Genomic DNA, 144,179 nt, shown 5'->3' with positions numbered 1-144,179 from the left:
ACATACACACGACTGCAGTTTATGCATATGTAATTTTTACAGTCACTAAAAATATTTGCAAAGTAATGTAAGCTCCAAATGTTTGCTTTGAATAAAACAAAAATAATTTTACACTTGGCATTAGTGTTTTTATTAATTCGAATATTTGGTGCTTTCTGCCCTAATTCTCTCTGCCAGGCTCAGTGTATCAGCTATATGGGCAAGGGTGTGGGTCTCCAAACCTACAGAGAGTTCTCCTGTCACCCCAATAGCCCAGAAATGGCATAGCAAACAATGTTAGAAAGTTCTTTGGGCACAGCCCTGAAGGATGATCATTGTGGATGTGCTTCACATGCAAAGAGAATTGTGCTGGGAAAAGGATGTGTTGAAACTAAACAGACAAAATCTGCTATCAGGAAGGGAACGGCAAGAAGATCACAGGCCTGTGTGCTTAACAATGGCTGCTTGAAATTTATTGAGGAAAATGGTTAAATTCTATTTGCTGGATATGGTAAAAAAAGGTCACACTTTAGGTACTATTCCAGGAGTCCACTTGAAGCAGTTTGATTCTTTTGTTCCTACTCTTCTTTATATGAAAGTTCAGATGTTTTAGTAAATTCTCACCCATTGGATCTCTCCCTATTTGATAGTAACTGAAGTTTTCAGTTGTAACCAGCTTGGGTATCCATGACTCCTCAGGATATAGTCTCTGTGGATGACATTGCTTTTACCTAAAAAAAAAAAAAAACAAAAAAAAAAAACAAAAAAAAAACGAAAACTTTTCTGATAATTCAAGTTGTTTTTTTTTTTTTTTTTTGCCAATGACTTTTATGTTGGCCATCAGTGGAACTCTGATAAGTGACCACATTTCATTCCCATAATTGAACATCTTAACAATACATAATTTAACATACTTAATTGGTCTTCATTAATATGAAAAGTTGTTGAATTATTAAAATACTGGTATCTTAATTTTACGATTGCAATCTTCTGAAGTTTTTTTTTGGGAAAATGTCTTTGAGCTGTACCTCCACTGGAACATCTGAGAATAAATCCAGAAGCATAGGACACTTGCCTTTTGAACTGACAGTATCACTTTATTAGATAGTGGCTTTGTTAAACTAAAGCATATATTTATAGAAAGTATTTCTTATATTAACAGAAAAAGTGAAAGGAATGTCAAACCAATTAAAGTTGTATGGTGCTGTGATGCTGCTTGTCTTTAGTGCTTTATCTCAGTTTATGTCTTGAGGTGTTTATTAAATTCATCTGTGCTTTTCGTTTAAGTGAGTGTAGGATGGGAATCTAGAATCTAGCCAGAAAAAACAATTACTGCAGATCAAAGAATGTTTTATAGTTGAGCCTTCCTTACCTTTCGTAGTAGTTTCTTATTTGTATTTTGATAAATAAATCTCAACCCCCAAACCAGAAATGTAAGGCATCCAAGCCACTAGAAAAGTCTTTCCTCTACTAAGGCTCAGCAACCGCTTCACTCTCCTCTCATTTAATATTCCCTCTCGTGCTGGGATTAAAGAAGTGACTCCCTAGTACCAGGATTAAAGGTGAAGACATTAAAAGTGAAATCATGATGTAAATATCTGATATGCAGGATATCAAATATGTAACCTCCAAAGCAGTCATGATGCAGTTTGCAAACTGCTGGTGTGGTTTACTAAATTTCTTATTCCATCAACGATTAATCAGTCATGGTTATAATTACCTCCAGAATTAATTTATGAATATTAGAATTAAAGAATTCTAATTTATCCATTATCACCATACAACAGAAAATAATTGTTCTTCATAAGTAGTGTTTCAACATTTTAATGGTAGTTGTTATTTTCCTTATTCATCATTCTCAAGTACCAAATTTTCTAAATTTGATAATTTTGTTTGTGTATCTCAAAATGTGCTGTGTAGCTAGTACTATGGAGTATTTTGGATAAATGCAGGATAGATTGCTGAATTTTTAATTTTGTTTTCACAATAACCATAAGCAAATTAGAATGTTTTAGTCATCTTACAGGTACAATATATCTACTTAACTTGTACTTAGAATATGTTCTCCTTTCTTCACTACTTTGGAGAACTAAACTGTAGAAAGCTTGTTGGCGTCTGAGTCACATACTTTAATAGTCTTTTTTATCACGTTATTTGTGAAAATTTCTCTATCCTATCCTATCAGTCCTTAGCAGTTATAGATACCATTAAGACAAGAGTCATCAACTTAGTATTCATGACATTGTGTGATAGGAAGCAAGAAAAAATTAATCAGAAATGAAGGCAACTCATAAAAATGAAAACTATAAATATTAATCCTCTGAGGCCAGATCCAATTCAGTGTATCGCAGTAGGAATCTTTGAATTTAAGGGGAAACTAAGCATTTTCTGCATCATTGAATAAGGACATTTTCTTCATCATGGAAATAATACAGAACTGAAATCTTAGTATATCTCATCTTATTAAAATAGAGTACAATCAGTAAAATCCTCTCAGGGATCATTCATTATAAATAGTGTTGCTGCTTGGATACTTCCAATTTCAGATAAAAATAATAGAGAAATTATATTCCAATTTGGACCAATACAATTCATGGAACAAACTGTGGGTTCGTCTATGAACTGAAATAAGTAAGCCCAGAGTTTCCAGAGGCCAGATTTGTATTATTAAAATAGTTTCTTTAAGTAAGATGCTATTTAAAAGTTTTCCTTACAAGGTGGAAAACAAAAAAATTTCACTCATTATTTTTGATGATGTTTTGATGACATTTTAATGACATCAAATATCATTTTGTTATTACTGATTAAAATGGCAGTTACTTGAGATCATCCATTTTGTCACACATAATTCAATAAATGTTTCTTATATGGACAGTAAGACTAATCTATTACATATTAAAAGTCAACATTATATAATGGTAATACACACTCACACACACACATATATTACTAAATTTTTAATAAGGTACTTCTAATTACTCAAATATAATGGGAGAAGAAATGTGTAGCATGCTATATATGCTAGGGTTATTTGACTGGTTTTGGTATCTGCTTTTGGTGCTGAACAAAATGCCTATGTATTCTGTACATATTCTTTGTCCTCAGGCACCCAATCAATACTTGTAGTTGACGTTTTGACAATCTAAAAATTTAAATACTATTTTATTACTTATTTAAGGCATGTTATCACATAAATAATTCTGTAATATAAAAATTATTCTCTCCTCAGTAGCATAAACAATTGTCCATTAAGAGCTGTAAACAAGGTATCAAAATCATATCTGACAATCATTCTTTATTTCCCAATGAGTGTAGCGCCATAATATATTCCATGAATATAATTTTGATGTTTCAAACAATATTTCTGACTGATAATATGAGTCACTGACCTCATTTTCACAAGATCAGAGAAATAAAACTAAGGAACGGGACCTGAAGACTAATAGAAAATCTTATCACTTTCTTTCACTACTGAATGCAAATACTTATGGGTTGATGGTAGATAGGGTCAAAAGAGATTTCCATATCACCATTCATTAAATCCATTGCAATTCATCTTCTTAGAAAAAAATTGCCAAATACTTTGGCATCTTAAAACAGATAGGAACATTCATTAATATGTCAAACAGAATGAAGGTTAAAGTACTGACAATTGCAATTGCTAATAGAAGCAGAGATACAATAAAACATGAAAACATTGTACTGAAATTCAATGAGCATATCAAAAATGAATGAAAATGTATGACTAACAAAACAGGAAAGGTTTTAATTTTTGTTCGTGTTTCCTTTCAATTTATTGACACTCTTTTTTCTTTTATTGAAAATAAATTGCTTTTTCATATAGTACCTCCTGATTATAATTTCTACTCCTCCCAGTTCTTCCCCACCTTCGCTCCCTTCTGGATACACTCCAATTTTGCCTCTCATTAGAAAACTACAGGCTTCTAAGACAAAGTAACTAAACATTAAAAAAGAAAATATAATAAAATGAAACAAAAACTATCATATAAAATTTGGACACTGCAACACACCTGGATAAAAAGATTCCCAAATGCAGGCAGAAGAGTCAGAGACACACTCATTGTCGGTCAGGAATCATATGTAAATACTGAGCTAATAGCTCTAGTATATATGCAGGAGAGCTCATGTAGACTCGTGTAGACACTATGCTTGCTAACTAAGTCTCTGTGAGCTCAGATGTGTATTGCTTAGTTATTTCACAAGGCCTTGATCTTGTGGTGTCCTCCAATTCCTCTGGATTTTAGTATCTTTTCACATCCTTTTCTTCAGGATTCCCTGAACTAGGAGGGGAGGGATGGTCTGGAGACATCCAAATTATACTCTTCTTCACACAATATTTGGTTGTGAGTGTCTACATTTATTATTTCTGCTGCTGGAGGAAACCTCTCTAATAATGATTGGGTAAGTTACTGATCTACAAGTATAGCAAATTAACAGTAGAAACCACTATACATATATGTATATAGACATATACATATATTTAAGTGTATGTATACACATATACGTATATATATATATACATGCACAACTTGATTACCCAGGCAGTATTGGGTATGAGTTCCTTCTAGTAGAGTGGGTCTATGAAGTCATATCAGACACTGGTTGGCCATTCTCTCAAGTTCTGAGCCACCATTTCCATTGTGTATTTTGCAGTCAGATAAATTGTAGGCCAAATGTTTTGGGACTGACTTGGTGTTTACCTTTTCCTTCAGTAGTCTGCAGAGCAAATTATAGACCCAAAGAAAATTGAATTATGGTGAAGGCACCTGCCCAAATTATCCATGTGCAATGAGTTATGTGGGTATTGTACTCGACAATGGGTTCCTGACATCAATCTGAGGAAAGCCAAAAATTTGTTTAAGCAACAGTCTGAGTTGTTTCAGGATTTTCATGGGACTTACTTGACCAACAACTCAATTGAATGCATCCCAGTCCCATCATTGGCAGCCTTCCCTGTCTACAAGAGATAACCAATGAATTGTCCATATATCCTATTACTCATTAGGATCACTTTTAGAGATTCCAAAATGTTTTAGCTGCACTAGGTTTCTACACCAATCCCCAAATGATCCCTGGTACTAATCATTTCACCCCCAGATTCTCTCCCTCTAGCTTATTCCCCTCATCTGATCCATCCACCTCAGTCCCCACCCAACCCCAGTCTTCCCACAAAACCTATAATATTGCCCCCTCCCAGGGACATCCATGTGTCATTCCAAGACCTTTCCTCTTTACTTAACTTCTCTTGGTTTAAAGATAACACTTTGGTTATTGTCTATTTAATGTCTAATATCTACTTATGAATAAAATATAACATATTTTTGCTATGATGTCTAGTTTACTTAACTTAGGATAATCTTTTTGCTACTTTTATCTAATGGTCTACAAATTTCATAATGTCATTTTTTTTTAACAAATGAGTAATACCTCATTGCAAAAACGCACCACATTTTCTTTACCCAGTCTTCTGTTGAAGGACATCTAGGTTGTTTCCAATGTCTGGCTGTAATGAATATTACAATGAGCATAACTGAGCCAGTGTCTTTGAAGTAGGATGAACCGTCCTTTGGGTATGTCTCCAAGAGTAGTATATCTGGTCTTTATGGTGTGGGAGAATTGTCTGTAATCTGTCAATTATGTTTTAAATAAACGCTGATTGGCCAGGCAGGAAGTATAGGCAGGAAAACCAGACAGGAAGTAGAAATAATGCAATGAAAACAGGAGAATTTGGGGAAGTAGGAAGTTGATTCCTCCCACTCCTGCCCAGACCATGAAGCAGCAGGATGTGATCTGCCCCACTGAAAAAAGGTACTGAGCAACATCGTTAACATAGATCAGAAAAATGGGTTAATCAAGATGTGAGAGTTAGCCAGTGAGACACTAGAGCTAATGGGCCAAACAGCTTATAATTTATGGAGATCTATGTGTGATTTTCTTTGGGGCTAAACAGTTGTGGGATACTGGGTAGGACAAAAACCCAAAAAAGCAGGCCTGGCTCTTCACAAACAAGTAGACTGTTCATGTTACATCTTTAGGAAGAAAATTTCCAACTTTCTGAATAACCACAACATTTATTTCCATAGTGGATATACAAGTTTGCACTCCCACCAGCAATGTAGGAATGTTTATCTTCTCTACATCCATGCCAGCATGAGCTGTTGTTTCTGTAACTGATCTTAGCCCTTCTGACAGGTGAAGATGGAACCTCAAAGTAGTTCTGATTTGCATTTCCTGCTGGGTAAAGATGTTGGACATTTCTCTAAGTGTTTCTCTGCCATTTGATATACTTCTGTTGAGAATTCTCTCCTTAGGTATGTATCACATCTTTATTGGATTTTTTTTTGATATCTAGTTTCTTGAGTTCTTCATACATTGTGGATATCAGTCCTCTACCAGCTGTGGATATGGGAAAATCATTTCATATTCTCTGGGTATTATTTTGTAGAATAGATGGTATCGTTTGCCTTACAGAAACATTCAGTTTCATAGGGTTTTATTTATGATGGTGTCTTCAACTCAATGCCATTGATGTCTCTTTTTATGCTAATACCACGTGGTTTGCAATATCATACTTTAAAACAGAAATGGTGGTAGTAAAACCTTAAAATAGAAATGGTGGTATACTCAGCAGTTCTTTTGTTGTTCAGAATTATTTTAGATATCCTGTTTTTATTTGGTTGGTTTTGTTTTGTCTTTTTTTTCCAAATGAAGTTTGGAATTGTTCTCAAAGAATTAGCTTTTGTTTCACTGATTTTTTATATTAATCTCCTTTTTTTCCTATTTTATTGATTTTAGCCCTTAGTTTGATTGTTTCTTGCCTTTTGTTCCTCTTGAGGGTGATTACTTATTTTTCCTCTACAGCTTTGGTTATGCTGTTAACCTGCTCGTATGAGAACTCATCAATATTTTGTATCTAAGTACTTAATGCTTTGCAGTCCCTCTTAATACCACTTTCATTCCGTTGCTCTGATGAGGGTCTCTGTCTCTATCTCCATCCATCACTGGACGAAGATACTATGGTGATATTTGAGATAATCATCAGCGTGATAGTGGGGCAAGGACGGTTCAGGCACCCTCTCCTCTGCTGCCCAAGGACCTATGTAGTAATAAGAGCAGCGGGGCTGCATCCCCAGCACCCCAGCCGCCTGGCTAGCTTATGTCCCAAAATAACAACACATAAACTGTATTCATTTAAACACTGCTTGGCCCATTAACTCTAGCCCTTACAGGCTAATTCTCATATCCCGATCAACCCATCTCTAATAATCTGTGTAGCATCTGTCTTACCGGGAAAGATTCTAGCCTACATCCATCCTGGGTCAGAGCTTCATGTGTCAGCCTCAGAGAGCAGAGCTATTGCCTCTGTCTGGGAGAGGGGAGCATGGCGTCTACTCCAGAGAGCAGAGCTGTCGAGTCTGAGCTCACTTCCTTTTCCTCCCAGCATTCTGTTCTGTTTACTCCACCCACCTATGTTTTAACCTATGAGAGCCAAGCAGTTTCTTTATTATAATTAACCAATGACCTTCCTCCATCAGTCCTAGATGGGGACATCCCTGTGGACACCTGGGATCCCCTCTAGAGCCAAATCGCTTGCCAATCCTAAAATGGCTCCCTTAATGGTAGATATCTACTTCCCTGCTCCTATATCTGCCCTTCCTCCATCTCTACCCTTCCACTCTCCCAAGCTTTAGCCAGTCTTTCCCTTCTCCCTTCTTTCTCCTCCTCTCTCCTTACCCCAGCTCCACTCCCATCCCTACCCCCACCCCCATGCTCCCAACTTTTGCCTGTCAATCTTGTTTTCTTCCAATTTCCAGGAAGATTTATATGTTTTTCTTTGGGTCCACCTTGTTATTTGGCTTCTCTGGGCTTGTGAACTACAGGCTAAATGACCTTGGTTAATGGCTAGAGTCCACAAATGAGTGAGTACATACCATAATCATTTTCTTGGGTCTGGGTTATCTCACTCAGGATAGTGTTTTCTATTTCCATCCATTTGCATGCAAAATTCAAGTTGTCATTTTTTTTCCCTCTGAGTAGTACTCTAATGCGTATACATTCCACACTTTCTTTATCCATTCTTCCATTGAGGGGCACCTAGGTTGTTTCCAGGTTCTGGCTACCACAAATAATGCTGTTTTTATATAGACTTCTCTATATCTGGGTTTGTGATGATTATAGGTGCTGGTGATGATTTCTGGATTTGTCTTTTTGCATGAATGTATCTTGGTTTCTTACTTCTCTCTGGATTTTGGGACAGTTTGATGACTGTGTGTTGCCTATATTCCATGTAATGTAATGGTTAGCACTCTGGACTCTGAATCCAGCGATCTGAGTTCATATCTTGGTAGAACTTCCAAATGCTATGCACTGCAGCCCCCATCTGTGCTCTATGCGCTAGAACCCAGTTCGCGAGCTTAGTGCAAAGGGCTGGAGGTTGAGAATACACATGCAGAGACAGGCGGACACAAGGATCTCCAATCACTGCTACCAAAAGCCCCTCTTTAATAGCACCTTGGAGGCTTAAATACCCTGCAGTCAATGGCCAACAGGTGAAAATCCCATCCTCTGATCCCCTAAGCTAGGCACAGCTTCTAATAACTTCAATTAGAAGGCTCTAGACAGGGAAGAGCAGCTGAAAGCCAGGACTCAATTAGTCCCAACATCTAAGCTTGTTTTTTCACAGGAAATACCTTCTGATGTTGGTGGCTGGGACTGGATGCATTCGGGAAAGAAAATAGGAAGCTGAGTCTTTGTGTTCAGTTGAGGATAGGACTAGAAAGGAAATGGAGACCACAGCAGATTTTCTGCTACAGATCTGGGGATGACTGAGGGGAAGACATCTCAGGAGCAATAGGAAAGCTGTGGGTCTGCCATCAGCTTATTTGTTGCCTTGGAAGTGTTACCCTTGGGTTTGCAGGGGAAGTCTCCTGAAGTTGGGGACTGAGAAACTGTATGAAGTAAGGCAAGGGTGCTTGGGGTGGGATGGTCTATGGGATCCATAGGGGAGAAGAGCAGAGGGAAGGAAGACTGCACCTAATGCTCTATTTTAAGACGAGGGACAAGACTGAGTGACTGGGTCTGGGGGAATAGAGTAATTGGATGGATTTTATAAAAACACTTTTGATATTCAAATTATGCAATTAATTTTAAGATTGGATTTAGAAAAATATAGAGTTCTGTTGTAAGGAGAACTGTTTGTCCTGGCCACCCAGAACCAAAATAATCACACAGAAATTGTATTAATTAAAACACCATTTGGCCCATTAATGCTAGCTTCTTATTGGCTAACTTTTATATTAAATTTTAACCCATTTCTATTAATATGTATATCACCACATGGCAGTGGCTTATTGGCAAAGATTTGGCTTGTCTGACTCTGGTGGCTCCAGGTGTCTCTCTGACTCTGCCCTTCCTTCTCCCAGCATTCAATCCAGCTTTCCCTGCCTACATAACTTCTGCCCTATTAACAGACCAAGGCAGTTTCTTTATTCTTTAATGGTAATCACAGCACATAGAGGGGACTCACACATCAGAATTCAACAGTCTAAAAGTCAAAATTTATAGTCATAAAAGTAGAGATTTGATTATGGGGTAGCAGGAAAAACTGAGTTGTGTTTCAGAAATAAAATTCTACTTTTTGATTATATCGGTATGTACATATATGTATGATAATTCACTTAGATGTTATCAAAAGAGTAGGCATTCATTATATAAGTATTTTATATTAGTATGATACATATTAATTGGTTGCCCATGATCTTCTAGAGTATACACAATTACTAAATAAAATTTACTGAAGAGAGAATGTAGGAAAGCGATCATATCATCATTTTCTGATGTGAAATATTCGATGACATACATTGGAAAGGCATTTGGTGTGTTTTCCTCTATTTAGCAAATAGCCTAGCAGCTCAGAAAACTAAAGGGAAACTAGCATATAAATATGACATAAAATCACTCATTCCTCAGAGTACCAGAAGGAACAGAAGTTAAAACATTCCAACAGTTGTTCTGAGAAATGAAGCTAGTTAAGGGAAGAGCTTTGTAAATGAAAGTGACTGTTGATGTTGTCTGCAACGCATCATATTTGTTTTATTTTGTCAGAGAAAAATATCAAGTAAGAGAAGAATCTACCGTCACCACTTTACTAAACCTAAATATTTCTTTTCTAAATATTTATTTTTATGTCCACAGATAAGTACAGCTTCTGCCCCTCAACAGATAAACTTCCTTTATCAATAATCAGACACCATCACAGAAAGATGTACCTGATTAAAATGAAGAAAATGAGTGAACTTGTGGTATGTAGTCTCAACTGATGCATCTACAATACACAGGTCCTTTACCCAAGACTCAAGGAGCATGATGGAAGAGGGAACAAAAGACTGGAAGGACCTCATGAAATGATGTTTGCTGTAAAGTTTTAGCACTTAGGAATGTCAGTTAGAGGTGCTGCACTGATAAAGCATCAAAAACATGGCTGTCTAAATATGACACCAATAAACAAACCTAAACAAGGGCAGGATCCATATACATGCTAGCAAGGAACATGGAAAGCTCAAAGGCCCTAATAATATATATATATATATATATATATATATATATATATATATATATATATAGTCTATTCCATGTCTCCTTCTTGTACCTTTTCTAGAACAATTTTCCATGTGCATGTGTATGTGTGCCTGTTTTGTTTTTGTCCTATTCTGATGTATTAGTTTTGCTTTATCTTATCTTATCATATTTTATTTTATTATTATTCTGTAGAAGCCTGTTAATTTTCTAATAAGAGACAAAATTGAGGTAGATGTGGGTGATAGGGAAAGCAGGGAGTGTCTGGGAGGAGGAGAGAGGAGGGAAACAGTAATCAGGATTTATTATATGAGAAAACATCTGTCAGAATGACTAAGATCAATAACACAAGGGAGCAGTGCTCATGCTGGTGAGAATGTGAAATAAGGTGAACAATCATCCATTACTAGGAGTTCCAACTTGTATATCCACTATGGAAATCTATGTGACAGTTGTTCTAAAAGTTGGAAATTAATCTCTCTCAAGACCCAGCTGTACCACTGTTGGGCATATACCCAAAAGACAGTTCATCTTACTACAAGGACACTTGCTCAATCACTTTCATTGATGCTCTACTCACAATGGCCAGAAACTGGAAACAACCAAAATGTCTCTCAACAGAAGAATGGATAAAAATATGTGATACATTTACATAGTGAATATTACTCAGCTGTTAAAAAAACTGACAACATGAAATTTGGAGGAAAATATATGGAAAAAGAAAATAATCACACTTAATGAGGTAACTCAGACCCAGAAAGATAAACATGGTATGTGTCCACTTATATGTGGATTATTAGCCATTAAATAAATGATAGCTAAGCTATAATCTGTAGGTTCAGAGAGACTAGGTATAGAGTAAGGGACTGGGGTGGAGACACATGGGTCTACCTGGGAGGGGTAAATAGATTTTATGGACAGATTAAGAGCATGGAAGATGGGAAGAGGAGAATCAGGTGAAGAGGAGGAGGGGAAATGGAATTTATTCAGGGAATGCTGGAAAGGACAGGTAGTATTGAGGGACATTTATCGAAACCTAGTGTAGTGGAAATTTCCTAAAATGTATTAAAGTGGTCCTAATGAAACCTCCAAAGAACGATAGAGACAGAATCCCAACTGATCATCTCTTGTCAACACACAAAGTTTCTATTCTGAGATTGGCTTACATCCAATGTAATTGTTGGCCCAAGACATTCTTTTGAAATCCCCAAAAAACCCATACTGCTAAGACAATAGGTTGCAGGTTGAAAGCAAGAGTCCATTTCTGAAGACAATATACAAAAAACGCATTCATCATTGGGACGTTCTGTTGGCATTTACATAGAGCTTTCACCATGCCATTCTGGTGTCCTTTGTACAGGAAAGTACTCTGCAGGCTGCCAAAAGATAAATGTAAAGGCAAATTGAGCCACAGAATCTTTGATTTACAAGCTGCCCTGCCTTCAAAATATGTTTGGGTAATGGTGGCACAGAGCTTATGGGAGTAACCAGCCAATATCTGATTTGACTTATAACCATTTCCTCAAGATGGAACCCCTGCCTGCCCAATACTGCTTAGGTGATTAGGAATCTAAAGCAAGATAGATAGAGACCTAGGGTAAAACCAAATACTACTAAAAAGAAAAAAAGCAACAATGAAAGAACTTCTGATGATGTTTTACTGTTCTCTGTTAGTAGCCTTATTCAGCTACTCACAGAATCTTCTTTCTGAAAAAGATGGGGAAAATACCGAGACCCACAGTGAGACATTAGGCAGAGAGAGAGAGAGAGAGAGGGAGACCTCAGAACACACAGCTCTAAATGGGGTAACTCAATCAAATTGCTCCTCTCGGAGCTCAGGAAAGCTCGTGGAAGAAGAGGCTGAAAGTGTATGAAAGCCAGAGGGGATGGAGAACACCAGAACCAGGCCCTCTAAATCAACTGAGCAAAGCTCATATGAATTCACAGAGACGGAAGCAACAAGCCCAGGGTCTGCCCTGGTCAGCACCATTTTCTCCACACTCCTATTGTAGTTTTCAGTAGAGTGGTTTTAGGAGACCCCTGAGAATATGAATGAGTGGGTCTCTGAGTCTTGTGTCTTCTCTTCAGGGCTCTGCTCCTATCGCATCCCCTTGTCAAAACTCTTTGTAGTAGTTTTTGTCTCATTATATTTTATTTTGTTATGCTTTGTTATCTCATAGAAACCTGTTTTCTTTCTAATGAGAGACAAAAAGTGAGCAGATTTGGAGGGGAGAGAGGGAAGTGAGGAAGAACTGGAAGAGAGAGAGGGAAAACTGCAGTCAGTATATGTTTTATAAGAAATGAGGCTATTTTTTTAATAAAAGGAGAAAATTTCAAAAACTAAAAAAAGAGAAGAGGAAAGAGAAAATAAGAAAACGAGAGGGAAGGGAAGGAGGTAGGGGGATTCAGGAGTAGCAACGGCAGTAGTAGGCCTTCCCCGTGGTGAGGATAGGACTTGTCTGTGCTGATACAAAGTGATTTCATGGCCAGCTCTGAGGTGCAGGTAAGGCAGACGAATATACAGTAGACAAGAACAGAAGCTGCCAGCATATGGTGAGGGCTGAGGCCACAGCATGGGCTTGCATTGCTGAAGCAAAGGCTATGCTCTGTTTTGATTTTGATTTCTTGGCGTTTACCTATTAAGAGTGTATGTGTGTTGCTGGGTGGTGGTGGTGCACACCTTTAATCCTAGCACTTAGAAGGCAAAGGCAGGAGGATCTCTGTGAGTTTGAGGACAAAAGTAACAAATCCCCTTATTTTTTAATAAAAAACAATAGAACAAAAATAAAAAATAAAATAGAGGACAGATATCATACATTTGAGCAAGAACAAGGGGGTTTATATGAAAGGGGTTGGAAGAAGTATAGAGAAAGAGAAATGATGTAATTATATTTTAATATTAAAATAAAATATTAATTCTGTATTGATCATTAACCATAATGTCAATCATATTGATGGCTTAAACCTGTTTATACTTAAAAACTATGAATTTAAAAAAGTTCCATGTATCTAAATTACTAATACACCACTAAAATAAAAGTTATAATCCTGACAGTGATATGAAGAAAATTTGATAAAGTATTGAAATTTTATAATTGGATTTATATGCAAGAAATTGAATAATGCTGAAAGTAATATTATATATCAGTGGAATAGAGGGTACTTTTAATCAATAATTTATAAAAATATTAACACCTAGAAATATATATCTATCTTGCTCTGTGAAGAAGATATATACCATATAAAAATGTACAAAATTGGAAAAGGTACTAGCAATTTAATCTAATGAAAATGTATAGTCTTTATTTTTTACGTAAGAATAGGAACAGATTATATATAATGGATTTATAATAAGCAACATTATGGATTTGACTAGACAGATATGTAATAACAAATGTTTTAAGCATGCAATTATATTAAGTTTAGAGATATCTAATAGCCTAAAAGAAGATATATACACTATACAAAACTAAAAATAGGATTAAAAAATACAAATTTCCTTTTCCATATACTTAAGGGATTGTTTTAAAATTTCATGCTAACGAGTGACAAGGAAATTCCTGTGGGATCAGGAAGAAGGCAATTGTATTTAACTATGCTTATTTTAAATTTTCCCTAGTAAATTTAGTTTGCTCCTATTTAATGGTATGAGATTAAAGACCTGAAAACTTGATGTTCAACATTCACAAATCATTAGCTTAGCACGTCACCTGTGAGCCTGCAGATGCGTTGAGTAGCTCTGGGTTCAGTTCAGAAGCACATAGTGAACTATGACTACTTAGTACACATAATGCATCAAGCAATTTCTGCACATATACCACAAAATTTCTTTGCATGGTCCCATCTGAGACCTGTATAGGGATATATTTTTCTTGTAGATTCTTGTGTTAAGATGTTCTAACCAGTCTGTGCTGTCTCAAAGGCATGTGTAAGATGTGACAAGTGTAACAAAACCAGCAGTCTCCAAAGCCTTACATATAAGGCTTGCATAAGCCCCAAGCTTATGGATACAGGACATGGCTGGCCACAAACTGAAGGACCTAGTATGTGTCGGCATACAATGCCGATGGGATGAGAGGTTAAAAATTAAAAGTATTTTATAATGTCAAAGTTAAAGGGATGCACAGAAAACCCACAGAAGTTATAATGACACATATACACTCTAAGATGATTAAAAATATTGAACATGCGTTTTGGACAACTTGGATAATACTAAAAATAGGCATAAAGGAGGAAATAAAAGCAAGAAAATTAGAATAAGCTTTTATGGACTAATAACACTCATTAAAATATCATAATTGTATGACACATTGGAGAGATTAAACATGAAGGACATAAACATAAAATTTTCTCCTTAAGTTTAATTTTTTAAAAGCCCCACTTTCAATGTTGCTTCATTATTGAATGTTTCGTTTTACATTATCTTATAAGAATGTGTTTTATGTACGACTATTAGCATGCTTGGGTTGTTGTAAAGATGGAATTATTATAAGCAACATAATTTACAGATGGGTCTTCTGTGCAAGCTAAATGATTTTTTTGTGACATGGCTGAATTAAACGTGTAGCCTTTATATTTGTATCTTTTTATAAATTAATTTAAATTAAAACTTGGGGGTTGGAGAAAGGGTTCAGGATTTACAGGTGCCTGCAACTAAGCCAGATGATCTGAATTGATTCTTTGGTAAACAGATAGTGGAGAGAAAATAAATCAAATTTAGCAAATTTTCCTCCACTAATTATAATGGCCCATGCACATGTGTGTACAAATGGGACCACACACACACACACACACACACAGACACACACACACATATAAGTGTAGTTAAAATTTCATACCTTCCTCAAAAATATTCCTAGGATATTTTTATACCTTTTACCCTAGTATTCTCACTGTACTTTATAAATCAAACACATTGCCATAAATGTTTCCACATGATCATAGAAAATAGAAGAATCTGATGCTGTCAAAGAGGGTATTCGGTTCATGCATATATAAATTCCCGTTCCTTCAAACCCTCCTTCTTATTCTGTGGTAATTCTCTAAAAAGCACTGGATTTAACTAAGTTCACTAGTCATTGCCTCTGTGAATACAAACTCATATTGTATCTCATGTGGTTTCTAACTGCTGTTACCAATATATAAAATGCATGTGAAAATATATTTAATAAAACACAACCTTGTTTGCTTTTGTAGAATGAGTTATATCTAGCCTACTATTATATTGGTAGATTCAACTCCAAAGACAATATGTATGATCTGATCTGTGTTTTCCACTTAGAATTATCCCAAATACAAAGCATAACTAGCACTTTCTCTTTGCACTTTCAAATTGCTTTTACTCTTGTCTTGAACTTGAATTTAGAAATGGCAGTCTCTATAGAGTTAGAGGGTAATTTCCCACAAGACCTGGCTAATTTATAGCTTTCAACACACCAATGACCCCTGCAATTTGGCAGTTGCTTCATTAATTCCTCTACACCTGCTCCATTTATATCGAAAAAAAGAGACAGATAAAAGGCACAGTATTTTTCAGCACAGCTATTGTGAAGAACAATTCTTTACCTAGTCCTGGAGTAAATCGTAACCAGCGTCATGGAGAACAAAAAGGACAGCTGTGTAGATGGGCATTTCTAGTTCCTCACTGGGACAGAGAAAAAGAGTCTGAAAGGCCATATATTTTGGCGATTTATTTTTCCATTATTTAAAAGTAATGTCTTCTTAAGTAACAGCACAGTTTCAGTAAAGACTGACATTTCATTCCTGCATTTTCAGGAACATAAATGAAATCAAATGAATGCTTTAGAATGCCCTAAGTTTATGTAGATATCTTCATACTTATTGGTATTTTTAACTCTCAATCATATACTTATCTGTTGTCATAAAAATACATAAACATAGATTTAGAATTGCTCTTTCTTATATCACAGAACCAAACAATTCATTTCCACAAAATATAAAATATAATGCTATATCTAACCAGGACAAAGAATGTAATTCCCACCACTGAAAGATTGCATTAATTTAAAACAACACATTTTAATGTTGTATAAATCCTTTATTTGACTAAACTGAATATAAAAGAATGTTTGCCTTTTTATTGATTGTAGTATAATTACATTTCTTCCTCCCTTTTCCTTCTTCCAAACCCTTCCATATACCCCTCCTCTCTCCTTCAAATCTATGACTTCCTTTGTTTCTACTTGTTATTTCATTCATAATTTTGTTTCATTGTTTATATAAACCTTCACAAAATCCATTAAAAACTCAACTTTGTGCTTTGGTTATTATTTTATGTCAAATAATTGTAATAATTTTATCTTTAGTAGGTCATCATTATGTCTTGACCAATAATAAGACAATTAGCTAATGGTATTATTAATCAGAGCTTTTAAAATTTTGTATTGCGTGATCTGTATGTGTGTACATGTGTGTAGATATCTGTATGTGTGTGTACAAATCTGTGTATTTATGTATTGTGTGCTTCTGTGCATTTAATGGTAATAAGTTTAAGTCAGATACAATTTTTCCTTCTAATTTTTTGTTATTTTAATATAGATCATGGAGGGTTCTCAATCATGTTTTACAGCAGGGTGGATAAGAAGAATATGAGATATGTGCATGATGATTTTTGTACATTTCAACTTCTATTCTCTAGATTCCACATGTTGTACAAGTTATGTCAAATAGTGATTCTATAAAAAATAAATAAAATTCATAACCAGCAAATACTAAATTGCTAGTGAACTCTAGTCAAGACTTGAATCTAGAATGTAAAATAGAGATTGAGGTCTTTGTGTTATCTACTGATTTCTGGATAGGAATAAATCTTAAAATTAGTAGATTACCATTAAGAAGAAATAGTACAAGGATGTTAGTAGTCTTCCTTTTAGTCAAATAATGTAACCAGTCTTCTTTTTACAGTTGTCTCAGCATTTTTATGGACTCAATATTAAATGATATAATTCATTCTATTTACTCTCATCTCCCACAGTCTCTTAACTTCTACCCACTCCTGTCAACCTTCCCAACTCTCTACTAATTCTCTTCTCACATTCATGACTTGTGTTTCATTTTTGGTTTGAACCGCTGAACTTAACAAGTGCTGGCCATATGACTAATGGATTCTGTGCTATCCCATGGAGATTGGTGTTCTCATTAGTTGGCTCACAACTGAGGAAAACGATTTACCCTCTCCCACAACGCAGCACCATGAATCTTCCCCTTCTGTGACGGCTACTGACAGAGTCACACATGTTCAGGTCCAGCGCAGATTAACAGGATTTGCTATGAGGTAATGATTGCTTAAATCTGTCACAACCAAAAGATAATGTTTAAAGTCCTTTCCCTATATTTGGGCTCTTATACTATTTCATATCCTCTTCCGTGGCATTCACTGTTGTTTACAGGGGTTGATATTAGTATTCCACTTAGTACTAAGCACTCAAATAGTCTGATCATTTTGAACAAATGAGAATTTCTTTTTAAAATTTTTTAGTTTTATTTATTTATTTACTTTACTTTTTTTTTTTACATTCTGACTACAGTTTCTCCTCCCTACTTTTTTCCCGTTCCTTCCCCCATCACCTCTCCACCCTAGTCTCCCAACCACTTTTTCTGTTACTGTTCAGACATGAGCAGGCCTCCAATAGTATCAAGAAAGCATGGAATATCACATTGGAGTAAGACTAAGCAGCTCCCTTAGTATTAAAGCTGGGTAAGCAATCTAGTATGAAGAGTCAACCAAATCATTAGGGACAATCCCTGTTTGCACTGTTAGGAGTGCCACAATTAGAACAAATTATACAACTGTCACATATATTTAGAGGTCCTAGGTCAGCCCCATGCAGGCTTCCTGGATATTTCTTTAGAATCTGGGAGTTCCTATGAGCCAGCTTAGTTCTTTCTGTGGATTTTCTTGTAATGTCCTTGACCCCTCTGGCTTCTACAATCCTACCTCCTTCTATTCAGCAGGATTATCCAAACTCAACCTAATGTTTAGCTGTGGGTTTCTGTATCTGTTTCTATCAGTTGCTGCATAACAATTGGGGTAGTCACCAATCTGGTCACATGAGATGACCAATACAGGCCAGGTGTTCCCTATCGCTAGGAGTCTTAGCTGTGGCCATCCTTGTAGGTTTGTGGGAGCTTTCCTTGCATCATGTTTCTACCTGATGCCAAAATGTTACCCCCATTTGTAGTCATCTCTTTCAGTATTCTCCTCCTCCTTTCATCCCCCAACCCAATCATTCAAGTTTCCCCTTCCCCAGTCAACACAAAAGATCTTTCTTCAATCCCCTTCCCAGGTAGATCTATATGACTTCCTTGAGCCCTTCTTGTTACCTAGTGTCTCTGGGTCTGTGGATTGTAGCATGGATATCCTTTATTTTACAGCTAATATCCATTGTGTGTAAATGCATATCATGTTTGTCTTTCTGGGACTGGATTACCTCACTCATATTTTTTTTCCTCTTTCCATTCATTTCCCTTCAAATTCCCTGTTGTTATTTTTTTAACAGCTGATCAGTAGTCCATTCTGTAAATGTACCACATTTTCTTTATCCATTCTTCAATTAAGGGCCATCTACGTTGTTTTCAGGTTCTGGCTATTATAAATCACATTGCTAGAAATATATTTGAAGAAGTTTCTTTGTGCTTGTGATATGATTAAGTATCTTTTGGGTATATGCCCAAGAGTGGTATCTCTGTGTCTTGAAGTAGATTGATTCCCAATTTACGAAGAAACTGCAATATTGATTTTCAAAGTGGCTGTACAGGTTTGTACTCCCACCAGCAATGGAAAAGTGTTACACTCTCCACATCTCAGCTGTCATTTGTGTTTTGAGCTTAGCCATTCTGACAGGTAAAATGAAATTTCAGAGTCATTTTGATTTGCATTTCCCTGATCCTGTGGGTATCACAGGACCAATCCCTTCAGAAGCTCCAACAGTTCATAGATTGGGAGGATATTAGTATGCACAAATATCCATCCCTTTAGTGGGCCTGGGTGAGAGCTAAGCTGATCAGGCGAGACGCAGAATCAACTCCCCAATGCCCATGCCATCATTGATCTGCTCTACTTTGCCTGTTTTGAGGGGACGGAAAAACTCTCCACAGTGTAGGAGTCGAGGAGCAGCTTTCCCGGGAGCGTTGGGGCCAATTCTTTTGCTACAGTGTCCAGCCAGGAGTAGGGGGTGCTAAGAAACATTTCTTTAATTGTGTCACTGTCATTTGAGATTCTCCTGTTGAGAATTCTCTCTTTAGACTTTCCCCATATTTTTAAATTGGATTGCTTATTTTTTGATATCTAGTTTATATGTATCACTATTCACAAAGAGAGATCACTCTGATTAAGACTGAGAGTAGAATTTGTCTATGTGTATGAGCACAAATATTTAAAATTTTGTTAGGTGCCACAGCAATTAAGCTACACAACAGAAGCAAGTTTTCCCCAAGTTCTAAGATCTTATCAGTCATACCGTAACTTGGCTTATAGTACCAGGCTTCTAATCCAATCATAGAGCTGTTGGCAGTATCACAGCAGTGAGCCCATAGTGCCCAGGTGTTTGGTATTACAGCATGTAGGTAACATTATTGACACCTTCTCTACTCCACCAGATTGTACATCAGCTTCTGTGCCTATAAAAGCTATCCATTAGAGAGTGAATTTCTATTTTAATATTAACTGGGCTTTGCTTTATCTTGCAATGTGTTTGGTGTCATCTCTCAGAAGGAGAGTTCGTTCAGCCAGTTTTTCTAGGAAACCCACAGGAATGACAAACACCTTATTATTCTGGGTGCCTCTGAGTCCTCCCAGAACAGCAGCTCATAAAAAAGTATTCCTCACTTGTCTCTGGATTTTTATTAGAAAGACAATATATTTTATGTGCAACATTTTCTGGTCATGCAGGGTAGCTCCTTTCTAATATTTTAAAGACTATATTTTAAGTTAATTTACAAACTACCTAGGTTTCCTTACGACTTCTTTCCTTTTCTTTCCACATGGAATCTGGGATTTGATTGCTTTGATTTATGAAAGATAATCTAATGTGACAGCTCCCTGGGGCATGTGTGTCTCTGTGTGTAAATGTGTGTCTGTGTGTGTCTGGGTGTGTGCAGGTATCTGTGTGTATTTATGTGTGCTTGTGCATGTATGTCTGTGTTTATCTGTGTTCATGTGTCTGTGTGTGTATTTGTGTGTTTTTGTGTGTGTGTCTGTCTTTGTGTATCTGTCTGTGAGTGCCAGTGTGTTTGTGATTGTATGTGTGTCTTGTGTGCATGTGTGTTTGTCTATGTGTCTATGCATGTGTGTGTCTCTATGCCTGTGTCTCTATGTATGTGTGATCTGTACATGTCTATGTTTATATGTGTGTTTGTTGGTGTATATGTCTGTGTGTGTTTGTGTGTCTGTGTGTATATGTGTGTATCTGTCTCTGTCTATATCTGTCTGTGTGTGTTTGTCTGTCTCTGTTAGTGAGTTTGTGTGTGTATGTGTGTCTGTCTCTGTGTGTGTTTGTCTATGTGTCTATACATGCATGTGTTTTTATGTCTCTGTCTCTGTGTCTGTATCTGTGTATATGTGTGTACATCTGTGTGATCTGTTTGTGTCTGTATATATCAATGTGTTTATGTGTGTTTATATATTTGTCTATGCATGTGTCTTTCTCTATGTTTTTGTCTCTGTGTGTGTATGTCTGTGTGTCTGTCTCTGTGTGTATGGGTGTTTTTGTCTGTGTGTATCTGTATGAAACTGTGTGTATATCTACATGTGTGCATCTGTGTGTATCTTTGAAACTGTGTGTATCTGTGTGTGTACACAAGCAAGTGTATGCACAGATGCATTGTATTTATTGTCCTTTTTTGATTTTTAGACTTTAAACTATATTCCACATTTTTTCTTTTTATATGAACAAAAAAATCACGCTTATCCTTTCAGTAAATATAAAGTACAGAGGCAAAAAATGTTTGACTCTAAAAAGTAACATTTATGGGGAAAGTAATTATATCTTCAAATATCTAAAGTCCACTCGGTTCCAAAATAACATCTCCTAGTTTGATGTAAATCACAAGGCAGTATTATAATTTTTTTAATTCCCATGCTAGCTTAACACAGAGAAATGAGTTTGGGTTGTTTGTTTTCCAGTCTTTAACATAAGGCAGTTCTAAAAGTAGACTAAAAGACTACTAAAACAGGACTAAGGGAATGTGAGACAGGGTAGATTCACTCCACATTTTTGAACAGTTCTTTAGTAAGACAGTTTTACAGAGATGTGGCACTTGCTTTCCTCAATCTTCGTATCTCATGGTTGGCAGTCACATTAGGATTGAGCTCTGCTCACTTAGCAAGGAAGCACACAAGGCTAAAACAAGGGACAACATTCAGCTTTAAATTTCATAAAGTTTTACATACTCTCATTTTAAAATTCAAATTCAGGTAAGTAGAATTATTTAGCCATAAGAGAAGCAGATCCCCTGAACCTTTTATATTTGGTTCTTGAGATTGGTTGGCAATGCTTTTGTCTTTCCTCTGTAGAAAAAGTATTCATGGTTCAAGAGTGTTAATTTCTTCTCTTTCCTTGTATCTACCTGCTTATATATTTATTGTTGATCATCCATCTACCTGTCTGTTTGTCTGTCTGTCTGTCTATCATCTATCGATTTTCTACCACCTACCTACCTACTTAGCTCACTAGTTACTCATATATCTACAAAATCATGGCTCTCAAGTTTTTAAGATATTTTCTGACAACATAGATATTATTTCACAGATGTTTAGGGCATTTAGATAATAAAGATGAACTTACAGGTAAGTACATATTCATTACTCAGAAAAAAATACATTTAATCATAAAATGTATGAGGTGCATTTGTAACAACATTCATTAAAACTTTTAACACCATGCTCCATGCCCAGGAGTACGAGGTCTACACAAAATGAACCCAGTGGTATTTTAGGAAGCTTTTCATCTCATAAAGCTTTGAATATGTTTTCTTACCCTACATGTCCTTTGTTTATATATTATGGTTTTGGATTTTGTTGTTTTAGGGGACATCTGTGCTTTACAATGTGTGTGCCTACATCTCTACATATGCTTATTGTTCTTTTCTTAGGCTTTCTGTTTTTCTGTTCATTTCTTTGCTTTGTCTCATAGTTTGTTTTTATTTTATTTTGGTTATTATTTTCCCCTCTCTTTTTCTTCTGAATGTATGTTTGTTCCTAATGAGAGAGAACAAAAAAGAATGTGGATTTGAGAGGGGAGGGAGGTGGTGAAGTGCTGTGATGAGTTGTGGAAGTAGGAACTATTATAAAAATGTATTTTTTAATTAAAAAAAGAAAAAAAATAAGACATTTTCAGTTTTATTTTTCTGAAATAAGTGATTTATTCCAATGAATTCAGGTTCCAAATTTTTGAAAATTGAAAAAAAAACACTATCACAAAAGATGAGTAAAGTAGAATATTTCAAGTACTATATATTGATTCAGTATTATCACAAGACAAACTGATCAACACTATCATATTTCAACTTAAAAGATTATTAATAAAAAACATTTAAATTCACTTCAAATATTCAAAATAAGGTAAATTAGAAATGTTTGTTTTCTGAAAAATGGCACAATTTTTTTTATAGGAGTCAAGATAAGATTGCTTTAAAATTATCTGAAATCTACAATTTATCTAAACTTATCTCAGGAGTAGCTTGAACTTGTAGAGTATGAGGCTATGTGTTACTCATAAGTAGCTTAATGATAAAAGCGATGGACAAAAAAAGAAGACAGATTAAAACAGCGAGTCTTCTGGATGGCTTCCAACACACTCACATCTGTCTCTACAAGTTGCAGGGCGATAAATTCGTGAAAGAAGTGTTAAGCAATTAATTTCACAGAGGAAATAGAGCTAATGTTCTGAATTCTAAGACACCCGTGAAGGATGACTGTAGTTCACAGAATGGCCATGAAGTTCACGAACTTACATAAATTCTGCTTCAAGTTCAGATATAGAATTAAAAGTGAAAGTATGATGGTTTGTTGATAATTTCCTTAAATATAGGAGCAATTTTATGAGCTTTTGTCACAATTCTGTACTTAATTATTGCCAACTAATGCTTAAGAAATATAAATTCAAATACATCATTGGCTAATACAGATTTATTGCATGAATTGTTAAAAGTAATATGTGGAATAGAATTATGAAAAACATAAGTCTGAAAAATCAATAAAATTCTGAAAAAAGAAGAAAAGTAAATTTTCATTTTCTCCTTAAAAGATATAGAACAGGGTTAGTGATAAAAATGTATGTTTGGTGTCTGAAATAATTTAATAATGGGTAGATTCCAATGAACCAGTAGACATCAGTAATTTCTAAATTTTGAGGGAAAATTGAATAATTGTGTTTAATAAAGCACCGATTTTATTAATACTTAAAGCTGCTGGACCACTGGCAGTGGCACCAGCATTTATCCCTACTGCTTGTTCTTGCCGTTTGGAACCCATTCTCTTTGGATGTATACCTTGCTCAGCCTAGATACAGTAGGGAGGGCCTTGGTCCTTCCTCACAGCGTTGTGCCTTACCCTCTCTGAGGAGTGATTGGGAAGTGGGTGGGAGAAAAGGTGGAGGGAATGGGAAGAGAGGAGATAGTAGGAACTGGGATTGGTATGTAAATTGAAAAAATATAGGTTTTTTTGTCTTTTCAATAAAATAAAAATAAAAAACAGAAAAGAGAAAAAAATAAAGAACAAATATAATTGACTTAACAACTAACCTGCTTTTTTTTCACTAATGTTGTTGGCAAATTCATTCACATGTACAGTGTATTGTGGTCATATTCTCTCCTAAGAATTTCTCTTGTAATATTCCCGCTCCTATTGGCCTTCTTTGTATCTTTGTGTATTTCATGAATGAGTCTGTGTGTGTGTGTTTGTGTGTACATTGCTGTCTTATGTAAATGCTTACATATCGTGTTTTTTCATGACTTTAATGGTCATGTATATTCAGAGTATCGTTTGGTTCTTGAAGAATGTTCTCTGAGTTGTAGAGCTGGTTATATAGACATTCTTGTTAAGTGTGCCCATTTGACATTCATTCATTCTTTTCATCTTGACCAGCTACAGCTTTGAGTATCTTATCAACTGTCATTTTGTCATGACTGCAGGAAGTAGCTTTCCCAAGCAAGGATGAAAGCAGCATTAGTCTGTAGTTATAAATTCTTAAAAGACAATCTGACTGCTGATCCCTTTAGCAAACGTCAGAGCTCTCTTCTTCCAAATGTATTGATTTAAATACTTTCTTCCAGAAAACTGAATTTATATTGAAGAACCATCTACTACAATTTGTTCACTCATTTTGTCAAATAAGAAAACACACATAAAATCATAGGGACATGTTCAGTAGACTGATATGTCTAATCAGCATTTATACATACCTACTCAAACATACATATACAAACACACATACAGACATACATAGACAAACATAAACATACCTATATCATAAATAGGTGCAGGCGATATTGCTCATCAAGAATTTAAACAAAATTAACTTGGCAGAATATTTGTAAAATGGTGATAATAACAATAGGAACAAAGGTAAAAGACTCTCATGTGTTTCTGTCAATTCAGTACATTCTCTGCAGATTTTCAAATGCACGTCAGCACAGACTACGATACTCTCATGGCAGCACACTAATGATCATAGTGGTGTTTGGTATGTCTTCTTTAGAGAGACAACTTCTCTATACAAAAAGCACAGGAATCTTTCTGGTGTAGTGTTGTTCGTTTTATTGTCAGTTCTCAAGAGGCAGAAGCAGACTGATCTCCATAGGTTCGAGGCCAGCCTAGTCTACAGAGCAAGTTTCAAGCAGATCAGGGCTTCATAGGGAGACGTTATCTCAAAATAAATGAATAAATAAGTAAAAGAGAAAAACTAAAAGAAAGAAAGAAACAAAGTAGATGTTTAGAATGAAGTTTTTGGGATTACTACATGGTTACAACATTTGCTCCTTACCTTTCTTATCTCAAGGTCTCCCACACATTTCTTCTTGCTCACTTTCAAATCCATGACTTCTTTTTCATTAATTGTAACTAAGCCCATCTTTAAAAATGAAAGATAATATGTCATTAAGCATAACTTGAGTCTTTTCTCTTATCAGTTTAATATGTATTTTGATGCCTTTTTTGAGCAAATATTCTTCGGAGTATTATCTTCAAATTTTAAGTCAGTTTTCATTTTAAATATAACAGCACCTTTTAAAATACATAATGTTTGAACATTTTGATCTCTAATACACTAAGTTTTTGTTGCTAGAAATTCAAAGATTCCACTTTGGTAACAGTTAAGAAAACAAGTAGGAAAAGAAACTTGCAGCATGAGATACAACAAAGAATGTTTTAACAGTGCCAGAATTTATCAAAAATCCAGTCCACTGAAGCAAAAAATGAAAGAAAAACTTTTGAGATTAACTTGTGCAGCAGTCTTATCTATGTAGGTGCCCAACTGAGCTGATGAGGGATAAACACTAAAATCTGCACACATTCAGATAAACTCCACAGGGAAGGAAGTGTGATAAAAGTGATGCCTCTATGCTGAAATTTTGATAGAAACATAAAATTGAGCCTACACGAATGTGATTAGCCAAAACATAAAAATTATTTATAATTCTATCATTCTCCCTTGTTTATTAGTAGACATTTAAAACTAAATCACTGCTAACTAGTATAGTCATGTCTAATTTAGTAAAGAACATTCCATTTGTTTTGAAAAGTTTCTTTATGAAAGCATGAGGTATAAAATATATGTACATAAGAAAAGGAAAGGAAGCAAATTTGCATTAGAAATAGAAACTACCAAAATTTTCCATTACTGTACATGAAGCAGTAGTGTAGCTATGATTCTCCTACTTCAGTCTCCCGTCAGGTACCATGCATACTTTAACATTGTTTCTTAAAAGTACTAGTTCATATTTGTTCCTTTCCAGGTGGAATGATAGTGATGAGATAATGCTTTGTCCTCCATTCCTCATTATTTCAGTCATTGCTGCTTCTTACCTGTATATTATATATGCCCATTAAAACTTCTCATCTTTCCAGAAGTACTCCATAGTCACATTATACATAGATAAATAATTCATTAATCTCTTCCTTTGGTAAGGCTTTATTTTTGTTCAAAATACATAGTGCCCTATGTATCTTAATGTCCACACACACTAAATACATACACTGTGCATATTATAATAATAAGCACTTATCCACTCAGAACATCAATTTTGAGCAAAAAGAACAAGTATAACCTTGCTTTACTTGCTTTTTTCCAAGATTGCATATTAATATCAAATATCTCAATGTGAATGAAACATTCCAGCTTTTCAAAACTCCCACACACTTTAAATATTTTACTACTTGAAAGTCCAAAGTCTCTTATTTAAAAGGCCAAGTTTTCATTTAGTTCTTGTAAAATAAAAAACAGATAATCTATTTTCTTACTCCAGCACAGAAGAAACAGGGCACAGTCACAATAAAAATCAAAGCAAAATTGTACATCTATTGTATAAAACATTCAATGTTTGGTATCAACTGTGCTGATTTTGGAGGAAATAGCCCTAGAACATTTCATTTCAATGATTCTAATTTCTTCTTCTTCTTCTTCTTCTTCTTCTTCTTCTTCTTCTTCTTCTTCTTCTTCTTCTTCTTCTTCTTCTTCTTCTTTTTCTTCTTCTTCTCCTTCTCTTCTCCCCCTCTTCCTCCTTTTCTTTATTCTTCATTTTACAGTCACATAGTTATTAAACAGCAGTACTGAGAAACTTCAAGCAACAATGTGTTATATAATTTTCTATTATGTCTTTAATCCACAGTTTTGTTAATTTTTTTTTATTCATTTTACATACCAACAACAGTTCCCTGAACCCACTCCTGGAACTTCCTCTTCCTTTGGAACCCCCACACCCTCAGCCTATCCCCCCATCCACTCCTCTGAAAGAGTTAGGTATCCCATGGGGAGTCATCAAAGCTTGGCACATTAAGTTGAAGCAGGACCAAGCCCTTCCCCTCTGCATCAAAGCTGAGCAAGACATCCTACAACAGGGAGTGGGCTCCAAAAAGCCAGCTTATGTATCAGTGATAGATCCTGGTCCCACCGCCATGGGCTCCCCAAACAGAACAAGCTACACAAATGTCACCCACATGCAGAGGGCCTACTTCAGTCCCATGAAGGCTCCACAAGTGTCAGTCTAGATATCTTGAGTTCCTGGTTGCTGTAGATTTTCCCTTTAAGGTCTTGACCCTCTTTGCTCCTATAATCTCTGCTCCCTTTCTTTGGCTTGAATGGCCATTGACTGTGGATCTATGCATCTGCTTCTATTGGTTGCTGGATGAAGGCTCTATGATGATAGTTGGGGTGTTCACCAATCTTATTACAGGGGAAGGTCAATTTAGGCACTATTGCCAGGAGTCTTACCTGGGGTCATCCTTGCGGATTCCTGGAAATTTCCCTAGCACCAAATTTCTCCCTAACCTCATAATGGCTCCGTCTATCAAGATACCTATCATTGCTTTCCCATGCCATCCCTCCCTCAACTGACCATCCCATTCCCTCATGTTCCCATTTCCCATCCCCTCCACTTTACCCCACCCCACCCCCAGTTTGCCCAGGAAATCTTAACCATTTGTCCTTTCCAGGACGATCCATTTATCCCTCTTAGGGTCTTCCCTGTTATCTAGCTTCTCTGGAGCTGTGGATTGTAGTTTGTTTATCCGTTGCTTTACATCTAGTATCCACTTAAGAGTTAGTACACACCCTGTTGGTCTTTGTGAATATGGATTATCTCACTTAGAATGATTTTTTTTCTAGTTCCGTTCAGTTGCCTGCATTTTATGATGCCATTGTTTTTTTTTTAACAGCTGAGAAATACACCATTGTGCAAATGTACTACATTTTTAATCCATTCTTTGGGAGGGGGGGCATCTAGGTTGTTTCCAGGTTCTGGCTATTATAAGTAATGCTGCTAGGAATATAGTTGATTATGTCCTTGAAGTATGGTTAAACATTCTATGGCTGTATGTCCATGAGTGGTATTACTAGGTCTTGAGCTTGATTCCCATTTTTCTGTGAAACTACCATACTGATTTCCAAAGTGGTTGTACAAGATTGCACTTCCACCAGCAGTGGAGAATTGTCCTTTGCCTCTACATTCTCTCCAATATAAGCTGTCATTTGTGTTTTTGATCTTAGCCATCCTGACAAGTGTAAGATGGTATCTAAGAATTGTTTTAATTTGCATGTCCCTGATACCTAAGGATGTTAAGTAATTCCTTAAGTACATTTTGTCCATTCTTTTGTTGAGAATCCTGTTTACATCTGTACCTTATTTTTAAATTAGATTATTTGGCATTTTGCTGTCTAATATCTATATGTTTCAGATATGGGGTTGGTGAAGATCTTTTCCCATTCTGTAGCCTGTAATTTTGTCTTGATTACTGTATATTTTTTCTTACATAAGCTTTTCAGTTTCAGGAGATCCCATTTATTAATTGTCAATCTTGGTGTCTGCTCTACTGGTATTATATTTAGGTAGGAATCTCCTGTGCCAATGCATTCAAGGCTACTTCCCACTTTCTCTTCCATCAGGGTCAGCATAACTAGATTTATCTTGTAGTCTTTGATCTACTTGGACTTCAGTTTTGTGCGTAGTGTTAATTTATCCATGTGGAAAGATCACACATTATTAATTATACCAACCTGAAAAAAGTAAGAGTATATACTGTATGTTTCTACTTACTAAAATGACAAAAGGCGGTTTGATTCCATGGTATAATGATAATTTAGTATTTAATGTGATGAAGACAACCTTCTGGAAGAAAGAGAGAATGCTGTTATCTTTTATAGTATTATACATAGTCCTGGGGTGACACCATGTATGGTTTGAAACATTAAATATTGATATAAGACAAGTCTTCCTCTTAGTCTACTTTGTAAAATTTAAGTATGGCTTTGACATTATGATCTAATATTTTTGGATGATCTGAATTATTGCTGTCCAAAGACAATATTCAGTCCCAATAATGCATATATCTAATATGATATTAAAACCATAACTAGACTCTAAATTATTAACACTTGTCCAGCATAGATTTATGTTTTAATTCCGATATTTCCTTATCCTTATTCTAGTTGTATCACTTGATGACTGGAGTAAAATTGCATTTAGATATAGTCAAATATATCCACAGTACTAGAAATTTCTTTCAATTTACAGCTTTGTGAGTATTAATAGATACAAATTCTAAAATATTTAATTCATATTTTGAAATTTCCTTCTAATTTCTTTCCCTGTGTCCAGGATGTCTACTTTATTTGAGACATGTTGGATACCCCTGGGTCTGAAAAAAGCCTCACATTAAAACTGTTGCATGGATTTTAGCTGGAGAACAATTCCTGGGTTTTGGAGCACGGTTGGGGTTCTCAGTGATGTCTGAGAAAAGCAACAACTAACGTGACTTAGGACCTCTGTGAAGGATTACATGAAAGCTTTTTGGTTTGTTTGTTTGTTTGTCTGTTGGTGAAATTTCTAGATGCTTATTGCTGGTTTTATTTGTTGCTTTCCATGGTGGTTGTCTCTTTAATTTCTTATTTTGAAACGTAAATTCAGCTTCATAGGGCTCTTCCTTATAATTCTGCATCCATGGGTATGGGCATAAGACCTTGACATAAGCTTGCATTTTATTTCTTTTCTGTTTTATGATAACTTGTGTGTTTTGTGTATTATGCTTATGTATGTGTTTATAACTGTGCAGGTTCACTAATGGAAGCTGAAAGTCCTTGTCAGGTGTTTTCCGTTTTGTTCTTCTCATTTTTTGTGTGTGTGTGTGACTGGGAATTTTACTAAACCTGTGGGACACTAATTTGGTTATACTGGCTGCCCATCAAGCCCTTTGCTATCCTCCCGTCTCTGTCTCCTATGCAATGGAATTATAGGCACACATCAACACTCAGGGCTTTTCAAATGGTGACTTGTAAATGGAGAATGCATTTGAGTTTCCTGGCCACCCAGACCCAAGTAATCACACAAAAACTTTACTAATTAAAACTCTGTTTGGTCGATGGTTTAGGCATATTCCTAGCTAGCTCTTACATCTTAAATGAAATAAATTTCTATTAACCTGTGTATTGCCACTAGACTGTAACTTATCAGTGCTAGGTTACTCCTTTGGCAGCTACACCATATCTCTTTGACTCTGCCTTCTTTTCTCCTTGATCTCTGCTTGGATTTCTTGCCTTGCTACATTCTGCCCTGCCATAGGCCAAAGTAGTTTCAAAGTAATTTATTTATTAGCCAATGGTAATAAAACATGTTCACAGTATTCAGAGGGGAATCCCACATGAGTGGCTGGAATAAAACTCAGATCATCAAGCTTATATGGCAAGAAATTTTCACTCGAGCAATCCCCCCAAGCCCTAAGACTCTTAAAACGTACATATCACTCTCTGTAGATGTTTCAGCAAAGTTATGCAACTTGTACTATATTCTGTGATATCAAAATTTAACAGTATCTTTTAGTCATATATGATACACTCTTAAACTGACAAAATATCTTTAAAATAAAATTAGTATCTGAGTTTAAGAATGCAGTACTTTAGTATAGGATAAGCAAGGTATAGATTTCATAACAATTCCAAAGAAACACTCCAAATATCACTAATAACAAGACTGGTACTAAAAGCTATCAAGGCAATGGGGCAGGGCTTCAGTGAGAGACAGCTGTGTTTGTCATGTAATCATGCAGATCTGAATTTAAAACCTAGAACCCATATAAACCAGTTGCTGTGGGTCCGACTGTAATTCTGGTACCCAAAATAGAAGATCTGAGGGAGAAATGAAGAATCACTCGGGGCATAAGAATACTTTTTACTGTGAACAACAAAGATACCCGGCCCTAAGCACGTGCTCCTGCTAGCACACAAGTGCTTGCATTCACACATGAACACACATACACACACACACATACCACAACACACACACAACACAACACACATACACACCATTTACTCAGTGAAAGCCTTTTTTTAAAAAAAGCTATCAATAACAGAACTAGGTAGGCCATTTATTAATAAAATATTCCTTAGAAAGGACTTTTGAAAAAATGTGGGTTTAACAACAAAGTCATAGGAGACAGGTTTCCTAGAATAATGTCTTATGACAGATAAAATAAACCAGATTTCTTGTATCATTAGTACTTTTAAAAACACATATTACTGAATAAAATGAGTGCCTTTTGAGTCATATGTTTTAAATTTAATTTAATATCCATTAAACTAAGCCCAATAAATATATAACAATAAATTATCACCTAAATGTCATTTGAAAGTTAATTACGGGCTTTATTTAAAATTTAGACTGCAGTTTGGGAAACTTTGAGTTAAAGAGTAGCAATTTTTCTTCTTTAACAAGAGAGGTGACCTCAGCCTTCAGTAAGTGCTTGGAGGAAACATTTAGCACAGCAAAATTGCAAGAGCGTCCCAGGAGAAAATGAACTGCCATTGATACCAATGCCCTTTATAAAACAGGAACTTCAAAACACATTTTTACCTTAGTGCAAGAGTGGAGATAGAACTGATTAACTCCAAACTAATCAAAGACTTGGCCAAAGCACTAAGTGCAATAATCTCAAAGCCTTTCTAAACAAAAGTAATCAGGAAGCTGTACCACACTAATGACTTTTATCATAAGAGCCTGAAATTTCTGTATACTTAGCTAAAGGTGTTATTTCAAGATATAAGTCTGTCCTAAGCTTCTATTGTACTATGTACTCGGTGTATGTAATGGTAATACTGCAGAGGTAAAAGACCTTTATTTTACAAAAAATTATCATTTGCAAATCTCAGGGAGTGCAGAATTGTTGTAAACATACCATAAAAATGGACACACACATACACACATGCATGAACATGCACACACACACACACACACACACACACACACACACACATGCCCAAATTAAAGTAGAAAAACAATAGCAAAGTTCTATATACATATTTCTCATTTATTTACCATATATATCTGCACACTATACAATTCATAAAAGTGCCTTAGATTTGCAATTTCAAGCATATTATCTTCAGATACGACTAGCAAAATTTCAGCACAGATTTTGAATATCATCATTTTACTTAATGGTTAAAATGCAGTCAATCTATAGTAAGTAAATATGATCCATATAAGAACCTCAGAGAAAATGCATGCAATTACAGCTTAGGCTACTCTTGACAAGAAATGTTTTGCTTGGTTTAAACTGATGAAATTGAGTGAATTGAGACCATTGTCATACTCTGTAGATTACATAAAAAGAAATAAAGGCAAAGTTAAGGACACATTTTTATTCACTAAATTATTTTATGATTTATATTTCTATAACATATTTCAATTATTCGCATTCAACCTTTAAAAATATTTTTTGATAATTACTTCCATTTGTATTATGAATTTATTCATTTATACCCTATCCTCTTTTCCTCCCACAAGAACTTTTTTCCAACTCATTCTTTTATTTATTTATTTGTTTGTTTATTTATTTATTTATTAAAGATTTCTGTCTCCTCCCCGCCACCGCCTCCCATTTCCCTCCCCCTTCCCCAATCAAGTCTCCCTCCTTCATCATCCCAAAGAGCAATCAGGGTTCAATGGCCTGTGGGAATTCCAAGGACCAGCCTCCTCCATCCAGGTCTAGTAAGGTGAGTATCCAAACTGCCTAGGCTCCCACAGAGCCAGTATGTGCAGTAGGATCAAAACCCATTGCCCTTGTTTTTGAGTTCTCAGTAGTCCTCATTGTCCACTATGTTCAGCGAGTCCGGTTTTATCCCAGGCTTTTTCAGACACAGTCCAGCTGGCCTTGGTGAGTTCCCGATAGAACATCCCCATTGTCTCAGTGTGTGGGTGCACCCCTTGTGGTCCTGAGTTCCTTGCTCATGCTCTCTCTCCATCTGCTCCTAATTTGGACCTTGGGATTTCAGTCCGGTGCTCCAATGTGGGTCTCTGTCTCTGTCTCTTTTCATCGCCTGATGAAGGTTAATATCCAGGAGGATGCCTGTATGTTTTTCTTTGGGTTCACCTTCTTATTTAGCTTCTCTAGGATCACGAATTATAGGATCACGAATTATAGGCTCAATGTCCTTTATTTATGGCTAGAAATTATGAGTGAGTACATCCCATGTTCCTCTTTTTGGGTATGGCTTACTTCACTCAGGATAGTGTTTTCTATTTCCGTCCATTTGCATGCAAAATTCAAGAAGTCATTGTTTTTTAATGCTGAGTAGTACTCTAATATGTATATATTCCATACTTTCTTCATCCATTCTTCCATTGAAGGACATCTAGGTTGTTTTCAGGTTCTGGCTATTACAAACAATGCTGCTATGAACATAGATGAACATATACTTTTGTTGTATGATAGGGCATCTTTTGGATATATTCCCAAGAGTGGTATTGCTGGGTCCAGGGGCAGGTTGATCCCAAATTTCGTGAGAAGCTACCACACTAATTTCCAAAGTGGTTGCACAAGTTTGCATTCCCACCAGCAACGGATGAGTGTACCCCTTACTCCACAACCTCTCCAGCAAAGGCTATCATTGGTGTTTCTGATTTTAGCCATTCTGACAGGTGTAAGATGGTATCTTAAAGTTGTCTTGATTTGCATTTCCCTGATCGCTAAGGAAGTTGAGCATGACCTTAATTGTCTTTTGGCCATTTGAACTTCTTCTGTTGAGAATTCTCTGTTCAGCTCAGTGCCCCATTTTATAATTGGGTTTATTTTCCACAAATACCTTGCCTATTGTCATATTTTGCTTTTGTGTCTTTTACACTGAATTTAATTAGAATTTATTAACTAAGCGTGTGTGAGTGATTATTTATGGGTGCAATAACACTCATCATGACTACGTCTTTGAAGAAAATGGCATCCTCCTTCAAAACTACTGCTGGCCAATGTCTTTCACTATAGAATAGAATCATATGACCCCTGCCTCATCCTTGATGAAAAGTTGATGAGGCAATTTTGTGAAGGCCTTATGTAGATAATCAAAATGGAAGTGTGTTCATGAGGACAATCCCTAAAACTTCTTGGTACATTTCTCAGTGATCTTTCTTTTTCTTTCTTTCTCTCTCTCTTTCTTTCTTTCTTTCTTTCTTTCTTTCTTTCTTTCTTTCTTTCTTTCTTTCTTTCTTTCTTTCTCCTTCCTCCTCTACAATGTTTTCTGAACCTCAGAATGGTGAAAGAGTTTCCTCCCAAGGGTTGAACACAGTACCATCACTTATTCCTGGCACACTGTACAGTATAGTAACCTCCAACTATGGCAAAAATAAGCTGGCCACAGCACTAACCTATGAGGAAATGCTTGAGCCTTGAGAAGGCATTTCAATGTCATAATCATTTAACATGCCAGTAGTGACAGGTTCCCCTCTCAGTCCATGCCTTCTAAAACTATTGGTATTGATCAAGATTACAGATGCACATATGAGTTTCTTTCTGATGTGCAGGCCTCAGATCCAATAAGAATGTTTGGTTACCTGCCCCTAAGAACCATGCCACTATTGCACTAGAAGACACATCTTGATTAACCTAACGCTTAACTAACCCTAACCCTAACCATTATTGTGTTACTATTGTAGCTTCAGTGAATGACTGTAATTCATTAACATTTTTTTTTGAGAGGTAAGACTATTACTTTCTGTAGTGGTAAACTTTTTCCTTAGTAAATAACCTCACATACATGCTAATGTAATTCACAGTAATGGATGGTGATGTGGGAGTGTCATATATCAATCTGTTGATTTCATTGGCTAAGCAATAAAGAAACTGCTAGGCCCATTGGATAGGCCCACCCTTAGGTGGGTGGAGTAAACAGAACAGAATGCCGGGAGGAAGAGGAAGTGAGCTCAGACTCCACAGCTCTCCTCTCGGGAGCAGACGTCCGCCATGCTCCCGGCTCCTGGGCAGACACACGCGATGAAGCTCTGAAGCTCCGACCCAGGATGGACTTAGGCTAGAATCTTCCCGGTAAGACCGGTGCTACACAGATGATAAGAAATGGGCTAGTCCAGATGGGAGAGTTAGCCTAGAAGATGCTAGGTAGAAATGGGCCAGAGCAGTGTTTAAATGAATACAGTGTCTGTGTAATTATTTTGGGGCATAAGCTAGCCGGGCAGGGCAGGCGGCTGGAGTGTTTGGGGACGCAGCCCCGCCGCCCCATATTACTACAGATGACGCCCAGACGTGTGGCCAACTGAATCCACAGAAAGCCTGAAAAAGCTTGGGAAAGAGTAAAGCATGTTTTCTTGATTGTGACAATTTCTCTGGTCTGTTCTGCTTGCTAGAGGCAAGCAAGCGCCTCATCTAAGAGAGGCTTCCTGACTCAGCTTTAGCTGCAAAGCCTGCAGCTCATTAAGAGGTCCTGCCACGAAACACTTAAACGGTGTTGATGAAAAGCTGAACGCGTGCTTTTCGGTTTTCAGCCATAGCAGAAAAAAAGCTGTGCCGCTTAAAAATGCCGGCTTTCTGGGCCATCCTGCCAGGGCAAACTGACTGTTTGAGGCAGGAGGGCCGGCTACTGAGAGAGGACTTGAGTGTTGTCTGTTGTAGCTTGCTGGCTGGCAGGGACCTTGCAGCCAGTACCTCAGCCATGAGGCTGGAAAGCTAAGGAATGGGCTGGATCCAGCCGTCAAAGCCACGCCTTTAGTCCTACTGATATTGCTCAGTAATTTAAAGGCTCATGTGGTCAGAAAAAGAGAGATATACAGTAAAGAGAGATTCAAAGACAGAGAAAATTTCTGAATGGTTTACTGTGTGTTAAAAATATATGCAGACTAAAAGTTAAAATTCTTAAAGTAAACCTCTGTGACTTCAAGGTGTGGTGGCACACGCCTTTAATCCCAGTGCCTAGAAGGCAGAGACTAACAGATGTCTGTGAGTTCAAGTAGTAGCAAACACCTTTAATCCCAATGCCTGGGAGGCAGAGACAGGCGGATCTCTGAGAGTTCAAAGACAGCCTGGTCTACAGGGTTATTCCAGGTCAAAGATATGCGCTCAAAAAGCAAAAAGTTAACTTAGGAATGTCTCAGCTTAGATTCTTAAGCGCCTAATGATTTAAAGGCGCAAATCAAAAGTGCTCCTGGATAGTAAAAAATTGCAGATTCACAATAGGACAGATTCAGACCACTAAATGAGTCACACTGTTGGATGAATGTACGTAGGCTTGAGAGAGAGAGAAAAGAAAAAGAATATAGAGAATAAAGTTAATGGTTAAAAAAAAAAGTAAAGTCTTTAAAGAGACAGAGTACAGATAGTTATAGATATAAATAAAAATAAGCCGCGTAAAGATGGAAAATTCACAGAGAGTCTGGATTATGTACATTGTGTTTTCTTTAAAATTTTTGACTGTGAAGGAGCTAAGTACAGAGAGACATTTCATTATATGGGCTGCCAAGTGGAACCAGAACGGATATCATGAGGGTATGATTTCAGAATTTGGGTCTAAGGATATGATGCTTTGGAGAGAGTCTTCTTTTGTTTTTACAGAGGATGAGACCCTGTTCATTTCTTCTATTCCGATTTGGTATGATGGACCACGTCCTCCTGAAGGTTTGCTGTGAACATCTTCAGAAAATTGCTTCGCTCAACTGCCAACTGAAATGAAACTAGCACACAGGTTATACCATGAAAGACCTAATTAACGACGCCCCCATTCAGCAGGAAGCAGTTTGAAGAGAAAAAACTGCGCCCATGTTCCCAAAATATTGTTTATAAATGTTCTTTTACATTTAAAGGGGGATATGATATAGACATGAATAATTTGCATTAGTATAGATTTTGCTTTATTGATAGAGATTTACGGTCAATTTTGTTATATGTATAAATGTTTCTGATGTAACTTTTACTTGATAACTGTTTTGTTATATGTAATTTTGCTATGTTAAGGTTAAAGCCTTCCTTTTTTTGTTTAAACAGAAAAAGGGGAAGTGATGTGGGAGTGTCATATATCAATCTGTTGATTTCATTGGCTAAGCAATAAAGAAACTGCTAGGCCCATTGGATAGGCCCACCCTTAGGTGGGTGGAGTAAACAGAACAGAATGCCGGGAGGAAGAGGAAGTGAGCTCAGACTCCACAGCTCTCCTCTCGGGAGCAAACGTCCGCCATGCTCCCGGCTCCTGGGCAGACACACGCGATGAAGTTCTGAAGCTCCGACCCAGGATGGACTTATGCTAGAATCTTCCCGGTAAGACCGGTGCTACACAGATGATAAGAAATGGACTAGTCCAGGTGGGAGAGTTAGCCTAGAAGATGCTAGGTAGAAATGGGCCAGAGCAGTGTTTAAATGAATACAGTGTCTGTGTAATTATTTTGGGGCATAAGCTAGCCGGGCAGGGCAGGCGGCTGGAGTGTTTGGGGATGCAGCCCCGCCGCCCTTATTACTACAGGATGGTAAAATTATTGAACTTTATTATGTACTGTAAGAAACTATCAAAGAACAAGAAAGAAAAATTATCAATTGACAGGAAATTAACAGGGTTGGTGAAAATCAGAAGTATGTTGCTTCTTAGAGGATGATTGCTGTTGGTTAAAATAAAATTAAAACAAAGGAAAAAACAAAGAACCTCATAATCAGCAACAAGCTCCAAGGTCCCTCATATAAACACATTTGATATGCACACTGATCACTTAAATTTAATTCATGATTTTTCAAATCATTCTAATAATTGATTAGTTTGGACATAGCCAGGCCTTGGTGGTTGTTGGAAAATTTCCGGGATTTACTGCTAAAACCATCAAAAGTTCTTTTTGCAATATGAATTAACCCAACAAACATTATGTAACCATGTAAATGATACCAACATAAGGATCACATATTTATATCATTTTATTGATACAAAATTTACACAAGATGTGCATTCATCTGTAGACACAGAAAGTAGATAGTGAGTCTAGGCATAAGAAGCTTAGGAGATTGTGTGTGTGTGATTTAAGAGTAAAAAATTCTATTTACATTGCAATACAATGCTTCATAACTAATTGTAGTGGTAACAGGCTTGCAATGCAATATTCCCTTGTCATGGTCTAATTTCTTTGAATTCTCTTAGGTTATATCTAGCTACTTTCTAAAATTTTGATATATAAAGCTACAGACTATTCAAGACATTTAAACCCTCCTTGATATTTATTTATTTTTATTTATTTAAAATTTCCACCTCCTCCCATCCTTCCATTTCCCTCCCACTCCCTCCACTCCCCCTCCCCCTTGCTCTCCAGACATAAGACCTCCTTGATATTTAAAACTCATCTTTTTCTTAGTGCCATAATGAAATACTACAACTGCCTGAATCAGTCAGTGGGATGGAGTGATCACTGTACTCAGAATATCTGTTTTCAACATTACCTACATTATTTACTTTGTAACTGGCTCATTTCTCAACACTTTTCATAGTATGATGATGTTTGTTTTCAAGGAGTTATTCTTATACTCAATAGATGTTCCAAAGAACAAAATAGTTTCTGGAACATAAAATATAAAAAGTAAGATTGTTTGTGCTCTTTGGTAATACTGCAAAATGAGCTAGTTAGCAGAAAGAAAAGCAGGGAGGACTCCTCTGGAGTGTGGAACATGCATATCTTCAAGTAGTTTTCTAAAGACTTGTAATGGGAATGACTCCTTGAAAATTAAGATGTACTACTGAATATTGAATATTACTGAAATGTATATTTAAATGGAAAATTTATCCTATATGGATTTCATGTCAATAAAAGTATATGAAATTTAAAAATAAATACTTAGGACCTGTACACTGTATATTAGAAACATCTTTGCACATGTGAAATGAGAATAAAGAAGGATTATCTGCCTCAGCCTAGACCACATATTAGTTGCCTACTTAGGACTAAAGCTTTTATATAGTAACAAGAAAATGAAGTTTCAGGGTTATAAATCAAAATCTACAGAAAAATTGATACTTAGCAACTTTTTATATGATATTGATTGGAACATAAGATAAAATAATCAGAATTTCACAAAAGAGGAAGAGTTTAGTTACACTTGGGATATTTTCCACATATATGAAAGCATAACAAATTTTCTGTTAGTCTTATAATCTATTATGTAAAAGTACCGTACAATTGAACAGCATTAAAAGCATTTGTTTAGGCCTTTGTTTAATTGAGCTGCAGTTTCTCTTTTGGAGCATTTAAAAGTATAAGTAAATGACTTTCTGTGATAAAAATTATCCTGGACTCTTGTTGTATGTTTGCTTGTAAAAAACATTGCTTCTCAAAGTCTTGAAATACTTGATGTGTGAATATATGCACAGCACCACTGTACACACACAGCCAAAGAAAGAAAGCTTATTTCATCACACATTCTCAGAAAGTTATATTTCATACTAATGGATTATAGCAAAGAAGGTTTTCAAAATGATGTAAGGAAAACCTGAGGGCAAGTTTGTTGTGAGTAAAATGACAAGGGAGTAAAAATATGAAACAAAAGTCTTAGATGGCCGTTGATCCACTTTTGAAATCCAAACTCTGCTGCGGTATATAGTGAAATTTCTACAGAATAAATTGAAATTCAGAAAAATTTACTACTAAGAATTTTAAATATCAACTAAAATGAAACAGAAAGTTTCTTTATTTGAACATAAAATTGTTTTCTGTTTATCACAGACTTCATCATCCTGTAACCTGATTTAATTTTTTTTAATTGAGAAAAGGAAAAAAAAAATTTCCCCCTCCTCCCAGCCTCCCATTTCCCCTCCCCCTCCTCCCACCTTTCTCCCCCTCCCCCCACTCCTCTCCCCCTTCCTCTCCAGTCCAAAGAGCAGTCAGGGTTCCCTGCCCTGTGGAAAGTCCAAGGTCCTCCCCCCTCCGTCCATGTCTAGGAAGGTGAACATCCAAACTGGCTAGGCTCCCACAAAGCCAGAACATGAAGTAGGATCAAAACCCCGTGCCATTGTCCCTGGCTTCTCATCAGCCCTCATTGTCCGCCATGTTCAGAGAGTCCAGTTTTATCCCATGCTTTTTCAGTCACAGTCCAGCTGGCCTTGGTGAGCTCCCAGTAGATCAGCTCCACTGTCTTGGTGGGTGGGTGCACCCCTCGTGGTCCTGACTTCCTTGCTCATGTTCTCCCTCCTTCTGCTTCTCATTGGGACCTTGGGAGCTCAGTACAGTGCTCCAGTGTGGGTCTCTGTCTCTATCTCCATCCATCACCAGATGAAGGTTCTATGGTGATATGCAAGATATTAGTCAGTGTTGCTATAGGATAGGGTCGTTTCAGGTTCCCTATCCTCATCTGCCCAAGGAACTAACTGGGGACATCGCCTTGGGCTCCTGGGAGCCACTCTAGCTTCAAGTCTCTTGCCAGCCCTAAGGTGGCTCCCTTAACTAAGGAAAAACATATAGTTATCCTCTTGCCTATGGGAAGTAGACAAAAATTGCCGGGGAGGAAAGTGGGATCTTGGGGGTGGGGTGGGTTGGGGGTAAGGGGAGATGGGGAGAGAAAAGTGAGAAGGGGAGGATGAGGGGAACTTGGGGAAACAGGATGATTGGGATAAAGGAAGGCTGGATAGGGGAGCACTGATTTAATTTTTTAAAAAATATTAATTACCCATCACCCATACCGATGTGTCATTTAGAAATTTTAATTGACGTTTACACATGGAAAAATATCTGTTCCCATATTTTCAAGGCATCTTGTGAAGTTATTGAATCTGAAATTGGAGAATTATATTGCTTGAAGCAAACTGAAAAAATCCTAAGACTGGAATAAAAAGCCAATTTGTATGAAAAATATTTCTAACAATAGGCCACTTGTACAGGGAAAGAGATAATAAACTATAACTTGATAGAAACATGTCTTCCTAAAATATATTTGATGATATTTCTTTAAAAAATTAAATTCAGTGCTTAGACAAGTATATGTAATGGAAAAAGCTCTTGGTTCCATTATATTCCTCTATTTCTTTTCTAGCAAATATTCTGTCACTGCAATATAGTTGAATCTTTCCATTTTATAAGCTTATGTATATGGAGTAAAAAAATAGCATTTTCTCCAGTATATTTAATTATTCAAAGTATGCTTATTTGTTTCGTGTATCATGCATACAATATATTTTGTCAATATTCACCATTCCTCCAACTTCTCCAAGACCAGCCACCCCACTTTCATACTCAATCAATTTTGCTTCTACTTTTCTGTAAATTCCTGGAATCCAAATTGTGCTGCCAATATAACGCTAATGCTGGGTATGCAGCCATTTACCTGGAGTATAGTTGATGTACTTGGGATCATACCCCTAAAGAAAAATTAACCTTCCCTCTTCAAAATGTTATCACTATTTAGTAACTCCTAAACTAGTTGTCACACTCCCATGCAAACTTCCCTCACCCATAATCCGCAATCTGTTAGGATGGAGCGTCTGCCAGTCTTTTGCCTGCTGTTATAATCATTGTGAGTTCTATGAGTAAGTATCATACTGTGTATTGGAAGCAAGCCAACCCTTGTAGTCATTGCAACTCCTTTTACAAACTTTCCACTTCCTCTTCCAACATGATCCCTGGACCTTGGAAGGAGGGAGTGACATATAGATGTCCCACTTAGAGCTGAATATTATACTGCCTGTTTTTCTCTCCATGTTGACTTGCTGGAGGATCTTTGTATTAATGACTACACACTGTAAAAATAAGCTTCACTGAAAGTTATGAAAAGCACCGGTCTATTGGTATAAAGATATAAGAAGTCAACTTAATATTTGTATCCATTTAGCAGAATAATAGTAGTAGGCTCTCCTCCAAGTCCTCTGAATTGTCTATAAGATGGAGGAACCTCTGCCTTGCCTTGTCAAGGATAGAGACAAAAGGAACATCTATCAGCATAATAAATGAGCAGAGTTTGTTGGATATTGTTATTTTTTATTGTTGCTTCTTGGTACAAGCTTCCTCTATTTTGATTTGCTGGTCTGGGCTTATTTACTACGAGTGTTTTCTTAAGTATAGTTAACTTCTTTTAAGTTGGAATTTTTATATGATTTTGTTGAAAATATTTTCTGTGGCTTTCATCTGGATTTCTTTTTCTTCCTCTATTCCTATTATTCTTAGATTTGGTCTTTTAATGGTGTTTCAGATTTCCTGAAATGTTTTGTGTGAGGAGTGTTTTACAGTAAACATTTTGCCTGACTGAGTTATTCATTTCTTTTATCATATCCTTAATGCCTGAGATTCTCTCTTCCATTTCTTGTATTCTGTTGGTGAGACTTTCCTGTGAATTTCCTATTCAGATTCTTATATTTTTCATTTCCATTTCATTTTCTTATACTTATACTTCCTTCAGTTTGGGTTATCTTTATTTTCTATCCACTTTCAGCTCTTGAACTCAATTATTCATTGCCTATCATTTTTCCTAGATTTCTTTAAAGAATTTATTTATTTCTTCTTTAAGGAACTCTACTATATTGACAAAGGCTACTTAAAATCTTTGTTTTGTACTTTATCCGTGTTTCAATTTTCAGGGTCTGCTGTGGTAGAATTGTTGAGCTCTAGTGGAGACACACTGTCCTACTTGTTTGTTTTTTTTAATTTTGCTTTTATGTTGGTGTCTATATATCTGGCTTTAGAAAAATTGTAATTCAAGGTACTGATACTTGGTCTTCTCCTTGTTGGATGACTGTTTTATTCATCGATTTCTGTTGCTCACTCTGATTCACAGGAGAGTGTGGTAGTTATGTGCTGCCTGGTAGGGAACTCTTCTGGGATTCTAATGGGTGTTCTGGGTGAAGTGTGTTCCTGGGTATTGGAACCTGACACTTGGGAATGGGTGTAGGCTGGGAGGGGGAGAGTAGGTCTACAGAAGGAAGGAAATTGGGTATTGTACCAGGATCTCTATAGTTCCCTCAATATAGAGGTAGTGAGTAAGGAGAAGCCACAGTAGATTGTGTGCTCTAAAACTGAGCATGAGAGTAGGACCGTGTTTGAGAAGAGGGAGAGGTGAGGTTCTGAAGTTTAACTGCCTGCTTTGCTGGCTTGCTTGCCTTTGTCAGATTCACTGATGGTTTCACAGAGAAAGCCTGCTAGAATTGGAGTCTCAATAACAGGATGAGTCTAGAGGAAGGTTGGCAAATATCTGCATGATTTCATGGAGATGGTATGACAGGTGGCAAACAGGTGGTCAGCTGAAGAGACGGGGTGAGACAAGAGAACTGAATTTGGAGGAAAGGAGGAAAAGGTAAAGATCAAGTTAGCCTGTTTCCTTGGACCGAACAATCTTAAAAATACATCTCTAATTATCTTGCGGGATTTTGTTTGTTTGTTTGTTTGTTGATACAAGGTTTCTCTATGTAACAGCCTTAGCTGTTCTGGAACTAGATTTGTAGACCAGGCCGTTTTTGGACTCAGGGATTCCCCTGCGTCTACTTTCAGAGTGCTGGGATTAAAGGAATGCACCACAGCCACCTGGCAATTATCTTTATAGCATCAATGCCCGCTTTCTTTCTGTCAACCCATTTGTGTGAATATTCATGATTCTCAAGTTCCTACTTCTGTATAGAGATTACACCTTCAGATCACTCTCCAGAAGATGTTGCTGTAATTATGTTTGTCAGTAATTAGCAGAAGCTTGGTTTAAGGACAATGGGAAGACATTTTGACATTATAAAATAATGAAATAAAACTGCCACAATTGCCACATCACCTATAATCAATGAAATTTTAACTATCAGTTGCAGTGTTAAAATAGCAGTGCAGAACGAGAAAGAATTACCTAACTTAAGAATCACATTGACCTAAGGATTTCCTATAAGATGTGGTAATACATTTCATATTAAACTGTGCACATATATGTTTATGTATTATCCGTCCTCTCTTCTTTTGCTCAGTTACTTTCCTTTCATCTAATAAATATACAACTGTTTTTATAGCATTTTATTATTCTTACCTACATTTATCATGATAGTGCAGTCAACAAAGTTTAAGCAAATATTCTAATTTTAGGTAACTCAAACCCAAGCCCTTCTTTCTCAAATTAATAATTTTCTTTTCAGGTTGAAATATCCTCAGTCAGCACACTATCTCAATTAATTTGAAGTCCCCTTTGAATGCACAATTGCCAATGACAGAAAAGTGGTGTGACTAATACATTCCTAAATATTGAAACTCGATCATGTGCTAAAATAATGTTAATACTTTAAAAAAAGTGATTCTCAGAGTACGCTTTAACTATTTTTCTAAACTAGCATAATTTTCACAACACACTTTTAATTTGCTTTTCTCTGATGGATAACAAAGTTGATTACTTTGTTGTCCTTCCTAGCCATTTGTATTTCTTGTCTTGAGAATTTCCCATTGGGTTACACACCCCATATTTCAATTAAATAATTTAGGTTCCTTCCAAATCAGTTTCTTTATTTTGAGAATTTTACTCATGTGTACAGTGTATATAATTGCATCTAACTCAGCCTCCATTTTCAACTCTGCCCAAAGTACAAATAGTTTATTTATAATACAGAATTGTGAATGAACACCTTTAAAACACTTATCAACAGTTAGACACTAACTAAATGTTAGTAAGTGATATGCCATTTATTATTATGATAGTAAGAGCTTCATGATAAATCAATTAAATATATTAGCATTGGCAGGATGCAGATAAAAGATAATATGGGAAGAAACACTCAGAATATGTGTGCAATATAGTATTAATTTAAATATAAAGTTATATGTGATATAACACTCACCACCTATAAAGAAGGAAATGGTACCCTACAGCACAGTGAAAGGAAATAAGTGAAAAAAGAAAATGAATGTTTTTATATTTTAGAAAATAAAAAAAATGTTAATAAAAGTAAATTTAGAATGAAAAACTTATTAGAATTAAAAAAGTAAAAAATTATCAACAAGATATATGCAGAAAGACACTCTAGACATATCTTATTTTCAAGTGCTCATAAATCAAATACTAAGAGGACGATCAGGCTGCTTAGTGGAAGTGCATGCCAGACTGATTATAAATTTGGGATATATGTCAAATAAAAAAGAAAAGAAAGACAATTTTACACATAGTTAACTGCATCAAAAGGTCTGCTTCTGAGAAATGATATTAACTCCAGAGCAGTGCTTATCACACTGAAAATGGATCACCCAGAAAGCAAAGGGTTTCTATTAGACTGTTGCTGGCACTCAACTTCCAAGTAAGAGGCAGAAATTGCATTTGCAGTATTCCCCAGAGCGTTTCTTGCTTCTATCACTTTGGTCTTGGCTGCACTGACAGTGCAGCCTTGCACAGTCCTTTACTTTATGAAAAGCTCGAAGAGGGTAATTGAGTACAAGGAAAGAAAAGAATTCACTTCAAGGTTATGTTCAAACTATTTAGCATTGAATTCCACCAATAAGAAATCTGCTGGTTTGAAGCAAAGTTGAGCTAAGCAAAATAAATGAGCTCTCTGAGGCAGATGGTGGAAGTCTGCATTGTTACACGAATTTCAAGAAAGAATGGTTGGTACATGCTCACCAGTAACAAGAATTGATCAATTTAATCTAAATGACATTCAGTAAAAGTACTAAAGACAGAAAGAGGAATCAAGTAAAGTATATACAGAATTCTCAAAATAAAATCAGTTAATTTTATTTGGCATTTTTCACATTCATGAGTGAGGATCAGGAGGCTATTTATTCTACATTCTATATAATAAACAGAAGTTCAGTGCAATAAGCAATAATAGAGATGTAGCTAATTGCTACCCTACTGCAAATGTACTACTATTGTAAATGAAAGTACCACCTGTTATCAGAAAGATATAGAATGTGAAAATTAAGGGAAACAATATTAATAATACATATTTGAGGGCATGGAGTGTCTAAGCTCTTGATAATACTTATAAAAATGAAATTCTTATATGTACTAAATTATTTCCCAACTATTAAACAAAGCATTTAATTCCATTAATTAATATTATTTCCATCACATAAAAATCAAAGCTTAAAGAATTTAGTGAATACTAAAATGTAAATTATGATCAGTTAGTAATTGTTGCAATGCACAATATTATGATTTTGATACATAAATAAACCTAAATATACCGGTCCTCAAAGTTTAACAAATTTTGGAAGTTATTATCTAAATAAAATTCAGTATAATTTTATTTGTAGAGGAATCAGTAAATGCCAATACTAACTATGCAAATTGGAGAGATTTGCAAGAAACAGATACAGAATGACAACTGTGAGATAATTTCAAAAACTTCCCATTAGAAGGATGACCTGGCCACTGATGATACTAAACTGAGCCAATTGAAATAGTAGCGCTAAAAGGAGTAGTGTATCTGCTGCCTACAAATAATTTGATTTAAAACTATAATAAACTTATTTATTTTTATTTCACATATAATTGAAATGAAGAAATTATAATGGATCACACTTACAAGTATGCTAAATCCTCAAATGGTAATGGGGTCTCACAGTTCCTGTGTGGCAAATATCTGTCATGTATGTGGACACATTTTTGTGTGTGATGCATAGGAATTCCACACCTTTGTCAAAGGAAAACATCAAGAAGTCCTTACCTTCCATCTTATTCTACATAGAATCTATTTGAAGCTTTTCCAAGGCATATTTCAGTCTTGTTGAACCATGTTTCCAGGCGTTCTCTCCTTTTTTGCAGTCTTACTGTAGAATTTAAATGGTGCCCACCTTTCCTCTTTGTTGAAATTTTAAGTAATTCTGGAATTCAAACTCAGTTTCTCATACTTGTGTCGCAAGTGAATTTATCCACGAATCAATCTTCTCAGCCCACAGTCATATTTTCACTGATATATCTCCAGGGATATGTACCATATCGGCATGTTCCCACCATGTGTATTGGGTATATTGTGCCATTATGAAAAATCAAAACCACTTATAAAGTTCCAATAGTCTATAGTGTGAGCGTTTAAATAGTTTCAGGTGAAACAAATTCAGTCACATGGAAGATATTTTAACTACATTTAATTTAGAATAATATTGGGGTGATAATACGGGACTAAAATATACTTTATCAAGTCAGTCTATTTTAGGTTAGTAAAAAAGTTTCAAAAATGCAGTATGTTAATCTCTATATCTATAGATAACTAAAAGAATTGAATATAAGGATACAACTCTTAAAATTATTCTTTACTTTGTTGGATATTTGTTTTATATTGATGAAAGATATTATTTAGAATACCTGATCTGTTTGATAATGTTTGAAGGAACTCAAACATAATTAGAACTTATCATAAGGTCAATGAAGCACTAATCTTTGCCATCTTATTTGCAAAACAATTGCAAAATCTATGACCGATTTGTAGAAATATTTTTTTTAATTAATTTATTTATTTATTAAGGTTTTCTGCCTCCTCCCTGCCACTGCCTCCCATTTCCCTCCCCCTCCCCCATCAAGTCCCTCTTCCTCATCAGCTGGAAGAGCAATCAGGGTTCCCTGACCTGTGGGAAGTCCAAGGACCTCCCATCTCCATCCAGGTTTAGTAAGGTGAGCATCCAAACTGCCTAGGCTCCCCCAAAGCCAGTACGTAAGGTTAGAGTTATTTTGTGAAAAAAAGTATATGAAAAAAGAAAATATTATTCCCTTTTCACATTCATGAGCTGAGTGCTTCATTAGTCATGAAACTGTATTTTCCCCACATGAAATTAAAAGTATCTGCTTTAACCATGCATAACATATTCTTAAGAAAAGCAATATCCACATTTTGATGACACTCTCAGGTCATCATTATGTTATATATGGTGACTAAAGGAGCAGATTAGGTGTCAATCGTGATTGTTTTTTATTTCTTTATTCATGAGTCTGTTTGAACATAATTCATCATATCTGTGCTTGTGCTTTATGGGAAATATTTCACAATGATAACCAAAATGATAATTAAAGCTTCTTTAATTTCCAACAAAAATTGCCTTATCAGTATGGCATCGGCAATCCATAACAGTATCTCTTAAATTTGAGAAATGAATGCAATGTGTAATAGAAAGTAATTTAGTAATGCATTTGACACTTCCTTTGGAGTATTAACCAAGTATATTTTACCGTTTGCAGTTATAGTCCTTTTTAATAGTAAAAAGGAAAACATGTCATACCTAGAATTGTAGTATATTATATGGTAATTGCACAGGTACACAGTCCATCGCTATAACTATAGAGTAGGATATAGCAAAACTCCTAAACATCTGCTTAAGTCTGAAGCTTTCTGCCTCTGCTTTCCTTTGGAAATTCTGTACTGTATATTTTACATATAACAAAAGCAATTGTACAAAAAATGTCTAGAGATTTCTCAAGCCAGACAATAATACTCCTGTGTAAGATTTATTTAATTTTGAAATCAAATTACTCTATTTTCATAAAGCAGTTTTATAGTTTTGTGCAACCATAAAGCATAGTTCCTAATTCCCACGTGGGCCCCTAGTTCCTTATTTACTAATTTGTTACTTGTGCATGGAGTGAGTTTATCACAAAATGTTACATTCCAAAAAGGAATGTTATCACTGTTGTAGAGGACCAACACGGAAAAGCAAAATAATTGTGGTTTTTCAAGAAGTCCTGTCTTCCATTTACTGGCATCTCCTACTTCTGAAAAGGCATTCATATAACAGATAGGTTTGTATGTTCTACATGCAAGAATGGTGTCCAGAAATGAAATGACTACAATTTTAATCGTTCAGTGTAACAAAGAGCCAGTATCCTGAAGGGTATACTGGTGACTTTCTTTAAAATCATACAAATGAAACTTGTTTTACCTTGTGATATTAAAAATATGTTCCTGGTTTTTTATTTTATGGAACATTGAATTCCTAATATACTGCTCATGTTTCTTTCCAGAAAGGGCACATTGTGTCAAGTGTTATAAATAGAGTGTTATTAAAAGAAGCCAAGTTTACTATGTCATAATAGCCTTTGTGTGCCTGCTGAACTAGTCAGTGTTTTGAATAGGGTAGGGAAGCTGTGTTCAGACTGTCAGGGCTACAGAGTATATTGTTAGGCAATTAAGTGTAGGGTAGGAGAATTTTATTTTTATTTAGAGAGTTGAATTCTGTTTGATTTTTATTAAAAAAAAAACGACAATTATTCTACCCTGATTGGTAATCAGTAAGTAATTAGAGAAATCCTTCCTTGCCTTGTACAAAAGCTCATGAAACATTGTAAATGCTGGTGAGTGTCTATAAACATTTTGGGAAGAGGAGTGTTTCTATGTTTATAATTATAAAGGAAGATATCTTATTACATGCTACAGAGATTTTGAATAATTAACTGTAATCGGATCTGAGACATTAATAATTGGTGTCAGGAGCTAATGCAGCCCACATTGAGACTGACCACTCAGCCATTGAAAGATGTATTCCACAAAATGGGCTATCTCATTTTGCAACTGAAATTAAGCACATTTTATCATGTAGGATATACTGGGTTCATATCATGAATAAAAGCATATGTTAAATCCCAAGTACCACAAAAGTTGCAAATATTTTAATAATAATATGATAGCCATTTCTAAATGTACTTTTATAATCATATCATCATTGTATTTCTATTACAAGCAGTTTTGGTATATATAGCTATTTCTGATACTTTATCATGATGGGACAAATAATACAAAAGTTATGTTGTGGTAGGAAAAGCTCATATATTACCATTACCCTGAAATAAGTATATTAAAGTAGTTATGGCCAAATAATTTAGGTTCTCAAAGCTATGCATGTACATTTAGGGAAATTCTAGGTACTGTGTGCACTACCCTCACAAGAAAGGTTCTCCGTTTGCAGCTAGCCACACTGCTAAAACTAATTAATTTCATCCATTTCTTTAGGAGCATTTACATTCTATCTTAATTGTTTTCTCCAAAGGTTTAGTATGGAACTCATGCTCATCTCATATAAGTTGTAACACCTGGTAAAATCTAGTTTCAGTAGAAACTGCAGGATTAAACCCTTAGTTCCTTTGCTGTGACTTTACTTCTATCTCAGGTCCAGGAATATTAAACGGATGTTGTCTCTAGTGACTGTATCAACCTTTTGAGTTTCCAAAAGCTTTGTAATTTTCAGTTCCAAAGATGGTGACTTTGGATCAAATAGAACTTTCTTCCAATGCTGGAGTCTAATTTGTTGTAGAAGAAATAGTCATATCTGCTCAGAGTCATAGCTTGAGTCTGCTTATTTAATAGAGCATCATAGAGAAGCTTTTCTTACAATTATATCTATATTGTAGTATACAAATTTAATTCAACTAGTTCCTCATTTTTCTTTTCTTCTTCATTGAATGATGAATAGAAAAAACTGACATTTTCATATCTGAATATTCTTACTTGAAAAGATTTTTTTTTTCTGTATTACAGAATTTTCAGGATGAAATATTTTCTCATACTTTATTGTGATAAAGATATTCCAAATACAATAATTGATGTTATTTACTGTATCCATGAATAATAACTAGAGGAAGAAGACACCAGTTATTGATTAAAACCAGATTAATTTTTTGATTTTAATTATAACTGAGTATATTCTACCAAAGATAGAGTACTTAAACTAAAATAAATGAAAATAAAATTTTCAAACTGACTGTTCAATTTTATTTAAACAGAAATTGGGTTTTTGCTTTGTTCTTATGTAGATGTATAATAAACCCCGCTTTTATTTCAGTACCAAATATTTTTGTTATGAGTTTTTGTCATCAGACTATTTCTTCAGATGATTATTACATGACTGTCAATGTTAAAACTAAATTTCTGACTCTCCAATTTCAAGTTTTGATAACATATATGTCCTACCAATATCCTAATTTTTCTTTAATTTAGTAATGTTTTGGCTTGCAGGAAAAATTGAACAACTCATACTAAACATAATAATTATCTAATAAAGGGCTTAATTCAACTAGAAGCATGTGCACACTCCTGTGACTACCATTTTAGTGTGTATTTATATATCAGCATCACCTCTTTCAATATTTTTAATTGACTCATAAATTTGCTCTGTTTAATTATGTTGGAGGTTATGGTTTATGACCTCTTTTCTATAATAGGTGTCTCCCAGCATCAATTTACATCTTAAGTTCTGTCTTCATATATAACTCTTTGCCTTTTGCAAGAGAGAATTGAGCTCACCTTTTTAGTAATTTAGATGAGTAAATTAATATTAGTCCTGGAGAAAATATTTCATTATTTAGGATAATTAGCACAATATACTTATTAGACATTATTGATGTTAAAAAGGATGACATTAAAACTTAGTATGACATGTAACACACACTGTAGATTTGTATCTTTTAGGTTTCATCATGTAATAAACAAAAATTTTCACTTCTGTGAATATATTAAACAAGGGGAGATACATTCTTGGATTTGGCAGATTAATGAAGTCACAGGGCAAAACAAGCCTAAAAACCAGGGAAAGGTAATAAAGAATGAAATCCAGAATATTCGTTCTTGGTAACTATTAATTTGAACAGAACCATGAAGAGTGCTTCATTGACAAAAGCAAGAAAAAGGAAACCTCAGTAACTTGCTGAGCTTGAACTTTGAGCAAGTGAGATTGTGAAGCATGTGAGATAAGCAGCTTAAGCACTTGCACAGCTCTGTTTCAGCTTCAGGCAGTCAGTATATTCACTGGTAAGAGCTAGGAAGATGGCTTGTGTACTGACAGGAAAGAACAATGTACCCGCTGTGAATGCTGTAGCCCTGCTCATAACAAAGGCCTCTGAGTCACCAGAGGCACACCCAAACCTTGAATTACCTGCAAATGCGCATTTCCTTCTTCTATTTCCAGCCATGTTTATTTACCATTTCAAAACCAAAATCAAACAAGGAATGACTAAGAAGCATTTTCAGAGGCCATGCAAGACAAAGATTTGTTTATAAAATCACATCATTTCCTCTGCTGTACAGTTTACATGTGCAAAGGTATTGAGAGTAATAATAAGTTAAGACTGAACAATCAGGGTGACAGAATTATTCTGTAAATGGTACTTACAAAAGTCCAAATTCAATAAGGAAACAACCCTCACTTGAAACTTACAGAATAGCCAACATTGAACTCATTCTAATTCCTACATAGATTAGCATAAACAAACATTGTCTTATCCTCTTCATGCACAGAGAATGATTGTAAGAGAATCTACATGTGGTACAGTACCTTGTAAGAGAAGCCCATATAACACACATTTTAGGTGTTTCTTCTCTGTTTTCACTTTAGTTTGTAGAGTCAGAGTCACTGTGCAGTCCTGGCTGACCTGGAACTCACTATATAGAGCAGACTGAACTCTTGAATGCTGAAAATGAAAGTGTAAGCATCATGTCAAACCATATACCATATATAGTAGAATTAATCATGCAAATATATAACAATAAGAGTTATACCAGGAGCAAGAAATGGTGGCATGTGTGTGCAATCCTTTACTAAATATGCTAAGAAACAAGACTTGCTAGTTCAAGGCCAGCCTTATATACATAGGAAAAACTTGTCTAAAAAATATAAAATGCAAAATTATAAAAAAAAGGATCTGGTAGATGAAAAATCAGTTATACCACCATATGACCTTTTTATTACTTAAATAATTACTTAAGTTAATACACAAAAAAAAATGTTGTGCAAGTTTATAAAGTAATGAGGCATCTACACATACGTTCTTATCATCATATTTCAATGAGGTCTAACATCTATTGCATTAAACATTTATCATTTCTTTATGTTGGAAACACTGAAAATCATTTCTTCCCACTTTTGTAATATATGGCACATTACTATCATACAGAACTCATTTATAACATTTTGGAAATGGCAAAAGCAAACTAAACCATAGAAAACAAAAACTAATTAAAATTCGAAAGTGTTCAAAATTCAGGAGATAGATTTTTTTTCCCAAATAGAAATGTTTCTACAATGTACAAATAAATAGAGCCAAATAATATATGAAAGAAGATACCTCCAGGAAGGATAAGAGTAGCGGATATGGCCAGAAGGACAAAAGCTCCAGGGTAGTAGAGAGTCCATAGTGGAATCTTTTCTGCTTGTGTCATGGTTCTTTATGATCAGGCTAGTAGCCCAAAGGAAACTTCCTTGGCTAATTGCCATGAACCATGTTTAATTTAATAAAGTCACAGCTGCATTGCTTTCTAATGGAGAACTCTCTTGAGTCTGCATTGCTAGAGAGTGTTAATATCCATAAACCATAGCATTCTCTGGGCTGAACATGAACTTCAAGTAAGTAGAAAATGAATAGAGTCTTGAGTTTAGGGAGCAGACACTGTGAGTTTGAGTTTGAATGAATATCTGGAAGCTCTCTGAGATACATTCCTTCTTTGTCTCATGAGAAACATAGTTTAGATTTTGAAACAGAATAAAATATTAATATTATACAGTCTAATATTTAGTGATTTCCAAATATTTCATCAGAATATATGATTAAATCCTCACATATTTTCACTCCCCAGGTGATATTCCTGACTCAGACTCTTAAGTGCAGAGATTGCAGACATGTCCTTATTAAATAATTCTTTACTAAGTACAAAATTAAGACATATGAAGAGATACAAATCAATATCTATAAAAGTTTTCACTCATTTATACTGGCTCATTTTGTGTCATTAATAATTTATTATGAGGATTGAAAAATAGGTAATGTGAGAGTTCCCTCTGTGTGCTACGATTACCATTAATGAATAAAGAAACTGCCTTGGCCTGTTGATAGGGCAGAACTTAGGTAGGTGGACTGAATGTTGGGTGAAAGAAGGCTGATGTCAGAGAAACGCCATGGAGCTGCCAGAGACAGATGCTGGGAATTTTACTGATAAGCCACAGCAATGTGGCAATATATAGATTAATAGAAGTGGATTAAATTAATATAAGAATTAGCCAATAAGAAGCTAGAGCTAATGGGCCAAGCAGTAATTTAATTAATTCAGTTTCTGAATGCTTATTTTGGGTCTAAGCTAGCTGGGCAGCCTAGAACAAACAAGCAGCCCTCCTTGCAACAATTGGCACTCAACATGAAAATGTATAGTATGACATAGCCAGTAAAATGGTCTCAAAAGATGGGAAGGTGTTCTCCTCAAGGACTGAAAGTTTTACTCACTGTGATTACTTGTTTTGTACATTTCTTTGGTAAAAATTGTCAGAGAAATTTAAATAGCAGTTAGGTTTTTTTTTTTTTGTTTTTTTTAATTTATTTTTTTTTCTTTTTCTCTTTTTTTTATTGATAAAAGGAGAATAAAGAAAAGAAAAAAAACAAATTTCCACCTCCTCCCAGCCTCCCATTTTCCTCCCCCTCCTCCCACTCTTCTCCTCCTCCTCCCACTCTTCTCCCCCTCCTCCCACCCTTCTCCCCTTCCCCCCACTCCTCTCGCCCTCCCTCTCCAGTCCAAAGAGCAGTCAGGGTTCCCTGCCCTGTGGTAAGTCCTAGGTCCTCCCCCCTCCATCCATATCTAGGAAGGTGAACATCCAAACTGGCTAGGCTCCCACCAAGCCAGCACATTGCGTTGGATCAAAACCGCGTGCCATTGTCCTTGGCGTCTCATCAGCCCTCATTGTTCGCCATGTTCAGAGAGTCCAGTTTTATCCCATGCTTTTTTTGGTAACAGTCCAGCTGGCCTTGGTGAGCTCCCAGTAGATCAGCTCCACTGTCTCAGTGGGTGGGTGCACCCCTCGTGGTCCCGACTTCTTTGCTCATGTTCTCCCTCCTTCTGCTCCTCATTGGGACCTTGGGAGCTCAGTCCAGTGCTCCAGTGTGGGTCTCTGTCTCTATCTCCATCCATCGCCAGATGAAAGTTCTAGGATGATATGCAAGATATTCGTCAGTATTGCTCTAGGATAAAAATATAGACTTAAAGAGAAAATTGAGAGAGGTTTTGCATTCATTGTGGTCATTATAGTATCATCATATCTAGTCAAAAGCCTAAATCTTTCAAAATTTATAAGATTCATATCTAGTTGTTGTTCACTACATGCCTTTGTTTCAGTAGAGAATAAACAAGAATGGTGATCATAGCATGGGGCAACTGAAAGAGGAAGTAGGGGGAGAAAACTAGCATAGGAGGACTAGCTGAAACTGGTTGTAGGTTTCTCTATGAAGGTGGACTGCAGTGAAATGCATGTATTAAGTGAGTGGTGGATATAGAAGAGTAGGATTGAATGCATGATGAATTTTGTGAATTATAATGATCAAGGATGGCCATGTAATCTTTTCCTGTTATAATGAATAAAGAGAGTAAACAAAAGCTTAGCAATTCCTAAAGCCTGTTTTGCTAATTTCCATAACTTTAAAATCTATAGAATACACTGATGATACTCAGTTAGTTATGCATGAGAGGAACAGGCGGCATGTAGCACTTTTGAAAAATAGAAAATTATTTCTAACTGTTGTATGGTGAAAGAAAAATTCAGTTAAAAATGACATAATTAATGTTTTGGTTATCTTACTTTGTACACACAGGACAGTATTACTAAATATTATAGTAATTCAAAGGCATAATAATATCAAAAGATGTCATTTGGGGACATATGTATGCATTTTATGATTTGTAGCTTTCGTTAGAGACTTCACTGCATTTGTTCACAGCTGAGAGGAAATATAATGAATATTTTCAAGTGTTCACAGAACTGTGTCTAGATTACCAAGATATTTGAGTAAGTAAAAGAGCTGTGCTCTCAGTATGGGTCAATAATGTCCAGTAGCTGAGAATCTAAAGAGCATAGACATGAAGAGGTGATATATTATCTGTGCTGGAACTAATTGAATTGCACATTTTTTTTTTCTGTGTGATCCAGGCACTTAACTCTTTCTACAAGAATGGGAATCTATGCTATTCCTTCTCTGGTTCTCAGGCCTGTGAACCATGCCTGTAGTTTTCAAAAGTAAATTCATATAAATCTGTAGCTTCCAAGTTTATATAAACCAAAGTATAATAAATGTGTGCATAAATATGTATGTAAGATATGCAAGTATATTATATTCCTTCTGCTTTTTTCAATGAGACTTCACTAATTTTCTCAAAATAAAATTCTGGCCTCAGCATAATAAGAATTTTTCAATTTACTATTAATAATAGAAAATTTTGTCATATTTTATTTTACTTAACTACACTATTTGAGCATTGCATTTAGAAGTTCAATTATTTCAATAAGTGTGCTATCATATGTAGTAAGGAGGTCAATGGTTTCAATTATTTCAATAAGTGTGCTATCATATGTAATAAGGAGGTCAATGGTTTGTCCCAGCTGCCCAGAAAAAAATAATCATACAGAAACTATATTAATTAAATTACTGTTTCACCCACTAGCTCTATCATCTTTTTGGGTAACCCTTACATCTTAATTTATCCCATTTCTAATAATCTGTGGATCACCATGTGGCAATGAATTACCAGCAAAATTTTGGCATGTCTGACTCTGGTGATGGCTCCTTGGAATCTATCTGACTATGTCTTTTTTCCCCAGTATTCTGTTTAATTTTCCCCACCTAGATCTGTTCCCCAATAGCTCTGCTATAGGACCAAAGCAGTTTCTTTATTCATTAATGGTAATCATAGCATACAGAGGGAAATCCCACATCACCTCCTTTTTTCTGTTTAAATGAAAAAGAAATTTTTTAGATAAAAAAGATATTTTATCTTTAAAATAGTAAAATTGCATATAACCAAACAGGTCTCAAGTGAGAATTATAGTTATAATATTTATGTCAACTTTATTTTTTATCATCTTTTATCACTAAGAAAAACTATAACTATATATTCTTCAACTCCATCAAAGACTACAGAAGGATAAAATATTACTTAAGTAAACAGGAGTTATATTGTAAGCAACTTCCAAAACTCTAGAAGTGACAGAAAATTCTCCCTGCCTAGGCAGTAAACCAACATTCGTCTGTACCATCGGGGTATCCATTTTTAGCCTACAGGCCCATAGTATCTAGCAGACTTTTCCATGAAGACGGAAATTTCAAAGACAGTTCCACCTATATTGACAGTTTGTTAGTCACTTTCTTCTGTATTCTAAAGAATGTCTAGCTGACACTTTCATGAAGCAGGAACCCAAAAAAAAATTGTCTCACATTTAGGCAAGTTCAGTAGTCATTTCTCTGCAGGTCCTGCATGTCCAGTTCATTAAGCAGTCCAGTCAAGAGCAGTTTCTTGCTCAAATGGCTAACCAACTCCATAAAGAGCCTCTTTGATGTTATCTTCCTCTTGAAGTAATTTGGTGCTTCCAGGAACACATGTGTCTGAAAAGTCCTAAATTCTTAAAACACTTTAATTGCTATTTTCTGTAGTCTTTGAAAGAGTTGAAGAATCCTTATCCATCTGAATTACTTCTCTTTATATTTAGAAAATCTAACTAATATGACTACAAGCTTGACTATTATAGATGACTCTCTATTTACCTATATTTCTTAATTATACATTATATTTTTAAATGAACTGCACAATCACAATACCTTAATCAAGCACAGAAATATACATATTAACAGTATTGACCTTAAATTTGTATCAATAAACCTATATCCATACCAATGCAAATATCTATAGCATACCACCCTTTAAATATAAATAAACATTTATAAACAATATTTGGAAATTTGGGCTTAGTCCAAACTGCTTCCTGTTGCTTATTGGGTAAAGTAATTTTTTGAGGGGTGTTCAAGGTGTTCTTTCAGGGGATCTTGGTCCATCAAACCATATTTTTCAGGTAGGATTCCACAGGTTCTCCTCCTGTGTGGAAACAAAAGAAGAACTTTTCCAAAGCAACATAGCCTTAGACCCATATTTTAAATTCAAGATACCTTTAAAGTATATATGTTGGTTACTTAGCTTATCAGTTCCAAGAATCAAATGTCTCTCTGCAGTCAAAAAATCCAAAGATAACACAATAATATACCTAATCTAGACTCTCTGTGAATTTTCCATTTTTTATTGTCTTGTTTTTACTCTATTACTTTTTATTCAAGTTTTATATTTATTTCATTATCTTTACTCATTTAATCTATTCCTGTGTCTTTAAATACTTTGTTTTATTTATAAAAACATTTTTATCACTTCTTTTTATCACTCTCTGAATTATTTTTCTTCTCTCTCCCAAGCCTACATACATTTATCCAACACTGTGACTCATTTAGAGGTCTTTGTCTGAAACTGTTCTTTTGTGTATCTTTAATTCTTTACTGTCCAGGAGCACTTCTTCAAATGCTAAGTGCTTTTTAAAAACATAAATTGAAGCATTACTAGGATATATATGATACTTTCTGCTTGTTCCACCCAGTCTAGCAGGGTGGAGCCACTCACTACCTCCAAGAGCCATGCACAATGCACCATCACTAAGCGCACAGCCAGTCCATGTTGCCACCAAGCAAACTGTAGCATGTTGCTCACAAACCCCATTCAAATGATCAGTCTCCTAAAGAAGCCAGAGGTCATGCTGACAGCACAGCCCAGAAAGCTGGCATTTCAAAACCGCAGTTTTTTTTTTCCCGCTATGGCTGAATCAGGAAAACCTCTTTTTTGTGAGTATTAGCATGCTGCCTACAAGAAAATGCCATATGGGAAAAAAATGCAGCTAAATTTTGTTTTTCAGTGTCTAGAATTCCTTTTCAAGCCCTCTCAGGTTTTAAGTAGGTTTTAGTTAGCCATGTTGGGTGCCAATTTGTAGTAAGGAGGTCACTTGTTTGTCCCAGCTGTCCAGAATGGAAATAATCACAGAGAAACTGTATTAATTAAATCAGTGCTTGGCCCATTAATTCTTGCTTCTTATTGGCTAACTCGTATATTAATTTAACTCATGTCTATTAATTTGTGTATTGGCTTGTGGCAGTGGCTTACTGGCAAAGTTTCAGCATGTCTTAGTCTGGCAGCTCCATGACTTCTCTTTGATTCCACCCTTCTTTATCCAAGCCTTCTGTTTAGTTTTCCCCACCTAGCTCTGTTCCCCTGTAGCAGATAATAAATAACACAGTTTCATTATTTACTAATGGTAATCACAGCATACAGCAGGAAATCCCATATCTATCCTAAATAGAACTGTGTCTACATTAGCAATATATCTTATTTATATGTGATAATCAATCATGGTTCTATTTAGAATCACCATGGAAACAAATCTGGGAATACAAATGAGGATTATCTAGATTATGATACTTGAGAGTAGGAGACACACTTAAAATGTATTAATTTTCCATTAGTGTGGTTCCTAAATTGAATAAAAAGGAGGAAGAGATGTCAGAATTATGGTGGTTTAAAAGAAAATAGCCCCCAAAGGTAGTGTCTGTGTTAGAAAGTGTGGCCATATTGGAGGAAATATGTCACTCTGGGGTTGAGTTTGGGGTCTCTTTTCTCAAGTTTCCCTCAGTTTGACAATCACTCAAGTTCCTGTTATGTGCAAGATATAGAACTCTCAGATACTACTCCACCAACACATCTGCCTACACGCTGCCATTCTCCTAGTCATGATGATAATGGACTGAACCAATGAGACTGTAAATGAGCCACCCCATATCTCTTCACATCAATAGAAACCCTTACTAAGACAAGCACATTTTACTTTCTTCTTCCTGAGTGTGGATGCAATATGACTAATCACCTTCTGCTCCATGGCAATTTCTTCCCTACTATGATGCACTGTATCTCTTTGAACTGCAAGCCAGAACAAATCCTTCCTTTGTCAGGTATTTCATAACAGCAACAAGGTACGGACCACTATACATGTGTCTGTAAGTAGGAATGAGAAAGGGCTCAATACAAAGCATGCTGTATCATTAGAGTATTCTTTAGATCTTGGTTTTGGCCTCAGTAACATATCTTTCTCTAATTATATCCTGCAGGTCATATTTCCATTATTCCATTTTCTTCTTTCTTCATAAATTAAATCATGAACAATTACAGATTGGTTGCCACAGTAAAACCCTTTTTGTTCAAGGAATAACCTCATAGGTCAAAGTGAGATCAACCATTTTAAAGGGCATATTTTTAGGTAATAGAAAGCAACCATATAAATGTATTTTAATGTTCTTGAAAAGGAATAGAAATTCAGAATTATCAAGCAGGTTTATACATCTGATATATGGTCTGTGTGTATGTGGAAGAGGACTATGGTTTGGAAATAAACTGGTTCACATGTTTTCTGTTTTTCACACTGCTTGTCCTAGTCTTCTCCCTCCCATGTGACTGTGGTAAAATAAACAGATATAAGTAACATAATGGAGAAAAGGCTCATTTTACCTTACAATTTAAAGTATAGTTTATCCTGGCAAGAAAGATCAGAAAGAAGGAACTGGAAGCAAATGACTTATTACCTTGACTATCAGGAAGAGGGACGAGTGCAAGCATGCTACTATCAACTACTCTTTGTCCATTTAAGCCATCCTAGATCCATCCAGTCATAAATTTGTGCCATCCATAGTGGGCAGATCTTCCTACCTCAATATATATAATGAGGATATATAATGAATATAATGAGAATAATTCCCCAAAGTATGACCTGAGACCTATCTCTCAGTTGATTCTAGATTTTTTTTAAGTTGACAATTAGCAAAAACTATTCCACTGCTTTAACATCGAACTATAAAAATGTTTAGGAAAAGTGTTCACAATGCAAGCTTCACACTTATGCCTTGTGTTCAGTATTTGCCTCAGGAAACAACACCCAGCCAAATACGATAGGAATTTCTTATTCCAACTCAAGTTACCCATAGCAGTATCCTTCATGTGCATACAAATACTGATAAAGCCATTTACTTTTACTCCATGTGTTTATTTTGCATATGATTTTATACAAACCACCATTGATTCTATGAGTTTAGAATTAATATCCACTTTTTAAAACAGGTATGTACTACATCAATATCTTTAGCATAAATATAAAGTGATAGTGCATAGTTTAAATCTCATTCAGTCCTCAAGTGAGACCATAGGGGTATGTGTTAGCTGCAAATGGCCAGAAGATTTTGGATATTATTAATGTAAAATCATACTTCCTTGCTTCCAGTTGAGTGCTCTATCATTTTCAAACCATTCCTATAATCTCTCTTCTTGCTTTTAACACTATTTTCTCATTTTATTTCTTAAGTGATTTCCAATATATCCTTCCCTTTATGCTTTCACACATAATAGTCTGACAAAAATATTTCCAGTTTTTCTAAATAAAACCTGCACATAATGCACGTATTTTCACACCAAACTATACATTCAGAGTTATTGTGAATGCTACAATGCTTTAAAATTTCCACAAACCTAGGAACCAACAGTAAAAGTCATAAAATGATCTCAGATGTAAATTAAAAGCAATGTCAGATTTGAAGTTGCAGATACGTCCCGTGTGAGAGTAATGGATAATTTGTCAAATAATATAAAATTGAGTCAGAAATAAGATACTTTTTGACTTAATTTTGTATCACCTAATCCCGTTTGAAATGCTTTTTCTCATTAAATAAAGAAAATATAAGTATGTAATGTGTATCTTCATAAATCTAGTGAATTTACTTGCCAATATTTGAACATCAGTTTGTAAGTGCTTGAGTATTGCAGACATAGAAGTTTCTTTTAATATTTATTTTTTTCAAATAGTTTTCAATATGCTTGACTAGCTATAGTTATCAGCCTAGATATATTCTATTAAAATATACCAACAGTGATCTTGTATGAGTCACAAATTAAAGATAGAAAATGATTTTTTAAAAAAAATCATTAAAAATCACACTTTTCCTAGTTTAATCAACAGTGCCACCAGGTGGTTACATTAATGCAAAAGGAATATTGTTCACATGATTGAATTTTAAGAAGTGTTTTGGGGGGTTATAATACATAACAAAGTAGCATAATTAAACATGCGTACTTTTAGCTGATGGAAAGTAGCTTACATTTTCTTGACATAACTACTATTTCTTTATAGTTAGTCATTATTAATTCTCTAAGTTCACAAAGCCTTGCTAACCAAAGAAAAGTAGTTGCATGCAATCTCTTCTTTGTTAGTGAGCACATTCCCACTTCAATCATTTCTGCCATTTCAAATCATCTGTAGACGATTACAAAAGTTCCGAATGACCCATAACTAATACATTGAAGATGTCAGTAATGCTCTAATATAGTTCATCATATTTCCTTCTATTTCCCCCAAATTGTACTTTAGAATAACTCATAATCTTTTAACTTGTGGGATTCTGTTCCCTCAAGATTAAAGTGACTTTATCATATTATTTTCAATCAGTTTTGTAAGCTCTGCTTGTTTAAGTATTTTAATGTCTTTCTAACATTCATTCAAAGTATATCTGATCACTGCTTCTATATGTTCTGTTTCCATGAGCTCTGGCCATTAGTGTCATTGCTGTTGAATCTGCTGTTCCATTACTAACAAGAGGAATTGAACTGCTAATTTGTACATTCTATTGACTATGGAACTGATTGCATTTCTTCTCCTTGCTTTTCTGAATGGGGCCCCTTTTATCAAGAGAGAAGCTTTCATTTCTTTATTTTGTGTAAACTAACTTGTATTTATAAATTTGGGGCCTGTTTTATCAGGAGAGAAGCTTTGATTTCTTTATTTTGTGTAAACTAACTTGTATTTATAAATTGGTGGTCTTTCAGTAGTGTTGATTTCTACATCATCAATATGGCCTAATTCTAGATAATTTTAGGAGATACACAAAACATGAATCTGAGATATATTCTGTGATTTAGTATTTTCAGTAATAATATAATCTTAAAACCTTTCCTGGTATTTTCATTTGTTTACTAATTAGATCATCTCTTTCACACATAAAAACAACACATGCTTCATGAACGTAAATGAATAAATGTGTGTATTGCATGCATTGCTTTGGGGCTGGTATCAGATAGCAGTTGTAGTATCTTGATAACAGGATTAGGGGAAGGGAAGAAATGGTTGTTGTTTTTTTTTTTTTTTCAGTTATTTGAAATGCTTTTTATTTGCAGAACAAGTTTGTGGGAGCCTAGGCAGTTTGGATGCTCAACTTACTAGACATGGTTGTTATTTTAAATCACTCAATTCTGAGAAAATTTCTGCTAAGAAGTAGGATATAGGAGAAATGAAGGCAACCTGAGTGAAATGAGGAGGAGGGCTTTAATTGGAGAGAAGAAAGGAGCAGTAAAGGAGAGAGAGAGTAATAAACAAAATGTTTGAAAAGGTTTTAAGATTTAAAATTATTTTTATATTACTAAAATTACACATTACATATATAAGTAAAATATGCATATAATGTCATATTTTTAAGGTTTCATGTGAAACTAAGCACTAATAGTTATTATGTCATAATAAAATACTTTAAAATATCAACCAACATAGGAATAAATAGCATAGATAATTTAAGAATCTCAGAAATAAATTATATGGATAATGTCCCTGTGAATAAGCAGGTTACTTTGGCCAGGAAAATATGTCGGCTAACTGCAAATCTTCTTTTTCCCTTATTTCCTTCAAAGCTAGATGCAAAATACACACAACTAATAACAGAAGAGACAAAAGCTCTCCACTAGAGCCTAGCAATCCTATCACAGTAGACCCTCAAATTGCAACACCAACAAAACACAAAACAAAGACCTTTAAATTGTCTTTATCAATATGATCAAGTTCCTTAAAAGGGAAATTAATATATTCCTAAAGAAAAGTAGGATAACACAAACAGTGGTAGGAGAGACATAAAAGAGTTCAAGACCTGAAAGTGGATAGATAATCAAGAAAGAAAGCCCAGACTGTGGGAAATCTGGAAATGAAAAACAATGAAACTCGAACAGAAACCTCAGAGAAAAGCGTCACTTACAGAAAGCAAAAGAGAGAAGATAGCATCTCAGGCACTGTAGACATGATAGAAGAAATTAATACCTCAGTAAAAGAAAATGTGAAATATCAAAACCTGACGCAAAACATCCAGAAAATCTGGGACACTAAAAGGGAGGCAGAAAGATTCTACGGGCAGAGGACCAGAAAGATTCTGGGGAGTTCATGTCTCCAGGAAATGACAGGAAACTACACTCATGGTATGTAAATGATATGACTGGCTAAACAAGCCCCGAACAACACCCCTTGGACTGGGGAAAATTCAGGCAAATAATAACTTAAAAGAGTGAAAAGAATTAGTCTTTTTCAGGGATGAGCACCATAATTGGTTATTTTTATTAAATGGAAAACCTTACCTCAAATAAACAAAAGCAACATTAAATTGTCAGCAGGTTTTATTTATAGATTTGTGTGTGTATGCATGTAAACATGTAAATGCAAAACAATCAAAGAGAAAACATGGATTTAAGCAGAAGATGGGGAATAGTGCATGAGATAGGTGGGAGGGACAAAATGGATAAAGAGTACTTATGTAATTATGTTTAAATTAAAACATAATGACTTAAAAGTATGTAACCACATACTCAGATGTTCTTGATGGGAAAAGAACAGACATTATATCTACAGATTAGCGAAATAAAGTGGTCAAGTTCTTGGCTTCGTCTGTCAGTAGGAGCCTGAGGGGTCTTGCTACCACAAACAAATTTAAAAAGGACATATGGATATCTGTCAACATTATCCACTGTGAAGAAGGACATATGATTATTAGTCAACATTATCCACTATGAGGAAGGATATAAATATCCTCTGTAAGTAAATAATTCACAGTTTGTCCCATTAACCATTGTACAAAAAAAAAAAAAAGAAGTTTCTAAGGGGAGACGGCATGACATGGACATCCTTCTGAAGTCCCCAAGAGAGAATAGTTATTATTATTTCTAAGATGTAGTTCATGTAAGTAGGCGGTGTACTGCCTTTTTCTCTCAACCTTGTTTATGCTTTACTTTCCTTCTTTTTATATTTTTTTATATTTTTGACATGTTCTCAAATTTTAGAGAAATTGTCTGAGGCACAGTTTTATAGACACACTCTGTGTTGCAATATTGTTTATTAGTATTTTTAAATGTTTGTGAAAAAATTCAACAAAAGGTAATTTTAAGCCTTTGTACTTGTTACAAAATAATACTTATGTTAGTTATAAGAAAGCTATATATAAGGAATATAGAACACTGCTTCTTTTTCCACATATTTGAAAACACTGTTATCAGAATACAGAATCTTATGGGATTTCTCAAGTGAAGAAGACATGAGTTTTGTGTGTATGTGAGGTGTGTGTGTGTGTATGTGTGTGTGTGTTTGTTGTTTTAATAGTTAAATTGAAACTTAAGCAATATAATGTGAACAGTAAGTGCGGATACTAAAATCTATCATATATATGATGGATAATTACTTATAGATAATAGACGAAGATGTATATAGAGATTTTAAGAACTTCTTGTTCAATATCACATCATATGCCAGGGTGGATTTAAGATTGTCAGAGAGTAGAACCAAAATCCTTTCTTGTGTGTATATCACAACCTTAACAAAAATGAGATTGGTAATCATACCTTTCCTTTATTTCTGCAAGCTTCACTGAGCTCTTCTATAGAGTGTTAGAGAGGCAAGAAACTTGGAAATTTATATCAAGGAAAATTTCAACAGCAAAAGCAACCAAACATATTGGGCAAAATAATTTCTCTTTAGCATAAACATATTGACATAGAATCATGACCATATCTTGGTTGTGTAAAAATTTTAGTCAAAACAAGAAGTAAGATTATTGATAATGCCATATTATGGCAGAAATAGAACAGAGCATATAAAATATCTACTTATAAAAAAGACCTCAGAGTAACTTGGAGGTTTTCTAAATGATATATTAAAAATAATACAAATAAATTGTACCGAAATTCTGAAAAAAGAAGACACCTAAAGAAATAAAAATTTTGAATATAGGAATGACTTATTGAATGCTGTATTCAAGAGATTATGATTCTAAACTAAGTTTTGGTTCCAATAAAGCAAGGCAAGATCATAGCCTTACTCTTGAAATCATAGCAATAACTACCTTTGAGAACAGATTTTCAAATTTCCTTTCTTGTCCTGTTTGTTGTTGTTGTTGTTCCTGTTTTGCTTTTGTTTTGTTTTCTTGCTTTATAGAAATAGTCTCTTACTATGTATCTCTGGAAGTCCTAGAATACACAATATATGCAAACCTGGCCTGGAACTCAGAGAAATTGACCTGCCTCCCAAGTGCTTATACTAAAGGCAGTGCCTAATTGATAAACTCTTAAGGATTAGCTGAGAAAACCGTGCCAAAGAACATTATTAAATATTACATAAAATCCTAATGCATTTATTACTTTTGAAAAATATTTTAACTCACTTTGAAAACACACTTTTCTCTTTCTTTTTATGAAATACTTCCACTAAAATGATTATTGAAATTGAAAAAAATTATTTGAGTTATCAAGAACATTACCCATTGATTTCGATGAGAACTAATTTCTTCTTAGGAACTTTGATAACCAAGTAAGGCTAGATTTGTAGCTCATAAATGCTCTATTATTACAAAAGATTAATTCTGTATGATTTTTTGCATATTGTGGGTCATTGGAAAAATAATAACCCCGCTGACTTCATAAAGAGGTTCCAAACCATTAATGTTCAAAATTAGTAATAAACATTTAACACAGACCCTGGAGGGAGACCAGATGTTCCTGCCTAATTAGTGGAGTTCTGACCCTATATGACAATATATTTCATTCACATTTTGAAATGAGCACAATCCAACTTTGACTGCACTAATGGAGTCCATAGCTTCAAGCTTTTATGAGTAAGGAAGAGTCAAAGAAGAGTAAAATTTGAAACATGTGAAAGTAAAAATCAATGCCCGTGCATTCAAGGCTACTTCCTACTTTCTCTTCTGTCAAATTCAGTGTGGTCAGATTTATATTGATGTCTTTACTCCATTTGGACTTGAGTTTTGTACATGGGGATAGATATGGATCTATCTGCATTTCTTCTACATGTTGACATCCAGTTATGCCAACACCATTTGTTGAAGATGCTCTCTATTTTCCATTGTATAGTTTTAGCTTCTTTATCAGAAATTCTGTGTAAACAATCAAGATTAGCTATTACAAAGCAAAAGGTACATGCATTAAAGGGAAGCAATTATAACCCAACAGTCCATAGTGATGGCCAATCTGTGACTCCTGTATCAGTCTAGGTCCTTTATTTTCCTTCTTTCGTTACAATATAACCATACTGGCAATGTGTCAATACCTTCTAATGAATTATACTTGCAGAGTGGACTAATTGTTGTATTCTAATGGAAAAACATTACTAACAGTCAAGGTAGAATAAATGTATAATATAAGAAGGAGACGGAAGGAAAATAACTGCTACAGAAATAACTGAGTCACTTAAACAGAGTCTTTAGATAAGTAGCAGTCCAGGTAATTTATGCTACACAAATGTTGGTGATAATTTGAATAATTAGATAAAAGAATATATGTCACCTACAATGTAGCACCAAATAATAAATAGTTGATAATATTAAAGGGGATGATAGATGACTGTTAGGAGATGATATTCTAACATACATGCATGCATGCATACATACATACATAATTGCATATATATATATATATACACACACACACACACAGTCACACACACAGTCACAAAATATAGAAAGCTAACATCTAAAGTAGTTTCTAATAAAAATAGATAATTCTTTAGGAAAATATGCCACAAAGGAACTTAGAATAATTTTGAAGAAATTTCTTAGATGTTTTAAACATAAGGATATAATGAAAGGAAAACAGTCATAAAAGTCTGTGTGTTAAGAATCATTATCCTGGGGCTGGAGAGATGGCTCAGAGGTTAAGAGCATTGCCTGCTCTTCCAGAGGTCCTAAGTTCAATTCCCAGCAACCACATGGTGGCTCACAACCATCTGTAATGGGGTCTGGTGCCCTCTTCTGGCCTGCAGGCATACACACAGGCAGAATATTGTATACATAATAAATAAATATTTAAAAAAAAGAATCATTATCCTAATAAAGTAGATACTTCAATAGGTGGCATTTCCAAACATGGAAGGACTCTATAATAACCTGCTTTTTCACTGTGTTCCTCAAATATTAATTGCCAAGTTTTCCTCTTTTAGTTAATAGTCCTACTTTCTTTGCATTCTGTAAAATGTGGCTGTAGTTTGTTGCTGAAAATTTGATGTATAAGTGAATAGTAGCCCGTTTATATTACAGTTTTGCCAATATTATGAGTGTTTTATAAGACACTTTATGACCATTTCATAAGATTATTTAAATGATTTAAGGTTTTAGTGAGGTTTGTCTTCCCTATATGTCAAGAATAGTTCTATTCCTTATATTAAACTTGTAATAGTCATCCTGAGTAACACTATTAGACAATATACTCCATTTTGCAAAGTATCATGCATTATGAAGAGTGATTATGATACATATATTCTATAGCACTAGAGACTGCACAAAAATAAAATCTGCTGCACACATTCAAAAATCAGAACACAACAACTAATATGAAAGTATTACAATCTACTTTAGTGTGAAAAGTGTACAGATAACAAATGACTATAGATTCAACACACAATAATATATTATCCATATTATCATTAGAACCAGCAGAACAGGCAATCTCCCATGGAGACTCTGCATTTGGTAAATATGGGTGGAGTGATAGAGGAAGAAACACTGCACAATACTGAATAGAAAGCCTAATTACTAAAATATATACTGAGACATATGAGACACAGTTAAACTTATAATAGAATTTGTTTTTCTTAGCAGGAAAGAACTGTATCTCCAAAGAAATTTTTTATGGAATCATGACATTCTCTTCCTCATTCTTTGTGTAAACATTCATGTTTTGAAATTGCCATTTGTTTGAACGCATCCTTTGAAAATTATTTTACAAAAAATATGAGATTTATCTATTACTTTGTAAATTTGTAATTAAAATGTGAGCCAGGATTTCAGCTATTGCAAACTTTCAATCGCTCTCCTACATTGCTTTGGCTGAAGGTCTTGTTTCATTCTTACAGTAATGTCAACAATGTCACTTGACTGTTTCCATGGCATAAAAACAATGCTACAGGACATGGGTTATCTAAGAGTGAAATAAAGAGTTCAGGAGCCTCTTGGTCTTCCATGCCCTACCTTGCATGATACTATCTATGATGACTTTTCATCCTAGCTTTGTGGAATGAAAACAGGCAGTTCATTTTAGAGGCCTTTTCTCAAGTAAAATAAAAGACACTAACCACAAACTCTGGCCTCCACAACTACAAGTACATATGTGTGTATTCACCTGTACAGACACTGGTGCACTAACAGGGTACATAAATACTCATATCATTCATGCGCACATGTGCACACACACACATGCACATACACACACATGTACATACACACACACACAATTGTACATGAGAATTGCAGAGAGAGAACTGATTTTAAAAGGGTTGGATACTTATTTTAATGACTTAGATTCCATGCATAGAATAATCATGTTTTCCCGCTGGGGCTTGCCTCTTTCTCTGGCTTTTGTGCAGCATTGTGGTCACTCTACTCACAATATTATTTTCATGTACTCACCATGTCTCACACCTCCACAATGAACTGAAAACTGTCTAAAATCACCTGCAAAATAAAGTAAACCTTTCCATTTTGTTTGAGTTGTTTCTCTCACAGTAATACATAGATCTCTAAAACACCAACTATATACCCATCTATCATATCTCCATGAATACTTTAGTCAAAACAAATTTTTTCATAACATAAAGCACTTTATTTCATAACATAAAGCACTTTATCCCGAACTACTGAAGATTAATTCAAATTCATTTTATTACCTGCTTGTTCTGTATATACATGTGTTATATATACATTTGTGCACAATATGTGTCTGAAGCACATGTTTGCATGGACACATTCAGAGGTCAAAGTTGAAATCCATAATTTACCAAGATTATCCTCTAACTTATTTATTAAAGCAAGATTTTTCTCTTCTTTCTGAGTGCTGGAATTATAGCCTGGTGATTAAATCTAGCAGACATATGTAGGTTATAGAATTTAAACTTTAGTCCTTAAATTTGTTCAACAAGTGTCTTATCCATGGAGACATCTCCTCAAGTAGAATTCACTCATTTTAATGTGACTCCATATGGCTCATGTCTCATAGTTTGGAAAGAAGTTATTATCTCTTAATATCAATTCAGTTATCAATGTATTAGGAAATAAATTAAACAGCACATAACATGATGCAACCATATTCAGGTGATATAGATGAATATAGTAGTAAAATCTATAAAGTATATATTCATGACAAAATTCAAAGATTTAGGTCAGATTTCTGATTCACATTTCAACAAACGTTCATAAGCTTGTATGTCTTTTTAATTTCCCAAAACATCGTCTATAACATGTAACCTTCTTCCATTTCAGGGTAAATTCTTTTGCTATGGTACTGCCATGTCTTTGGGCAGAGTTTTATTTTGGATATGTTAGGCATTGGTATTTGAAACCTTGTTGTGGGGCTTCCAAGGATCAAGTTCTTGGACTCTTTTTGAAGGTCACAAGTTGAAAGTGTGCATAATTATGATTACCAATTGCAGATGATGCTCCATTTTCTTTGCTTGTTTATTTTGCCCAAAAGAGAAAAGGTACTATCTCAATTTTAACTGGAAGAAATTTTCGTAATCTTGAGAACAAACACTTACATTCCATAAACAGCTAGCTCTAAAATAAAGAACCAAGAGTTTGTGAAACCAGTCATTGCAAGCAAGTCCTTTAAGTGAGAAACCCATTCCATATTAGTATTATAGAAATGTAATGCCACAGGGTTATCACTCAGAATAGAGACATTTTTTCCAAAGAGCAACGATTGTTGCATGTTTTATTTTTCTGGTCCTTGGTATTTTAACTGAAATATATGTAGGTTATTTTATAAAAAACCACAAATTATCTAAGGCATGAGGAATATTTTTACAGGAAGGAATACACATCTTTTCCATAACATATGTTCTTTGAATTGCATAGAAAAATAAGAAAGATAAAAATATTTGAAAGAAAAAGTTCTTAATGCCACTTCTAGAAATAACGAACTCTAGATATGTTTCCTCAATGAAAACAATCTCCTTCTATCTCTACAAGCGACATATTCTGTACACGCTTTTTCCTTGGTCATTGGTGACAGAAAGTTGGATTGCCATCAATGATGACAGCTTTGAATGACAAGTTTGTCTATCTGCATCCCATCTCCTTATTAACTAGGCTGCAATTAGCCGATTTAATAGGGAGGAAGCACAAGTGTGTGTTGAGAGAGTGTTTTGTTTCTGCATGGAAAATCTTCTTGATCATTTTATAATTAAAATTCCATGTTAGTAAAGAAGCTCAATGAAAGACCAATTGCCTAGCATGTGCTAAGCTTTGGGTTTATTGCAAGTACAAGAAAAGAAAATAAAGAAGAAAAGAACAAGATCCATGGAGAGCAATTGGCTGAAAATTGATTTGAGAACAATGTTCTAAGCCCTGGGAGTAGAACACCTCAAAAAGAAATGTCCACATTAATCTTCCATATACCTCCTTGCAATGACATATTTGTTTGTGCTCCTTGAACTTTTATTTGCTCAGAACAATAATTCGCACTTCCAAAAAGGAGTCTGTATTATAATTACGCTACTTATTTCTAAAAACCACAGTAGCATGCTATTTGAATTTTATATTTCATATTGACTTGTATCTCCATTTTGGAAAAAAATTTACTAAAACTACTTAGATTAACCTTTAAACTATTCTTTTCTTGTTATTAGAAAAGTATGATTTTAGCTGAACAGTTTTCTTTTCAGTCTAGATTTTTATTCAGGCATATCACAGCAGTTTTAATTTCTTGTACGTACTTAATTTTAATTTTACCTGCAGACCAAGTAGGTGATCTGATTTTGTGATGAATCTTTGATGCAGATTTAAGAGTATTAATAAAACGGTAAGATATAAGAGTATGCTAGGCCCTGTCTAGCATCTAATACTTATATCATCTAACTGGGAGAAGCCAGTTCCATCTTTGATTTTTCCGTCATGTTCCTTATGTATTCAAATTTATGGACACCAAGATACTTAGTGGGCACAGAGAAATTACTTTCTGGAGTAAAATGTTTAATCCTCATGACTCATATACAGTTGTCTATGACTCCTGAGCCACAGTTGGGGCTTCAAAATATGTAATCCACAAGCTTCTGTTAAACAGAGCCACTACAGAAAACCAAAAACAATTAAAATACGGAGTTATAGGGCCTAGTCTCAATGGATACATCCACAAAACTCTCCTACACCTAAGACTCAGGGACATTGCATGAAAATTGCTGGAAATACTTATCATAAACTTTATGACCTTTATGTTCAGTTATGTATTAATTTATATATACAGTTTCAACAGTGTTTGTAATGTATCTATGTTCTGTCTGTGGATAAAAGTAGGTTATGAAACAATAGATGAAAGAATTCACAATTACAGCTGTATCTTCTCTCTTCTTCTTTGGACTGGGACTCAGTATCATGTCTTTGGCCTTTGGGCAAGGAAAGACAGAAATGGCACAATGAACTCTCTCACCCTCTGGCTTCCAGATGATACTGCATGATACCCCTGCATCTTTGTACTTGTATGAGGCATATACTCATAATACTTTTTATTAAATATGCTAGCTCTATTATGTATTTTCTTATCTTTTTATACTACAGTATAACCATGACTTATTAAAGAGATTAATTTTAAGATTAATTTTCAAGGATTCAATTATAGCATTCAATGATTAGTTATGCACAGTTTATTTCCCTTGTACATTTATGTTAAATTTTTATTGCACCTCGGACTTTAAGGTCCTGCTGAGTGTGGAAGCAATGTTCAATACATAGAGACTCGTGTCCAGAGTGTCAACTGAGCTGAGACAGATGTAATGGATCGTGACCTTGAGAAAGCAGAGATACACAGGCAATTTCAGTGTGATGAGAATCTGCAGAGTACAAAATCAGCCACATGCATGGGGTACAAGCTGTGAGATAGAAGGAAACAGCTAGAATCACTGGGAAAAGCTCACTTTAAAGTGCATGTGTGATAGCTTCTATTATGAATTAAATTAAACCTTGAATGTTATACCTTTTAAAGGAGGATGATTGCAGACAGTTTAGACTATTGACATTTATTTCTAAGAATCTCTTCTATCGGAAATTCTAGTAAAAGTATTCTTTTGGAGTAGGCTATAAAGCTTACTATAGTAGCTGGCCTTTATTTCCAATTATCTTGAAAACTTACCTTGTAAAATAGTAAATTATGGAAGAACTTATACAGTTACTCATTAAGCATATCTCTTCTTATCTTTCTGCATAAATACAAAGGGAAAATAATATATGCTCAGGATGGTTTGCATTTCCTTTCTTCTTTATATGAATCCAACTTTATTTCTTATGGCTAAGATTGTGAAGAGAATTTCCATTTTATTTCCCATGATAAAGACTTTTAAATAATTAATTAAATGTTACTTTAAGAAAATATTTTCACCAAGAATTGTACATTCTCTGCACATTAGCAGTAGAATGTAATGCAAGCTTTGTAAGAATAAAGGAGTAATTTCTCCTGCAGCATTGTGAATTTTTTCCATTGTTTTGAGTGAGGCAGGATGTCACTGTGAAGCCCTAACTTGCCTAGCACAAATCTCTCAAACTGAATCAAACACACAGAAATAACTCTGGTATATCCTACACGTTTCTAGAACTACATTGTGTGCCACATGCCTAACTCATAAATTGAAAATACTAAGCACTGTTGAGTTTTACATTTGACTCAAAAATGTCACTGTGTTCCTAAATTCAAGAAAAAACTTATAATTTTTATTACCAGAGAATAATTTTAAAGAAGTTATTATGTAATAGCTAACAATCAATCAAGGAGAGTAGAGAACCAGGAATTAAGGGTAATATAAATGTTGCGGACAATAATAAACTGTAAAAAGGAAAGAAAAGGAAATACTTGGTATAATTATGAATGGCTTCTCTCATCTTTATAACTATTCATATTGATAGCAACCTGTGCTATTTGATTCTGCTGATAATCTCACATTCTAAAATTTTATAATTGCTTAATTAAACAACTCACTGATTTTTGCCTAAGGGGCTATTTCTCTCTCTTACTAAATTCCATCTTCTGCTAACCCTATCAAGTTTGTTTTCCTTAGTTGTATCTTTTCATGTGGTCTTATCATAGTTATCATTATTATAAATTATGTAAATGATAAATTATAAATTTACATCTTGCCTCTCCCCTCCCATTCAACCATCAACCATGTCCATGTCCCAAGGTCCCCATTCTCCCAATTTACCCAGAAGAGAGGCTATGATTCCTTTAAGAGAAGACTTTGTAACTCAGCATTAGCAGCAAAAACCACATGGCTCCTTTAAGAGCTGGGTTTCTGGTTCATGCTGGTGTGATTATGGAAAACTGAACTAGACTTTGTCAACAGCTTGCTACAAGTTGCTTAATGACAACATAGCTATGCTATGTCCCTCGAGTTGGGGCAGTGAACAAGGCACACAGAAGCAGTGTATCACCATGAAACTGTGGCCTATTGGTAAATGTTCTGGTGCCTCCTGTTTCCTTTGTTAGCTACATGGCATCTTCTTGACTTAGTCTTCTCTCTCTCTCTCTCTCTCTCTCTCTCTCTCTCTCTCTCTCCCTCCATATATATATATATATATATATATATATATATATATATATATATGAATTTCCTGCCTGGCTTTATTCTGCCCTGCTCTAGGTAGAAGCAGCTTCTTTATTAACTAATGGTAATAAAACATATTCAAAGCAGACAGAGGGAAACCCTATGTAATGTTCCCTTTTCTATTTAAATAAAAAGGAAAGTTTTAACTTTAACATAATACATATAACAAAACAAGTCAAGAATTACAGTTCCAATATATGTATGTATATATATATATATAATTTATCTTTGATCATAATTAAGAAAAATTATAACTGTAACTATCAAATTTTCAACTCTTCAAAGACCCCAAAAGCATATAATATTACCTAAGTAAACAGGAAGTACATTATAAACACTTAACATAAAGGGCTTTTACAAACCTGATTTGATAGACAATCTTGAATTTTTGATTAAAATTTATTGCCTATGCTTCAAATAGTTCCTAGAAATTAGAGATCAAATGAATGAGTTGTGATCAACTGAAAGCTTGTAAGAAAACTTTTAAAAATAACAAAATGTTTTGTACACATGTGAGCCAAGAGCAATACTAAGACTTACATAGCACCTTATTGGTGTTCAAAAACTTCAGGTTTTGTCTGCATTACAGTCTCAAGTAATTTTTTTATCATGTCAAATTTGTTTGAAAATCTGACTCAATAGGTTGAAGGACTTGCCAGTTGATGCATTTGAGATAATTTCCTTTGGGTGTTTTTTATTTTCTCAGGTTATAAAGCAGCATGTTTTAAAGGCATGCTATTTTTTATCTTATATGTCAAACACTTTAATAATTAAATATTATTTGGGGGATTATAACTTTAACCCAGAAATTTAATTGTTCATGACTTCACAGAAGAAGCTCTATTTTTTTACATTTCTGTTGCAATAAAATACCATGGCCACATAGGTGCAACTTAACAAGGAGATATCTATTTTGACTTATGGTAAGACATCCTTTGTATGAGATCAGGAAGCTGAGAGCTTACATATCAGTTATAATCAGAAAGAGCAAGCTGGAAGGTTAGGGGGCAAACCTACATACTCACAAATCATGCCTCTAGTAACTTAGATGTTGTGCGATCTTAGTTAATTAGTATTAACAATAAAAGCCCAGAGTCAGATATTAAGGCAGAAAGCTGAAAGGTCAGAGATGCAGAACAGCCAGACACTACAAACTTCTTACCTCTCTGATATCTCAAACCAAATAGCAGGGACTCTGTCTCTATGAAACCTCAGACTGAAATGGGTGAGATCCTGCCTCCACCTCCTTAGTACTGGGATTAAAGGCTTGAGCCTCTCATGTGGCTCTACAGCATGAGTTCTCAAGTGCTGGGATCAAAGGTATGAACCCTCAGTGCCCAGCTCTCTTTCTCTTTTACACTGGTTCAATATTCTGTAGTCCAGGATGGCCTTGAGCAAGAAGATGGTCTTCTTTCTTTCTCCTCCCAAGTGCTGGGATTAAAGATGTGTGCTACCACTGCCTGGTCTCTATGGTTAACTAGCTTAGCCCTCCGGTCTGCAGGTAAGGTTTATTTGTCAGAACACAAACAAAATATCATACAACATTACTTGCTCCAGTGACTCCCACAAGTGTCATCAACTGAGAAGAGAACATTCAAATGCCACAAGTCACTGTATTCTGAAGTACAAACAACTATAATAAACTCTAATCATTTATAACTTAATTTATAAGACTTTTAGTAGGTAATGCTATTTCATGTATTTCCTTTAAATATAAGCCCAGTATGAATGAATTAAAAGTTTCAAGGTGCATTTATTTGTGGTTATAAGGATAAATATTTAAAATGTAACTTGGAAATATGCTGGTTTAGGAAAGTAGCAGTTGTAGGTTCTCCTCCAAGATCTGTATGTTAAAGATCTAAATAATTAAGAAAGCAAAGACCAGAAATTTGAGACAGAGCAAGATGGGTATATAGAAATAGTAGAAAGGAGAGAGGAAAGGCAGGGAAAGTTATGTAATTACATTTAAATTTAAAAGATTTCAAAGTATAAGTATTTGTTTTTATATTTTTCTAACTCATATTATTAACAAATTAATGTGTGCTCTGGTGACAGGAAAGTTAATAATAGGTATACTTTATTTATGTGAGTTTTCTGAGTCCATACACTAAGCAAGCTATAATTGCTTACATGGGGAAAAGAGCAATGCAATGGAGCAGTTGATATCCTAGATGTAAGAAACATATTTTTATAGACAAATAGTAATTCAAAAATATTTTAACGAGAGATGAAGTTGTATGTCCACAGAAAATAAGCATTATTTTATACTTAAAAACAAGTGACTGTTAGGCTGGACACTTAGTTTTTCAATATAACAGATGATATGGGGGGAAAGTGGATATATTAGGATTGGATACTGAGATTGATTTTGCTTAAGTAGAACAGAGATGCCTCAAATAATTTTTTTTGCATTTGGTGGGTTTTTCTTTTTTTACTTTTCTTGCAAGGGAGTCTTCTGTTGGCAAGAACATGATGCCATTTTATATGCTGCTGTGGAGAACACTGGATAAAGTTCTGATATGGAAAATCTTAGCTTGAATACACCCATTAAACATTTAAATGGAGTTACCAAAAAGGAATTTGGCAGTAAGTCTAAAGTTCATACTCATTGAAAGTATAAATATGTAAGTCTTCAGCCAACTTTGTATTATAAATGTGTAAACTCAATTCATGAGCTTCCTGCCGTGATAAGGACACATTCATTTCTCTACATAAGCAGCATCAGAATATACTTGCAAACATAGAAATATGTATATAAAGATAAAAAAGAACTAACTAAATCTGTGCTGATGATCTCTAACACAACATAAATTGTTTTTATGCTCTAAAGATATAAAAAAAACACACCTTTTGACTTTGTGGAAGGAAATGTTTGGTACATGCCATATTATCTTCCAGGAGAGAGGAAGGCTTGAAGAGGAATAGCAATGCATACAAGGACACAGAATCTGATCCCCTGGATAATTTGAAACCAGACCTCTGATCTTGAAAGTTAGAAAAAAGAAATACTGACAAATCCCATTACAATCTAAAAGTAGAATTCACAGTGTAGACACGTGAGAACTTAACTGTAAATGCTGCTGTTTATTCAGAGATTAAAACAATAGCAAACTAGCACACGTCTGCTCAAAAGCAGAAAGTAAGCCAATGCGAACCACAACTAACATACAAAACTCACCTTAAGATCAGGTAAAGATTTTAAGTAACTTGACATAAGATGGGTTTGAAAGATAAATGAAGATCATTACAAGTTGAACCATGAGAGTCACAGCACACCAGAACAAGGAAAAAGCAAAATACATAGGTTAAAGGAAATGTGTAAAAAGGAATATTACTGGTAATTTTCCAGAATAGTTAGAAATTATGATTTCTTGTATAGAAGAAATGGCTGATAAGTTAAATGCAAGAACAAAATGCTACAATGTATTAATTCTGTAAGATAAGAATTATAGAATAATCCAAATAGACAAAGACAGACTTTATTTAACACTACTGAGCTATGGATCAGTATTATTACAGCATAGGAAAGGGATTGGATTCAACTCAACTGACCCAAACATAAGAATTCTGAACACTGGAGTGAACTGTTGACACTGCACCTACATGGATTTTAACCAAGAATTTATGTAAAAACACATAATACAACATTGATTTTAGTCTACCTGTGGCAGGTTCCTTTAAAAAAGAACTATACAATTGAGCTGGTAAACAAAGGCCTCCGTGGGTGACTATCACTTCCCTTAAGGAGGAAGTGTCTGAGCTTTCATTCTCCAGGTCCAAAAGAAAAGGTGTTGGGCTTCTTACTGTATTTTCTGATACTCTAAGAAACAAATGGCCTATATGTTGTCTTCTTCATTACGACATCGAATATTCCATGGGCTTACTTCAAACCTCCCAACAATCCTAATTTTAGCTTTGTCACTACAAAAGTTAAAGTTGGATCACGTAAGTAGGAGAATTGCACACATTCTGTCTATTATATAAGTGTATTTCTCACTGATATATGTAATTACAAAACCTGGAAGGTAGTTCTACAGCTGTACTTAAGAACAGACAATTAAGTATTTTACATATTTTGTTTTTATAATGACTAAAAGATTAAAAGGAAAAGGAAAATATAGAAGATAAACAAAAAAGTAGATAATATTCACAAAAATATTGCTGTGAAATAAACATTTGGAAAAACCAGAATGTATGATTTGATATGGAAGGGTCTAGAGCAGTATTTTAGCACAAGCATTTAAAAAAAGAAGAAAAAGAAAAGAAAAGATAGGGTTGGAAAGAACTTAAATGCACTATAACAATAATCAAGACAGGAAAATTATACTTATTAACATCTTATTATTAAGCTCCTAAATATGGGAATCCTGATTCAGGAAAGAATGATAATAAATATTTTTAAACATTGCACTGTTGATTTTTTCACAGTGCTGCAATGTATTAATTTATTACAATGTATTAATTTATTTATTAATAAATCATTGAAATGATTTTTTCTTAACTGTGTTAAGAATCCAATGTAATGGTAACGATTAATATCTCCATTGAGGAATGAATGAAAGGAAGCTCTTTGATGGCCTAATGCTAATCTGAGTGAAAACTGCCATCATGAGAAACACATGAATTGATGAACTCTAGAAGCAGAAAATGAACTGTCACATATGAGACAGACAAATAGGAAATGTAGGTCCTTGTAGCTACCAAGGAAACAATGGTCACACTACTGAGTTGGACAGGTGGACTAGCAGAGATTTTCAACAACAACCATTGAAATGGAAGCAATGTGAGCCATTCAGTGATTGTTGAACTTACCTAAAGGGGAGACTGTCCTTTGGGGTTCCTGCTTCATGAAAGAGTCTGCCATACTTTCTGCAGGACACAGAAGAAAGTGATTGACAAACTGCCAATATAGGTGGAACTGTCTTTGAAATTTCCTGCTTTATGGAAAAGTCTGCGAGATACTTTGGTCCAGTAGACTGAAGATGGGTGCTCTCAATGTTACAGAAGAACTTTGGATGACTGTCCGGGCAGCAAGATGTTTCTGTCAGTTATAGAGTTTTAGAAGTTGCTTATAATGTGCTTCCTGTTTACTTAGGTAATATTATATCCTTTTGGAGTCTTTGATGAAGTTAAAGAATGGATAGTTATAATTATACTTTTCCTTAGTGTGATAAAAGCTAAAGTAGATGTAAATATTGATACTGTAATTCTTACTTGATACCTGTTTTTTATATGTAATTTTACTATGTTAAAGTTAAAACCTTCCTTTTTTCAGCATAAATTAATTGTATATATTAATGGACGTCAGGGTTACGTTTCCATACATGCATGTAATGTACATAATCAAATCCAATTGCCCCCCTTCCGTCCTCCCCATCTAGCCTTTCCCACTTCCACTGTTCACTCTTCGGTCATCTAGTCAATATTTTTTAGTTTCCGTATATGAGAGAGAACATATAGCTCTTGCCTTTCTGCATTTCTCTCCTTTGGCCTAACAGAATCACTGGTTCCATCCATTTAGCAGCAAATAACAGGACTCCATTCTTTTTTATAGCCAAAGACTGTACTGTGCTTCGAAAAAGACGGGTGCTTGTTTGGACACTGCCATGGCGCAGTTGAACACAGCCTACAAAGTCAATGACTGTCTGACCTGCTGGAGAAAGTCTGTCCCTTATGCCCAATACATCTAGCACCCAAGGTTGTCTTTCTTTCCCTTCAACTGTAATCATCAGAAGAAGGCCACTGTGTCCAGTCTGTGTTGGAGTAGGAACTCTCACAGTGTGGGGTATCAACTAGCAAACACAGATGGCCCAGACACAGTGATCAAACTTCCCCAGCTAAGGCTCTTCCTTCTTTTAACCTCTGCACATGGGATGATTTAAAACCTTCCTTTTTATTTAAAGAGAAAAGGGGAAATTATGTGGGAAGTCCTTCTGTATATGTGTGATTTTTATTGATTAATAAAGAAGCTTCCTTCAGCCAATGGCTTAACAGAGTAAAACCAGAGTAAAACACACACACACACACACACACACACACACACACACACACACACACAGAGAGAGAGAGAGAGAGAGAGAGAGAGAGAGAGAGAGAGAGAGAGAGAGAGAGAGAGAGAGAGTAGGCCAAATCGAAGAGACAGCATGTAGCTACCAGAGGGGGAAGACTCCAGCTGTCAGCTGGAACTTTGCCTTTAGGTCATGCCCCTCATTGTAAAATATAAAATAATGGAAATGGGTTAATTCTAGATGAAATAGTTAGATAGCAATATGCTTAATCTATTGGCCAAATAGTATTACAAATAATATAGTTTCTGAGTGGTTATTTCATTGTCTGGGCAGCAGGGTGGGAACAAGCAGCCACTGTCAACAAGAAGGCACAGCAATGCCTTCACCCAGAAAATGTTTATTGTGTGATTTTCTTGAGGTGGAAGCTCTATAAGACACTGGCAATATAACAGATATACAATTTAATAATCTATTTTGTATTTTTAATTTTACCTCAAAACTAAGAGCTATAGAATGTATGGGTAAGAGTCACTGCAAAAAAGAAATGGCAGTATCTGTTATATGGAAATTAATATGCAGATACATGCAGTCGTAGAGGGATTAGGAAAACAAAATGAGGTGAGGGTTCTGAGAAAAAGGATAAGGCAGGCTGAGGACGAATGAATAAATCCTTTACCAAAGAACAGAAATCCAGAATCCCGATGAGAACACCTGTGCTGAATTTTGTTTGTGTTGCTGCTCATTTTCCCAGGGTTTGCAGGGTTTGAATGAACACATATTTTTCTACGCCTTTTTGTTTCATCTTACTGCATAAACAAACCAATGCAACCTTTGCTATCCCTCCCCATGACTGCAAAGACAATCATATGTGGTATCCAACACTTCCCATCACTCTATCCCATCCTCATGCTCTCTGGACTTTCCTGACTTAGCAGCCATTTATTCTCAGCACGTTAATGAGACTGTACACTGCACTAGTTACCAATGGTAAAAGGAAGTCTTTATAACCTATTCCTAGAACAGCACATTTTTTGTTACTTCTCGAAATTTTTTAGTTATAATATAATTAAATCATTTCCTTCTTCGGTTTGCTTCCTCTGAAACCTCCCATACACCCCTTGTCTTTCTCTTTTAAATGTGTGGTCTGTTTTGGTATTAATTAGTATGTACCTATATTAATATGTATATGCATGAATCTTCCTAAATGTATCCTGCTCATCCTGTATATTACTTTATGTAGTTTTCAGAGCTGACTACTAGGTACTGCATAATCAGTGTGCTCCACCCTGGAGAAGACTGTTGCTCCTGGTCTCGGCATTGTTTATTTGCCTCTATTTCTCTGAGTAGGGATGAGGCTTCCAGGACTTTCTCTGGCCCACTTCCACACATCTGTTAGTGTTGTTCTTGTTCAGCTCATGCTTAGGCATCATGTTGATGAGAATTTGTGGGTGTGTGACATTACTTGGAAACACAATTTCACAGCAAATGCTTGAGCCTTAGGTGTGGGAATTTTTTTTCTTTTACATAGAACATTTAGATGTGGGTTCTGCAACTATGCATTGACAGATATATTGCTCTGTAATGATTGTCTTCAAAAGCAGAAATGCTTAAAAGGTGTTTTGACTACATGTTCATTTTAGTGACCTCTGTGGGAAGGGAAGGAAAAGCAAGATATAGTGTAATAGATTTCACTAACTAGTTATTATTGTAGGTTTTACAACTATCTATACAACTAAGACTGTAATGTTTTGAAATATTTCCTTCTTTAATTTTCTTTATAATTACAAAAGTACTGCCCACCTTTAAAATGTCAGTGCTCATACCAAACTAGGTTATTTTTGTCATCTGCCGGAATTACTCTTAGTAACTAATCTCTAGGTTAGTGATTCAGTACTTAAGGCAGGGGCAAATGGAAAGCTGATTTTGATCTGACTTACACTTGTAACCACAGCTCAAGGGCATTTCCAGGACTATTGATGAACATGAACTCTATTCTTTGTTCAAATTAGTTTTTAATATATCATGGCACTGGATCCACGCCGACAGTCATAAATGGATGATCTGTTCCTCTTTGAACGTGTCAGTGGTATATTTGAATTAGAATATTTTGCAAATGTACTCTGTGACCTTAAATGCTCACTGAAAAAATATGAGCAATTTAATCATTTGTAAGAGAAAGTCCATTACAATGCCAGAAAAGAAGCCACCGAGAACTTTATGTGAGGATAATGCACGTCTTAAATTGAACATGAGCATTGAGCAAGTAAGTACAGTCAATGGAGCGATTATGTAATGTTCTCAGTTGGAATGATAATCAGGTCTCCATTTACATTCATTCCCAGCCAGCAAAATATGCACAGTATTTACTAGGGTCCTTAATTGGTCTCTGGAAGTCTCTGGGCAATCTTCTCCATCTGGATCATTTCCTTTTGAGCAGACACCTTCCTTAGTTCCTTGTACTAGTTTCATTTAATGTGTCTATAAATAGGATAAACAGCTTTGAAAATTACCTGTTATATTTAAATTAAGTATTTCATTATGTTCTTCTCATCATTGATATTATTTAAAGGTAACATACATTTGCAGTTGAAATAACTATGGCTTTATAAGATAAATAACTCCGACTGTATTCCAGAAATCATCTAAAGGAAATTACTTGTAACTAGAAATCATGTTTCTGACATTTCAGTAGTTTGTCTACTTTTACAGTGTCCAAAGTGTAGCCTAAAAATACAAGATTACCTACAAATTTTTCTTAACGAATGGTAAATTATTCAATTATAAAGGTCTGAATTCTGCTAAGAATGCAAACTAGCTTCAGAAAATAACAATTCATCATATTAAAATTTATAATGTTTTCAGCTTTATACATATTTGAATATACATGTAAATATTAGCATTTTATCTAGAAATTAACATTTTTGTTTAGAAAAAAATTCATAATATATTTTTAGAAATTTCTGCTTAGATAGCTATGAAAAATAATAAATTAAACATGCAAGCCATTTACAAGATAAAATTTGCATAGCTCACGTAGGTAAACAGAATAACCCCCACTAAGATTCATGCTTTCTTTAGAACATGTTCTCATTCTCAGCTTTACATGAAGTTTTTCATGGGTCTGTTCTATGTCTTTTACTTTTTGTAAAATAGTCATTTGCCCCCTGAGTGCAAAAGCTTATCTATTAATTAATAAAAAAAGAGTTAAAGGCATCTAATCTTATGTCTTTGAACTATGTTCTTCATTAAAATAGTTTTGGAAAATAAAGTCACTATACCTTGAAGGTCAGGGGAAAACACAACCCTTCAACTGAACAAAACAAGTATAGCAATGACATTTAGATTATAGCTTTCATAGAGGTTAATTAGTGCATAAGCCTGTAATAACAAGTTTTCTTTTAGATGTAAAAGTTTGTTACACCTTTCATAATTAACATTAAATGGCCCTGTTGCCAAGCTACTTTTTAAATATACATATTTTCATTGTGTAAGACATGTGAAGACTTAATTTGACTTTTGCTTATTTCCTTTGCATGCAAGTAATAATTTTGAATTATTCTATAGAAATATTCACATCATCCATGAAAAATGACATATTTATTTTTCCTTTTTAATTGTCAATCAATCATGTTTTTAACTAAAAAATTGCTTTATTGTTAAATGGAAAAATAGTTGTTTTAATTTAAAAGGAAATTCTAATATTTCAAAATTCAAAATTAGATATAAGATTTAGTATAGATATTGATTTATTATAAAGGATAGTTTTAAATTTTCATAAGTGACATTTGAACATATCAAATCATTTTTTTCTTTAAACTAATAAATATATCTAGCATATTTTTTTCAATATTAAATTTTTTTGGTCAATTGTCATCTACTATAAGAAACTTTCCCTGATGTGGATTCAGTTGAGATATTTATAGTTATATGAATATAGCAATAAATCATTAGGAGTCATATTAATGCCATGTCTGTTTTGCAAAGTAATAGTAGCCTTTCTACTAAGAATATGGCCTAATGGGTTCTTTCTCATGGAACAAGCCTTAGACACTATACTGGCTGGTTTTTATATCAATTTGATACAAGCAAGAGTCATCAGAGATGAAGAAAACTCAGTTGAAAAAATGTCTACATGAGATCTAGCTATAAGACATTTCACAATTAGTGATCACTGTGAGAGGGCCCAAACAATAGTGGATAATACCATCCCTAGGTTGATGGCCTGGATTCTATAAAAAGTAGGCTAAGCAAACCGGTAAGCACTACCCCTCTATTACCTCTGCATCACTTCCTGCCTCCAGCATACTGCCCTGCTTGAATCCCTGTCTTGACTTCCTTTGGTGATGAACAGCAATATAAAAGTGTAAGTCAAACAAACCTTTTCCTCCCCAAATTGCTTTTTGGCCATGGTTTTCTGCTGCAGCAATAGAAATCCTAAGTAAGAAAGACCTATAAGAAAGTCATTGGTCATTCCCGTAGTATTTGTATCACCATTAAACTTGTCTTTACAAGGTGGTAAATATTTATTGTATGAAAGCTGGATAAGACTGGTGGTTACCTTTTTCCTGCAGTACCGTGGCTGTCACCTTCTAGTACTATGAAAGTTATCTAATAGAAATGAAGCTTCCAAGGACTTACTGAGTTTATTGGTCCATTTTCTGTGAGTCCTTTATGTGTTGTTTAATAAACCATCCATTAACACAGAGATTGTCAAAGGGTTAAAGAGATAAAGCAACTATGGAGTTCTCAGTCTTAAAAGGAACACTCTATATCTTATCTCACCTTTCAAGGCTCAAGGAAGAGAAGGCAAAAAGTTAGTAGGAGTCAGATGATTGGGGAAAGGTGACTATGGCATCATTTTCTGAACAAATCAGGTCATTTATACATACAAAGTGGCAGAAAATGTGGTGGCATATATGACGATAGAGCAACGTAATATTAAACAAAATCATAACACTAGAAGCTGGAGTAAAAGTGGACAAGTGTGTAAAGTTACCACCACCTGAGTATTATTGGTGTTTGATAGCTTCTGGGAGAGGGAGAATATGTTTTCTTTAAAGACATATTCACTGGTAGGTTGAACACAATAGGGCAAGTCTACTCCCAAGGGTGGTTGGGAGATAACAACTGGACTTAGTGTATTGGTAGGAGGAGATTGAACCAAACCCAAAATTGGATGGATAGGGAAGTATGGGTGTAGATAGTGTATATGGGAGGAGTTGGGGGCAGTGGATATAATCAAATACATTCTAGGAAGTTTTTAATTAGCAAATATATAATTAATGTTTCTTATATAATGTATCATAACTGTTATTGTTTCCTAAAGAAAGCACTTGTTCTATTATACTACAAAGGTATAATATTGAAGTACATAATCTAATTATACAAACAAATTTATATTTCTAACCTAGTTTATGAGATGCTAAAATTAATGAATTATCATAGGTCTTCTGATAGTTGCTGTTTTTGCTGAATGCAAACAAAAATAAGGGGGTGACTCTTCATGACAAGGATTAGAAGGTGTGATCTTGTTGGAGTAGAGATGACTTAGTCGGAGGAAGCATGTCACTGTGGGTGGTTTTTTGGTTTTTGTTTTTGTTGTTGTTGTTGTTGTTTCAAATGCTCAAACCAGTTCCTGTGTTTCCCTCTCTTCCTGCTCCCTTGCTACTGGATGTTGTACTCTCAGCTACCTCTCCAGCACCATGTCTTCCTGCATGCAGCACCCCTCCATGGCTTTCACATCAGCTGCTGCCTCCAGCTTCCAGTCCTGCATGCGTTCCTGCAACACTGCTTTTGATAATCACCCATTACACGGAATTGTGAGCAAAAGCAAAAGTTCCTGTAGGTCACGGTGATTCGTCACAGCAATAATCAGAGCAATATTCACCCCAATTAAGATGCTGAAACTCAGAAGTTTTGAATCCATTCTGAGAGAGACATGGTTCTCTACCCTCTTTATTTGTTAGTAGAATGGATCACTGAGACACACTCCCATGTGTAGCTTTCCAGCTTATTACTTGTAACCTATGGTCTTGCGGAGCTTGAGGCCTCATTTTTGATAGTCATCTTTCGGGACATCAGCCTCTATTGTTCATATATATATATTCATAGGAGGTAAACCTTCATCCTCTGTTTGACAAATATGCTTTCTAAGTTCCTTTTTATTCTAATTCAATGAGCAACATTTTATTTATTTTTAAAGACTAGGTTTCTAAGCAAATAGACAGAGAGATAGATGATAGGTAGGCAGATAGATAGATAGAACTGAATTATTTGAGTCCTTAATTAAACATGAATTAAAAGAGAGTAGGGAGGTGCTGGGAGCCAATTTGAATAGCTGCCATTACAAGATGGCATTTGGCCCCAGCCTCGCTTGATAGATAACTCCATATTAGGGTTGCAGTTCTTTCACCGGAAAACAGGGTGAGTTGTTGTGATCTAGCTGCCCATACTTCCCCTGACCGGCAGGGGAACATCCTGGTCTGTAATTGACAAGGATGCTCCCCTGCTTTCTTTCCTGCCGGTGGGTCTCCAGAACAAAGTATCAAAAGTTGCTAGGCAGACTCCCTATATAAGCAGCTATAGTTCAGAGCCCCTTGCCCCTTGCTTTCTGCTCTCCCTACAACCAAGAGGCTCCAATAAAGCGTGATTTGAGAAGAATCCTCGTCTGGTGGCTGTTCCTTCCTGCTGGTCAGGGAGCTCGCCGCAGGGAGGTATAAATAAGAGTGTGTGGAGGAAAGGGTAAAAATGAAATGTTGTCATTGCAATTATAATCTCAAAAAAACTGTTATTGTGAAATATGAGAAAAATAGGTTAGTGTGAAACCTGAGCAACAATTTCCGAGTAATAAAGAACCTGCTGTATTGGACAATTGAGAAGTTTGAACTTTTTCATGTTTAATGGTTGATTAACATTTCTTGCACATGTTTGGCTGTTAAATATGCTATTTCTGTTAAACAAGACTGTAAGACTAGAAATACTTCCACCATAAGAAATCAATCACTCAGGATGTCACTCTTCACAAAGTAGAGAAAATAACATAATCTTATATCAAATTTGATGACAAATTTTGTAATTATTTTTATAAAAATATAGCCAAAAATTATTCAGGAAATTATTTATTTATTTTTGTTTCAAGATTTAAAGGAGAAAATACAAATCAAAATTCAATTACCAAGAATAAAGTATTTAAAATAGTTTCAGAGAATGTTAATTTTATTTACATGTTATTTTACTATATTTTCTTACACTTATGTAACAGCTTGAAGACTGTAAGTAAGCCTGTAACCTTTGTTCTATAATATTGTTTAAAGCAGAGGGTACTTTTGAATTAAGAAAAGTGACTGGGTTGGGAGATGGCTCACTGGATAAAGGGTTTGCCATGCACAAGTGAAGACTAGACATAACAATGGCAAAACTCACATGTATCTCCTATAATTCCAATATGTCAAGTATAGAGGTGGGATCAACAAGACAGCTGGTTCTCTAGATTAGTCAGTATGACTGAGTTCTGTGTTCATACAATAGACCTCACTTAGATAAATAAGGGGGAGACTTATTAAAGAAGATATCTAATGTAATCCTGAGCCTGCACATGCACTCACGGACATGCAACACACATACACACACACACACCATACCACACCAAACAAACAAACATTTTTAAAAAAGAGTGAGTGTGCAGATGCTTTAACAGTCATTTTTCACTTAAAAAATCCACCTGGAAGTATGTTCCTTTGAAGCCTTCAAGATTATTTTCCTACAATAGCTTTAAATTGTTCTTTCTTTGCCTCTTTTTATTTAAATCAAATTGCTAAAATAATAATAAAAGTGAACCAAATTATCAAAGTCTCATTCTAATACAAGTATAGCTCAAGGTTTGTGAAAAAATGAAAAATTTTCTGAGAAACCGCCACACTGATTTCCAAAGTGGTTGGACAAGTTTGTATTCCCACCAGCAATGGATGAGGGTACCCCTTCCTCCACAACCTCTCCAGCAAAGGCTATCATTGGTGTTTTTAATTTTAGCCATTTTGACGGGTGTAAGATGATCTCTCAAAGTTGTTTTGATTTGCATTTCCCTGATTGCTAAGGAGGTAGAGCATGACCTTAAGTGTCTTTTGGCCATTTGAACTTCTTCTGTTGAGAATTCTCTGTTCAGTTCAGTGCTCCATTTTTTAATTGAGTTAGTTAGCATTTTAAAGTCTAGTTTCTTGAGTTCTTTATATATTTTGGAGATAAGACCTTTGTCTGTTGCGGGGTTGGTGAAGACCTTCTCCCAGTCAGTAGGTTGCCTTTTTGTCTTAGTGATAGTGTCCTTTGCTTTACAGAAGCTTCTCAGTTTCCATTGGTCGACTTTTCTGTTTTTATGCCAATACCATGCTGTTTTCATTACTGTAACTCTGTAATAGAGTTTGAAGTCAGGGATAGTAATGCCTCCAGAAGTTCCTTTATTGTGTAGGATTATTTTGGCTATCCTGGGTTTTTTGTTTTTCCATATAAAGTTGATTATTGTCCTCTCAAGATCTGTGAAGAATTTTGAAGGGACCTTGATAGGGATTGCATTGAATCTATAAATCTTGCCTTTGGTAGAATTGCCATTTTTACTATGTTGATCCTCCCAATCAAAGAGCATGGATGGAAATAGAAAACACTATCCTGAGTGAGGTGACCCAGACCCAAAAAGATGAAAATGGGATGTACTGACTCATAATTTGTTTCTAGCCATAAATAAAGGACACTGAGTCTATAATTTGTGATCCTAAAGAAGCTAAATAAGAAGGTGAACCCAAAGAAAAACATATAGTTATCCTCCTGGATATGGGAAGTAGACAAGATTGCCGGGCAAAAAATTGGGATCTTGGGGGTGGGGTGGGATGGAGGTAAGGGGAGATGGGGTGAGAAAAATGAAAAGGGGAGGATGGGGGGAACTTGGGGAAACGGGATGATTGGGATAAAGGAAGGATGGATATGGGAGCAGAGTAGCACATATCTTAATTAAGGGAGACATCTTGGGGTTGGTAAGAGACTTGAACCTAGAGGGGCTTCCAGGTGCCCAGGGCAATGTCTCCCGTTAGTTCCTTGGACAGCTGAGGATAGGGAACCTGAAATGGCCCTATCCTATAGACATACTGATGAATATCTTGCATATCACCATAGGACCTTCATCTGGTGATGGATGGAGATAGAGACAGAGACCCACACTGTAGCAATGGACTGAGCTCCCAAGGTCCAAATGAAGGAGGGAGAACATGAGCAAGGATGTCAGGACCGTGAGGGGTGCACCCACCCACTGACACAGTGGGGCTGATCTATTGGGAGCTCACCAAGGCCAGCTGGACTGGGACTGAAAAAGCATGGGATAAAACCAGACTCTCTGGACATGGCAGACAATGAGGGCTGATTAGAAACCAAGGACAATGGCACTGGGTTTTGATCCTACTTCATGTTCTGGCTTTGTGGGAGCCTAGCCAGTTTGGATGTTCACCTTCCTAGACCAGGATGGAGGGGGGAGGACCTTGGACTTTTCACAGGGCAGGGAACCCTGACTGCTCTTTGGACTGGAGAGGGAGAGGGAGAGGCGTGGGGGGAGGGGGAGAGATGTGGGAAGAGGGGAAGGGAAATGGGAGGCTGGGAGGAGGCGGAATTTTTTTTCAATTAAAAATAAATAAAAAATAAATTAGACCAGGGTCAGGGGTGTACCTCAGATTGAAAGTACTTGCCTGGCATTCACATGACCTAGCTGGATTCTGTCCCCAGCATTGTATAAAGCCAGTGTAGTAGTCCATGCCTATAATCCCAGAAAGCAAGAAGTAGAGGTAAGAAGATCAAAAGTTCAAAGTCATCCTTGACTATATGGTAATTTTGAAGCTAGCCTGGGCTACATGAGACCCTGTCTCAAAATAAGAAGAATAAGAACAGAGAGGAGGAAGAAAAGGAGGCTGTAGAGGGGAGAAAAGGGCTGAGTCTAGAAACAAGACATGCGTTTTGAAACCATGGGAACTTCAGTTTGGGCATCATTTTCCTCCCAGAGCTGCACATGGCTAGTACAGCAAACTCCTCCCAAAAGAACCTGTTGACCTGTGACAGGAAAAGGTATGAAAACAACACATGAGGTGAAACTAATGCCGGGATCATAGGAAGGGATGGCTTGACAATCCACAGAGCCACAGTAGGGGCAGAGACCCAAGGATAGCCTGTGTCTGCTCAGTTAGTATGATCACACACACACACACACACACACACACACACACACACACACAAGGATATTCTATGTCTGCTCAGTTAGTATGCTCTCTCTCTCTCTCACACACACACACACACACACAACACATGCACACACACAAGGATATCCTGTGTCTGCTCAGTATGATCACACACATGCGCACACACACAAGGACATCCTGTGTCTGCTCAGTTAGTATGATCTCTCACACACACACACAAAGTTGGTGTGTGGTCCTTTTATGAAACACTGGACTGCCAGCCAGTCTTTTTAATAACTGGAGAGATGGCTCAGCAGTTAAGAGCACAGGATGCTCTTCCTGAAGACTCAGGTTTAATTCCCAGTGACTACATGGTAACTCACAACCATCTGGGACTTCAGTTCTATGGGACACAAAACCTTCTTCTTGTCTAGGTGGACACCAGGCATGCACTCTTAAAATAAAAATAGTTTTTAAATTCTTTTTTTGATGTGTAATTTGTAGTTCTCAAAACTGAAACATGTTTCCTGCATCACGGGAAGAGATAATGAATTTTCTATTGAGAATTGATGTGACATACGGGTGTATCTACTGTGTAGACCACTGTCACTCAATGGGTATGGCCAGCTGCCCTTGCTTTCCTTCTCACCTCCCTGAATTGAAATAATCTGTCTCTCCCAAAGGATTTTAACTTCTTCAAGAGCAGAAAACATATTTTATTTCTCTTTGCATGTTCATAGCTTCTTAATATATATGCTCAATAAATATTTATTTAACAGAGCTGAAAAAGTGAAAAATTTGCAAATAATAAGATTTTTAACTTTAGTCAAAAAAAAATGCTCTGTTATTTCCATTCATACCAACTTTTAGAGGCAAGGATCCTGTCATGGTAACTGACTGTGTATTTCATACAGTAACACTCTTGGTCTTTTCTGATACATAATATATTCCAAAATTCTATTTATCACTTTCCAACTTTAAAATTGTGTAAAATTAGTTTTTTTTATAATAAAATGTAACAAATGTGAATTCCATCTTCACATAAAGAGCTTTTTCTGTCAAATTGTTCATTAGCACGGATATGACTTCCTTGACTGTTATTTTATGAATTTAAATGACTTTCCACTAAAGATACTGCACTTTTAGAATCATGACTTTTTCTGGGTGGTTGACTATTTTGCCAATCTATTTGCAACTTGGAACATTACCAGTTATATCTTTGCTGAAAAATATTATAGTTGTGCAAATGCCACTACAGAAAATGGATAAATTATTCAGACCACATTTTATGTGTGACACATTTTGACATGAGCTTTCCAAGTTTATCTTAACGCTACTTCCGTTTCCAATTAATTTTTTAGTATAAAATGTACTTATGTTATAGTAAAATATTTCTGAATTAATTAATACAGCTCTTTCAAAAGAATTTTGCTTTTATTAACATTTTCTGTGATGTTGTGGGTCAAATTTTCGGTCATTGATCATTTTAAAAGCTCTATCATAGCTTTAAGACATCTCCAAGAATTAAAACAAATATAAAATCAATTAACTTTTAAGTCCCTGCTGATCAGATCAACAATTTCAAATGATTCTTGCTGTCAACACCATTGAGATAGTATTACTGTTTCAAAGGTAAATTCTGTATGTAATTTAGAGGTCAGGAAAACTGATATAATACTTTCCAAGAAGTCCTTAATATCATCTTACCCTCAATCATCTCGTGTTTAGTATAAAGGAATAAATTATAAAGATAAGGACAGTATCTCTGTTACAACGCTCACATTATGATGTGTAGCCTGGAGATGTTGCTGCTTGGGTAAGCAAACAAATCTGTGACATTGTCTATGCATGGATTTTGCTGTTAAGAAAATGAAACATGGAAGAATTTGAAATACGTACAGGCTCCAAATAAAATCAGGCTTACAATGAATATGGACTGTCACTGCTATTTCTTTCCTTGAGGTAAACATGTGTCTGATTTCTGCTCTAGTCTTCTTTAGTTTCCAATGCTGCTTCTAAATCATCTGTTTCCATATTTCATACCCACCTTTACCAATGACACTAGTTACCAGATTTGATTTTATAATATTTGAACACTCTGCTCACGAGTTCACTTTCACCATTGTCTTGTCTTGTTTTTACTTCTTGCTGGGCACAATAAAACAGTCCTGGAGTCTGAGTAGTTTACTTGTCAGTAAGTCATTGTCCTCTAAGAGTACCTAGTGAATTTCCGACAGAGTTAATATGAAAACTCTCCTTCGTTATAGTCCATAATGAAAACAAAAAAGTTGAATGCTGTCTGAAGTACTTTAAATTGCCCTCAAAATGTTTTCTTATCACAACTCCCTGAGTCAAAGAATTATATTATTTCCAACACTTAGCTCCTTTTGTTAAGGCCGACTACTTGTAGCTTCCTCAGACTTTGCAGTGTTGCTCTTCATGGACATTTACAATGGAAACAAATTGAATAGAATTGTTAATGCTTTAGCATGTGAAGAAGCTTTTGCTTGTAAGGTACTCTACAGGCTCATAACACTTTACCTGTCATCCATATGCATGACATGTTTTAATAAATACAATTGGAATATGTAGTGCTCACCAGACAAAAATAAACCACCTTCAAGGAGTTTTACAGAGAAATAATAGGCAGATTAAAACTCCTTGTTTTTATTGTAATGACAGTAATTCTGTTTCTTTCATTTGAAAGTACTTGAAGAAAATTACAGGTTTAACCTACAAAAACCAAAGATAGGTATTCGTTGGTTAAGTTGTAAATACTGTTCCTATGTATTTCACTGAGTTCTGACTTTCTCTAAATATGACTGAATAGTCACATTTCATATTTCTATATAATACTCTTTCTTAGCTGTTATTTTAAATTCAAATATACATATTATCTGCAGAAAAAGTACTCTGTGAGGATTATCTGAAGTTTTGATTCCCTACTTGAAAGTAGCAATAATAAAATTTATAGCAAAAATTACCAGTTATTAACACATCCGCTTACAGTCTTCTAGATGGAAAACAGTTGTCAGTTTCTATTGTTGAAGCAAATAAGTTTCCCTGGTTGCCAATTCTAGCTCTATCTAAGCAGTACCCTCTACATTAAAGATTATGATATGTTAGAAATATTTGTTGAAATAAATGAGAAAGCCATAAAGAAAGAAGGATGAACTTCTGGAGAAATAATACCAGTACTAGGTAAGTTCTGTACATATTTCATGCACTTGGTACTGATGAGGAAAGAAAAATCAGATTTGTACTAATCAAGAACTGTGTATGTTTAACCTCAAACACCATTATGCCTTGGCATCTTAGAAGAATAGTGAAGCTTTCAAACGTTACTGGATGTATAGTCAAGTAAAATATAATATGAAACATCATCTATTCAAGCATGCCATTTAATTAAAGTGTCACTGTGAGTAAAATCCAAGAGGGCTCTGTAGTAAGCAGGTATGTTAAAGTTCCCGAGTGAGACTGTGGAGGTGAGATTCTGTTCATTATATTTTGATAACTTATCAGTGTTCATTCTTAGCAGATGTGAGAAAATTCAATTCCCTTAAATACAGTAAAAGATGAAGTAACAGCAAATTAGAGTACAAAAAGAATTTGACCTAGTCTGTTTGGATGCTCACCTTCTTAGACCTGGATGAAGGGGGGAGGACCTTGGACTTCCCACTGGGCAGGGAACCCTGACTGCTCTTTGGACTGGAGAGGGAGTGGGAGGGGAAGTGAGGGGAGGGGAAGGGAAGTGGGAGGAGGTGGAAATTTTTAATAAAAAGAGAAAAAAGAACAATAAGGATTAGAGCTAGTAGAATCTTTCCAGGTTCTTTGGTAATAATTCAAAATCTTCGTTGTTTTTCTTTTGCTGTGGTGAAACAACCTGACTAAAGCAACTGAAGGGAGAAAGGACTGATTTTGCCCCGCAGTTCCAGAGGTTTACAGACTATCACCGTGACGACAACATGGGAGCAGTCAGCAAAGGCATGCACTAGAGCCACAGGCTGCATGGTCATACTGTATCTGCAACCAGGAAGCAGAGACCCCAGGCATACTCAAGGCCTACAACCGAGAGCCCGCTTTCTCTAGTCAAACCACGTGTCCTAAAGTTTCGTTAGCCTGCAACTTGTGACCAACCAAGAATCAAATGTTCAAACAAGTGGACTGTGTTCGGTACTGTAAGGACATGGAAATTTTTAATAATCATTTGCTTGCTTAGTAGCTAATTGGGGCACTGGGTTCAAATGCAAGACGTCTAGGTTGGTTGAAAACAGGATGTCTAACTAGAACGCTGAGCTCACCACAAAGTTCTCCTGGTATCCTGGCAATGGGCTACCTGTTAACACCTAGCCCTTTGTTCTATCAGGGAGCAGAAAAGTCGCCCACTTTGGGGAGATCTTGGAGAAGGGGGCCCTGCTAGACATAACCACTTTGGGGAGGATGCATTTAGACACAAGGCAAACCTGCTGTTATGTAAGACTACTCCTTTGACCCAAAATGAACCTGGGTTGCGGTTTTTGCCTATATAATGTCTACCCCAAATGAAGAGGGGGCTCTCCTCCCTACTGCACTGCGACGAGTAGGGGATGAAACCCCAGCCTGGCTCAATAGCACACTAAATAAACCTTGCTTTTGCATTCTGGACTTGACTGGATCTCAGTGGTCTCTCTAGGGGTTGCGACTTGGGTACAAGAGTACAATGTAACTCCACAAAACTCCAGTCTTGTTCTTCTACAAGAAGCATGCCACATTCCCACTTTTTCTGAGTTATATATGAATTTGCATGCTCCAAATAAACGCCTTCCATATCAAGGCCTAATCTAAGAAAGGCTCCAAACTCCAAATGTCCCCAACAGGTTCCGTTTGACTTTTACATCAGCTCACACGGGGTTCTTAAAAATCATGATGTTGAAAACTGTAAGCAAATGTAAGAAATTCTTAAGACTCAGTTACGGCTTGGCACCCTATGAGATGGGATAAACACAAAACCCACATTGAGTTAAATACCATGGAGATTTTGTGCTTCTTTGCTTCAGCCAACAGCACTGAGATGTTCGTTCAGCACCTGTAGCAGTCTCGGTAACCTCCATTCTTATCGTTTTGGTGAATCTCTTGGTTTTGATCTGACCTGCTGCTGCTTGAGGAAATGTCACACGGCACTTTATTAGGAAGAAAAGAAAATATGGTTGAAGATTTCATGCCATTTATTTCCCACATGGAATGTTGAGAGTACTTCTGCGGTCTGGGTACTTCTATATTTTCATGCTTCCAAACCCTCTTCCCCAAATATTATCTGCTGATTCCAAGCCCTCTTCCCCAAATATTATCTGCTGAAAACAAAACCCCAGTGTCATTGTATTACGAAGGGAGAACCCTGAGAGAGTTTACAAAGGCATGAAGGCAAAGTACTCCCTAGTAACGTCAGTGTCTCTGTAAAATGCCCCAGAGAACATTGAAGCTTTTCCACCAAGTGGCAACAGCTCAGAGGCACTATCTATGGAGTATTTATTATTCACTAGTAGTAATATGGCAATACTTGGGGATTCTAGCCTCTGGTACTGTAATAAATGGGTGTCTACTTTTCTCTGAAGCACTTATTTTATAATGTTTCATTAAAACTAAACCAAAATAAAAGGCACAGTTGGTGGAGGCCGCTTGTTCGTTCCTGACCACTCAGACCCAAAATAATCATGCAGAAATTATATTATTTAAAATACTGTTGGGCTAACAGCTTAAACATATTTCTAGCTATCTATTATATCCTAAACTAACCCATCTCCATTAACCTGTTCATCACCATGAGATTGTAAACTACTGGCAAAGTTTCAGCGGGCTCCATCCGGCGGAGGTGTCTGTCTCCTGTGGCAGCTACATGTCTTCTGCCTGACTCCACCTTCTCTCCATATATCTTTTCCAGCCTGTCTATATTCTGCTGTGGGAGCTACTTTTGCTCCTTCAGCCAATAGCCTTTGAGATAACAGCCCACTGAGGTGTGGTATCTTTCACTTTTAAAAAGTGGCTTGCAGCCCTCCTCTCTCCCTATTGCTTCAGATTCCACTTCTGGCTATCAGACACTTTTCCTGGTCGGGCAGGAGGCTGTTATCTAGGACGGTGATCTGTAAGTTTTTTTTTCCTTTAAATAAATAACCCTATTATTAATCATAATTCCAAACTGGTGTGATATTGTTTTGTGACTTACTTCATTAATATTCTGCCATGTTATAGGCAGAAGCAGCTTCTTTTATTAATCAATGGTACGCTCTACCTTTCTTGTGTAGTTTTAGAAAGTCCATGCAGTCATGCATGCGCTTTAGTTGGCACACAGCCCTGCTAAGCAGTACTTTTCCTTTTTTATATTCTGATGTAGATCCATTTCAGCAAATCTTTCCCATTTTTCTGTTCTTTCTTCTAAGCTTGTGACTGGTCCATTGGCCATACAGAACTTCTCATCAAAACGAAAAATATTAATTAATTCAAATTTCATAATATTGTCTTCTAGCTTCATGCCTCCATCTAGTGTTCTTATAACACTGGCAAGTAATTCTTTATTCAAATATCTCACAATTTCTTCAATGTCAGAGTCTGGTGGTGTTTACTCTTCCTGTCATAACATTACCCAAAGCTCTTCCACAGCTGATAATCTATAAACATGCTGGATGATTCGAGGGGTAACCACAAAATGACTCTCTTTTCTAAAGTTCTTTCCTCTTAGTCTAAATTCCAGTGAAATTATTTTAGTAATTTTCTTTTATATTGACTATTCTCTGAAATTATTTCATGGATTAAAGTATTTACTTAAGTAAACATGTAATTAATAGCTTATCTGTCTATTTCTACATTCATAAAGTTAAACACTCATGATAGTGACACAATATTAAATACAGAAGAGGGAAATAAACATTGTAAAATGAGTGAAGTAATTGAGCACTAAAAGAAAAGTGTATTAGACACTGTAGTTTGAGTCTAATGATGGCTCTGGTTTCCCAGGATCCCAGTGCCATATAGATTCAATGATCTACTTAGTTAAAAATACAACTTTAAAGCATATTTATTTTTATTTTATGTATATGAGCATTTACATAAATTTATGTATGTGTAGCATACACATGTTCATTGTCTATTGCTCTAGTAGGCCAGAAAGTGTTGGGTCCCAGGAAGTGGAGTTACACATGGTTATGAGTCACTGAGCAAGTGCTACAAGCCTAATCTATTTGTTCTGCAAGGATATCAAGTAGTCTTAACCCTAGAGTCATCTCTTCAACATTCAAATGCAGTTGCTTTTTTTGTTCAATATTTCAGGATATAATTACATTATTATTTCTTATGTACAGTTTTGATGACTAATTTTATGTCAATTTTACACAAATTAGATAGAGTCATTGAAGAGGAGGAATTCCACTCGAGAAAACATCTCCCTAAAATTTGGCTGCAGGAAAGAATATAGGGCATGTTTTAAATTTGAAATTGGTGTGGAAGGGCCCAGGCCATTTTGCTTGAGGCTACTCTTGGGCTGGTATTCCTGGGTTCTGTAAGAAAGCAGGCTGAGCAAGTCATTTGAAGTAAGTCGGTAAGCTGCACTCCTCTACCGTGTTTGCATCAGTTCCATCCTCAGGTGCCTGCTCAGTGTAAGTTCTTGTCCTGACTTTCTTTTATGATGAACAGTGATATGGGAGCATAAGTCAAATGAAACTTTTTCTCTCCAATTTACATTGGTCATTGTGTTTCATCGCAGCAATAATAATCCTGAAGTACAGTCCTTAGCTTAGAGGGACAAAGACAGAGAGAAAGAATGACTGTGAGCCAAAGGGACAGAAAGGAGAGGAAAGAAACTGGAAAGGAGCAGAATAAGGCCATCTATAGTAATTCTGGTGAACTTGATAATAGTCTTTACAAAGATAAGCTGTTAATTAACTAATTCTGTGAGATTGGGAAGGAAAGACACAAGAACACATGTAACCACACTGATGAATCTCACAGAAAGCAATGATGTCAGGAACACCACTCTGGTAGTTAAAGAAAAGCAACAATTTAAACTCTATGCTCTCCTCCATTCCTTTAAAAACGTTATCCTAATGATACAACATTTATATAAATGCATTTATATCAATAAAAATAACACATTTTCTTACTTTCCTGTTATAAACATGATGCTATTCTACCAAAAAAAAAATACTTTCTGATGGAACAATCAAAATAAAGCCTGAGAGATCACATGATATTTAAACTGATAAATTTATTCTATTGCTTCCTATTAGAAAAGATGTACTAGTCAAATTTTCAAACTATCTGTCCTATTTTTCAATAAAATTTAAAAGGTTACAAATTTCTTGAACTTAAATTTTTTGAAAATGCTTTATTAAATATATATATATATAATTTTATTGTGAATATCCACAATTATCATTAATGTTAAAAGGATATCCCAGATTTTATATATATATATATATATATATATATATACAAATGTTTAATATAAAGTAATTACACTACTTAGCCTACAATTTTGAAATTTATTATATCTGTTTTCTCAGAATAAAACTAGCATATTATTTTAAATTTTCTTTATTTCTAGTTTCTAAAGCCTCAAGGTTTTAGGGGTCATTTTAGAACTATATATAAAATTTCAATAGTAGATACTTTACCATATTGAAAATGTACTTCACTAAAAGTGTGTTACTTCATGAATATTTTAGTAATTTATATATACATTTTGTAAAAGTCAACAATTTTAATATATAATATTATATATTTAACTATTATAATATATTAAATAAATAGTATAATTACATATCATGATTTCTATTTTAATATGTATTAAAATAACATCTATAAAGTATTGCAAAGTCAGGATGCATGTGTTGTGCCAAGTTAGTTGAATCCACACAATTCACATACTTGTACTGAAATGTTAATAAAGCAATTTGAAGATGCTTATCTTTAATATTGCATGGTCTATTCTGACTTACTTTAGCCTCAATGCTTTCTAAACTTGCCAAGGTAATTACTTTAAGCTCTCATTTGGTAGTGCTTACATTAAGACTCTGTAGCTCATGTTTTACGTGGATAGCTGTCTGTAACAGATGCGTTTTAAAATGCCAAGGTAGTTTTCAGCTGCAGTCACTGAGTCAGAGTTTACATCCAACATCTGGCACTATATGTCAGCACCTGAGGTAAGTAACACTCTTACTGATGTAGTTGTCTGGCCCAATAAATGTGTTCATCTAAAGTGTCATTGAGAGATGTCATGATTTATTACAGCTCATGCATCTTCAAAACACACTATCCCCACTTTTCAACAGAATATTTACACCAACAACAATGCTGGTAATTCCTACGTTGTGTTTTCTGTAATTCAAATGTGGAAAAGACAGATAAGGAAATACAGAAATGAGTAATGAAGCATAGAATTCAGAAAGAAGTACAGTTAATCACAGAGAGAATGAACATGACGATCAAGCCAGACTCCTGCTGCTGCTCCTTAACTTCTTTCTAGTTTCAGTGAGGACATAGTCACCGAGTCTGACTTAAATGACAGGTCATTAAACCGGTTTACCAGCAATCCTCTTGCAAAACCTGCATCTTCAAGGTGATATTTGTTATAGAAAACAACTTTCAAAAATAATTGAAATAGGAAAATTACTTCTTCTGGTAACATGATCGACAGAATACAATACACTCAAATGAAGCAGTTTGGCAAAATAGAATGAAACAGACCTTCCTAAGTCATAGATAAATAATAGTTGAGACATAAACACTATATAGACAGGCATTTTGTTCTTAAAAGTACACAGTTTTTAAACAAGTTATTGCAGTGTTTTTTTGTTCTCATAAAGATTGGACAAAAACACAGAATAATACTTTACTAAATCAGCATGTGAATATGAGAATTTTTTTCAATGATAAGCCTTGGATGCACTTGATGGGTTATTTTCTTATCATTTTTGTGACTTCTGAAGTGTGGCATTTTTTTTATTCATCTGATTGTCTCATGATTTACAGGTTAGACTCCTTTATGAAGGAATGTTCAAAGCTAATCTGTAATCTTGGTTAAATATCTCCTGACAACAATCAGTGTTAAAAATGACAATCTATCTGAGTGTTATAACAGTGCTTCTAGGTTTTCCAGTGGAGGAATATTTTAAGTGCATAAAAATTCAGTTGCTTGAACATACAGTTGTCTTTTATAAACTTAGCCTTGTTAAAAGAATGAAGAACAGAGCTTTCTGTCACACACTTGCACCAAATTGACAGAAATTGCACTAATCAGTGTCTAATTATTATTATAACAACCATTGTACTTATTGAACGAAAAGCTATTCTTTTCTCCTCTATATTATAAATTATTTTTTTCTGTCAAACAAGCAAATGTTTAGCATGATTCCAGAAACAGGCAGTTCCCATACATATAGACAACTACTGTGATAGTTATCAGTTAACAACTGAATATTTCTATTTAACCAGCAAAATGATTCCCAAGGAAAAATATCATAGGCTTTAAAATTAAAGTACTTCTTAACTATTAAACATATTTGATTGTGACTGTTGGCCTTAATTTGAACATAGCTACCACTTAAGATGACTATTATTTATGTGAGTTTTTTTGTGTGTACATAAAGTATGAGTTAGTTAGTAATATATTTTAAGATTCATGAATGGTGTAGTGTTTTTTTTCAATGCTTGCTTTGATTTAGAAATAGAATTTCAATATTCCCTGGCCTCAATTCTTCATATTTAAATCATTTTTATGGTCTTGATGAACATTGAAAGAAGACATTAATTTAATCAATGATCATCCATTAAAAGCCACTAAAGTGTATAGTTGGCTGTATTTTCTTGAAAGAGTTCACTATAATTTCATGCATAGAAAGCTGTTGCAGGATTATCTAAGTACCAATGAGTTTTTTTGAAACATACCATGTGACATTAATACTAGAAGTCAGTAAGAAACCCAAGGAGTTATGAAATGTTTTTCTTACTACATGATCATATATAAATTCAGAGTTATTCAAAGTCAAGCATTTCTTAGGGAGCAAAGACTATTTAAAATAACTTTAATTTGCAAATCAACGTGTTATAAACTGTGTAGGCTTCAACACAAAATGCTATATTTCTAATCTTGGGATTAATGCTCTGCTACATTTTCAAATTATGAACAATGGATCATTATGGATTACTTTTTACAATCAATATTAATATAGCTTAGTTATTTAGCTAAAAGCAAGGGCTGAAAATATAAACCATTATGATTGTTATTTAAAACATATGCCTACTGTGAGTTATAAGAACTAATACTTTGCTAAAATATTTAACACAATACCAAACCATTCCAGAAATTATGTTTAAAAGGTTTGTTGCTTTAAGATTTTATATAATGAAACTGCTCAGTACTGGAAGTTAGCCACATAAAATGAACAGTAGCTTTAGCAACATCTGTTGTCTACCTACTTGTTAATGCTGGTCTGGAGGAAGTGAAACATATGATGATCTTCACTCCCTGGAAGAACATATTCTCCCAGACTTCTGGTGAATATCTGAAATCACAGGTAGTAACAAGATCTATTTATTACAAGTTTTAGTTCATGTCCCTACATTATTGAAATATAACAATTGAGTTCATTTGTTTTCCTTTCTTTTTTTTTTTGATTTTTCGAGACAGGGTTTCTCTGTAGCTTTTGGAGCCTGTCCTGGAACTAGCTCTTGTAGACCAGGCTGGCCTCGAACTCACAGAGATTCGCCTGCCTCTGCCTCCCGAGTGCTGGGATTAAAGGCGTGCGCCACCACCGCCTGGCTTCCTTTCTTATAACCAAGTGTTTTCTTTGTATCATTATTCTACCCCCACCATAGCACCATTTATTCTTAAATAAAATGTGTGGGTCTTGAACTAATTGCTGAAATACAGCAGTATAACTGATAACAGGAAGCTAATTGGTGACTAGTGGAAGGGTAGTGTAGGAATTTTAGATGAACTGAGCAAAGGAATTATTTATGACCTAGTTGTAAACAATGGACTACTTTAAGATTTCATTGTAAGACTCAGAATGACATGCTCAATAAAATCTATAATATTTTGAAAAATTTCATTTAATATTTCAAACGGTAATTTCCCATAGGCAAATGACACTCTAGTAAACAGCTCCATAGAGATAAAGGAAATTCTCACTGAGGATGTGTGCTTTGTATGTAGATGAGGACACATTGTCCTGAAGGTTGAAGAAGGGGAATATAAAGATGGTCAAATTATGTTATTTTAGCTAAAAGATTATTAGTTGTAAACTGTTCATTTGACTCTATAGAAACAGAAGTTTCACCAAGCAGCTAAGATAATCTTTCTGCTGACATATTTTCTGTTCACTGTTATCAGTCCAATCTTATTCTATTGTTTCCCAGATGAAATTCTACATTCTGTAATCTTATAAAGTAAACCATGCATGGTTAATTACTCCAGGTGTCTCAGAATTATTTGTCTGTGTGATGTGTGTGTGTGTGTGTGTGTGTGTGTGTGTGTATTTTTCTTTCAAAGTGACAATCATTGGAAATTAAACAGAACCCTGGTAGGGGATAATTAATATAACTCTTTACTGAATTTCACAAGACCTGTACAGCAAAGGATAGGAAAATGAGACACCAGACTCAATACAAGAGAGAAGAAAGATGTAGGGTCACATATCAATGACACAAGGCAATGAAGAGACTTATACAGTATAGAATCAGGCATGAAAAATGAAAAAAGACATAAGTGGTGATTCTGTAGAATTCAACTTTATTTTGGATATCATTTCTGTATTTGAGCAAAGGTCCCACCTGTGTATACTTACTCCTCCAGGTAAAATGAGAATCACTCAGGGTATTCTCCTATACATATAGATCGAGGGCATGGATGAGCTAGCTCTTATTAGTAGGCCCATAATCAAAATTATAGTTTTATACAAAGAAGACTGAAAAGATATTGATTTTTGCTTTTAAAATGTCTTTTATTTTTTGAGGTTGTAATATAATTACATAATTTACCCTTCCTCTCTTTAAACCCCTCCCATAAGATGTTCCTTGTGCTTTCTCAAACCATGGTTTCTTTTTTATTAATTTTTGTTATATACATGTATGTACATATATACATATATAATACTGCTTGCTCAGTTTGTAAAATATTATTTGTATGTGTGTTTTAAGGGCTGACCATTTGATGCTAGCTAGTTGATTGATGTTTTCTTCACTGGAAAAAAATATTTCTTCTACTTGCAATGTTGCTTAGTGGTTTGAAGTCCTTTTTCTGTAAGGCTGATGCATCTTAGGCCTTCTATTGTCCACTAAGGGAGTAAGTCACAAAACAATCCCACACCAGTTTGGAATTATGATTAATAAAACGGTTATTTATTTAAAGGGAAAAACTTACAGATCACTGTCCTAGACAACAACTCCCTGCATGACCAGGAAAAGCGTCTGTAAGCCAGAAGCAGGGTCCAAAGCAAAGAGAGGGAGAGCACAGCTACCGCTGTTTTTTCAAGCCAGAGAGCATGCCCAAGTGGGCTGGTAGCTTAAAGGCTATTGGCTGAAGAAGTGAAAGGAGCTCCAGCAGCAGTCCACATTAACACATCTATTGCTATTGTCTTTTATTAGCTCGTTTTTAGGCAGTTATTATGATAAAACGTATGGTCATAGCTTCCGACATTACATGGAGACACGATCTCATGACAACACTGCGCTCTTCTGGTTCTTAACATCTTTTCTCTCCTTTTGTAAAGATTCTGGAGTCTAAGGTGTGTGAACTGTTTTGAAAAATGTGTCCACTGGGAATGGGCTCACAATTTTTCATTTTGATTGGCTGTAATTTTCTGTAATGGTTTTCATGTGTTACAAAGAGAAGTTTCTTGATGAGGGGTAATAACTACACTTATCTGTGAATATAAGGATATTTAGATTCCTGTTAGGGATTATGTTGTTTTACTATAGTAGGAGGTATACTCTCTTCTCCAAGAACCATGAGTTTACTAGCTCGGGGTAGCTGGAAAATTATCTAGTAAAAGGCATGATTCCCATCCTGTAAAACCAACGATAGAGCCTTTTGCTAGCACACAATCACGTGTGTCACTACTGCACCATTATCATTATTGTGCAATGCTGGTCCTTGTTTTAGTTCATAGGCACCAGAGCTGGGTTACTTCCCTCCCTTGGAAACATGCAAGGGATCTCCTGGTACCATAAAAACAAGTTCTCATGAGGAAGGCTTTAGGTCAGCACAGCTCAGGGTACTTTGAGCCTTGTGTTTGAAGTACAAATTGCCTTCAGCAAAAGGGACTTATATCCCACCTCGTGAGAAAATAAAAAACAAAGACAATAGAAATAGTCTGAAATGTTCCAAGAATCTCTTAGATAACCCTGATCTACAACCCAAAACGGGATTTGACATGCTTGATATTTTTGCTTGTTACATTCTTTACACAGAGTAAGATGGAGATTTATGAATGATAGTGACAGAAACCATGAATACCATTTCCAAATTTTGGTGAACTAGTAGCACAGAGGGAAAATATGATCAGTCTATAAAGCTAGTCATTATTGTCTCCTGGAAATTCTACAACCTACCCAATAACTTTTAACAAATTGCTTTTGGATTAGGCTAAGTAAACATAATTATGGTTCTTCATTAAAGAAGGTTCTTCACCACAGAAGACACAGATGGTGGATAAAAATAGGAAAAGATACCCTCTGTTTAATGTCATCATGGAAAGCAAAGAATGAGTTATCACCCCACACTCATTAAAATGGCTAAAAATCCAACTGACAACACCAAATGCTGATGAACATGTGGAACCAGTACTCTTATTTGCTTGTGGGATGCAAAATGGCACCACCATTTGGAAGACAATTTGGCAAAGACTTTTAACAAAATGAACCTGATTAGCAGTTGCAGTCCCTGATATTTTTCTCAAAAAATTAAAAGTATATCCTCACCAACAGATCACATAGGCATAGTCAGAAATAATTTTATTCATGATTGCAGCTCTACTAACTTTCAGTAAGTTCATGGATAATTAAGTTGTGATTTAATAAAGAAATAAACATTATTTGGTTGTAAAGTGCCTTCCATCCAATATCTTTCCATGTAAAGGAAATTTAAGTCTACATCATTGTTATAAGAAAGTGATCTTAAAGGGAGACATATTATATGGTTTCAGATATTTTTGGATATAGTTTCACTGTGCAGTGTGTTAGCCTTGTGTTCAGGACTTTCCTGCCTCAGTTTTGAGAGTGGAGATTACAAGTATACACCAAATTTAAGAGAAGTATGTTTATCTGTTCTTTCAAATGAATGAAAATATGTCTATGTAAGAATGAGACTGACTATTATCTAGACTTACTTCTGAGCAGTTAGACTGGCTTTAAAGTTACAAATGTTTAATCTATTTTAAAGAAAATAATCAAAGATTTAAATGACAGATAAAGAAAGGTATAAGTGTAAATAATCTGAACCCTCTCCAGTCACAATGAATGTGACCAGTAAATCAAATGCAGTAAATGTGTCATTCCTCAGTCGGTGTCAAAACCGAGACTACAGGAGAGGCGATAACACAGTACTAGTACAGCTCTGCTCGGCAGGCTTCATTTCCTGGGCTCCAGTCTCAACTTGGGGAAAAAAACCCTCAAAATTTTAGTAGTTTATAACAATGCAACTGTGTTTACATCCTTCATATTTCCATAAGCTTTTGGTGCCTCATGATAACACTTTGAAGGGCAATAGTAAACAAAATGTAAATCATGACAATGAATAAATAAAGGAACAAAATAATAGATGAAAATTCCCAGTGTCTAAAGAAGATACCTATCAACGTACATGAAGTATCCAGAACAACAACAATACTGAAGCAGAAAAGAAAGCCCCCACAGCATATAATAAACACTAAACATACAGAACAAAGAAAGACTATTAAAAGGGAAAAGACAAAGTAATATATAAAGACAGACCTGTTAGAATAACATCTGACTTTTCAATGGAGAGAGTAAAAGCAGGAAGGGCCAGAACTAATGGTCTACAATTTCTAACAGACCATAGAGACGAGCCCAGACTGTTGAACCTGAACCCAGCAAAATTTTCAATCATGAAAGGTGGGTAAAGAAAACATTCTCTAATTGGGGGGGGGGGGGCATCTCAAGGAGTAGCTACCTACAAATCCAGGCTTACTCCTAGCACTTCTGGGTTCCAGGACCTCACATGTTCCATCAAGCACTCAGGCAATTCATATAACCATCCGGGACCCTCAAGCCCTAAGAGACTTACATGCACCATCATTACATATCTACGCATGATGCAGCTACAGCTATATAACCCCCTGTGTGCATGCACTAGGCAGCCTTTAAAAGCTGGGCATTCCTGATCCATGCCCTCTCTTCTCATCCATCTTCTGAAGAGGTAACTACTAACTCCCTCCCCGGCCCCTCTCTCCCTGCACCAATTTCCTTAGGCCTGAACATGTGTCCTTCTCTCTCTTAATCAGCTCTTAAAGTAAGCTTTGCTGTGGGTTTTGTTATCTGTTTTTGCTTGTTCCCCATAATTTTATTGGTTCCAAGACACCATAGGCTCTCCTGCCCCTCCTCTCCCAGGGCCAGGACCCCAGATTGGGTTTCTCCACAACAAGCTGCATTCCATCTGTCCTGCGGCCAACTCCTAAGAACAACAGAGGCTTCTATCAGTGAGTTTTTCCCTTCTGGTCAGCTTAACTGTTTCTTTGAACCCAAGGTCTTGACAGGTTAGCTCCCAGGAACCCTCCGGTATTCCTAGAAATGGGGGAACACCCAACCTCGACCTTAAAGGCTATAGTTGAGTCCTTCACTGACATTCATCTCTGGTTGTTCCCCACGGCTAAAGACACAGATTTAGCACTGCTGCTGCTGTTTGGACTTTTTGTTCTTTTCTCAGACCACTTGAAAGTGGTCCTATTGCTGCTGTTCTGACTTCTTGTTCTCTAGGGGCACTTGGTAAGGTCCTATCTGGCCCCCAATTCCTGTAACAATGGGTCTCAAATTGGCTTGGCCTAGCTCTCTATCCTCACACTATTCTGGAGATGTCCTGATTAGTTGCCTTTTCACAGTTTTAGCTGTGAGAAACTAACCTTCAAAAACTATTAGTCCAACCTCCCCACTGGGAAGTCTTTTAGAGACCCTAAAGCCTCAAACCTTAATGCCTTACTTACAGATTCTCATACCTGTCTGCCTTTGTTCTAAAAATTATCTAAGTACCCTTTAGATAATAGCCTAAAGTGGCCACCTAAGGACACCTTGTATCTTGATATTCTGCAGGAGCTTTCTAACTATTGTCAGTGCACAGGCAGGTGGAAGGAGTTTCCTTATGTCCAAGCCCTTTTCTACCTATGCTCTAAGCCCTATATCCTTACAAGCTGTTCACTTGCTCACGTATTCCTGGCTATGCCATCTAAGCCACAGGAACACCTCACTTCCATTCTAGACCCTGCTAACAAACCTCCACCTTTCTGACCTCAACAGACAATCACTTCTGTTGAAATAAGAGGAGCGGTGGTGGGCTGCGTTCCTGCCACCCCATCTCCCGGCTGCCTGAATAGCTTATACCCTGAAATAATTACACAGAAACTGTATTCTTTTAAACATTGCTTGGCCCATTAGTTCTAGCCTCTTATTGGCTAGCTCTTACATATTGATCTAACCCATTTCTAATATTCTGTGTAGCACCACTAACTGGCTTACCAAGAAAGATCCAAACCTGTGTCTGTCTGGAGTGGGAGAATCATGGCGACTGCCTGACTCATCTTCTTTCTTCCAGCATTCTGTTCTGTCTACTCCGCCCACCTAATTTCCTGTCCTATCAAAGGCCAAGCAGTTGTTTTTATTAATTAACCAATGAAAGCAACAGATAGATACAAGACCCACCTCCATCATTTCCCCTTTGTCTGTTTAAACAAAAAGAAAGGCTTTCAATTTAACATAGTAAAATTACATATAACAAAAGTTATCAAGTAAGAATTACAGTTACAATATTTATATCTATTTTATCTCTTATCATATCTAAGGAAAACTATAGCGGTGTAAATAAAGACAGACAAAAATTATAATAATATATTCAGCTTTAATAAGGAAAATACTCACAGAACCCAAGGTTCCAGCTGAGAACAAAAAAGCAAAAGGGGCTGGGGAGAAGACTCCAATAATATTTATTAGTAAAAAATATCCTCAGGTGACCCCGCCCTACAAGCAAGGTGATTGGCTGGGGCTACCCTTATACACTTCTAACTCTTCTGTTCTTCCCCCCCCCACCAGCTGTTCCATCAGCCCCTCCATAGTCCTCCTTCTCTCCCGTGCCATGCCACAACAGTCGCCGATCCTAGCACCCAATTTTACCCTTCCTGTCATGCACTTGCAGGCTTCTAAGAAATCCATACCTGACCAAACCAAGCTGGCTGCTGTTCTCCCATTGTGAAAGGTAGCTGAATTGGCTGGACAAGGTACACTTCCTTTCTTGTTCTCAAAACTCTCTCACATAGAACAAAACCTGGGTTCTTATACATCTGATTCTATGTCTTTCATAAAGCAATTCCAATACATGACCCAATCTTATAGTCTCACCTTTCAAGACATTTTTGTGATCTATCTTTTAACCTACTTCCTAAGGAACACAGGTGAGTTTGGGAGCAGGCCAAAGTACATGCAGATGAGGTTCTCAAGACTAATATAGTTTGTTAATTTCACATGTTCCATTTGTTTGATTAAATAAAATTAACCTGTGGTCAGAAGGCTGAGCCAGCAGCTAGCTGACAGGAAGTGATAGGCAGAAACTAGGTATAGTGAGGGTTCTTGAGTGGGAGCAGAACAAAATGTCTCCTGGGTTTTTCAGGAGACACCAGCAAGGAGAGCTTAGCTACTTACAATTCAGCCTCTCTAAGCTAGCAGAATTTCACTTCAGTGTTTGAATAATGTGTAGTTCTAAAGAAGAGTAGAGATCTAGATAAAATTTGCTTTAGTGGCTTTGAGTGAGCCATTGGGTAAGGAGCAGGACTACTGCTGTCTGTGGTCCTTGTGGCAAATTGTTGGTAAAAGTAGAGTTGCAATTGCTGATTAGAACAGCAGTTGCTTAACAGGCAACCACTGAATTGGGTGAAAAAAAAAACAACAATACTACATAAGGAACCCTCAACAGACAAAAGGAAACTAAAGTAACATCATGCACCCTAGTAGGATATAAACAACAACAAAAAGAGCAGAATGCTTGCCAACCATGGAAACTGAACAATTCAATACTAAAATTAAGAACTGAATGAAAATAAACCCAACACATGCCACTTACAGGACAGAATAAAGGAGTCCCTAAAGGCAAGTTCAGAGCACCAGCTACCTATATGGAAAAAAAAATTTTTTTGGAGAGATCTCATCTTAGTCACTTAATAGCACATCTGAAAGTGATAAAGAAAAATATAAATTACACTCAAAAGAGTGGATGAGAAAAGAAAGTCAAACTCTGTCCTGGATACATTAAAATAGGAATATCATCATCAACAAGAAAACAAAACAAATACTCAATGAAAACAGTTCTTTGAGAAAAATCAATAAAATTGGCAAAATCCTTAAGCAACTTAACATAAATGATGATTAAAGATCAGATTAACAAAATTAGAAACAAAAGGGGATACACAACAATACACACCACAGAAATACACAGACCCAACATAAGCTTTAACAATTTATATTCCACCAAATCAAAAAATAATAAAAAAATGTGGGTGGGTAATTTTCTCAAAATAGTCGACCTACCAAAAGAAACCAAGATCAGACAAACAATTTAAACAGATGCATATCTTCTAGTGTAATATAACCAGGAAATAATACTACTTTTCCCTCGCAAAAGCCCTGGACTAGATGGACTCTATATGTAAATTATATAAAACTTTCAAATAATTTACGGCAATACTCCTCAAATTATCCCTTAAAATAGGAACAGAAGGAAGATTGCCCAATTCCTTAGTTGTTCTGATAACTAAACATAAAGGCACAATAAAGAAAATCACAGACCAATTTTTTTTTAATTTATTTATTTATTAAAGATTTCTGTCTCTTCCCAGCCACCGCCTCCCATTTCCCTCCCCCTCCCTCATCAGCCCAAAGAGTAATCAGGGTTCCCTACCTTGTGGGAAGTCCAAGGACCACCCACCTCCATCTAGGTCTAGTAAGGTGAGCATCCAAACTGCCTAGGCTCCCACAAAGCCAGTACGTACAGTAGGATCAAAAACCCATTGCCATTGATCTTGAGTTCCCAGTAGTCCTCATTGTCCGCTATATTCAGAGAGTCCGGTTTTATCCCAGGTTTTTTCAGACCCAGGCCAGTTGGCCTTGGTGAGTTCCCGATAGAACATCCCCATTGTCTCAGTGTGTGGGTGCACCCCTCGCGGTCCTGAGTTCCTTGCTCATGCTCTCTCTCCTTCTTCTCCTGATTTGGACTTTGAGATTTCTGTCCGGTGCTCCAGTGTGGGTCTTTATGAAGATAGATGCAAGAATTCTCAATAAGACACTTGCAAAATAACCAAATACAGAGACCCACAACCAGACAACGTGAAGAGAGTGAGAGACACTGTAAAATTCAGTCCTAAATGAAATATTTCCTTTAAGTCCCTCCCTTCAAGGATCAGGGAATGAAGCAGAAGAGGAGATAAAATTGAAGACTAGCTTGGTGGGAGAACATCAAGGAAACAAGGCTTCTAACCACAGCAGGAACTATACAAATAAACTTAGGGACACTATGGCAGATGCATAAATCTTATACCAAATGGGATCCTAGAGATGAGAAGAGATATTGACACATGACCCTATCTCCAACCTAGAAGCTTTCTTACTTGATAACTACTTGCAAATAAAAGATTAATTTTTTTCTAAGGAAGCCTGGGTATGGAAACAAACCATTCCTAAGGGGAGATTCCATGCCCAAACTCTGACTCTTTGAGGCAGGAGGGGCAGGTACCGAGGGAGGACTTGAGTGTTGTCTGTGGACACACTGTTGCAGCTTGCTTGCTGGCAGGGATCTTGAAACACTGTAGAGTTGTGGCAATGAACATGGCTCTGGCCAGTACCTCAGCCACAAGGCTGAAATCGCAAAAAGTTAAGGAATGGGCTGGATCCAGCCGGCAAAGCCACAGCTTTAATCCTACCCATATTTCTCAGTAATTTAAAGGCTCATGTGGTCAGAAAAAGAGAGAAAGATTCAGTAAAGAGAGATTCAAAAATGAAGAAAACCTCTAAATGATTTACAGTGTGTTAAAAATATATGCAGGCTAAAAGTTAAAGTTCTTAAAGTGAAAAAAGAGAATAGTAGGGTGTGGTGGTATACACCTTTAATCCCAGCACTGAGGAGGCAGAGTCAGACAGATCTCTGAGAGTTCAAGGACAGCCTGGTCTACAGAGTTATTCCATGACAAATATATACAGAGAACCTGTCTCAAAAAATAAAAGTAAAATTAAACAAAATACAGGTTAAAATAAAGCCGCACAAAGATGGAAAATACACAGAGAATCTTGATACTGTATGCTATTATGTTCTATTTGAATTGTTTGAATGCTGAGGAAGGAGCAACAGCTGCTAAAAGATATTTGTTTATAAATGCTGCTGAAGTAATCCAAAATAGATATTTTGAAAATACCTTAACTTCAGAATTTGGATCTACGGATATGATACTTTGGAAAAGAGATTCTTCTTTTGTTTTCACAGTGGATGAGACCCTGTAGATTGCTTCTATCCCAATATGGTATGACAGACCATGCCCTCCTGAAGGTTGCTGTGAACACCATCAAAAAATTACTTCACTCAACTGGTGACTGAGATGTACCTACCACACAGGTTTTACCATGAAAGACCTGATTAACAGCGCCCCCATACAGCAGGAAGCAGTTTGGAGAGAAATAACTGTGCCCATGTTCCCAAATATTGTTTATAAATGTTCTTTTACATTTAAAGGGGGATATGATATAGATATGAATAATTTCCATTGGTATGGATTTGACTTTATTGATATAAATTTAAGGTCAATCTTGTTATATGTAATGTATTTCTGACCTAGACTAAGGTATTGTGATTGTGTAATTCATGTAAAAATGTAATGTATATAGGTTGTTAATGGATAATCACTAATAATAATCAAGCTTGTAGTCATGTTAGATTTTCTAGATGTGCATAGATATATTTAAGATAGGCATTCCTCATATCTTTCAAAGGCTACAGAATATGGCATTTTAAATGTTTTAATAATTTAGGGCTTTTCATGACAGTGAGACATGTCTGCTCCTGAAAGCACCAATCTACTTCAAGAGGAGGATGGGCATTGAAGAGGCTCCTTATGGAGTTGTTTAGCCATTTGAGTAAGAAACTGCTCTTGCCTGGACTGTTGCATGAACTGGACACAGAAGATCTGCAGAAAGAGGACTGATGAACTTGCCTAAATGTGAGATGGTCTTTCAGGGTTCCTGATTCATGAAAGAGTGCAAGACATTCTGCAGGACACAGCAGATAGTGCCTTTGAAATTTCCTGCTTCATGGAAATGTCTGCTGGATACTATGGGCCTGTAGGCCAAAGATGGACATCCCAACGGTACAGAGGAACTTTGGGTGACTATCCAGGCAGCAAGATGTCTCTTTCATTTCTAGAGTTTTTAAAGTTGTTTATTTCTTGTTTGCTTAGGTAATATTGTATTTTTCTGGAGTCTTTGATGTAGTTGAAGAATAGATAGATAGTTATAGTTTTCCATTGTTATGATAAAAGATAAAGTAGATATAAATATTGTAACTGTAATTCTTACTTGATAACTGTTTTGTTATATGTAATTTTACTATGTTAAATTGAAAGCCTTTCACTTTTGTTTAAACAGAAGCAAAATGAACTCAAAGACTGCTTAGGAGGTTTAACAGTATACATTAAGCATTGTATATGAAAAAAATACTTTTACTTATAAAAGAGAAAAATGTTAGCCTTTAAAGAGTCCCAAGAATATAATAAATCCATGAAGATAATTCAGATTTTATGCTTTTCTTAAATATCTGTTATTATGCTCATGGTTTTCCTTTTAATATAAGAAAATTAAAATTTCAGTAATAATCCATTCATTAATATTGATGAGAAGTGATAGAATATGCAAATCTCATTCATAATTGTGCTTCAAAATGGCAGCAGTAATTAACTCATAGACTGAAAATCCCCATGTGTCCTGAGGCACATTCCCTACCAGACAGATTGTAGAGGCTGTCTACTCGTGTTTTTAAATTTTTATTTATTTTACATACCAACCACAGTTTTCCCTCCTTCCTCTCCTGTTCACTCCCTGCACTGTCTTCCTACTCCTGGACCCTTACCCACTCACAAATCCGGGCATCTCTAGTTGACACAGGATCAAGCTCATCCTCCCTGCAACAAGGATGAATAAGGCACCCCACCATAGTGGTATCATGGACAGATCCTGATACCACTACTAGAGGCCCCATGAACAGACCAAGCTACACAGCTGTCACCCACATAGAGATGGTTTAGTTCAGTCACCTGCAGGCTCCTTAGCTGTTGGTCTGCGTCTGTGAGTGCCCAGGAGTTCAGCTCAGCTGTCTCTGTGGGTTTCTCAGCCATGACCTTCATATCCTTTGCTCATATAATGAATCCCTCTTCCTTCTCTTAGACTGGACTCTTAGATCTTGACCAAAGTGCTTGGCTGTAGATCTGATCTGCTTCCATCAATTACTGGATGAAGGTTCTATGACTATTAGAATCTGATTACAGGAGAAAGCCAGTATGATTCTTAATGGAGCAATAACACAAAATGTAGGCAGCTAGTCTCCATATGGCACAATGACTGCCCAAGTCATACATTGCACACAAGTAAATAAATAAAAGAAAATTAAATAACTTCTTGGGGATTGATTTTTTCTTTTGATTTTGATTTTTTTTTTTTGGAAGAGAACGATTGGCCTGGGCTAGGGGACGATGCTAGGGGAAGGGTAGATGGGTGGGATCAGAATGCATGGTGTGGAGTCCACAGGGCCTCTACAGAGGTTAAAAAATAAATAAATAAAAGGAGGAGGACATGACTACTCCTAAAATATGGAGTAGATTTTTATTATAGGTATAAGGGAGAAAGCAGGTGGGTGAAGCTTCCAAGCTTAAAAAGACAGGCAGGCTAAACTGGGCCATAAATTCAGAGGGCAGAGGCAGAGCAAAAGAGGAGCTGCTGAGCAAGAGGCAGCCCAGAACTAAAGGTCAATAGACCAAAATAGCCAAAATGCCCCTCGACTGAAGAATGGATAAGGAAAATGTAGTACATTTGCACAATGGAGTCTAAAAAAAAAATGATATCTTGAATTTTGCAAAAAAAAAAAATGGATGGAGCTAGAAAACATTATTTTGAGTTAGATAACCCAGACACAAAAAGACAATTATCACATGTACTCACTCATAAGTGGTTTTTAAACATAAAGCAAAGAAAACCAGCCTACAAAACACAATCCCAGAGAACTTAGACAACAATGAGGACACCAAGCGAGACTTACATAGATCTAATCTACATAGGAAGTAGAAAAAGACAAGATCTCCTGAGTAAATAGGGAGCAGGAGAATCTTGGGGGAGGATTGAAGGGATGGAGGGGGAGGGGAGAGGCAGGGAGGGGAGCAGAGAAAAATGTAGAGCTCAATAAAAATAAAAAAAAGCAATTAAAATATCAGTGTAGGAGCCCTTTTTCTCTGGCTCTGCCATTCAGACTCATTTAACTTGTTTCGTAGGCTCAGGTTAGCTCTCTCTACCTGATGCTGTCCTTGGAAGACATATCATGGTCCTACTCTTCTACCTTTCATCTTAGCTTGCACTTTGACCAATGACCTTCTTCAGGGTCTCCTACCCTAGCCATGTTAAGAAGTCACAACTTCTCTCTCTAACCTCTTCTATCCAGAGGTGTCCAGTATGACCAGAGAGCATTTTTGATCTCTCACTATCAATCCTCAGATTTTTCACTGATTTCCATGACCCAGTTATTCTGCAGCTTTCATGTCTTCAAAATCAGAAAAATTTGTGAGACTCTTACATAGTACCAAGTTCAGCGATGAGCTTGAGAGATGCAGCCTTGGCCCTGTGGACCACAGCTTCTGTGTGCTGATCCTGAAGAAATATCCCCAGGCTATTTCACCTCAGCAATGTTGGGATCTTCTTGATAACAGCTGGTTTCTCAGCAGCAGCAAAGAAAATTCATTCTCGCAACAAAACAAGTACTATACTTCAGTGGAGTCAATCTCTTATTAATCACACTAATTCTTTACCCTGAGACCAGACACTACTCTCAATTCATGTTTTACATATATGACCCTGATAAGTATTTGAGAGACTCTCAAACTTCCCTCTGAAACTTCGCAAACCAGGCTTCTGGCATCTGCATTGTTCTCAGCTTTATCTTCCCAATACCCATAGCAGCTTAATAAATTCTGAGCACTCAATGGATTTTCAAGTCAAATGTCACAAATGAGACCAGAAAACTCTCTGAAGAGTCATGGTTATTCCTGTCACAACAGTGCCCTATGAACCTGGTAACCATTTCTTTTCCACTTTTCTTTATATTGTTCTGTTGCTGTAATGCATACCCTAACCAATTTAACTCATGGGCAAAGGGATTATTTTGGTTATACTTCCATGTCCCAGTTCATCAGAGAGGAAATTCAGGGAGTGAACTCAAGGCAAGAACCTGGAGTACAAAATGAAACAGAAGTCGTAGAGGAATGCTGCTTACTGGTTGGCTCCCCTTGGATTATTCAGGTTGTACTTTCATAGAAACAAGATCACCTGCTGAAGCAGTTCAACACCCATATGTGCTGAGAACACCAAAAGTTATGAATCAAGAAAATACTCCTGTTCACTTGCCTATATGAAAATCTGAAGAAGGCATTTTCTAAGTTGAGGTTCCATCTTCACAGATGATTGTAGCTAGTATCAAGGGAACAAAAAATAACCCTAAGCATCACACACACATGTGTGTGTATGTGTAAATATACATATTTACATATATGTGTGTGTAACTATAATTATTAGGAATGAAGAATTAGTGGAATCTAGAGAGAGTTGAAGAGAATATGTCAGGAGTGGGAAATAAGGTGGGGAAGAAAGAAAGGAAATATATCATTCCTCCATGAAATTCTAAAAAGTTAAAAGTTGCAGTTACAAAATTTATGAAGGTAAATTTTGAGCTGCAAATGCTAACTTTTCATGAAAGCATTAGGATCTTAGGTCACATTTCTCGATGCCATTTTAAGCTAGGTGTTGCTCTGTGCCCCCAGCTTCCTCAGGGCAGAAACAGGAGCATCTCACAAAACCCCGTAAGTCAGCTTTCTGTAGGAAGTCTTACAGCTAGTGGTTATCCAACCACTGGGGTGTGGCCTCATATATTATATATGCCGATGTAGAGCATGTGTCCAGTCTCTTTTCTAGCCATGGGATTCTGCTTCTGATCTCTGTTCAAGCAGAAGATTATGATTTGTGAGTCTACCCCTAAATAAATAACCGTCTATTTCTCAATTCTGAGCTAGCGTGGGATTTCTTTTAAGCGTCCATCCACATTTGGCACCCATGTGGATTTGGACTCCACGACTACCGGGTGGATGGCCTAACAACCCAACTAGTCCATGACAGTCTCCCAACCCTGCCTACTTGACTTGCTTTTACCTAAGTGGCTTTTGTTTACAGCCCCTGCCACAATGAAGCTTACTGTGTATGGCATCTTGGAAATTTTCTAAGGGCACCAAGGCTTCAGTGTTCCCTGGCATGGTTTTCTACCACAGTTCCTTGCCATATGGCAACTTGTGCAGCTTCCAGTTTCTGCTCCCTGCCTGCCAGTTCTGAGTTTCTTTTCTTTTCTTCTTCTTCTTCTTTTTTTTTTTAATGATTTTTTGAGACAGGGTTTCTCTGTGGCTTTGGAGCCTGTCCTGGAACTAGCTCTGTAGACCAGGCTGGTCTCGAACTCACAGAGATCCACCTGCCTCTGCCTCCCGAGTGCTGGGATTAAAGGCGTGCACCACCATCGCCCGGCCAGTTATGAGTTTCTTGCTCCATGTATGGAATTTATTTTATTGCTTTTAATTTATCAAGCAAAGCATATTTCTCAGTATTTAACCAGTACCAAGGCAGAAAACTAAAGAGGCTCGGAAACTAAAGCATCCCAGAAACTAAAGCGGCCCTGGAACATTCCTGTCACCACCGGTTGCATTGCTTCTATTCGCAATTCTGCAACCACGACATCTGCTGGACAATAAAGACCACATAACAGGTAATTAATAAATCAGCACAGCGAACTACATTAATATTGAAACTTTTAGTAACATTTTGCTAATTTTATGTTTTGTATTATGCGAGGCTTATATGGTTATGGTGACACTTCAATTTATTGGGTATTGGGACTCAGTTTTTTCCTTCATATTCTATCATTAAGGAAGAATATGGAACTTTTAGAATGATACAGTCTTTACAGATTAATAATGAACATCTAGTTGACAGGATTAATACTATTAAAATCAAAAGTTACCTGAAAAAAATTAATACTATGAAAAAGGATAAAATTAATTTGACAGACAAAATTGAATCCATATCTAAGGGTACGAAGAAGTTATCTGAAAGAATTCATACTATTGAATTTGACAACCAAAATTTGTTAAAACGTTATGATAAGTAAGGAGATAGAGTATCTCTCCAGGATGGCCATCTGCACGCTATTCAAGTAATGTCCAAGGATGAGATATTATCTTTAAAGGGGAAACTTCGGAGCTTGGAATCACATGTACAGAATGAGGACCAGGTGAGGTGTCTCAATAAAATCACTAGAAATATATACAGGCCAGGAGATTCAGACTTTACAAAAGACAGTAATAAAAAGATTTGAAATAATTCAGGAAATTATTGGAGCTAATGAACAGGGAAAGTAGGCATAAGGACAGGATACAACATCGCCAGTAGCTGTCAGAGATGACATACCAAGGGTTTTAGCTTCCTACACTGTAATCTACTTTGACAAAGCATCAAGTTCTAAAGGTCCAAAAATATCCAAAGAAGATAGATGGATACCTATAGGAATGAATGATGTAAGAGAAATTAATCAAGCTGTTGTAACTTATAGTTTGCATTCCACATTTGGTAGGGAGATGTTAAAGGAAGTCTTACAGCCAGTTATTACCCGCCCACTGGGGCATGACCTGTTATATTTTATTTGCCAGTGTAGAGCATGTGTCCAGTCTCTTTTCTGGCTGTGGGATTAGTTTCTGATCTCCGTTCAAGCAGAGGATTCTGATTTCTGAGTCTACTCTTAAATAAACAACTATCTATTTCTCAATTTTGAGCTAGTGTGGAATTTCTGTTAAGCATCCTTCCACATCAGCTAGCCTGGTAATATGCATCAGTGAACAAGAGATCTTGCTTCAAGGTGAAATAAGACTCAGTCTCCCCATTTCTGCATTACTTGTATAAACACACACATGCATGCACATATGCATACACACACACACACAGATTGACAGACAGAGAAATTGAAAGATATTATTTGTGTACCTAAAAAAAAAAATCTCACCATTGCCTTCATGTTGGAAATTCACTGTCTGAATTTTTATAGCCGAGTTCTGCTTACATTATGATTTATCTGACCATATACCCTTTATCTTCAAAAACTTGATTGTGTTTCCGACCTAAAAGAAAGCAAATCAACAATAAAAAGAAAAGTTTCCATCCCATAATCCCCTCTTTGCCATAAATATATCTTTATACATATAAAATTGACTTAATTTCTTAAATTCAAATATGACACATTTTTAGTACAATTTGTGATTATATTTACAAAAAAATGATCTTTGGCTCAGTGTGTGGGTGCACCCCTTGCGGTCCTGAGTTCCTTGCTCGTGCTCTCTCTCCTTCTGCTCCTGATTTGGACCTTGAGATTTCTGTCCGGTGCTCCAATGTGGGTCTCTGTCTCTGTCTCCTTTCATCGCCTGATGAAGGTTAATATTCAGGAGGATGCCTATATGGTTTTCTTTGGGTTCTCCTTCTTATTTAGCTTCTCTAGGATCACTAATTATAGGCTCAATGTCCTTTATTTATGGCTAGAAACCAACTATGAGTGAGTACATCCCATGTTCCTCTTTTTGGGTCTGGCTTACTTCACTCAGGATAGTGTTTTCTATTTCCGTCCATTTGCATGCAAAATTCAAGAAGTCCTTGCTTTTTACTGCTGAGTAGTACTCTAATATGTATATATTCCATACTTTCTTCATCCATTCTTCCATTGAAGGACATCTAGGTTGTTTCCAGGTTCTGGATATTACAAAGAATTCTGCTATGAACATAGTTGTTCATACTTTTGTTCATACTTTTGTTGTATGATAGGGCATCTCTTAGGTATATTCCCAAGAGTGGTATTGCTGGGTCCAGGGGAGGTTGATCCCGAATTTCCTGAGAAACCGCTGGCCTGGGTCTGAAAAAGCTTGGGATAAAACCAGACTCACTGAACATAGCAGACAATGAGGACTACTGAGAACTCAAGTACAATGGCAATGGGTTTTTTATCCTACTGCACGTACTGGCTTTGTGGGAGCCTAGGCAGTTTGGATGCTCACCTTACTAGACCTGGATGGAGGTGGGTGGTCCTTGGACTTCCCACAGGGCAGGGAACTTTGATTGCTCTTTGTGCTGACGAGGGAGGAGGAGGGAAATGGGAGGCGGTGGCAGGGAAGAGACAAAAATCTTTAATAAATAAATAAATAAATAAAAATGCTCTTTGGGTTCCACAAAAAGAAAGAACAACAGTTTAGATATCTTCTGAATGATACTCTCTCTTCTGGAGGCACTTTGCCCTGGATACACTTACACTGGACATCTAAATGATTTCTGTTCATGTTATAAGGAGTAACTGCATAGACAAAGGTCGCGTCCAAGCACCTCTTTCATTACACACCCCATTAATCAGGGAACTGCTGCCTAGTTCTCCTTGAAAGCTTTTGATGTTATGTTCTTTTTTTCTTTTAAATATAAACTTACGTCTCTTCTTGTTGTGCTTGTTTGTTTGTTGTTTTAATATTTCTAGACTTGCTGGTTCTTGATGCCCTGTACTCAATTATATTTGTGTATAAAAGCTCATCTTTTTTTTTTTTGCAATATCCACATATCCTCAAAAGATATTGTGTAGAAAGTCTAAAACCATTGAGCAACTATAATTCCTGATCAGCAATTTATCTCTTTGTGAATGTAATGCCAATGTACTGGGAAAATAATTGTTATTGTAGTCTTCTAGCCAGTTTATGACCTTTGTCTTGATGTGGAATTTAATTTTTACCTCAAACCATTACTTTTAACTCATTTGTTTAATTTCTCTGATTTATATATCATGATAGTACCTTTACTGATAAATTATCATTTTCATGGTATCCAGGCTACATAGAGTTATGTAAGATAAGTAATTGTTTTCTCTGCATTTTTATTTGAATCTTGTTTTTGCATTTGTTTTTCACCTGTATGAGCAAATACTTTAATTTTTTCTTTCCTAGCAATCTACATTGATATCTTGGATTTCCTCAAGAACTTTATGTGCATATTTCCTTATTTTTATTTTGGAAAATAAGAAATTTTATAAATCATTAGATAGATTTTCATCATAATTGAAAAGCTGTATAAAATTTCAATCTAATTACAAAAATTATAACATTTCATGTCACTTTGCACTGGTAGTACATACTATTCTAATTTCCAGAATGTATGGATTAATACTTAACTCAGATACTTAATTTATTCTTGTCACATTCTCAATAATTTAGGTCATCTGTAAACATAATCTTTTATAAGTTGGGAAATTATCTTTAGAGGAATTTTCTTTGTTCATAATTTTAAACTTTGGTAATTTTGCTTATTTTATATCACAATAGTTTCTGAAAGAGATTGTACAAAAGTTTATAATTTCTGAGTATAAGATATACACAATGGAGCATTTACAAATTAAAAACACTAACTCATGGTCTTCATAACATACAATAGAGAATATAAATGTTATAAACTACAGCTAAATAACTATTAAATAGACATTTATAAAAACAGAAATGTTTCATAATTCACATAATTGTAAGCAATATAAATAACTCTGAGTCCCTAAAATCTATGTGTTGAAACATTAACCTTTAAGTTGATGGTATTAGGAGACAATGACTTTGCCAGAATAATAGGTACCTGAAAATTATGTGCCATTACAAATGATTGCTAAGGAAGCTATTTATTACTTCTGACACATTACCCTGTGAAGTCATCTTGAAAGATGTCTCTCTGTGAACCAAGCAGGATCTCACTTATCAGAATCTATATGGATTTGTTCTTAGAGTTCATCAACTTTAGCGTTATGAGAAATTTTTGAAATATTTTTATAATTTAAAAGTGTTTTTCTAGTCTTTTTAAAAGTTATCCTATATATAATTATATGTATGTATATATATGTTTATATATTATGTTTTTACCATATTTCTACAATCTTCCCTAGCTTCTCTAAGACATTTAGTTAATATACCCCAAACAATCTGTGTTATGAATAATCTAGTTATCTAGTCTGTGTACTTCTCTATAACATAGTATTAAAAATTGGTGGAATGTATCAAGAATCAAACGTTCTATCAGAGAAATATGTTCAATTTTTGTGGTATATTACTGACCTTACTCATGGAGATTAGTTTTGTGCATCTGGTGCATGCAAATATGAGCGAGAAAAGATGCTCAGAAACACAAAAGGGTATAGTTTGCTGGTCTAAAAGGTACCAAAATAAACAAAAGTGAAAATCTAAGTCTTATGGCCCAGTTTCCCTTTGGGAAGCCACACAAAGCAACAAATAGACTGAGTGGAATGAATTTTTGCTTCTCCTTGGGCTTTTTAGTCTCTTTCTGTTGCTATTAGCATAACTTTACATGACATTAGACAGAGAGAAGAAATACAGCTTGAAGAATCCTGTCCCTGGAATTAAAAGTTATTTGCGGAAAGTGCAGCTGGACGTGGATGATGTACCTTTAAATCACCCGCCATTTACTGGAACATGGGTTCAGTTTCCAGCACTACAAGAAAAAAAAAAATCTAAAAAAAAAATGAAAAGAGAATGAAAGACAAATAAAATGCAGATCACTGGATTTTACATTAAAGAAAATAATTTAGCAACTAATAAATAACAACCCAAGAAATTTATTGATTCAAAAGAAACAAGGTCTCCGGTCTTTGTCCAAAAACTCAGTCTTCTTAAAGCAGCTTTTATCCAGGTAGCAGCCTAAAGCAGGGATGTTCTTCAGGACTTGGACATGGATCTCAGTGACCCCCAACCTCCTCTGTAGCAGTGTCTTGGCAAACAGCAAGCCTCAGTCCAGGCTCTGAGTGTGAGACAGTATTTGTAATAGTTAGAATTTTCCTTATTTGTATTTATAGTTCATAATATTTTAGCATTTTTAAATATATGTCTTTTTATTGGACAAATAGAAACAAAATCTAAAAGAATATTTATGATATTTTCTAAAATAAAAACTGGATTTGTTTATAAATTAACAGTATTTTCTCAAGTTATAAAGGTGAGCAGAAAATAATAAGTACACACTAAAGTTCAACAACTTAGGAAAATGCCATAGTTTCATACTGAAGGTAGAATATATTTGTCTTTTATAAAATTGTCTCTTTAATTAATTTGTGGATTTATACAATACTTCAGTAAGAAAACTTTCTTCAAACTCTGAATCTAATATTTATCACATAATGTCTATATACCTACACACACACACACACACTTGAGACAATGTAAAGCTTTTCTTGGCCAAGCAATATGGGGAAGCCTGAGAGTGTTCTGTGATGTAGCTCACTAATTCACCGTGGCTTTCTGGAATAACTCCTGTATGAAAAAGAAATATCATGTGCTATTAGTTTAAAAGCTTAGAGGTAACAGGTCCCACAGGTATGGGTCCATTCTATCTTGAATAAAGGTCAGGGAGTTGGAATGACTTCTGTTCCTTCAAGGTTATTGTCAACAGATGTAATATTCAGACCTGCTATTTCAGGTATTAAGAAGCAGATCTGCTTCTACCTCAAACAAAGGTCAAGGCTCTATTCCACCTGGCTTTAGAGCAGAGAGTTCTGCTCTCTCAAGGTCATTGTCAACAGGTGTGGCTAATATCTAGACCCTGTATTTCAGGTATTAAGAAGTAGATCTGTTTGTACTTGAAACAAAAGTCTATAGATACAACTAGGTTTCTACTCTCTTATGGAGATAACTGTTGATTCCACACAGGGAGTGGTTTGCCAACAGAGTGTTTTGGTCTAGTGTGTGAGCTTTAGTTGTCTTGTTCTGGCAACAGATATTCAACTAAGAATATAGCTCGTAATCCTCAGACTTGTCGTTCCATTTCCCTGTATCATGTCAATGCCATTTTTATTTTATTCCTAGATTTTGAGGTTGAGATATTTAAGCAAATGGAAATTTAATGCGGGTGATTTTCAGTATTTACTAGAACTCCCTCCCGATACTATCCTACATCTCCATTTTATTAATCTCCTATATCTATGCTCCTTTTGCCAAATAATTCTAATCCTCACCCTTCCACTCTGGAAAGTCTGAACCCGCCACTGCTAGGAGCATGGCTGAAGTCTCCCCAAAAAGATTGCTTATAAGGTCACTTAAAAGATTCTGGAATTGTACTGGTGTTATGTAAAGATTTGCTGTACTTGCATTCAGGTCTATTGGCTGCATTTTGCCATATACATGTCATTCACTTAGTTAGTGTCTTTGTCAACAGAGGCTCAGATGAGTAAGAAGTGATTTCTATAAACAGTGACCAAAGATTCAATACTTAATTCATATAAGAAATGTACATTTACTTTCAGTTTGAAGAAAACATTGGTTGTTTGCGTTGATCCAGACATCAATGTTCAAGTGGAGGGTAGGGTTGATCTAAATACTTTAGCACAAGTAGCAACAGAGGATAAAAGGGTATCAATAATATCATTGGATCATTTTATTTGAATAGTGAGTATAAAAGTAGCTGTGCTAGTTTTCTACTTTTATGGCATGATAACCAAGACTGATCAACTAAAAGAGAAACACTTTATATTCACTTGTAGTTTCTATTAATAGTTGCTTTGCCCTTTTGTTGGGATTATGGTAGCTTTCTCAGATGAAGCACATGGTCAAAGGGTGGCAGTTGCGGAGCTCACGGTTATCAGAAGTAAAGAGAGTAAAAAGAAGGGGCCAGAGTTCCAATATTCCTTTCCTGACTGCTAATTACCTAGTATTCTGTGATGGATCTCCCCTTCTAAAACTGACCTCACTTCTCCAGAACACAACCGCCTTTGAAGAACATTTTGGATACAAATTTTGGTAGTACTGATTTAAATCAAAAATTTCCCATATAATATCAGTTCTTAGTAGAAGATAAATTTCATCCTACCTCACATGAAAACTCACTGGTTAACATCATATAGTTCAATTTATGGATTGATTATAATTTTTTTTCCTGGCTTATTTAAACAATATTCCAAGGTCTGAAAGTTTGAAATTGCTAGAGAAAAAAAATATGCACATAATATTTTTAGATATGGGGATAGGAAGTGACTCCAAATAATTATACAAGCACAGTAATAACCCTGTGTTTTGACAAATGTTGTTACATGAACTTAAGCTTCTACACAATGGAGGAAACAACTGTTAGGGTACCTCATTTATGTTTATAGACATGTTCAACTTTACTGAACCACCAAAATCTGATTTCCAAACAGATTTACCATCTACCATCAAAACAACATTATAGTGATTTAGAAGTATAAAGTGCATAATGTCTTAAACTAACTTAATAACTTAAAATTATAGTCATATAAGGTCAGAGAGAATGGGAATGTAGAAAGTAGGAAGGAGGATGGAAGATTAATAGATATATGGTGACAGCTTGTTGCTAAAGAGAAAGGCCACATAAAAATAATATAAATGATGAAACAAAGCCAGAGTTAGACACAGTCATGAATGAAGAACTTATTTTTCCCTCTACTTAGATTTACATTGTATTTTATGACATTGTAAAATTATCTAATGATCATTAATTGATATATAAATGACAACCATATTCTAACATAAATCAATTATAACAGGAAAAAGGTGACAATTAAAATAACATGTCCTAAAGCTTATTTCAAACAATTAGGCAAACCATTGCTCTCTAGGCACACTGTTAATTAACTCATCTAGAGCCTCAGTAGGTTCTAGTTAATAGAAATAAAATAATAAAATTAATCAACTGAGTTTATATTAAATCTTTAATCTTCTGGGATATTTTCCTTTATTGAAGATGATGTTCATGTCTGACAGTACTAGTACAAATTCAGTTTTGCCAGTCTTTCAACATAGCTCAAAATTTAAACTCCATGTACCTATAAAATAAGAGTATAAGGAGGAACTTGCATGCAATGTATTTAAATTTAGTACTTGAAAAATACTCAATTTTTTTCTGCTAAAGTACAGATGATATTAACATTTGCTAATATGTTTATTTTTAAAGAAGTTACTATATCATTTATTTCTTAGTTTAGAATATTGATTCTTTTTCATTTATTGGTATCGGTCAGGTCATCACAGTTTCTTTTCCCTTGCTCCTCTCCTCTCAGTACCTCCCTAAAACCTTCCCTCCTCCTTTCTCTTCAGCAAAAGACAGGCCTGTCTTGGATATCAACTAGCCATTGCATATTAGGTTGTAGTAAGTTTAGGCACCTCCTTCCATATTGAAGTTGGACAAGAGAAAAGGGTCCCAAATTGCAGGTAACAGAGTCAGAGACAGCCCCTGCTCTCACTATTAGAAGTCCCACAAGACGACCAAACTACACAACTGTAACATATGTGCAGAGGGCCTAGGTCAATCCCATAAATGTTCTCTGGTTAGTAGTTCAGTCTCTGTGAGCCCCTATGAGCCCAGGATAATTTATTCTGTGGCTTATGGTTTTCTTGTGGCATTTGGACCCTTCTGGCTCTCACAATCATTGCCCCCCCACTCCAGACAGTCTGTGAGTCTCTGTATCTATTTCCATCAGTTCCTGAGTAAAGCCTCTCTAAAGGCAGTTGGACTAGGTCACAATCTATGAGGATAGTAGAATATTATTAGGAATCATTTCATTGACTTTTTTTTTTTGCGAGTCTCTAGGCTGCCCAGCTTCTGGGTCATGGCATTCCAGGCAGTGTCAGGAGGAATATCATAAACATAGTCACAGTGAGATATATGTATAACTGTGCAATGATTATAATAGAATAAATACTAAGAAGTTTAAATTTTGATTGAAATACTAACAATGAAACAATATAATAGTTTGTTCCTCCTGATTTATACTATGATTTTTTAAAAAAAATATTTGCAATTCAATTGCTTCCATAGAATGGCCATGAAATAGAAAACTATTTTAGCATTGTATACAAGGCTCTGTGAGAATCATCTCACAATGACTCTACATATATTAATGTATCAGTCTCCCCTTAACTCCTGCATAAATCTATTGCTATGATCATGTGCTATTATGAAGCAAATTTTTATACACATAAATATATAATTATATACATAAATTATATATATCAATTATTATATATCATGACATACTAAATGTATAATGTAATACATAATATATGTAATTATATATTTAAATTAATATATTGCTAGATAGATAATTTAAAGTTTAAAAATAGATAAAATTATGAAGAACAGATAGTGGGCCTGCCTGATCTTGAGAAGTAGATAAATTGTGGATATTGTAATCCCTGAAATATTTGTTGAAAGATTCTGTGAAAGGATATTCATCATTATTCTTTTCTATACTAAAGTCTGCATTTCACTTTTATACATTCCTGGAAATGCTTTTTTTTTTTGCTTGACTAATGAAACAAAATATAAGCAACCTGTAAGAAAGAATTGCTTTATTATAAAATTCACTGGTGAAAACTATACAATGAAGCACCCTAAGGAACAGGGTTTTTATATGTATTTTAGTGACAAAATATGATGCAACAGGAGAAAGAAATAAGTTTTTAATTATCCTAATCTTTTAATTTTAAAAACTAGAAGGTCTAGACCTTAAATTTTAAAAATGTAGCTCTTAACAACTGAGATATGAATGAGTTATCTTAACAACTGAGATATGAATGAGTTATCTTAACAACTGAAATATGAATGAGTTATCTTAACAACTGAGATATTGTCATTCTTACAGAAAAATTGAGTTTAGTACCCAGAAATCTCTTGAAATTCCGTATCAATTGATTCCACAATCTTCTGCCATTCATTGGCACTCATGTGAAGACACCCATACAAACACACATGCATGATTAAATAAACAGATAGATAGCAAATTATATTTTTATAAAACAACATTGAATCTTACTAAAATAAAGTTAAAAGTATTCCAACTACTGAAAGATAATTTAAAAATATAAAAGTGTTTATCAATCTCATATAATTAAAGTTCTAAAGCAAACTTATTACCAAAATGAAAAAAAAATAAGACATAATTACTTCTAAAGTAGTACGTATAATTTTTGATGATATTTATTTGCAGGTTAGTAGATAGTTTTTAAAAATCAAACTATTTTCTCAGTTTAATCAATGTTCTTTGATGTATGAAATGAATATGTGAACAGAAGGTAACATGGCATCCAATGCTGCTCTATAAGCTACGACTTACCATGCCATTGTTTCTTTGTGTGTCTGTCATTATTTTTAACTTAATGCTCGGACACAGAGAACTGCAGTGGCATAGAGCGAATGGTGGAAGTACGTATTATTGTGTGTCTTGGGTACCACAGGGTGACCTACATTGTACTTTCCTTCTCAGGGTCAAGTGCCACTCTCCCTTAACGATGCTGTATGTGGACAATTTAGTAGAAATTCATTTACGTTCTTTTTTTCTTCCATTCAGAAGAATGCCTCCTAGAATTTCTGTTGCTTTCCTTTCTTTTGTTTATTTTCTTGTTAGGTACTTGAAGATTTATTCTAGTTCCTCTTGTTTTGGTGTGGACACCTGGCCATTGCAAATACAACATGCAAGGAAATACAGTCATTGGAAGAGGCTGGTTTTGCACGTTATGTGGGATAGACAGTTAAAATTTTATTAAAAGGAAGTGCATTTAAATATAAAAATATATAAAATTAATCATAAATCTCATACATTTAGCAAAAGTATTTAAAATACGATTCACCCATATAAATATAACAGGAGAATAATATTACTATGGAATGCAAAATAAGAGATGATCTGGGTGTCATTGGCTCAATATAAATTTGTGTTACAATCTTAAATATGTCACCCATAATATTAATATAATTAGTCTCAATTAAAATAAAAGTACACCTTTGTTTTGAGCAGTTGGAGGAATTCTTAGCTACTAAACTGTTTCTTAAGCACCATCTGATGTATTTTAAGGCAGTGCAGATATATGATAATGTGGTGCAAAGAATATAAAACATAAATCATCTGGCTAGGTTTCCAGTACGAGGCATTATTTCTCTCTTGTTGAGTGGGCATTAAGTACAATTAGACAGCTGTTGGTTGCCAATGAACATGTGAGTGACACTTCTTCCTCTTTATGGTTACCTTACAATTATGGTCATTGTGCTTCATAGGTGTTGTTCCTGGGCAAACTGTTTAATTGCACCCCTCCTTTGGCCATTGGCATGTATGTTTATGGAACCATGGATAATAGACTACAAAAAAGAGGCTTCCAGGTCAGATCGAGTTTTAATTATCTGTGCCATGTGTTTTAATTGTGTAGTGTCTTCAACAATAGAGTAGCAACTCAATCCTCAAGGGCAATCAAGGACTACTTTGATAATCTATATTAAAATGGGAACCACTTGTGTTATGATATGAGGTCATGGGCCTGAGGCTGGGGGGACTACACTCATCACTGTTTCAGATCAGCATATATTATTACTGCATTCTGAATATTATTCTTATACCCACAATATGTGTATCTACTACCCCCATCAAAGACACTATCCACAGCAAATGGACATGATCCAAAAATCACAACTAGACACAAAGCATACATTTGCAGATTTTGAAGAGCCCAGGCCCAACAGATACATCTGCTTCACAGCACCTGCTTCTGTTAAACCAGAACACAATAGAGGGGGAAGAATAATTGTCTCGAGAGGGAGGGGGAATGGAGTGGGGAGGAGGGGAAGGAAGAAGTGGTAGGGGGAGATAATGTAAATTCTATCTTATTAGAACTACATTAAAATACATAAATAAAAACACAAATAATTGACCCAAGTAAATCTATGATATTTTAAATCGAGGTACCAATTTTATATCCTCAATTTCAGGAAATATCTTGGGCTAGTAAGTGAATGGGAGGATAGGAATAAAATGATCTCTGGAACTTTTCTACGCTTCAATTCTGGTTTCTATATATAACTTCATAGTAGTGAAGCTAAGATCTATTAATAATATAATGAACTTAATATTTTATGTAAAACCAATAGTTTTTATTCCACATATTTTCAGTTCTAAAAGTTCATCTTGCATTGAATTGTTTCATAACAGAAGGAGAACAAATGAATAAATATTTTTTTTGAGGCTGAGTTAGAATTTTATGCTATTAAATTTGAGTTGTAAAGAAAGGGTAGAACTAAGGCTCACACACATCCAAATAATACACACAAAAAGAAAAAGAAAAAGAAAAAGGATACATTTTCTTTAGATAATTCTATGGCTGCTATATGTTCCAGAAGGACAAACAGGTTTAACAAGATATCTTCAAAAATAATCCCATTTATGTCTTCATAAAGTAATAAGCCACCAAACTCTGTGTAAGAAGTGTTTCTGTGTTCATGTGGTACTGGAACTGAACCCAGGACCTTGTACAAGCATGGCAAGTGCTGTACCACCAAGCTTTGTAACTGGCCTTTCCTAACATTTTATTTTGAGACAGGGTCTTCCTAAGTTGCTCAGGCTGGTTTGAGCTTTCTCTCCTCCTGTTCCAGCCATCCAAGCACCTGGGATTACAGGTTAGCAAAACTGCCTTCTTGAGATTGCCACATCTCTAGGTTCATTTAAAAGGCAGAAAAGCAAAGTCCAGTGGCACACACCTACAGTTTCAGCTTATTTATAATGCCGAGGCAGGAGCATTACTGAGGCCCAGAAGTTAGAGGCCAGCCTGGGTAACACAATGAGACCTTGTCTCAAAAAGGGTATAGAATATTAACACAGAGGTTCCAGCATAATCATCTAAGAAAACAGTATAAATACGAGTCCAGAAAATCAGGAAAGTCACATTCCAGCTTGAGCTGGGCCTCATTTAGTCACTCCGGCAGGATATCCTCTCAAGTTTTCATTTCCTTATAAGGCACAGTATTAGGCTCATGTTCTACTATGGGGACTATGAGGCACCTGACTCACTATGTTCAGAAACAAAAGTTTACAGTTCAAGTAGAGCATCCTAACTTTTTAAGTCAAAATAATGACCAGAATCATAAAGGTTGGCATTTCAGTACTGAACCTAGAAAAAAATACGATGCAATACTAATGTCAAAATCAAAAGCTCATTTGACAGAGATCTTCTAAGTATATGTATGGATGACAAAAATTCCATAATAATTGTGCACTTGCAATTTGTGACTATGTCAAAAGGGAGAACCAAAATGATTCTGAGTTTTATCAGGACACATGTTGAGAAAGAAAATAATTCTTTTTCCATTCTCATTTAAATGATAAGCATGTCATAATGTCTTATAAAAAATAAATGTAAGTAAAATTTAACTTAGTTTCCTTCTTAATTTGTTTTTTATAGAAGACATATTAATTTCATTTTGAACATGATATGCCAAATATCCCGAGGTTCCTGGAATGAAGTCATGTAATTCTCCACGGAATTTCTCCAAGGCATCAATTGATATATAACCTGTTACCATGTTGTTCACGGGATAATTCCGAAAAGGGAAGTACATCTGCTTTTCTACAACTGGAGTGCTTATAAGATGACTCTCCGCACTTTTGTACTGGAAAATTTTCATCTTGTTCCCAAATAAAACTACAAATTTTTCTTCGTATTTCTTTTTGCAGACACGCAGGAGGAAGAACAAAATGGCCCAAGGCCACTGAGTTTTTCCTTTCAGTATTAGCTACCGCAGAGAGATAGTAGGCATGACAAACTGTAGCATTATCTTCTATGTACTCGGTGCTGTGGTATAGTCTCAGCGTATCCGGATGCGAGACATCACAGCTGAATAGGAAGTTGGCAGCCTGGACATCGCTGATTGCCCCGCCTTTGTCCACTGTGGAGGCAAGAGCACGTGTCTGAATAAACATTCTAATGAGTTAAAATATAGAAGAATAGACTTGACTGCTTTGGAGTTTGTGAAATTTTTGTCACTTGAACGAAGAAGTACGTAGAGTCCTTGACAGAATATGGCATTAAAGATATCCTTTTATGAAGCTGCTGGCAATGGAAAATAAACTTTCTATAGGTATGACCATGAAGTCATGTAATTTTCTAAACAACACAGTAATCAAACAATATGGCTATATAAAAATAGTGACTTGATTATTAATGAATTTTATTATTGATAATACATACTGCAAAATTACAAGTGCATTTCCCAATATAAGAAATCAATAGGCAGAGAGTGACCATTTTGCATCCTGATTTGAATGAAGCATGGTGGTATATACCCTTAAATGCAGGACTCAGGAGAGACAGGAGGGTATCTCTGAAATCAAAACTAGCTTTATTTTCACAGCAAGGCTTTGACTAAAAATAATATTTCGGACAGTAAGGATATATCAGATTTAGACTGCATTGTCTAGAACATAGTATTATTCATGGGAGATCAAAATAAAAAAGTTAATTCTGTAAACCAAATTGTATATGAAAAGTGGCAAGTTGCCTAAGATTTACTTTAAAATAATCTATTGACAAACATCATAAAGACATTATGTGACTGAAGAGTTAAAACGTAGTTAAAATGCATCAGTCATTGTGTTCTCTCCACTTTAGAGCTGATTTGTTTCCAATTTCTCATTACAGTTGCATGAGTAAAGAATAAGTCCAGAAAGAGTCTTAAAGTGTTTTACCATTGAGCTAAATCCCAGACGTTAAATGTAAGAAGTGCTTTTACCAGCTTCCCCAGTTTGTTAGAAAGTTTAGATGAAACAAACCATTTGCTTAAAAAATGTTAGAGAAATAGAAAAACTGACTCAGAAGAGGTAGAAAGGCACGAAAGCAAACAGTCTTTAAGGTGTTAAAGACAGTTAATCAAATTCTGACAAAAATATCAGAAAAATATTGATTCAGTAGATTTTCAGTTGAAACCTACTGAGTATTGAAGGAACAAGATGGTCTGGGACAGATAGAGACAACACTGTAAGCACAAAACAGAGTTGACATCTATTATGTGACATATTGCCTTGATCTTGGAATAATAAAGTAGACTGGGTTGTGGTAGCTCTTGCCTTTAATCCCAGCACTCAGGAGGCAGAGGTAGGTGGATCTCTGTGAGTTCAAGGCCAGCCTGGTCTGCAAGAGCTTGTTCCAGGACTATTCCAGGACTTCCAGAAGCTATTCAGCAGAGAAACCCTGTCTTGAAAAACAAAGACAAAATAGAAAGAACAAAAAAGAAATAATAAGATTGCATAAGAATTCAGAGCATTTCAACTTAAAGAAAATATTATTTTTGCTCTTATAGTGATTATTCACATGTCAAGAGCATGAAAATTTGACTTGAACGTGAGGAAATAGGTAAGTATGGTATGCTACACACACTGCTGTTCCCAGGTGCTGAATATCAAGTAAAATTTTAAATCCTATGGTGAAAGAATGATACTGGTAGGGGGCTGAGGAACTGGGAGACTCATACATACTAAAGAAATGGAGCATTTGAGTTGTTTGGCTATTACAAGCAACATCAAGATCTGTAACAGCAATAATCAAAGAAGAGAAAACATATCTTTCCTCAACGCCTCTGACTATGCCACATTGAGGTATTGTCCTCCAGATAGTTATCTTCATGTCCTGTACATACAGTGCATTCAGCCTATTACAAGCAGCAAAAAGAACAGGGCCTTTGAGGGGGATTTTTTAAAATTTATTTATATATTATGAATTTCCACATCCTCCCCTCCTCCCCTTTCCCTCCCTCTCTCCCGTCCTCTTCCCTCTCCAGTCCTAAGAGAAGTCAGGGTTCTCTGCCCTGTGGGAAGTTCAAAGCCTTCCCCGCTCCATCTAGGTCTAGGAAGGACTAGGCTCCCCAAAAGCCAATACATGCAGTATAATCAAAGCCCAGTGCCATATCATTGGCTTCTCAGTCAGCCCTCATTTTCAGCCACATTCAGAGAGTCCGGTCTGATCACATGCTCGTTTAGTCCCAATCCAGCTGGCCTTGGCGAGCTCCCATTAGATCAGTCCCACCATCTCCGTGGGTGGATGCAGCCCTTGTGGTCCTGACTTCCTTTCTCACTTTCTCCCTCCTTCTGCTTTTCATCTGGACCTTGGGAGCTCAGTTCAGCGCTCTAATGTGGGTCTCTGTCTCTATCTCCATCCATTGTTGGATGACGGTTCTATAGTGATATGCAAGATATTCATCAGTGTAGCTATGGAATAAGGCCAGTTCAGGCACCCTCTCCTCTGCTGCCCACGGACCTAGCTGGGGACATCTCCTTGGACACCTGGGAACTGCTCTAGAGCCAAGTCTCTTGTCAACCATTTTAAAACCATAAGAGATCAAAAAAGCTTTATCAAAGAAGACATTGATACAGCAAGAGATAGAACCAATGTTATTTAAAATGGAAGCTAAAATCCCATGTAACAATTTAAAAAATTGGAAAATACATGCAATTACAGATTTATGACTCACTAATATTAATTTAGCTTCACATCTGTATATGACAGGGTTCTCTAGAGTCACAGACATTATAGAATGTATATCTATCTATCATCTATTCGTATATATTTTAATATGTATATTTTCTAACAAAATATGTATATGAATTTATTGGAATGACTTGCAGGTTGCACACTAACAATGGATACTTGTGAATGGGAAGTCCAAGAATCTAGTAGCTGCTCAGTCCCATGAGGCTGAGAGTTCCAGCTCATCTGCTGGGTATGCTGGAATCCTGAAGAGTTAGGCTGCACTGACAGTGAAGGAATGGATATGCTGACAAGGCAGGAGCAAACAGGCAAAGAAGGAACCCTTCATTCTTCCATTGTCCTTTTTGTGTTTCTAGAAGGTGTGCCACAGATTAAAGGTGTGCTTCAAGCACCCAGGTACAAATTAAAGGCATCTCCTCTCACCTCAAGGTCTTGATTAAAGGCATTCGTCTTCTTGTTTCAAGATTGGAATCACAATTGTGACCTCCATTTCTAGATTATAGTTCATCCTGGATATAGTCATTTTGGAAACCAAGAATAGCCATTACAACAACAATATTTGAAAATATTAATAAATATTACAAATCATTTGATACAGAGAAGGTTCAGAATGTATCATTAATGGATTATTTACTCTAAGAGCTGTCTTACATGGGAAGGTAGGTGTGTTTCTGAGCAGGGATGGCAGTTGGAATGACTTCTAAAAACTATAATTTTAGGGTATTATTTTTTAGCTACTTTGTTACTTCAAAATTATTTTATTTTAATATTATTTTAAACAAAATATACTTTAAATATGTTCAAATCTGAGTGGTAAGAAATTTATTCTGTCTTTAGAAATTTTTTCTATTTTTCTGTTTTTTTCTCTGGGTGGTTGGATTTAAATCAATGGTCTATTTAAAAGGAATGTCATATTCATATGGTACAATGACTATAGCTGGCTTCCATTGAGATTCATGTTCCAGAATTGCTGTTGATTAAAAACCCAAATTGTTCACCAATGCTGTGCTATAAACTAAATTTCTCTGGAGTCGTTTTGAATATTAAAAAAAGTTTTAAAGAGGTATAAAAAGTTAAAACAAATATGGTTAGAAGAGCTAGAGTTTGAACTTCTACTTTATTATTGGAGAATTTCAAGAAATTTAACATTTTGCCCTTGTGGATTTAATAAGTTCAGGCTTCACATTCTGAAACAGTTATATTAAAAAAAATCCCAAAGTAATTGGCGAAGTCATATGTCCAAGGGCTACTCTTTCATGTGTATGAATAGCTAGTACTTATAATAAAGAACATTTTATATTTAGATAGTTATAAAGTAGTATTACTATAAAATGAAAATGTTATAATTGAGAGATATTGAAAGATGTTCATACATGTTCATTATCCTAAAGGGAAACTCAATACTGTCAAGGATAATATTTATACAAACATACACACACTACACACACACACACATATGCATACATATTTGTATATCCTTGAGTATTGAATAAAATTGTCTACATTTAAACGCCTAGAGTCCTTACATTTTATTCTAAAATGATTATATACAGGGTTCTCAAAACAGAAAGATTATAATTATATATAGAAATATGTTTTAAAAGAAGATATAAATATTACATTAAGTAAATTTCAAAGATTGCTGCATTATTCTAATAATTGGAGAAAATTACAGTGTACAAGAAGTAAACATAAAAGCATATGGACTTATATAGTAATTGATGATTGTGTATATGATTTTTCTGCTTCCTGTTTGCTATCTTTCAAGATTTGTTTTTTATGTTTCTTTAGAAATACTGAGACACACAGACTTTATAAAATAAAGAATCCTAATTCTGGAATGATACTCTTGATTGTACTTGATAGGAAAAGGAGACTTCAAGATTTACACATTTTATAATCTTTCTCTCTTATTTATTTTTTAATTATTAAATTTGTTCATTTATTTTTCATCCCAACCACAGTTTCCCCTCATTCCATACCTTCCATTCTCCAACCAATTCCCACATCCTCTGCTTCTGCTTAGAAAGGGGTTAATTTTCAGTGGGCATCATCAAAATGTAGAATATCAAGTTGTGGTTTGACTGTACTCCTCTTCTTGTACTATGGCTGGACAAGACAACCCACTGTGAGGAATATATTCCTAATAGTCAGCCAAAATGTTAGGGAGAGACATTATTCCCACTGCTGATTAATACTTCGTTGGTGTTTGAAATAGTCTTTAGTAAACAGTATCAGGTAACTAGAATACCCGCATGCAAAAATATGAAACTGATCCTTGTTGTACTTGTACAGTGTTTATTTGTAACATGGAGGGCTGGCTTGTTTGTTGAGGTTTCTGTCCCACCCGGTACCCCACAACTGTTTAGCCCCAAAGAAAATCACATATAGGTCTCCATAAATTATAAGCTGATTGGCCCAATAGCTCTACCCTCTCACTGGCTGACTCTCATATCTTGATTAACCCATTTTTCTGATCTATGTTAGCCATGTGGCTCAGTACTTTTTTTCAGTGGGGCAGATCACATCCTCCTGGTTCAGTGGTCTGGGCTGGAGTGGGAGGAATCAACTTCCTCCTTCCCAGAATACTCCTGTTCTCATTATATCATTTTTACTTCCTGTTTGGTTTTTCCACCTATATTTCCTGTCTAACCAATCAACGTTTATTTATAACATGATTGACAGAATACAGACAATTCTCCCACACCATTTATTTGAATTGGACAACCACTTACATATTTGACCTTATAAGACTCTTAGAAAAAGTGTCCTGGGTATTGGCCATGGTAATAATGTTTTATAATGATGAAAAGAAAAGAAATCCAAGACCAAAAGCAAAATAAAATGAAAATAAACTAGATTGAAAGAATTCTAATAAAAAATCAGTTAAGGAAATAGGAAAGATGCCCATGCTTTACATCTGAAAGAAGATACATGTCATATCAATTATATCTTACGTGTCTATGGATGGCCCCTCTCTATTTCTCTCAGACAATTTAAAGTACATAAAAGTCTTGAGTAGAATATAGTTAAACTTTCTTTGGACCACCAGTTCCTGAATAATGACATGGACATTTCTTAATAAGCTTGAAAGCTTATTCTTAGCTTAAGCTTGTTCCCAAAATGCTCTTACAGCTTAATTTAAGCATATTAATTTATCTGCTACCATGTGACTCGTTACCTTTCCTCAAGACAGCGTACATCCTAGTTCCTTAACATCTGGCTTGTGAAATCTCTATTTCACAGATTTTTCCTAGATCTCCTATCTCTTCTCATAAGTGCTTCCCATACTCTCCTGTCTAGCTATTGATTGTTCAAATCTTTGTTCAACCAGTCAGAAGATCTCTAGGCTGTGGCACATATTCACAGTGTGATCAAATATATCACAACAGTAGATATTCATTTAAAGAAGATATATAGAATTATAATTCCATGGCATAGTGGTAGACATCAGCAACTATTATAGAAATAAAGTAGTAATTATGAAAATTATAGGGGACAGTTAGGCCTAGTGATGGTGTCAAGAAAAGAGGCCTGCATATATTGATGCTCAGCATGCATATTTTTATAGAATTTTAAAACCAGAATGGATACTACATTTTAAAAACTGTTGTTTAGGAGCCTACTACTCTAGAACCTTCTGAGAATATATCCATATATGAAAATAAACTAAATGAGTGAGTAAATAGTAGGGAAGATAATTAGTACCCCAACTAGACATTTTCTGACAACAAGCTCCAGTTCCATGAATGAAAGAATATTATTAAGTTTTAGGCCAAAGGGACCTCATGGAACCCTTCAACCATCACATACTATTGACAAGGCTATTTTTTAATCTTCAAAATCTGATAATAAGGCTCTATTGCTCAGGATAGTGTTTTCTATTTCCATCCATTTGCATGCAAAATTCAAGAAGTCATTGTTTTTTACTGCTAAGTAGTACTCTAATATGTATATATTCCATACTTTCTTCATTCATTCTTCCATTGAATGGCATCTAGGTTGTTTCCAGGTTCTGGATATTACAAACAATGCTGCTATGAACATAGTTGAACATATACTTTTGTTGTATGATAGGGCATCTCTTGGGTATATTCCCAAGAGTGGTATTGCTGGGTCCAGGGGTAGGTTGATCCCGAATTTCCTGAGAAACCGCCACACTGCTTTCCAAAGTGGTTGCACAAGTTTGCACTCCCACCAGCAATGGATGAGTGTACCCCTTCCTCCACAACCTCTCCAGCAAAGGCTATCATTGGTGTTTTTGATTTTAGCCATTCTGACAGGTGTAAGATTGTATCTTAAAGTTGTCTTGATTTGCATTTCCCTGATCGCTAAGAAAGTTGAGCATGACCTTAAGTGTCTTTTTTTTTTTTTTTTTTTGGCCATTTGAACTTCTTCTGTTGATAATTCTCTGTTCAGCTCAGTGCCCTATTTTATAATTGGATTGATTAGCCTTTTACAGTCTAGTTTCTTGAGTTCTTTATATATTTTGGAGATCAGCCCTTTGTCAGTTGTGGGGTTGGTGAAGATCTTCTCCCAGTCAGTGGGTTGCTTAGTGACAGTGTCCTTTGCTTTACAGAAGCTTCTCAGTTTCAGGAGGTCCCATTTATTCAATGAGGCCCTTATGTCTGTGCTACTGGGGTTATACGTAGGAAGTGGCCTCCTGTGCCCATGTATTGTAGAGTACTTCCCGCTTTCTCTTCTATCAGGTTCAGTGTGTTCAGACTGATATTGAGGTCTTTAATCCATTTGGACTTGAGGTTTGTGCATGGTGATAGATATGTATCTATTTTCATTCTTCTACAGATTGACATCCAGTTTTGCCAGCACAATTTGTTGAAGATGCTCTTTTTTTATCCTGAGTGAGGTACACCAGACCCAAAAAGAGGAACATGGGATGTACTCACTCATAGTTGGTTTCTAGCCATAAGTAAAGGACATTGAGCCTATAATTATGATCCTAGAGAAGCTAAATAAGAAGGTGAACCCAAAGAAAAACATATAGTCACCCTCCTGGATATTAGTCTTCATCAGGCGATGAAAGAAGACAGAGACAGAGTCCCATATTGGAGCACCAGACTGAAACCCCAAGGTCCAAATCAGGAGCAGAAGGAGAGAGAGCACGAGCAAGGAACTCAGGACTGCGAGGGGTGCACCCATACACTGAGAGAATGGGGATGTTCTACCGGGAACATACCAAGGCCAGCTGGACTGGGTCTGAAAAAGCATGGGATAAAACCGGACTTGCTGAACATAGTGGACAATGAGGGCTGCTGAGAAGTCAAGAACAATGGCAATGGGTTTTTGATCCTACTGCACATACTAGCTATGTGGGAGCCTAGGCTGTTTGGATGCTCACCTTACTAGACCTGGAAGGAGGTGGGAGGTCCTTGCACTTCCCACAGGGCAGGGAACCCTGACTGCTCTTAGGGCTGATGAGAGAGGGGGAGTTGATTGGGAGAGAGGGAGGGAAATGAGAGGCAGTGATGGGGAGGAGACAGAAATCTTAAATAAATAAATAAATAATAATAAAAAATAAGAATCAATAAAAAGGCTCTATTGCTGAAGACAACACTTAATACATGTCATCAAACATGGGGACATCCAGCTGGTGACTAACTAGAAACCTCACCACTGCTGAATAGTGTTTGTGATACTGGAAGGTACTAAGTACTCAGCTAAAATCTCTGTGACCTACAACAGTGATTTACCTGCAAAATACACGGGCACACATGTTTTTGTATTAACCAAATAGTTTTTGAGCGAGTTTAAGACTCATTTGAAGAGATGAAACTCATACAACTTAAGTGATTAAAAATTAGATTAGATATGGAACTACAGAAAAACCTAATACTAATGTTTGGTTAATGGAGCATAGCAATAAAATGAGTCCCAAAGAAATACTACTATTTCCACATATCATTGTGCTACTTAGACATCTTTAGAGAATTTTCTTTGCAGTGTGTTGAAACAAACAGAGAAATTTGAACAGAATGAGAGACTTTTGAGAACTCAGTCTTCAATGGGATATCTTCATCAAGCCTTCCTTCAGGAGTCAGTGCAGAAAAACAGGCAGAAAGATTGTAAGAGCCAGAAGTGATGGATAACACATAGGAAACAGAGTCTTTAGTCACAGCAGGACTGACACATATTTGAGCTCTCAGAGTCCATGTTAGCATGCCGAAGGCTTACACAGCTTCAAGTCACAAGTGGTATAGCATATGAGACAGGAAAGATGAAATAATCTTTCAATTATCTCTAATTAAGACCCACTAGCAAAAGAACAATAAGTTTTCTTCACTGGAATTTCATTGAGTATATTAACCACAAATCAGGGTAGGCCACAGGCTCAGGAGTAGTTGGCTGCCACAAAACAAACTCAGTGATTATTTTGTAAATGGCTTATCTCAATTGACTTTGCTTTGCATATTTTCTCATATTGAACTTTTAATTATTCATTTTGGTTTCTTTTTTGTTGGAGTTTGTAAGTATTCTTCATTTATTTACTTATTTGTTTGATTTTTGTTTGAAAAAGACACAAAGAAATAGAGTATAATGTTGGATGGGTAGGGTTGTTGAGTGATCTGGAAGGAATTGGTGGCAGGAATAACCATAATCAAAGTATATTGTAAGAAATTTTATCAATGAAAATGTTGTTTGGTCGGGCGGTGGCGCATGCCTTTAATCCCAGCACTCGGGAGGCAGAGGCAGGTGGATCTCTGGGAGTTCGAGGCCAGCCTGGTCTACAAGAGCTAGTTCCGGGACAGGCACCAAAGCTACAGAGAAACCCTGTCTCAAAAAACCAATAAATAAATAAATAAAATAAAAATTTTTAATCCAAGGCAAGAATAATCACTACTTTGTGAAGATACATTTATTGCTCTCTATGCCAAAGAGAAAAAAAAATAATGGAAGATCAACCACTACCAACTACAAACTAAAAGTCAAATTTTATGTTATTTATCAATGAAAAATAAAGCAATAACTCAGAATACTGTGCTTATATATACTGTAAAATCAATTCTTTGAAGTCCCATTTAAAGAGTGAGTATACAGCTCAATTGATAGTTTTTTCTTAGCATGAGTTAAAACTGTGTTCTGTCAAAAAACTCACCTAGACCCAGACATGATGGCATATACCAACCAGTACTCCAGAGGCAGACACAGGTAAATGAAGGTTCAAGGTTATCTTCATCAACACAAGAATCATCATTGTTTTCATGAGGCCCCGTCTCACAACTAAATGAAATAACAAATAACTTAATTATTTACTTTTCCTTTTTAAATATAAACAATTATTTTAAAGTCATGGACTACTTTTTTCTAAAGATGATTATATCAATGTTGCTTACAGTAGTAACTCCTTAACTTTTTTAAGTGACGAGTAAGACTTATAATGTCAAATAAAACCGATAACTAATATTTCTCAGTTTTGTTTTACTCTATACAAATAGGGTAGATGAGGTCAGATGAAGTAAATGCTAAATGCTTGTGAGGTTATGTGACGTATAACTTTATTCCAGAAAGACAAAACGGAAAAAGTAACAAATATTGTCAAATCTAAACACCTAAAATTGATAACACTTTTGTTGCCTCAATTTAAATTAGAAGAATTTTTTCTCACATAAGACCTTTTTGTAGTTCCATTTTTTAGTGTGATATATTTCATATTCTTAAATGTCAATTTTTTACCATGCTGATGGGAGCAGAGCTATTACAAACCTCTCATCTGCCAAAAAATATCCTTGTTTTCACAAGATGTATTAAAAGTTGTTTAGCTCCAATAAAAGGTTGATACTTCAAAAGACTGTTTTTTATTTTAAAAAGAAAGAAAGAGAAGACAAGCCTCACAGGCAGCTTCATAAAGTTCTGCATTTTAAAAATGTTCTCTCAGTATAGTCATGTGCTCTGATATGCACATGCATATCAGAATACTCTTTTGCTTATAAGACGTCATGACAACAATGGAGTGGACACAAGGTGGCCAAAAGCTATCATATGACACAGACCATTTGCATAATATTGTGATTATTATTGACACTGGGCAATGACAGACTATAAAGGTGGGTTGTAAAGAGAAACCTTTAGTTCTATATTAAAATAGACATTTGCATTATAGGAAGCTTCCTATATATAGGAAGGAAGCTTCATGTATAGATTATAAATAGCTCAAAGTGGACATACTGCTACTTCATTTCTCTGCTTTAAGTTCTATCCCAGACGACAACCCAGAATAAATGCACAGAATACCCCATGTCATGGATCTTAGCGACTTGGATAGTTACTAAACCAGGGGGCTGTGATAGAAGTGGGAGATACTGATGCTCTTGTTTAATTTGTCAGCATAGTCTGCTACTGAAGACGATGTGTAAAACCTTTTAACACTGGGAAAGTAACCCAATAGTGATTAAACTTCCAGGTTACTGCCCACTTGATTTCTCCATATTTATGAATAAAATATGTAGTGTCTTCAGGAATAGGATCTTACTCTAACATTCTATATGCTAAACATGAGCAATATCTGTGTACTGTAGGTTTATGATGGGGGACAGGTTATGACATTGGACGACAATGCAGAGCTAGTAAACCCATGGGAATTTTTATTTTTGTGAATGTCTCATTCATACAACTATCAGGATTTTGACCCATATTATAGCATAATTCTATTTAAAGTCTTTTTACATATATATTTAGGTTAGGAAGCTTATACTTCCTAGTAGAATTCCAAATAGCCATTTTGAAAAGCTTTTACTGTTAGTTGCCCCTTACTTCTCCTCCACTTTTCCTTCCCCTTCCAAACTCCTTGATTTATCTTTTTGATCAAAGAGAAA

General features: G+C 35.6%; 1 pseudogene; it reads right to left on the bottom strand.

The window, feature by feature from the left end:
- Positions 1-132,235: 132,235 nt before the first annotated feature.
- LOC142837868 (telomere repeats-binding bouquet formation protein 2 pseudogene) lies at positions 132,236-132,788 on the bottom strand (annotated as a pseudogene).
- Between the last annotated feature and the right edge of the window lie 11,391 nt (positions 132,789-144,179).

Source organism: Microtus pennsylvanicus, chromosome 1 (genome assembly GCF_037038515.1).
Source record: "Microtus pennsylvanicus isolate mMicPen1 chromosome 1, mMicPen1.hap1, whole genome shotgun sequence".
Taxonomy (NCBI): domain Eukaryota; kingdom Metazoa; phylum Chordata; class Mammalia; order Rodentia; family Cricetidae; genus Microtus; species Microtus pennsylvanicus.
This window is presented reverse-complemented; position numbering and strand designations above follow the sequence as displayed.